The sequence below is a fragment of the Dendrobates tinctorius genome, unplaced genomic scaffold, assembly GCF_039654945.1.
Source record: "Dendrobates tinctorius isolate UK_male_01 unplaced genomic scaffold, ASM3965494v1 ptg000037l, whole genome shotgun sequence".
Classification (NCBI taxonomy): Eukaryota; Metazoa; Chordata; class Amphibia; order Anura; family Dendrobatidae; genus Dendrobates; species Dendrobates tinctorius.
Window position 1 is genome coordinate 33,210,356 of NW_027361705.1, and position 144,179 is coordinate 33,354,534.

Consider the following 144,179-nt stretch of genomic DNA (forward strand, 5'->3'; position numbering starts at 1 on the left):
CCACCCCCCATCCCCGGCCCCTACCACAAACCCTTCAGATGTTTCACAAAAACTAAAGCAATGTGAAAGGAAAAAATGAACATTTTACTTTTTTCACAAAAGACCCAACTTTTTTATTTTCACAATGGTAACGGGAGAAAATGGACCTCAAAATTTGTTGTGCAATTTCTCCAAAGTACGCTGTATGTGGGGGAAAGCCACTGCTTGGGCTCATGGCAAGGCTCAGAAGAGAGGGAGCACGATTTAGCTTTTGGAACGTAAAATTGGCTAGAACCAATGGTGGGCACCAAGTCGCATTTGGAGACCCCATGATGCTCCTAAACAGTGGAAACCCCCCAATTCTAACTCCAATCATAAAACAGCCCTACCGCTAACTCTAACCCCAACCCTAACCACAACCTTAATGCTAACCACAACCATAACCCCAACTCCAACACTACAACCACAACTGTAACCCCAACACAACCCTAACCCAAAACTGCCCTCTCCCCAACATAACCCTAACCCCAACACAAGCCTAACCCTAGACCCAGCCTTAACTCTAGCCCAAACCCTAGCCTCAACGTTAACCCTAACCCTATCCCAACCCTAACCATAGGTCTAATCCTAACCCTAGCCCCAACGTTAACCCTAACTGCAAAAAATGGAAAAAAAATACAATTTTTTATTTTATTACTTTTACCTAACTGAGGGGGTGACAAAGGAGGTTTGATTTACTATTTTTTTTATTTTGATCACTGTGATAGAGTCTATCACAATGATCAAATTGAACCAATAAGAGAAATCTTTTATGGTTGCTGGGTACCGTCCAGCAGATCTCGGCGGGCGCACTATGCATGCGCCCACCATTTTCTTCCAGGAAGAAGACGCCGAGGACTAGGGGACAGAGCCAAAGGTCGAGGGATGGAGGAGGTACCAGGGGGGCCCAATTCTCTCTTCTCTGGTATGCTAAATCATAACAGATAAGATAAATCCAATGATCATAGTGGGTATATAATAATAGATAGAAAATATTAGAATTTCACACCCACAATAAGTGCAGACAGGGAAGACCAACTGTAATATTGAAATAATAGACAAAGGGCAAACACAGTCATAGGGTCAAGATAAAACTAAAGAAATTTTATTGATACTTAAAATACATACAGACAGACAAATGCAAGTGGGGGCTAGAAGATGAAAGGGTTATTCAAACCGCATATGTGAGGCCCAGGGTAGGTTGGTAGGGAGGCAGAGAAATAATAATATCATGGCATAGGAATCATATATGCACAGTGGCAAAGTGAAAATAAACTGCAAGTACAAGACATCATCAAACAATACAAGTAACCAGCACAGAAACCATATGTGTATAATAGCACAGAAAAGCCTGACAAGAGTGAAATCAACAAGGCCTGAATATGGCCATATATGTCAGGTGCATAGATAAAGGCACGCCGAAACGCGCGTCGGGGTGGGTGGGACGTGGAGGAAGGCGGCTACTCTATTTACAGGTACTTGAACTCCTGTGTTTCCTTAAGCACATCTACTTGTTATCTATGCACCTGACATATATGGCCATATTTAGGCCTTGTTGATTTCACTCTTGTCAGGCTTTTCTGTGCTATTATGCACATATGGTTTCTGTGCTGGTTACTTGTATTGTTTGATGATGTCTTGTACCTGCGGTTTATCTTCACTTTGCCACTGTGCATATATGATTCCTATGCCATGATATTATTATTTCTCTGCCTCCCTACCAACCTACCCTGGGCCTCACATATGCGGTTTGAATAACCCTTTCATCTTCTAGCCCCCACTTGCATTTGTCTGTCTGTATGTATTTTAAGTATCAATAAAATTTCTTTAGTTTTATCTTGACCTTATGACTGTGTTTGCCCTTTGTTTATTAAATCATAACAGAGGAGAAAGAAATGAATGAAAAATCTGACTTTTTTTCTTTTGTGATCGCCGTTATTCGGTGAATTACAGCGATCACAAGACTGGGGACGGTAAAAACCAACCCGAATCATGTTCTCCAGGATCTCAGCTACCCCAGGTAGCTGAGACCCTGGAGATTTTCCGATGCTGGGAGGCGCTATACCCTTATTTCTCTGTGCCATTAAAAAGCGGCGCTCAGGAATACAAGTACCCTTAAATGCCACAGTTAAAAGGCGTATCGGTGGTCATTAAGGGGTAAAAGAAGAACTAACAGTTCTGTGAGAGACAGAATTCTTGCTGGTTGGTAGTTGATCAAATACTTATCTCATGCAATTTAATGCAGTTTAATTATTTAGAAACCATACAATGTGATTTTCTGTTTATTTTTTTAGGTTCTGTCTCTCACAATTGAAGTGTACCTACGATAAAAATTACAGCCCTCTCCATTTTTTGTAGGTGGGAATACTCGGAAAATCGGCAGTGTCAAATACTTATTTTTCCCACTGTAGATGTTGGTCTAGAAATCATTCAGCTGACAGCTATTCTTCCTGAACCTCTCCACACACACGTTCTCAAAGAAGCGACACAACCCAAATATGCGAATGAGGAGTTTCCAAACTGGGAGTGTCTAGCCAGCGAAAACCGGAGAGTATAAAGAAATGCCACTGCAGAGGTGACTATCACTGAGAGACAAGGTGTTAGTGAAAAGCCCACTGTTGGGCTAGGGTTACATGACCATATTTTCTCTACCGAGAAAAACGATCTGACCATGTTAAAAAAAAAAAAAAATCAGACATGTGTATGGCCTCATTGAATAACATTGCTATAAAGGCCTTTTACAGATGCAAAAATACTAAATATGTTTTTTGATTTATTTATTTTAAACTGGGAAAAAGGGTTTTTTAATTTGTTTTTTTTTATTTTTTTAACTTATTTTTTAGTTCTTCTAAGGGACTCGAACTTGCAATCATTTATTCTATACACTGCAAAATTTAAAATCTCATAAAAATCCATCCAAAATTCAGTGCCAGTGTAATATTTAATAGGAACTTTTTAAAGCCCTATAGAGGACTACATTTCCCATCATGCCTTTGGTGCCTGCCCTGGTCAGCTTGTCACTTATCAGTATCTGCAGTGTCGACAGCAGGAAGGAATTTGTGAATGTGCTTAACGTTTTTGACATGTAGAAGTTTGCTCCATGAGAGACACGTAGAAGTAGCAGTGCCGGTGTGCCCAGAGAGTGGGGCAAGGAACACACAAGCATGGGAGCTAAGTTGTGGGTACGAGTGGCCAGATGCCAGCTCCTTATCATCTGCCTCTTCACTATGGTAATGAGATCATTTCTTGTTATTTCATAATTTGTCATATTTTTTTAAGGAAGGAAATTGTTATTAATGTTCTTTCAGTATGTGCACGCCTCATTGTTATAGCGTATAGGGCAGACCAGCCCTGATCAAATACAATGAGGGCTTTCAAAAACAGAAATCTGCAGGAAAAGCCTGCATCTATGATATAGAAAATGGGGCAAGCACCATTTACAAACCACTGTCGACATTTTATTCATGCTAAATTTACTCCGAACCTGTGCCAATGTTTGGGGCTAAATTTTGGTATATATATATGCCAGTCATGTGTAATAATAACGAGCAGATGCTGAGGATGTCACCATGGATCAGAGACAGACCAAAAGTTAAAGGGTTTATTTACAGGGGACAGTATCTCCTCGCAGGGAGAAGCAGTGGAGGTTAAACTGACAGAGTAAACATGGTTTAAAGGTATACTTAAGCTAAGCGGGGTTGTCAAACAGTTCAGCAGAACAATAAGGGTTAAACGGGTATTCTTGCAACTTATCAGACCGATGAAGCCTTGATTGAAGGGTCATCTTCTCCAACGTAGGCACCGTCAACAGCGGCACTTGCAGTCTCTCTCTTCTCTTGGGAAAATGGGAACTCCGGGGTTAAAGCGGGAGGTAGGGGGACGCTGTGGAACTGGGTCTCCTCTGCTCTGAATCTCTGTATGTCGAGCTAACAGTCTCTCCGCAGGAACTATGCTGCGCACACTGAAAAGTCTCTCTGCCACACTTAGAGGCTCTGGCCTGTCACCGCGGGCACCTGGGCTGCGCGCGCGGGTCACTGTATCTGTACTATCAGGGGGTAGCCTCCTCTGGTCACCGGGGCTTCCGCGTTCACACTGTACTTACAGTCAACACTCTATATCATGTCTTTCTGTCTCAGTACTCTGACCGGGAGTCCACTCTCCTGGAGCGTGATGCTGCAGCCTGCTCTCCCTGTGACACTTGCTGCTCTGACCCTGGTGCACTCTGCTTTCGCGCCCTCAGCCTCTCAAGCTTCCGGTCCACCGCCCCTTCTCTTCCCCCACAGCTCCTGACGGTCACATGGTGCAGTCGGTCCAAGTCAGTAAGTCTTCCCCCCGGCAACCCTGCTGCCCAGCTATGTGATTCCAGACACAGAGCAGGGGAGGTAACCCCCTTCTGACTCTTTTTGCTCTTCACCCTGCTCTGACCCTGGTGCACTCTGCTTTCGCGCCCTCAGCCTCTCAAGCTTCCGGTCCACCGCCCCTTCTCTTTCCCCACACCTCCTGACGGTCACATGGTGCAGTCGGTCCAAGTCAGTAAGTCTTCCCCCCGGCAACCCTGCTGTCCAGCTATGTGATTCCAGACACAAAGCAGGGGAGGTAACCCCCTTCTGACTCTTTTTGCTCTTCACCCCCTTACACATGAAGCATCATTAGGAAGAGTTGTGTGAATAGTTTTGAAAATTTCAGCCATTTTTTCCCACTAATCAGTAATACCATTCAATACTAAAGTATGTATATGTGCAATTATTTATCAATGTAGCCCCATGCTAGAATTTTTTTGGTAAACTATAATTTTAGGAATTCCTTATGTCAATCATAACACATGCCCTATTAGAGCAGGAACCGACCCATATTATCAATGTATTACATTGATGGCAATTCATTGCAATATTTTTGCTGCGTAGATGAGAGCGTTGCCATTAATAAGCATCTCAATTAATACAACTATTAAAAAAGTCTTCATCAAATTTTTATTTAATAAATTGTCCTAATTACCTATGTCATGATGAGTAACAAACTGTATAAATAAACTTACTGATTGCCGTCTTCCCAAGTTTCCAGTGTTGCTCCGGTGCTCTTCTTGCCCATGTGACCTGCAAACAGATTAAGCAGGTCACGCAGGGGTTTATGCATAATTCGGTAGTCACTTTCTTCATGTAAGTCTATATAGTCTCTTTCTGAGGCTCCATAGACTTACATAAAGTGGGGAGAAAAGTATTTAGTCAGCCACTAATTGTGCAAGTTCTCCCACTTAAAAAGATGAGAGAGGCCTGTAATTGACATCATAGGTAGACCACAACTATGAGAGTCAAAATGAGAAAACAACTCCAGAAAATCGCCTTGTCTGATTTGGCAAGATTTATTTTACAAATTATGGTGGAAAATAAGTATTTGGTCACCTAAAAACATGCAAGATTTCTGGCTCTCACAGACCTGTAACTTCTTCTTTAAGAGGCTCCTCTGACCTACACTCATTACCAGTAGTAATGGCACCTGTTTGAATTTGCTATCAGTATAAAAGACACCTGTCCACAACCTCAAACAGTAACACTCCAAACTCCACTATGGTGAAGACCAAAGAGTTGTCGAAGGACACCAGAAACAAAATTGAAGCCCTGCACCAGGCTGAGAAGACAATAGGCAAGCAGCTTGGTGTGATGAAATCAACTGTGGGAACAATAATAAGAAAATGGAAGATATATATGATCACTGATAATTGCTATCGATCTGGGGCTCCAGGCAAGATCTCAACCCATTGGGTCAAAATGATCACAAGAATGGTGAGCAAAACTCCCAGAACCACATGGGGAGGACCTAGTGAATGACCTGCATAGAGCTGGGACCACCATATCAAAGGCTACCATCAGTAATACGCTTTGCCGCCAAATCCTGCAGTGCTAGACTTATCCCCCTGCTTAAACCACTACATGGCCCGTCTGAAATTTGCTGAAGAGCATTTGGATTATCCAGAAGGGTATTGGGAGAATGTCGTATGCTCTGATGAAGCCAAAGTAGAACTGTTTGGTAGAAACAAAACTTGTTGTGCTTGGAGGAGACAGAATGCTAAGTTGCATCCAAAGAACACAATACTAACTGTGAAGCATGGGGGTGGTTACATTATGCTTTGGGGCTGTTTCTCTGCAAATGGACCAGGAAGACTGATCCATGTACAAGAAAGAATGAATTGGGCCATGTATCATGAGATTTAGAATTTGCAAAATAAATCTTGCCAAATCAGACAAGGTGATTTTCTGGATTTGTTTTCTCATTTTGACTCACATAGTTGTGGTCTACCTATGATGTCAATTACAGGGCTCTCATCTTTTTAAGTGGGAGAACTTGCACAATTGATGGCTGACTAAATACTTTTTTACCCACTGTAGAAGGAAGTAGCTCTGGTCCATACAACAGTCACTGTGTGAGTCAGTAAAGTAGAAGAGCAGTCACATGGGACCGGAACAGAGCTGGAAACTGGAGAAGGAGATCAGTAAGTATAGCAATACACTTAAACATCACTACATAAGTAAATAGGACTGTTTATGAAATAAAAATGTCGGAAGGAATTTTTGAATTTTAAAAAATCTACATGTTTTGCTATTAGAGATAAAATGCTTGGATGCTATTTACTTGAACTGTACAATTCCGAATACTTGGATGGAATGGAAAAAGTGATAAGTTGAAGAGATGGGTTAGGGATGGGATAAGTATGGTGGTGAGGTTGGGAGGAGGTGGGATGTGTTGGGGTCAAGTGCACAAGTGGGGAGACTTGCTTTGTTTGGTTAATCTTATTTTCAAAATGTTTGACAAAACCCTCAGCAAAGATGAGTGAGGTCGGAGGGGCAGTGGTGGGTGGAGGTGAGGATAATTTGAAAGCGAATGTTACTTGTTTGAATGCAGTGAAGTCATCTTATGAATGTGTTTTCTTCCATCACCACTCCATAACCCTGGACACTTGCCGAAGCTTTTTAGTGAGGTTATTGTGCCAGGGTTTTCTATTGATTTGTCACACTCTGCCGTGCATGAGAGGGGCGACTGCGTTAATAGCTGATGCAAGAGTGGCATTGAAGAAAGCAGTGGCTCTCTCTGTACCGTGAAGTTAATATATGGATGCCAGTTGTAGAATACAGTCAGACAGTGTGTGGGTTTCTAGATGTGTGCGGTTTCTGTAATGGTGTGCTAGTAGCTGGACATGGGTGACAGTTGAGGAAGACAGAGATGAGAAAGTGAGTATATGGCGATCAGATAGAGGGAGAGGGGAAGTTGTGAAGTTAGATAGGGAGCAGAGATGGGTGAAGATCGGTTGTAATGTATGTCCGCCTGTGTGGGTGGCTGAGGAGGTCCACTGAGTAAGTCCAAAAGATGAAGTAAGCAATTGAAGGGTGTCAGCAGGGATGTTGAAGTCACCCATGATGATGGTGGGAATGTCAGCGGAAAGAAACCAGGTGGAGAATTGGTCAGTAAAGGCAGTCGCTGGGCCTGAAAGTCAGTATATGACGGCCACTTGGAGAGTAGATGCGGACAGAGTAGACTTCAAATTAAGGGATGATAAGAAAGGGTAGAGGTGGGTTTGGGTTAAAGGTGCAGTTAGTAGAAAGGAGAAGACCCAATCCCCCACCATGTCTGTTGCCAGGGCAAGGAGTGTGGGTGAAATGGACGGTATCATAACACAACACAGCACAGCAGGGGAAGCCGTGTTGGAGGGTGTCAGCCATATTTCTGTGAGACCTAGGGAGGAAACACTTCAAGAGATAAAAAAACATGAATCTCATGGAGTCTATTGCAGATGGAGCTGGAGTAACAGAGTGCCCCAGAGAGAGGGAGCAGGGGGGTGGGTGTCAAGGGCACAGGTTTTACATAGGAGAGATTGTGGTAACTCATATTAGGCTGGGAGCGATGGGAGGGAGAATTAATGGGACGTATTAGCTGTGGGGGGTAAAGGTTTGGGAGATATGTCGCCACGCAGTGAGGAGAAGCAGAGAGAGGGAGAGCAGGTGGGAGAAGGAGATGGGCTGGCTTGTTGTATGCTTTAGTAGGAGAGATCGGTGGTTGAGGAGCAGGTTAGCAGAAGAGGTCAGGTGGGGAGGTGAGAGGGAAGCAGAGATGGGGTTTAGAGATAGCGACGGAGAATATTATTGGAGCAAAAACTGTGAGGGCATATGTAGGCATGGGAAGGAGTAAGAGTGGGTTATAATAAAAGCTAGGTACATGTAATACACAGGAGCGTACAAATGGTGCTATAATTACAAATAATAGTAACTAGCTGAAGAGCCCGGCATTGCCTGGGCATAGTAACCAACTGTGGTTAGTTACAACAAATTATAATGATTATATTTCACATAAAAACCGTGCATCTAATCCTATCCTGTGTGATACTGACTGCTGAGCCGTGTATCTAATACTATCCTGTGTGATACTGACTGCTGAGCTGTGTATCTAATCCTATCCTGTGTGATACTGCTTGCTGAGCCGCGTATCTAATCCTATCCTGTGTGATACTGACTGCTGAGCTGTGTATCTAATCCGATCCTGTGTGATACTGACTGCTGAGCCATGTGTCTAATCCTCTCCCTGTGTGATACTGACTACTGAGCTGTGTATCTAATCCTATCCTGTGTGATACTGACTGCTGAGCCGTGTATCTAATCCTATCCTGTGTGATACTGGGGCTCCCCCTGCAGTCTGTGTCAGAGGGTGGTCTGTGTTGGCACGGTAATAAATTGTGTTATTTCCAGTTTTACAGAAGGACGATAACACCATAGAAATGATAAGAATAATAGGCCTCAGTTACCACAACTGTCTACAAAGAAAACTGTTGCTGATAGCAACCAATCACAGCTCATTTTTCATCTTTTAAACAGCTCTGGGACAGCATGGCGAGTTTTGAGTGGCGACTTTTGTGTTTCGACTTTTATGTGGCGAGGTTGGTGTATGTGTGGTGAAATGTGTGCTGAGGGTGGTATATGTGTTGAAGCACGTGGTAGTGTGTGGCGCATTTTGTGTGTGTGTTCATATCCCCGTGTGTGGTGAGTATCCCATGTCAGGGCCCCACCTTAGCAACTGTACGGTATATACTCTTTGGCGTCATCGCTCTCATTCTTTAAGTCCCCCTTGTTCACATCTGGCAGCTGTCAATTTGCCTCCAACACTTTTCCTTTCACTTTTTCCCCATTATGTAGATAGGAGCAAAACTGTTTGGTGAATTGGAATGAGCAGGGTTAAAATTTCGCCTCACAACATAGCCTATGACAGTCTCGAGGTTCAGACGTGTGACTGTGCAAAATTTTGTGGCTGTAGATGCGACGGTGCGGATGCCAATCCCGGACATACATACACACCCACATTGAGCTTTATATATTAGATAGTCTATTAGTATATTTGTGTGTGGACATGATCTGTGCATCAGCTGCAGTTGCAGAACTGTGCCCCAGAGATGGCTGAGCTGGATTTGCTTTACACAACTATGCTGCCAAAATGAGGCATTTGTCACACTTGTTTCAATATTAGTAGTCATCGACTGAAAACTGAAAATGTGGAATTTAAATAATTTTTCCACTAGTCTGAATAGTTTGGCATTGAATGGAGAAAGTTCTTACAGGTTAAAAGTGTTTTCCAGACTAAATATACATTCCTGCTGTCACTTTGTGACTACAGATTGCCAAATCCTAACTATATGCAACATGCACATGTTGACCCCTTCGCCCCGAAGCCTGTTTTCACCTTCCTGACCAGGCTAATTTTTACAATTCTGACCACTGTCTCCTTATGAGGTAATAACTCTGGAACGCTTCAGTGGATCCCGGTGATTCTGAAAATGTTTCCTCATTACATATTGTACTTCATGACAGTGGTAAAATTTCTTTGATATGACTTGCGTTTATTTGTGAAAAAATGGAAATTTGGTGAAAACTTTGAAAATTTTGCAATTTTCAAACTTTTAATTTTTATGCCCTAAATCAGAGTCACATCATACAAAATAGTTAATAAATAACATTTCCCACATGTCTACTTTACATCAGCACAATTTTGAAGCATAATTTTTTTTTGTTAGGAAGTTATAAGGGTTAAAAGTTGACTAAAATTTGCAAAACCATTTTTTAGGGACCACCTCACATTTGAAGTGACTTTGAGGGGCCTATATGACAGAGAATACTCAAAAGTGAAACCATTCTAAAAACTGCACCCCTCAAGGTGCTCAAAACCACATTCAAGAAGTTTATTTACCCTTCAGGTGCTTCACTGGAATTTTTGGAATGTGGAAGGAAAAAAATAAACATTTACAAATACTCAAGTATAAGCCGAACCGAGTATAAGCCAAGGCACCGACTTTTGCCACGGAAAACTGGGTAAGCTTATTGACTCAAGTACAAGCCAGGCATGCATTGTCCCCTCATTCTTTTCCTGGTTTGCATGGCTCCCCCGTCCCTGTCCTGGTATGCATGGCTCCTCCATCCCTGTTATTGTATGCATGGCTCCCTGGTCACTGTCCTAGTATGCATGCCTTCCCTGTCCCTGTCCTAGTATGCATGCCTCCCCTGTTCCTGTTCTGGTATGCATGCCTCCCCTGTCCCTGTCCTGGTATGCATGCCTCCCCTGTCCCTGTCCTGGTATGCATGCCTCCCCTGTCCCTGTCCTGGCATTCATGCCTCCCCTGTTCCTGTCATTGTATGCATGGCTCCCTGGTCACTGTCCTAGTATGCATGCCTCCCCTGTCCCTGTCCTAGTATGCATGCCTCCCCTGTCCCTGTTCTGGTATGCATGCCTCCCCTGTCCCTGTCCTGGTATGCATGCCTCCCCTGTCCCTGTCCTGGCATTCATGCCTCCCCTGTCCCTGTCCTGGCATTCATGCCTCCCCTGTTCCTGTCATTGTATGCATAGCTCCCTGGTCACTGTCCTAGTATGCATGCCTCCCCTGTCCCTGTCCTGGCATGCATGGCTCCCCCATCCCTGTCATTGTATGCATGCCTACCCTGTCCCTGTCCTGGTATGCATGCTCCCCATCCCTGTTATTGTATGCATGGCTCCCTGGTCACTGTCCTAGTATGCATGCCTCCCCTGTCCCTGTCCTAGTATGCATGCCTCCCCTGTCCCTGTCCTAGTATGCATGCCTCCCCTGTCCCTGTTCTGGTATGCATGCCTCCCCTGTCCCTGTCCTGGTATGCATGCCTCCCCTGTCCCTGTCCTGGCATTCATGCCTCCCCTGTTCCTGTCATTGTATGCATGGCTCCCTGGTCACTGTCCTAGTATGCATGCCTCCCCTGTCCCTGTCCTAGTATGCATGCCTCCCCTGTCCCTGTCGTAGTATGCATGCCTCCCCTGTCCCTGTTCTGGTATGCATGCCTCCCCTGTCCCTGTCCTGGTATGCATGCCTCCCCTGTCCCTGTCCTGGCATTCATGCCTCCCCTGTTCCTGTCATTGTATGCATAGCTCCCTGGTCACTGTCCTAGTATGCATGCCTCCCCTGTCCCTGTCCTAGTATGCATGCCTCCCCTGTCCCTGTCGTAGTATGCATGCCTCCCCTGTCCCTGTCGTAGTATGCATGCCTCCCCTGTCCCTGTTCTGGTATGCATGCCTCCCCTGTCTCTGTCCTGGTATGCATGCCACCCTTGTCCCTGTCCTGGTATGCATGGCTCCCCCATCCCTGTCATTGTATGCATACCTACCCTGTCCCTGTCCTGGTATGCATGCTCCCCATCCCTGTTATTGTATGCATGGCTCCCTGGTCACTGTCCTAGTATGCATGCCTCCCCTGTCCCTGTCCTAGTATGCATGCCTCCCCTGTCCCTGTCCTAGTATGCATGCCTCCCCTGTCCCTGTTCTGGTATGCATGCCTCCCCTGTCCCTGTCCTGGTATGCATGCCTTCCCTGTCCCTGTCCTGGTATTCATGCCTCCCCTGTCCCTGTCATTGTATGCATGCCTACCCTGTCCCTGTCCTGGTATGCATGCTCCCCATCCCTGTTATTGTATGCATGGCTCCCTGGTCACTGTCCTAGTATGCATTCCTCCCCTGTCCCTGTCCTGGTATGCATGCCTCCCCTGTCTCTGTCCTGGTATTCATGCCTCCCCTGTCCCTGTCATTGTATGCATGCCTCCCCATCCCTGTCATTGTATGCATGGCTCCCCCATCCCTGTCATTGTATGCATGGCTCCCTTGTCACTGTCCTAGTATGCAGGCCTCCCCTGTCCCTGTCCTGGTATTCATGCCTCCCCTGTCATTGTATGCATGCCTCCCCCGTCCCATCCCGGTATGCATGGCTTCTTATCCCCTATCACTGTTTGCATGTTTCCTATTGAAAAAAAAACAAGCAGACATCCTATTCACCTACCTGCGCACCCTGGGTGCTGGCAAAACTATCTCGTTCTGGCCGCCGGCGCCTGCACCTCTTCCTGCCGAGTGATCATGTGGACCTGCTCATTAAGGAAATGAATGCCTATGGGAGTGGAGAGCAGTGCATATTCATTACCATAATGAGCGGGGCCATGTGTTCACTAGGCAGGAAGAGCTGCAGGCACTGGCAGCCAGAAGGAGATGCAGTGCCAGCACCCAGGGCGCGCAGGTAGGTGAGTATGATGTGTGCTGGAAGCAGTATAATATGTGCTGGAAGCCGATGTCTGTGGCTGGCACAGTGAGCTTTTTTAGCAGCGGCACAGGCTTTAGCCACAGCCATCGGCTTCTGCCTCTGTGACCCACCGCTCCTCCTCCCCCGACGGCTTTCTGGGACAATGACTTGTGTATAAGCCGAGGGGGGTATTTTCAGCACAAAAATGTGCTGAAAAACTATGCTTATACACGAGTATATACTGTACTTTTCTTTCACAAAAATGTTCCTATAGACCTACTTTTTTTTTACTTTTGCAAGGGTAACAGGAGAAATTGATCCATGCAATTTGTTGTGCAATTTTTCCTGAGTGTGCACATACCCAATATTTGGAGGAAAACAACTGTTTGGGTGCACGGCAAGGCTTGGAAAGGAAGGAGCGCCATTTGACCTTTTGAATGTAAAATTTGCTGGAATAATTCACGGATGCCATGTCGCGTTTGGAGAGCCCCTGATGTGCCTAAAGAGTGGAAACCACCAAGAAGTAACACAATTTTGGAAACTAGCTTCCTTAAGGAACTTATCTAGATGTGTGGTGTGCACACTGAACCCTCAGGTGCTTCACAGAAGTTTATAACATAGAGCCATGAAAACAAAAGAAAAACACATTTTTCCTGTAAAAATCTTTTTTAACTCAAAATGTTGTATTTTCACAAGGGTAACAGAAGAACACAGATCCAAAAATTTGTTGTGCAACTTCTCCTAGTTTACCGATACCCCATATGTTGTTGAAAACTACTTTTGAGGCACAGTGCAAAGCTCAGAAGGGAAGAAACGCCATATTACAGTGCAGATTTTCCTGCACTTGTTTAAGGGTGCCATGTTACATTGGCAGAGCCCCTGAGGTGTCAACACAGCAGGACCACGATAAGTGACCCCATTTTACAAACTAAACCTCTCAATTAATTCATCTAGGGGTGCAGTGATTATATTGACACCACAGGTGTGTCACAGAATCATAGAATCATAGAATCATAGAATCGTAGAGTTGGAAGGGACCTCCTGGGCCATCTGGTCCAACCCCCTGCTCAAAGCAGGATTCGCTAAATCATCCCAGACTTTTATACCATTGGACAGTGAAGAAATAATTTACATTTTTACTACTAAGATTGTGTGTTAACCCCAAGTTTTACATTTTCATACTGGGAAATGGGTAAAAATGTCACCAAAATTGGTCCCACAGTTTCTACTGAACATGGCAATACCCCATATGTGCATGTACAGTACTACTTTACCATACGGAGAGACTTGGGAGGGATGCAACGCTATTTGCCTCCTGAAACGCAGATTTTCCTAGAATAGTTTGCGGATTCCGTATAAAGAGCCCCCAAGTGATGGAAAAGCATAATCCCCCTCAAGTTACCCCATTTTGGTAATTATAACCCTTTGGGAATTTATCTACAGGTGTAGTGAAAATTTTGACTCCATGGGTGCTTTCCAGAAACAAGCAGCAGTGGATATTGATGAGTGAAAATTCCAAACTGCTGTTGTAATGACCAGTACTCTGTAGTGACCAGTATGTGGCAGTCACCAGTACATATGCCCAGCTCATGCTTCTAGAGCAGTGATGGCGAACCTATGGCACGCAAAGCCCTCTCAGCTGGCACGCGGCCTCGTCTCACTGCTCCAGACCTGCAGCTTCCTCCCTCATACTTCTTCTCACTTATTGAGCGGCGTGGCTGTGGAGCTGAATGATGATGTCATCCAGCCGCAGCCGCGCTGTTCAATGTGTGAGAGGAAGTCAAGTAAGAGCTGAGGAAGCTGACGGCGCGCAGAGAGGTGAGTGTGGCCGCTGGAGTGTGTGTGTGTGTGGCCGCTGGTGTGTGTGTGTGGCCACTGGTGTGTGTGTGTGGCCACTGGTGTGTGTGTGTGTTGAGTGTAGCCGCTGGTGTGTGTGTGTGTGGCCATTGGGGTGTGTGTGTGGCCGCTGGTGTGTGTGTGTGTGGCCGCTGGTGTGTGTGTGTTGAGTGTGGCCGCTGGTGTGTGTGTTGAGTATGACCGCTGGTGTGTGTGTGTTTGTGTGATGGGGAGAGGGCCAATGATGGGAGTGATGGGGAGAGGGCCAGTGATGGGGAGAGGGCCAATGATGGGAGTGATGGGGAAAGAGGAATGATGGGAGTGATGGGGAGAGGGAAATGAAGGGAGTGATGGGGATGAGAATGATAGGGAGAGGGGAATGATGGGAGTGATGGGGAGAGGGCTAATGATGGGAGTGATGGAGAGAGGGGAATGATGGGATCATGATAGGGCATATTTCTGCATGAAGGGGATCATGATGGGTAATATTTCTGCATGAAGGGGATCATGATGGGTAATATTTCTGCATGAAGGGGATCATGATGGGGCATTTTTACATGAAGGAGATCATGATGGGGCATATTTCTACATCAAGCGGATCATGATGGGTAATATTTCTGCATGAAGGAGATCATGATGGGGCATTTTTACATGAAGGAGATCATGATGGGGCATATTTCTACATCAAGCGGATCATGATGGGTAATATTTCTGCATGAAGGGGATCATGATTCGGCATTTTTACATGAAGGAGATCATGATGGGGCATATTCCTGCATGAAGGGAATCATGATGGGGCATATTTCTACATGAAGGGGATCATCATGGGGCATATTTCTGCATGAATAGGATCATGATGGGGTATATTTCTACATGGAGGGGACCATGATGGGGCATATTTCTGCATGAAGGGGATCATGATGGGGCATATTTCTGCATGAAGGGGATCATGTTGGGGCATTTCTGCATGAAAAGGATCATGATGGGGCATATTTCTACAAGAAGGGGATCATGATGGGGCATTTGGCATGTGTTGGCACTTCGTCATAAATAATTGGGTTTTAGGTTGCAGTTTGGGCACTCGATCTCAGAAAGGTTCGCCATCACAGTTCTAGAGACACGCACCTGTAAATTAGGTGGGCTCTCATCACTATAGAAATGCCAAACATGTGAGTGCTAAATGTGGTTTATGCACACTGGAGCTCAGAAGGGAGGGGGGCATTTGAATTTGTGAGAGGAGAATTTGCTGAATTTCGTTTGGCGGGTGAGGAGCCATTTTGATTTTCTAGAGCCTTTGCGCTATGAGTAACGTGGAAGCCTCCTTAATTTCCCATAACAGAATACAGACCTGAGCGAGGACTTGTTTTTTTTGTGGATTGGGTTGAAGATTTTATTGGGAACATTGTACATAACATTTGTGATCACATTTATCCGGCGCTCTATGCTAATCACTTACATTGGCGTTTCCATCTAAATCTCCAAGTGACATGACAGATGAAACCACTGATGAATCTATTCAATATAATGAGGTAGCAGAGTAACTCTGGATGCCGTCTGGCCTCTGTTCATCGGTGTCCTTTTCAGAAGTGTAAAAAACTGTGGCTAACGGCACTTTTATGCAATCCTAAAAAGGCAGACACCGTCGGATCACAGGTCAGACAGCATCCGCAGTGCCTCCATCTGCCTCATTATTGGGAATCTTCTACTGGGGGTTCTGTCTGAATCATGTATTTCAGAGTTGTACATGGAAACCTTGGTGTAAGCGCTTAATGCAGAGCGCAGGATAAATGTGCGCCAAGCCTTACTGGGATCCTTGGGAGGCAGAATGAAAAAATAAACAGCATGTGAAGAATTGATTTCATTTATTTATATGCCGTCCCTCGTGCAGTATAAGTGATCAGGCAACTTTATTCTTCGGGTCGGTGCAATTACAGGATTACCACATTTATATTGGGCTTTTATGTTTGGCTGCTATCACACACTAAAAGATGCTTTTTATTGCTGTATCACCATATTTTGAGAGCTATAAATTTTTTCCATATTTCAGCTGACAGTCATGTTAAGGCTTGTTTTTTGCAGGACAAGATGACGTTTTCAGCATTATCATTTTTATTTATAGTCGTCTTTTTGATCGCTTTCTATTGCACCTTTTGTTTGGCGATATAATGATAAAGCATTCTTTTTTACCTCGTTTTTTATTTATTTTTTATGCTGTTCACTGAAAGGGTTAACTAATAGGATAGTTTTATAGGTCGGGTCGTTATGGATGCGGCCATACCAAATATGTGTACTTTTATTGTTTATTTTTCATTTACATAAATAAATATTTTTCCAATAAATACATTTCTTTTTCTTTTTTTTAAATATTTTTATACTTTTTAAAATATATATTTACATTGTACCATCCTGGGACATCACTGTATAGTGTCAGATTGCTGATCTGATACTCTGATCTGAAAGTATCACATCATCAACTGACAGGCAGAGAAGGAGGCACTTCAGCACCTGCTCTCAGGAGGCGCTCACAAGCCACCTTCTCTGCAGGACCCCGTGGCCATTTTGCGGTCAAGGGTCTCCATGGAGACGATCAGGACAATGCAATCACATTGCGTTGTCCTGATGGAAATGTGCAGGGAACTCATTCCCTGCCCGATGCTCCTCTATGCCGCTGTCACTACTGACAGCAGCATCACAGGGGTTAAATGCTCACTATCAGTGCTAGCACCGATCGTGGACATTGCTGCCGGGTGTCAGCTCTCACAAAGAGCTGACACCCGCACCCGATTGCCACGGCGCGCAGCGTGAGGCCATACAATTGTTGCGCAATACCTATACTGCTGTTCAAGGGAAAGCAGCTAGCTTCCGCAGAGCGGTATATATACAGCTTATGTCGGGAAGGGGTTAAACCACTAACTATTTATTACATTAACACAATCAAAAGGGTGCCTTTGGCACAATATCAGGTAACATAGTAACTTAGTAAGGCTGAAAAAAGTCATTAGTCCATCCAGTTCAGCCTATAAAATTCTGTGAGAATAAATCCCCAGATCTACGTCCTTCTGAAGAACCTAACAATAACTGTAAGATACAATATCGTTACGCTCCAGGAAGACATCCAGGCCTCTCTTGAACCCTTCAACTGAGTTCGCCATCACCACCTCCTCAGGCAGGGAATTCCAGATTCTCACTGCCCTAACTGTAAAGAATCCTCTTCTATGTTGGTGGAAAAACCTTTTCTCCTCCAGACGCAGAGAATGCCCCCTTGTGACCGTCACCTTCCTTGGTATAAACAGATCCTCGGAGAGATATTTGTATTGTCCCCTTATATACTTATGCATGGTTATTAGATCGCCCCTCAGTCGTCTTTTTTCTGGCCATCACTCTCAAAGCAACACAAAATGTCACACGGACCCTAATTGGGGTCGACGATCTTAGCAACTAGGCCACAAGTCCCAGATTGGTGAGTTATTAGGTACACTCGTCATACTGGCAGAATTCGTTCCCTGAATCATGGCTCCAGCCCCCGCTTTGTTCTGTATGTCCAGTGTCGGACTGGGGTGGCAAGGGCCCACCAGTAACATTAACTTTGGGGGCCGACTTTTCACCTGCTTGCAAATACTTCACGACCCTCGTTCATAAATTGACCCATATCTCTATGCGATAATACACTAGATAGTTTGGTTAATGAATGATGAGATGCTGTTTTTTCTGTACAGAGTGAATCAAGTGAATTATGCCAAGTACTGCCCTTACAGTGGGGTGGGGGTCCAGATCTGCACAGGGGCCCACCGGGGGATTCCCCTGTTACCCTATGGGCCAGCCCGAGCCTATGTATGTCTACACTAGAAGCGACGGCTCACGCGCACATCTCTCTGCTGCTGCCTAGTCGTCTCTAGCTCTGCCCTGGTTCTGCTCGCTCAGCTTGTCTCTCCCAGCTCTTTACTTGGATTTGGTCTCTTGGTTCCTTTTGCTTGGATCTTGGGTCTTGACTCCTTCACTTGGATCAGCTTTCTCGTAAAGGCAGCTATAAGTCATCTCGCTGTACCACACAACTGCCCTGCTACAGGTTTAGGCGCCAACTCCTCCCCTTCACAGCCCTCCTGAGAGTTTTATAATTACTAACAGAGCCACAGGGAACATGCTCTTCTCTTTTCAGTTCTTACTAATGCAATTCTTTCTGCTTTCACTTTCTCTATTGTCTTTGACCAGCAGATGGCAGTGTTTGCTTGCAACCACTCTTAGATATCAACTGTATGGGTCTTCCACATGTCTATCTCCTTATACACACAGTCAGGTTTCCTCTCTACTACCAGCTCGATCGGTCTTGTCACATGCCGACTAGCATCTTATTTGCTTCTCCCAATAAAACATTGAGAGAAGCAGGAAAAGTTGCTAATCAGCAAATAACTGCAAGTATGAAAATTGCATACTTGCGGTCATGTGATACAGCTCGAGCTTGCAATAGAGGGGAAATCGGACAGTGTGCATATTGCAAACTGTCAGGATTCAGCAATCTGCAGGGGCAGAAATTTATATTTATACCACAAAACCACTCTAATGATTACCATTCTATAAGGGAACTTATTGTCTGTACAACATAAATAAAACTTGTGTCTATACTACATAATATAATCTTTGTGTTTAGTGTTTCTATACCATTTATGTACTGTTAAACATAAAGTAATCTCAAATCAAGTGAAATAATAAAAAAATAAACTCCAAAGATCAATCACACCAAATTACCTCTATAAATACTAAGAACAAAATGAGGTCATGAGTTTTTCAAACAATCAAATATTTTATTAATTAACCAAGAAAATCAATATAATGAATTAAAATAGAGTTCCAAAAACCAAGCAGGACAATAAAAAAGGGGGAAATTTCTACCAGGTATATACATAGCAATCCATATCGATGAGCTACAAAAAATTGTAATTTTTAATTATTACATATTAATAATCTATCGTATAATAAATACAGATGAGAAACCTTGATAAATCAGGATAATAACCAAATGTAAAGTGCAATAGTGCTAATAAATTGTAGTAATCAATTTTATCCAGTTAATCATCCATATATAAAATGAAGCCAGGACTATGGAAAAAGGGGCAACACTGAGACCAAAAGCAAAATAGAAAAATCAATAGAACTCTGATAATAGACTCAAAGCATTATCTGCTAGTGAGAGTGTTTCAAGTATATAGGATCATTATAAAGTCCAAGAGTGCCAATAGTGCAAATGAACAGAAATTGTATCCATATAGGCCGTGTGCCAAACTTACATATGAAGTGGAAACCTGGACCCCCGCCTGCTGTCTGACGAAGACCGCCCCTACGCGCGTTATGCCGGTCTTCGTCAGACAGCAGGCGGGGGTCCAGGTTTCCACTTCATATGTAAGTTTGGCACGCGGCCTATATGGATACAATTTCTGTTCATTTGCACTATTGGCACTCTTGGACTTTATAATGATCTTATCTACTTGAAACACTCTCCCTAGCAGATAATGCTTTGGGTCTATTATCAGAGTTCCATTAATTTTTCTATATTCCTTTTGGTCTTAGTGTTGCCCCTTTTTCCATAGTCCTGGCTTCATTTTATATAAGGATGATTAACTGGATAAAATTGATTACTACAATTTATTAGCACTATTGCACTCTACATTTGATTATTATCCTAATTTATTAATGTGGCACCCCAGGAGTCCGGCTGCCACAATGACCTTGCCTCCCTCCAGAGGGGAGTGATGTCATGCCTGGAAGCAAAGACGGAATCCCCTTATCAGGTAGTTCCAGCATACACACAGTTCCTGCTCCAAGCAAGCAGAGGGAGCTTTAACCCAACTTCAGGGGAGCATCTCTCTGTGGTCAGAAGGAGGAAGTTAGTGAATAGTTAGAGCCTGAACAAGGTTGAGAGAGAATGTGTGGAGAGGTCCTGGGAGCAGAACTGTAGCTGAGCTCACCCCAGGCTTGAGCGCCAGTGACCGGGCACCGGAGCCTGAAGCTGTGTGGGTACTAAAGCCCTAGAAGCAGAATCCAGAGGGCAGAAGATTGCAGATCCTCTGTCCCCAACTGATACTCGATGACACAGGAGCATGTGTGAGCCGGAGACGCCAGACGGGAGCGACCCCTGAAGCTGGCTACAGCTGCCTGTCATGCAAGTGGAGTTCTACCTAAGCCTCAGATAGAAAGAGGAACTTGAATAGAGTTTACAGCAGCAAGTACCTCAAAGAATAGCGCTAGAAAGGAGGCCTCACAACCCACCTGACAAAGGAAATTCCCAAATTGCTTCCAGGCTGACCGGCTCCAGAACCATCTGTAAACTGAGCCCTGGACTGCTCAGTAAAAGGTAAAGGAAACCGCACCCTGCTGTGTCCTTTAAGTCATTCACGCATCATCTGCCCTGCACCACACTTACCACCAACATCACCTTTAATATTCTAACTGCCCTGGGATACAGCTCTACCCATGTAGAGCATAACTATCTCTGCTGCCCCTATCATCATCAAAGAGGATCTGCATTGCAGCGTCGATCCCCTGACCGAATACCACGGTGGCATCACAAGCACTTTATTACAAACTTTATTCCTTTTTCACTATCTCCCCTTTTATTGGACTCCCAGGGCCACGGACCGGGTCACTGCTGCCGTGAAACTGCCCCTTTAAGAAGCAGCCCGGTACCGAGTATCTCCACTGCCCTGGCGGGAAATCCATCAAGGCTTTGTTACGCGGGGCTTAGGTCAAAGAAGGCTGAAATACCCGGGGCCCCTGTGGAGTCCCTCCAACTAGGGAAAACCCTGTCTGACCCTCAACCCAGGGTTTTTGCTAATGGTGCAAATGCCTGAACCTCCAACCTTTCCTTATCTCCTGCTCAGCCCTAAGCTGAACCCTCCACCCAGTGAGTCGTCAAACCATCAAAGCCCACACAGTAATGACAGACAGGGAGAACTTAAACCGCACCGCGCCGCATACACACAGGAAAATACCGTAATGTGAACAGGGCAAAACAAAACACAAATATAGGAAGGCGAAAAGGTAACAATGGATCATACCACCAGATACGAATTTCTCTCTCCAACACCTCCTCTCCAGACCGGAACCACTTGGCATAAAACACAAGCTATAATCGGCAACGCCCATAGGCCAGCACGACTATTTAAAGACCGTGGGCGTGACCAAACATCCCACCTGATTTCCATCTAGATTAACCCCCGATAACCTGAGTAAAATCAAGCCGGCGCCACTGAGGCTATAGTGACGGAGATGGAACTACCGCTGCCTGCCGGACGCTGTGGTGTGAATAGAGTCCGACATGACAGGCTTCTCATCTGTATTTATTATACGATTGATTATTAATATGTAATAATTAAAAATTACAATTTTTTGTAGCTCATTGACATGGATTGCTATGTACAGTATATACCTGGTAGAAATTTCCCCTTTTTTATTGTCCTTCTTGGTTTGTGGTACTCTAATTTAATTTATTATATTGATTTTCTTGGTTAATTAATAAAATATTTGATTGTTTGAAAAACTCATGACCTCATTTTGGTCTTGGTATTTATAGAGGTAATTTGATGTTATCATTTACATACTGTAGCTATGTATGTCTCTTCAATTGTGTACATTTGGCTGTTTTTAGGTCCTGGCAGTAGGTTGCTGCATTTTGACTGTCATAACTGGCTTTGGTTCTCTCTTCACCGTATTTACCGAGGCCTCTCCCGTTGACAATATGATCAGAGATCTGCATTATACCAGTAAGTACTGATGGACACTCACCTTATTTTGATCATTTTAATTGTAATTACAACTGAACATGAAATATTGTGCATATATGTGGTATTTGTTACATCATATTGAAATGCAAACTTTGTGCTGTTTTAGTAAAACAACATATTGGTGCAGGTCTGGACTTACCAAGAAAGTAAAATATAGCATTATTATTACTATTATTATTATTAATTGCATTGATCAGAGCTCAGTATGACCTCATTTGGAAGATGCAGTTCAGTTCTGGGCACAAGTTCAAAGAAAGGATCTCCTAGAGTTAGAAAAGCTAAAAAGAAGGGTCACAAAACTAATAAGGGGAAAGAGGATTTTGGTTTTGAGGAAAGACTAAAAGAATTCAATTCATTTAGTCTTGACAAGAGACGTTTAGGGCGCGACATGGTTAACTTAAATAAGTACATACAGGTGCTTCTCACAAAATTAGAATATCATCAAAAAGTTCTTTGAATATAAAAAGTGATCCTCAAATATTATATGGAGTCATAAGAGAGTGATCTATTTCAAGTGTTTACTTCTGTTAATGTTGATGATTATGGCTTACAGCCAATGAAAACCCAATACTCATTATCTTAGTAAATTAGAATACTTCATAACACCAGCTTGAAAAATTATTTTAAAATCCGAAATGTTGGCCTACTGAAATGTATGATCAGTAAATGCACTCAATACTTGGTCGGACTCCTTTTGCATCAATTACTGCATCAATGCGGCATGGCATGGAGGCGATCAGCCTGTGGCACTGCTGAGGTGTTATGGAAGCCCAGGTTGCTTTGATAGCAGCCTTCAGCTCATCTGCATTGTTGGGTCTGGTGTCTCTCATCTTCCTCTTGACAATAACCCATAGATTTTCTATGGGGTTAAGGTCAGGCGAGTTTGCTGGCCAATCAAGCACAGCGATACTGTTGTTTTTAAACAAGGTATTGGTACTTTTGGCAGTGTGGACAGGTGCCAAGTCCTGCTGGAGAATGAAATTTACATCTCTAAAAAGCTTGTTGGCAGAAGGAATCATGTAGAGCTCTAAAAGATTGTGGCCTCTCCACTCTTCCTCCAGACTCTGGGACCTTGATTTCCAAATGAAATGAAAAATTTACTTTCATCTAAAAACCCCTTGGACCACTGAGCAGCAGTCCAGTTCTTTTTCTCCTTGGCCCAGGTAAGAAGCTTCTGGTGTTGTCTATTGGTCATGAGTGGCTTGACACAAGTAATGCAACTCTTGTAGCCCATGTCCTGGATACGTCTGTGTGTGGTGGTTCTTGAAGCAATGACTCCAGCAGCAGTCCACAGTTTTTGATGTCATTTTTTTAACAATTCTTTCAAGGCTGCGGTTATCCCGGTTGCTTGTGCATCTTTTTCTACCACACTTTTTCCTTCCACTCAACCTTCTATTAATATGCTTGGATACAGCACTCTGTGAACAGCCGACTTCTTTAGCAATGACCTTTGTGGCTTATCCTCCTTGTGGAGTGTGTCATTGACTGCCTTCTGGACATCTGTCCACTCATCAGTCTTCCCCATGATTGTGGAGCCTTCTGGAACAGACTAAGGGACCTTTTTAAATGCTTAGGAAGACTTTGCAAGTGTTTTTGTTAATTATTCTAAGTTACTGAGATAAAGACTTTTGGTTTTACATCGGCTGTAAGCCATAATCATCAACATTACCAAAAATAAAAACTTGAAATAGGTCACTCTGTGTGTAATGACTCTATATAATATGAATTTCACTTTTTGCATTGAACTGAAATAAATTAACTTTTAACTTGATATTCTAATTTTGTGAGACACACCTGTAAATGTCCCAAACAAAAAGAATGGTTAAAGCTGTTTCCTGTAAATTTCTCTCAAAAAACAAAGGGGCACTTTTTCTACTTGTATTACATCTCCAGAGGAGACAATTAGTGATGGACGAACCCCACCCCTCCGATGTTTGGGATCGGCGGGTTCGCCCGAGCTTTTTGTAAGGTTCGAGTTGGGGGCCGGATGGGGAAGAACTCACGTCCGAACCCCAAACTCGGACTTTACAGATATGGGATGGGGCGAGGGAAGCTGTAAAAGAAAAAGCAGAAAATTAATAATAAACATTATAATTATACTTACCTGTCTAGCGATATGTCCTCCCGTCCCACTGTCTCCCGGTACCATCTGCTTCCGGGGCCGCTCATTAACTTGTATATTACAGCCAGCACATACTGTGTATGTCTAAAGTACAGCTCCTGACCCTGTGTCATTCACTGGATGGAACTGGACATCCCTTCACGAGAATGTGCTGCCAAAAATGGATGTACAATTCCGTCCATTACGTCCAAATGCAAAGCTCAATGTGCACGATAATTGGGAGGTCAGGGGTGATCAGTGGTGATAGCTATACCTTCAATGTTTGGTCACTCAACATCTATTAAATCCTTGACCAGATTGAAAACAGGTGATATATTGCACCTGTAGGCTACAGAAATGGCTCCATGAGTTGAAATCCACCCCTGAGCAGAAGATGTTTTACCATGAATAGACAGGCGTTGCTGTGTGGGTGCAAGGTTATAGGCGCCCTGCTGATAACAGATTGTCGTTATAGATGTAACTCAATCAGGAAATACATGACAGATGGATTAGGACATAATCTACCAGCACCCACCACTCCACCCTGATATGTTATCTACTGTTTGTGTGAAAAGAGTCCAGCATGGAGCTCTTGCCCGGAGCATGCTAGGTTTTTGTTCCTTTCAGATGGACATATTTCTGGCCATAAATGAGTTCTAATTGACTATACAGAAGTTGACAGCCATTCGTTCAACTCCTTCCCTGCTTGTTGAGGCCATATTATACCTGGCAGTTGTTAGCTGTGTTATAAAGCCAACATATTGGTCTAATAGCAGTGATCAGAGCTAGCGCCGATTACTGATGTTTAAACACTTAAAAGCCACCCCTCTTTGACAGCAACATGTAGGGTTTATATGGGACTTCTCTTAATTTTTTGGCATACAGCTAAGAATTTATCTGCATGTACTTGTTAGTTACCTGCCTGTTCTGCCCAGCAACAATCATTGACCACTCCTGCCGATGATTCTCCTGATTCTGGTGACATCACGTTGACAGAACATCTTCTTCTCTTCTAGTCTGCTCTTTTGATGGGTTGTCACTGCCGATGTCAAGCTGCTCTGCTGACGTTGAGGTCAAAGGAAAATGGAGAATCACCACCTCAGTTGAAACAAAACGTCACCAGGCAAAATAGGCAGGTAGTTAGCAACTACCTGCCAGTAAGTCCTCAGCCACATACAAAAAATTAACAAAAGTCCCAGATAACGTCTTTAAATAACCAGTGAAACATCTGTTCAGACATTCATCGCTCTCAATGACCCCCCGATATGTAATCGCAGAATCACAATGAATGGCCTGCTGAAGGTCCTATCACCTCCAGATTGGCCTGAGAACTTTAACCTTGGGTTAGGATTCATAGTGGACCATGATTTTTTTAAAGTTTGTGATTATCAGGCGAGCTTGATCGCAGATTCTCTTGGAATTTTGAAAAATGTTAAAAGTAAAAAAAAATCAAACAAACATACAAGTTTCAATCATCTTCCTTTTCCCAATAAAAAAAAAAGAAGTTAAAAAAAGTAAAACAAAAATAAATATAATATATACAGTAATTATTCAACCCATAAGGCAATCACTGTTTTTAAAAAAATTGAAACACCAAAATACAAAAAGGCAATGAAAACATTGTATGAATCCCAAATTTATATCAATCAAAACTAGTGAACATAATGCAAAAAAACAAGTCCCGAATACAACTCCGCAATAAATTAAGAGTGGCAGAAAATTGAAGCATAAACCAATTTTTTATTTTAAAGCTCTGATTTTTTTTTACCACTTAAGTAATTTAAAAAATTCTATATACATGTTAGGTATTGTTGTAACCAAACGGAAGAAACATATTACCAGGTCAGTTATGCAGCACAATGAATGTCATAAAACAAAACTCTAAACACAATGGAAGAATTTATTTATCTTTCACCATTTCAGACCACAAAGATTATTTTGGGTTATTTTTTAGCACATTTTATGATAAAATGAATGTTGGTATTCAATGCTACCACTACCACAAAGATCAAGCCCCTGTATGTCTATGTCAACAGGATAATAAATAAAGTTATGGCTCTTGGAAAAAGGGGGCGAAAATGCAAAAAAATAAAAAAGAAAGAAAATTGTAAGTGGTTAACGGTCTACTCACATGGTCCAATACACACTGTGTGGGTCAGAATGATCATTCCAACTTTTGTTTTGTAGACATGCAGTTATGCATATTTTTGGTAAGACATCCCCTATTTAGGCGGAGCAACGTGCTGCCGATAAGGATGATTTTTATGCCGACGTATACGATCCAATTGGCTGGCAAACTGGAGTTTTGTTGGCCAATGATTGGGAACATGTGTTCTTAGGAGCTCTTGTTCATCCAATATACAAATTGTCTCTTCAGAGAGGAAGCAAACTAGAACTCTAGTACCACCTATAGGAAGTAGCGATCCTAAAAGTCAATGTCGACTCTCTTATGAGCCTTGTCACATGACTAAGGATAAAAGCCAAAACCAGAATCTCAATTTGCAAATAGTATTTCAGGGTACTGCACTTCATCAGTGCAAAGTATGAGATCTGGTTTGGCTGTGTGAGAGGCTTCTGACCGTGATCCAAGCAGTAACGTTTCTCCTTGCAGAGAGTCACATATTAAGCATGCTAAACAGACAATCTGCATATTTCCCAGAGGAGCTTTGTGGCTTAAAAGTCTCTTCATCTCGGCCCGTACATCCAATATGAAATGGACCTTTAGGGCTTTTTCACACATTGCATTTTTGCTGCATTTTTTTTTCTAAGGAGTGTTTTCCAGTACCAGCAAAGTGAATACGATTTCTGAAATCTCATACATATTTTCCTTGCAGATTTCAACTATCAAAGTGTTTTTCCAAATTTTCAGTTTCAATTCTTTCAGCGTTTTTGAAGCTTTTTTCATCCTTAAACATGAATGGGGGAAAAAATGCAAGTAAAAACGCATCAAAATCATGCGGATTTCACAAAGCGTTTTTCCTACCAACACTTGAAAAACCTCCTGCAAATACTCAACGTGTGCACGTAGCCTAAGCCTGGTTGCATAACTGTATGAACAGATATATTAGATTTCTGTAACTAATTTGCTCTTCTTTCCCCAGTGGTTCTGTATGGCAGCTTTGTATGTGGGCTACTCACTCTTACCCTCCTGCTCAGCGCCATCGCTGTTATCCGGGAATCCCAGCACCTCATGGCAACTGTAAGTGTCAAACATTTGGGAAGGGATAGGCAAAAATAAATGCTGTCACTTTAAAATAATTCTTTAATTTTAAAATCCAATATAAGATACACATATCAAACTATAGTACTAATTGTTCTCACTTATTTGTATGTTAAGGTCACTGGAGCGACTCCGAACTGGGAATGTAGTAATCAAAAAGGTGGAGCAAAATGTCAGACTTCTGAGTTTGCTGATAACCATACAACTATAAATTGCATTGACGTACCCAGTAAATGTAGATAGATACAAGACACTGGTTTTCTGCCCATAATAAATTTACTATATAATGTACAAATGCCTAATAATCTCCTACCGTTAAATATCATAAAGTGGCAATGTTAAAACTACATTGCCCTCTACTGGACGAAAATGTAACTCCTTCCTTTAGAAATGTAAGTATTGACTAGAAACATGGCTAGGGATCCAGCACAGAGGGGCCAAATGTTTGACTGGTGGGGCGGCAAAACATCTGAGTGGGCCCCTATTCAGGTAACCCTGATTACAACTATGGTGGCGCACCCTAATAGTGGATGTAGGAGAACCTCAGCAGATGACAACGCTGTTACTAATAAAAATCTCTATACAAAAAACAGCACTGATAACACCGCCATACAGTGACCATATAGTGGTAGATACCAGTGCTGTAGAACACATAGGAGATTACAGTACAGTTACAGATAGTGACTTACAGTGTGCTTTCTGAGGAATAGGGCCATGGGGTACACGGTAACGGGCCCATGGTGTTCAATGGGAGCTGTCACGGTAGCTCTGACCCGGTCCGTGGCCCTGGGCGTCCATTGTAAAAGGGGAATGTTGAACGTGTGGATGATGATTAAAGTTTATTAGTGAATGATTCGTGACGCCACCTGTGGTGTTCGGCAATGAAGATGTTAAGCCGACGCTGCAGACAGATCCTCTGGGACAGATGGTGTGGTGCAGCAATGATGTTGTGGCCCTCCACAGGTAGGGCAGTAGTCCCAGGGCAGTGTAGGTGAAGAGATAGGGAGGAGACGTAGATGGTGCAGTGTCCGGCACAGCGATGTAGCAGTTCTGAGTGTGTTGGCGCCGGAATAAGTGGAGGACACCAGGGCATGTAGTTCCAAAGCTTTACTCACAGTCTGTTGTGCATACAGGTGCCCGCCTCAGTGCCGTGTCCTCCAGGTCAGGGGCTCAGCCAACCTCCAGGCAAGATGAAGTACCCCGTTCCACCACTCCGCCAACATAAGTGCCTTTTCTGAACGCCTCCCTCCTTAGCGCTCGTAGTGAAGTACTCACAGTACTGAGTTACACTGGAGTTCCTCCTTTCATATGTTCTTAGAACTCTACTTGTACGGCAGACAGCTGTAGCCTGCTTCGGGGACTCCTTGCTACTAAGTCCCGGCTCACTCACGTTGCTGTTGTGCCCCCAAGTCTTGTGTGGGAATAAAGTGGTGACAACTTCTATTCCTCCGGTGTCTGTCGCAGGACCATTAGTATCCATACAACCTCTGGGACCGGACCACGGCCATGCACTTAGAACTTGAGGAAGGGCTCTGCTCCAACCCTAATCCTTAGTTCACTTCTTCTCCTCACATTCCGTACAAATCAGTCTTTCTTATGGAGAATTAGGCTTTCTGAATATTTCTTTCCTGTGCCAGCAGACCCAGGTCACTGAGGTCTGCTGCAGCACTTCCTTCAACTATCCCACTCAGGGTATCCTCTCTCTGACTCCTCGTCAGACTGACTGACCTCGTCCCAATCATCTCCCGCTCTCTTGTGCCGACTAAGCTCCACCCACCTCCAGCACTCTTCGTGTTCCAAGCAGGGAGCTACCAAAGGGTGCTTTGCTACACTACTATGTTGTGTGGGATGCAGGTGTTGGAGTGTGGTCAGGTGTCTCCACCTTACCTGGATGGTGGGGTACCACACCTAAGGAGGAGGTGCAGTACCTCTGTGGCGACTGAACCCTCAGGGGTGCCACATACCCCCCTGTTAAACACAGCACGTCCGCGGGCTGCAAGTGAAACAAAGAAGAAACAAATAAGGAACATAGAAAATTTTTTAAAATGCTTAATAAACAATTCTTATCTAAACTTCCCAATTTGGGAGGCACTGATTCTTGAACGTGGTGTTACTAAGAGGTTGTGAACCAGAAGCCCTGCATTCCCTGTATGAACACTGCCACATGCGGATTATTTCTTCTGCACTGGTGTACCACACGGCCAATCCCTGATTGTAGGCTGGCTGTTTCATTTAGTATTTATGCACCTGTGCAGCTGCCATTTTACTTGGGTCCACTGCACCCTGTATTAGTGCAGATGCATTTAGGCCTGTCTGGTTTGCATCTGAATTTTTTGGAGGATTAATATCAACCAATACCTTACATATATTGATATGTTTTTTGCGCACTTTTTATATTTCTTTCAGGGTGCAGTTGGGCCCAAATGGATCTGCAAACTTGTGGCCTCTGTTCACACGGGATGCATTCTAGTTGGCACTGGGCAGCCCCCCTATATGGTGTTACTAAGAGGTTGTGAACCAGAAGCCCTGCATTCCCTGTGTGAACACTGCCACATGCGGATTATTTCTTCTGCACTGGTGTACCACATGGCCAATCCCTGATTGTAGGCTGGCTGTTTCATTTGGTATTTATGCACCTGTGCTGCTGCCATTTTACTTGGGTCCGCTGCACCCTGTGTTAGTGCAGATGCATTTAGGCCTGTCTGGTTTGTATCTGAATTTTTTGGAGGATTTTTCCTCTTTTTGAGGTTTTCATGTTAGAGTAGGACTGGCAAGTGTAAGGAACTTTGATTCTTGAACGTTGCAGAGCAACTTTATTATCTATCTATACTTAATATATATTGAAAGCTATATTACCTAATTTAAAGTGCTATGGTACCAGTTCAAGTATTATCATCTACACATATTCTTCTTTTGTCTTTCACATTTTCTATACTCTCCTTCCTTTAGACCTTGAGTGACAACCGCTGATGCCTGGTTCGTCACCTGTATTCAACTTTTAATTCAAATTTAACATCTTTATTAAAGTACTACCATTTAGTCAAAATATTCACTCCTAATCAAATACTTAGATATTACTATCAACCAATTTTTATATAAAATCTGTTCTATTGCAATCAACATTTTTATAAGGCGCATTATATAATACTTCACATTAAGACATCAATAATTCTTGAAAGTGCTGGACACCGCTCCCAGCCTGGATTTCTTGCAGTGTCCTTGGGTTGGAGCAATGCTCCAGGTTGAGGTAGTTCTTATCCATAAAAGACCTATGTAAAACCAAGAGAGGGCACCTCAAGAGGCGCAACTATTTACAAACACAGTTTGTGGATCACTCATTGTCCATGATCTCTGAAGTTCAAATTTTCATAATACTGGTGCCAAAAACTAGGTAAAAAAAACTAGAATCAAAAAGAAAACATAATAAACAAGAAGGCACAATGGTGCTAATACCCTCCTGGGTAACAGTTAATGATTTGGGGAATGTTCTTTAGTAGTGGTCTCCTCCTGGGGTGGTGGAAGCTGGTTTCTTTTGCTGCTTCCAGGGGAGAACTTCTGATTTTCCTCTTCCTGTTAATGGTCTACAGATTGCAGATATTCTTTCTCCCAAGGAGTTAGGTTAGTGGCTGCCTGTGCAAATGGGGTGGCAGCTGATGGAACTGCTGCCTGTGGTACAGCAGGGGTGGCAACTTGTACCATTGGATGTTGTACCTCAGCATCAGGTGGTATCTCTGCTGCCTTGGCTTTTGGTCTGACCGCTGGTGAAACTTGGGTGCTGCCACTTGAGACCTTAGCAAGCACTGGACCATTTCGGTCCACAGGTAGAGTTCCCAGCACCAGGATCATGGCAGGGGTGGTGATCATACCTGGTACCTCCCGGTGAAGTTCTGGCTCCGATGCGGGTACAGGGTGGCGAACGATGGCAGCTGCAACCTCCTGAGCTGCTTGATGAGCGGGCGGCAGCTGGATCCAAGCTGGCACAGGATTGGTGCCCGCCGAGGCCTCCGATGGGGACCTGCGCAGCCGCGCCAGGTCCGGGCAGGGACACAACCCCCACCTCACAGGCGGCTCCGGGGCCCTCATGTATCTCCTCCTTGCAGGCCGCATCCAGTGGCAGTACCGGCTTGGCGGTGGTGGTGGGCGCTGCAACGGGTATCGCAGCGGTCGTATGTTCCGCAGTTACTGCCTGGGGTAGAGTTGTTTTTCTCCATCGCTTTCTCCTGACCTCTGTCCTTCTTCCATCATGGCGTCCTGGCGTTCTCTCTCCTTCCCGGGCTCCTTTCCCGCCACAGGGCTTCGCTCCTCCTTCTGGGGGCGGCGTCTTCTTCCTACTCCTCCATACCAGGCCAGTATCCGAACCCCTCTGGGGGTGGGCCATGTTGCTGTTGCATAGAAGTTTAGGCAGGGTGGCCCAGGACAGTTTGCGCTCTTGGGTCGCCCTCCCAGGGCTGTGGGGTACTCGGTACCGGGCCTGATGAGCTTCAATGGGAGATGTCACGGCAGCTGGGACCCGGCCCGTGGGCCTGGGCGCCCATTGTAAAAGGGGGCAATGTTCAGTGTGTTTATGATGATTAGAGTTTATGAATGAATGAGTCGTGACGCCACCGGTTGTGTTCGGCAATGAAGATGTTGAGCCGACGCTGCAGACAGATCCTCTGGGCAGATGGTGTGTTGCAACAATGATGTTATAGCCCTCCACAGGCAGGGCTGTAGTCCCAGGGCAGAGTAGGTGAAGTGACACTTAGATGATGTAGTGTCGGGCGCAGGGGATGTAGCAGTGCCGGGCAGGTTGACGCAGGAATAAGTGGAGGACAACAGGGCATGTAGTTGCAAAGCTTTACTCACAGTCTGTTGTGGTACAGGTGCCCGCATCCGTGCCGTGTCCTCCAGGTCAGGAGATCAGCCAACTTCCAAGCAAGATTAAGTACTCCTTTCCAACACTCCGCCAACATATGTGCCTTTTCTGAACGTCTCCCTCTTAGCGCCTTTAGTGAAGTACTCACAGTACTGAGTTACACTGTAGTTCCTCCTATCAGATGTTCCTAAGAATTCTACTTGTACGGCAGACAGCTGTAGCCTGCTTCAGGGACTCCTTACTACATAGTCCCGGCTCACTATCATTGCTGTTGTGCCCCCAAGTCTGGTGTGGGAATAAAGCGGTGACAACTTCTATTCCTCCGGTGTCTGCTGCAGGACCATTAGTATCCATACAACCTCGGGGACCGGACCCCGGCCTTGCGCTTAGAACTTGGGAAGGGTTCTCCTCTAACCCTGGTCCTTGGTTCTCTTCTTCTCACGTTCCGTACTAATCCTTTCCTTCTTATGGAGAGTCAGGCTTTCTATTAATGTTCCTTTCCTGTGCCAGCGGACCCAGATCACTGAGGTCGGCTGCAGCACTTCCTTCCTCCATCCCACTCAGGGGATCTCCTTTCACAGACTGACCTTGTCAGACTCCTGTGACTAACTGACTAAATCCTATCCTCTTCACGCTCTTTTAGTGCAAACTAAACTCCACCCGCCTCCCAGCACGCTTCGTGTTCCAAGCAGGGAGCCACCAAAGGGTGCTTTGCTACACTACTATGTTGTGTGGGATGCAGGTGTTGGAGTGTGGTCAGGTGTCTCCACCTTACCTGGATGGTGGGGTACCACACCTCAGGAGGAGGTGCAGTACCTCTGTGGCGACTGAACCCTCAGGGGCGCCACACCAGCTTGCACAAACTCCTCATCCTGCTGATAGCCCTATATTGCTATATGTGTCCCTATTACGGCATCTTCTGTGTGGCACAAAAACAGGGCTCCTCTTACCGTGCTACATATTATTGCCCACCACTGTGCCCATTACAGAGTAAAAATCCTTCTTTGTGCCCTCCAGATAGTAAAACTTACCCCCAAAATGTATTAATGCCCTATGAAAGCACCCTAAAAATTGCATCCATATTTTGCCCACTAGAAAGTAATAAAGCCCCTTATGTGCCCCTTTGAATGTCACAATACCCTGAATGTCCCTATAAGAGTAAGTGACCCCTTAATATTTAATAATGTTCCTTGAGTTCACCCATGTACCTATCCCCTATACACAGTATGATGTCTGCAGATGTCTTCTCTACATAGTATGATGTCCCCATATCTACCCTGTACACAGCATAATGCCCACACACCTCTCTATACACAACATAATGGGCCCACATCTCCTCTATACACAGTATGATGTTGCCATTGTTCCCCTCTACACTGTATGATATCCCCATAGCGCTCTACACTCAGTATAATGGTTCCTTTGCTCCCCTATGATGGTCTCCACAATAGCCCCCACACTGTGTTATGGTCCCACTGTTTTATGGCCCCTTTTTAACCCCACACTGTACAGTGACCCCCTCACTGTATGATGACTCCATAGTAGCCCCCACACTGCATCATATCGCCATACTGTACAATTGCCTCACATTAGCTCCCACACTGTAGGATGGCCCCCTCACTGTATGAAGCCTTACGCTGTAAGAATGCCCCCTTAGTAGCCCCTATGATGTATCAATGGCCTCCTTAGTAGCCCCCATTCCGAACGGCACTTGCTATTCTGCAGGCCGCAGGCCTAAAGTGACCTGCGCCCTATAGAACATAGAGAGGTAGTGCAGCCTGCAGAGTTTCCCTATGTCAGCGTGCTGTGCCAACCTGGCTCTTGGCTCCATAACCAATACAGCTTGGCTCCCCTTCCTTTCTATTCCACTTTCCACTCTTTGACTTTCCAGCTGCGTCTGGGATACAATCAGCCTCTTCAATAATCTAGTTGCTTTGTTGCTACCTCTGATTCTTCTAAGGGCGCTTCACACTGTTTGTTCCGTCAGGGCTTACGTCCAAACTACCCCCAAAATGTGAGGCACACATATGCACTGACGTGGCCATTGACTATAATGGTGCAGAGTCACTCATCGTGCGCTCGGTCAAGCATAATTTTTGAGTGCATACGCTTACTGGAGTCAAACACCCAGACGTAGTAGACTGGGTACCAGCATTTCTCCAAAGCAGTGTGCAGTCTTGGGCTCAAAAGATGGATGAGGACCGGAATAATGATGAAAAATGGTTATTTAAAACATCTCTAGAGCACAATGCATTTCAGACAGTTTATCTCTGCGCTGGATCACCAAAACGTGTTGTAATTTAGAGATGTTTTAAATAAACATTTTTTACAACCATTATTCTGGACCTCCTCACCATAACAACTGGAACCATTGTGCCATGGTCTGAGGAGAGCCTGGAGAGTTTTGACTAGGTGAACATCTGACCTTTCACTAGAGCTCCATATAGGGGTTAGGCTTGGCTCCCAATGAAGACCAGGTGCTACTTCACGGCAGACTCCCAAGGGACTGGTAGCTGGAATGGCCCTGAGGGGGAGGGCAGCTGATGCAGGTGTAGGGAGGAGGACTCCCACAGAGTGTCCGGGCCGGAATCAAGGGGACCGTCATCTGAGTTCCTAAGGAAACAGTACCCAGGGAACAGAGGAGGAGAGTGGACTGTTGTGAGTGACAGGACAGCAAGGGGAGGGACAAGTATAAAAGGGGCAGGGAGCGCGCAGAGGAGTCAGTTGGTGATACGTCAGACACGGAGCAGGAGACAGAGGGGGCGTGAGAGAGCGGGAAGGACACTGACAGTTCAGAGAAGAGACCAGCAGCAGAGGGTAAATACGCAGTAGCCCTCAGGAAAGAGGCGCCGAGCTTACCGACAGGGGACTGTCTCCTCACCCCAATCCCTTGTTACGATCTGCCCTGGTCATCCTCTGCCGTTACAGCTGAGCTCGAGCCCTCCGCAGCCTGTCCGTTCCCTCTCCCGGCTGCTGCCATCCCCCTTCAGTCAGCGGTTGTGGCCTGCCCGCTGCCACCCGTGGACGCTGCCGGTTCACGTCAGCCCGTGGTTGCGGCCTGTCTATCACCGCTCACAGCCGCCTTCACCCCGCTGCAGTCGGCAGTTGTGGCCTGTTCCTTGTCAACAGAGACACTCTGAACACAGCCCCAGGTTGTGCACGCGGCCAGTAAACCGCCACTCTTGAGCACTGCGACACAACCCTGCTTGGGGACAGGAGTCTCATTGAACTCACTAACAAGCGCAACCCCGCTGTTACAACAGGGGGTTACTTCATCTCAGGACTCCATCAGGGCCTGTTGTGCCCCAACTCCTCCTGGGCGCTGGGGCGCCCGAAGACTACTCCAAATCTTCAGCAGCTGGGCCCAGCGGCTGCGACAGCAAGGCAGCCTAATCAAAGACGCCACAGCAGCCTCATCAAAGACGCCAGAGCAGCCTCATCAAGATGCCAAAGCAGCCTTATCAAAGACACCAAAGCAGCTTCATCAGCAACGCAGCTTCCACAGAGACGCCGAGGGACGTCAGGACGGAAAAGTGACATTATAGAGTATAAGGACCCGTAGACGGCCATACCGTGACCCCTCGGCCGGGTTAGTCGTGTTATTTCCAAATAGTGTTTGGTTGTACGGAGTCCCTGTGAGGACAACAGTTGTTATCCCTTTTTGGTTGCTTAGTATAGCCCTAGCGGCTTTAAATTATAAAACGTGTGCTTTTCAAAGTTCAACCAGTCTAGCTTCTCGTCACTGCATCCTGCGAACCTGCTGTTACCTACACAGGCAGGCACTGACAGGTGCAGACTGGTACGGCTAATACACAGGTGGGCACGGCAAGTGATGACGGGACCGGCTGATGTGCAGACTGACACTGCAGGTACAGGTGGGTCCGGCTGTTATAAAGACCGACACGGCAAGTGCTGGCAGATCCAGCTGATGTACAGGCTGGTACGGCAGGTGAAGGCAGGACCAAATGGTATACAGACTGGCATGACAGGAGCTGGCAGATTTGGCTCATGTACAGACTGGCACGGCAGGTGCTGGCGGGTCCGGCTGATGTACAGACTGGCAAAGCAGGTGCTGGCGAATCCGGCTGTAATATAGACTGACAAGGCAAGTAAAAGCAAGAAGGTTGGGGACAAACAGACACTAGTGGGAACTAACTGACTGGGGACACTTTAGGGCAGCGTGCACGGATACTTTAAGAGGGAGGGAGCGTGAGCGCCCCCTAAAAACAGTGCCTGAGGATCTGCGCGCGGTGCACTTACCCCGGGCAGCCGTCGACAAGGAAAGAGGAGAAAGTGCGGGAAGAGGGCCTCGGCGGTGAGTAAGCCGGCATCCCTGGGGGGGGGGGGAGTGCAGGTACACCAGAGCTACAATCTATCTTTTGAGCCCAAGACTGGATGGCTGGATATCCTTAAAGACAAAAATGTCCAGGAAGGATGGGAAATCTTGAAAAATGAAATTCTCAAAGCACAGTTGTTAACAATTCCGAAAAGAGGGAAGAATAGGAAGCATTTAAGGAAACCAGGATGGATGAACACAGAACTTAAGCACATGCTAAAAAGGAAGAAAAAAATGTTTATAAAATGGAAAGAGGGAGGCATATCTAAAGAAGAATATAATGCTGTCTGCAGAACCTGCAGGGCACAAATCAGATTACCTAAAGCTGAAAATGAACTGAGGCTTGCAAGAGATGTCAAAAGCAATAATAAAGGATTTTGGGGATATGTCAAAAGTAAAAGAAAAGTCAAAGATGCTATAGGATTTTTACAGGATGAAAATGATGAAATGGTAAGACAGGATGTTGAGAAGGCTGAACTTTTAAATTCCTATTTTGCATCTGTTTTCTCTCAGAAAGGAAATGCAACATCAACTGTTATTCACTGTCCTATTAAGGGAATAGAAGAATCCAGGATATCTATAAACAGAAAGATAGTGAGGAAACACTTAGCTAACCTAAATGAATTCAAGTCTCCAGGTCCAGATGAATTACACCCCAGAGTACTGAAGGAGATAGCAGAAGAAATTTTTGAACCCCTCTCCATAATCTTTGAAAATTCTTGGAGAACAGGAGAAGTGCCAGAAGACTGGAGAAGAGCAAATGTTGTTCCTATCTTCAAAAAGGGGAAGAAGGTGGACCCAGGCAACTATAGGCCGGTGAGTCTGACTTCTATACCAGGAAAGATCTTTGAACAAATTATTAAACAACATGTATGTCAATACCTGGATAAGAATGAAGTGATTAAACAGAGTCAGCATGGGTTTCTAACTAATAAGTCATGTCAGACTAACTTAATTTCCTTCTATGACGGTATCACTGATTGGGTGGATCAAGGAAATGCTGTAGATATAGTATATCTTGACTTCAGCAAAGCATTTGACAAAGTCTCTCATACAATCCTTATTGAAAAAATGACTAAGTATGGAATGGACAAGGCAACTGTTAGGTGGATTCATAACTGGCTTAGTGATCGGACCCAAAGAGTGGTCGTAAATGGCTGCACATCCAGTTGGAAGAATGTCTCAAGTGGGGTACCACAGGGCTCTGTCCTGGGCCCTGTATTGTTCAACATCTTTATCAACGATTTAGATGAAGGAATTGAGGGTAAACTGATTAAATTTGCTGATGACACAAAGCTAGGAGGGATAGCTAATACTAGAGAAGAGAGAGAGAGGATTCAAAAAGATTTAAATAAACTGGAGAAGTGGGCAGCAACTAACAGAATGGTTTTTAACAGGGAGAAATGCAAAGTACTACATCTGGGCATTAAAAATGAAAAAAGCATATATAGAATGGGAGGAATAGGGCTAAGTGACAGCACATGTGAAAAAGACTTGGGTATGCTAATAGATCACAGACTGAAAATGAGTCAACAGTGTGATGCAGCAGCAAAAAAGGCAAATGCAATTCTAGGATGTATTAACAGAAGCATACAGTCTAGATCACGTGAAGTCATTATTTCCCTCTACTCCTCTTTGGTCAGACCTCATCTGGAATATTGTGTCCAGTTTTGGGCACCACATTTTAAAAAAGACATCAACAAACTGGAGCAAGTTCAGAAAAGAGCGACCAGAATGGTGACCGGTCTGCAAACCCTGTCTTATGAGGAAAGCTTGCAGGATTTGGGAATGTTTAGTTTGCAAAAGAGAAGACTGAGAGGAGATTTAATAGCTGTCTACAAATATCTAAAGGGCTGTCACATTGTAGAAGGATCAACTTTATTCTCATTTGCACAAGGAAAGACTAGAAGCAATGGGATGAAACTGAATGGGAAGAGACACAGATTAGATATTAGAAAAAACTTTTTGACAGTTAGAGTGATCAATGAGTGGAACAGGCTGCCACGAGAAGTGGTGAGTTCTCCTTCAATGGAAGTCTTCAAACAGAGGCTGGACAGACATCTGACTGGGATGATTTAGCGAATCCTGCTTTGAGCAGGGGGTTGGACCAGATGGCCCAGGAGGTCCCTTCCAACTCTACGATTCTATGATTCTATGATTCTATGATTCTATGACTGCCCACTACTTTGGAGAAATGCTGGTACTCCAGGAATTATAATCTGTCAGTATAAAATTGGTACAGAGGTACAGAATGGGCTTATAGCAGGCTCTTATGCTCTACAGGAGATAGAAAGAGGCAAAAACTAAAAAACAAAAAAGTAACATACAGACCTGATGAATATACTTTTTGATGTCTTTTGGATTTTTTTTTTTTTAAGTAAAGCCTATTTTATCTAACTGTGCTGGCAAATTAAATGCAAAAAAACTCTCCCGTGAATTCTACAAGCTTGATTATTATAATATGTCAACTTGGTGTAGTTTAGAGCCTTTTATATTTTTTATATTTGTAGCTGAGCCAACTTGCAACACTTGCAATAAACACTAGGTGTCAGCATATACAACTTTACCTGCACATGTATCATAAGGGGAAAGCCCAAAATAATAAGGAACAATGTTATGTAATTCACTGTCGACTGCAAGAAGACTATAGGTCTTGCTTCACTAAGTAATATTTACATATATACTTTACAAGGCACATAAGCACTAATCAGCCATAACATTAAAACCTTTGATAGGTGACGTGTATTACATTAATTAACTTTTGTATGGTTGCCAACATTTATTGGTATGTGGTGTGGGCGTACTATTGGACAAGCTCATGCAGCCTCACAGGGACCCAAGAGATAAGGCGGCACTTCCAGCTCCAAAGCAGCAAGCAGTACTTGAAGTTGATGTGATGGAAATAGGAAAATAATGTAAGCATAAAGGGTTCTCCAAACTTTATTGAGTTTCACAAGATTATAAAACAAAGAAATCAATGTTTTAATTTCATAACGTGCAAATGCAAAGTAAAAACAAAAAACATCACTTATTAGGCCACGTTCACATGTTCAATTTTTGTCTTTTTACATCAGTATTTGTAAGTCAAAACCAATAGTGGAACAACCAAGGGAAAGTGTAAAAGAAACACAAATCAACCCGTCTGCATTTTTTACCCAATCCTGGCTTCCAAGAAAAACTGACCAAATACTCAAGGTGTGCACGTGGTCTAATTGGCGAATTTCGAGAGCTTGCTGAGCATCAAGCCAAGCCACAGGCCAAGCAAGTTGTGTCTGAGCGAAAAGCCAAGAAAGAACGCCAAATGGAATAAAACCGACTCGAGAAGGAGCCATCCACCCCATTGACCAGTGATGGATAAGGCTGCGTCTTCTTCCTCTAGTAGGCCGGTCATTGGGGAACTCACAGTGATTGTATGGTATTATAACTTATGGAATACATATATATATATATATATATATATATATATATATATATATATACCCTTGTGCGGTCACTGCCAACTACACAATAACAAAAAGGAAACCACTGGCTGCCACAACCAATTGCAGCAGTCAATATAACCTTGAATCTTAACAATATATCAAAAAAATATTCGAGATACGGTAACTATCTGGATATCAAGGCAAAAGAAGTCTACACTTAACAAAAATCAACATGATTAGCTGAAAGTGTACAACATGGCAGACCATTCTAAAAAGCAAGAAACACGCCTCTATGGCTCTTTAATGGTAGTGGATAATGTACAATACCACATTGTGAAATTTGTTCAGCAATAGCTTGAGGAATATGACATTGCATTGACTTGGCCTAAAAATGTTTCTAAATTTAATGCAATTTTATGTTATGGCTAATTGGCTGATTGGCATGCAGTATATTGTGAATGATGGTTATTATTATCTGAGCAAACCCGGGTGTTATCTGAGTATGTTGGGCGTTCTCATATATTATGTTCTAGTCCCCGCGGCTGCATGGTTTGCGGCTGTTAGAAAGCCTCAACACATGCAGGGATTCCCTAACAAATAGACAGCCTGAACACGTGGGGATTGCCTAACAGCCTCAAATCATGCAGCCATGGGAACTAGAACATAATATATGAGCACGCCCAAGATACTTGGATAACACCCGAGTGTGCTCAGATAATACGCTCTCCGAGCACGTTGGCTCATCGTTAAATTTTGGCTATGAAATTATTAACACTATCGAGGCGCACACTGCAGGACAAGATTGGTGTCACACTATATGAACATTGCAGACAATATTAGCCGAGCTCTTTTGGCTGTAATTTGATAGGGAGCAGAGTGCTCTCCCCGCGTTTTTCTACGCTTATATGCCGGCCATGGAGCGCTCCGGCCTGACGTTATTTAATCATACAGAACATGAGCTGCCTCCGTTCTCAGTATGGGGAAAACTTGAAACATAAAGTGAATCAAAAATGGTTATTTTTAGATCATTTCTTCAAGGACTGTTTCCTATCCTGCAGGCTTTCATTGGGTTTGGCTTCCTGTTCTGTGTTCTCATGGCGGGACTGACTTGGACACAAGATTGTCAGAATCAGGTAAGCTGCTCACTGTGACTCCGCACTTATGGTGCATGGGATGTAAAACCGAACAGATATTCTTCTAACACAATCTGAAATGAGTTAGTGAAATGTATCTAGATGCACGCAGTGTAAGAGCTGAATGCTTAACATAAAAGCCATATATTCTGGTCATGTTCTGAGCCAGGGCAAAACTGGCACCGAGCATCAGAAGTTACCAAATCCAGCACTCACATATACATCATAATAATAGCAGCGTGTTTGAAGATGCCCCTGGAGGGAAAGGGTCCGTCTAGACTGGTTTCTTTTGCATTGTAATGGGTGGTGAAAGAAAATATGGTGTGTACTTCAAATGGGAAGTATTGGGCATACAAAGCGGGGTACTGGGCATACAAAGCGGGGTACTGGGCATAGAAAACAGAGTACTATTCATAAAAAGAAGGTTACTGTTCATAGAAATGTCACATTTCCAGGTGACGCACATAGTTTGTGGACCCACTGGGCCACAGAACCGGGCCTACCTAGGAAAGGGTGTAGTTAAGCGGCTACCTGGTTTCACTGGAGCTTCAGATGGTGGAGTCAGGCTTGAGCTGCAGGTAGCTGCAAGGTACCACTACTAGGCAGTCCCCGGTTCTGCAGCTGCTGACTCCGAGGGTCAAGTGTGGCGCCCCCAGGAATATGGTCACCACAAAGGCATTGCCTTCCTCCTAGGGAGTGTAATGTCATGCTTGGAAGCAATGAAGGATCTCTCTCTCAGGTTAATCACAACACACAACACAGATCCCACTCCAGGCTAGCAGAGGGAGCTTTGAACCCAAAACTTAGGGAAGAGCTGCTCTCTGACGGCCGGGAAGGGGAAATAAGGAGTTTGTGTGAGGAGGGCAACATGTGTGGACGTGAGGAGAAGAGCTGGGGGATTGAGCAAAGAGTTCAGGCTCATTCCCAGCTATAGCGCATGATTTGGAGCCCGGTATCCAAGGCTGTATGGACACTGATGGTCCTGTAACAGAAACCGGAGGAATAGCAAGCTGTAAATGCTCTATTCCCACATAAGACTCGGAGGCACAACAGCGACGTGTGAGCCAGAAGAGAAAGGCTACAGCTGTCTGCCATACGAGGGAGTTCTAAGGAGAATAAGCAAGTGGAACTTCAGTGTGGGTCACCCTCCCAGGGCTGTGGGGTACTCTGTACCGGGCCGGTCTCTCAGAGGGGAATGTCACAGCAGCGGTGACCCAGTCCGTGGCCCTGGGCGCCCATGTAAAAGGGGTAGAGTGGTGGAACAAAGTTTATGAGTGATTCGTGACGCCACCTGTGGTATTTGGCAAGGGAGGTGTTAAGCCCACGCTGCAGACAGATCCTCTGGGACAGATGGTGTGGTGCAGCAATGGTGGTGTAGCCCTCCACAGGCAGGGCTGTAGTCCCAGGGCAGTGTAGATCAGTGTTGAGGAAGAGGGTGCAGTGTCTGGCACAGAGATGTAGCAGTGCTGGAGAAGTTGCAGAAAGAAGGCAAGGACACAGCAGAATGTAGTTTATTTACCTTTACTTTGTAAGTGAAGTCCAGGGTCCAGATTACAGATGGCACAGGAGCTGATTAGCCTGGAAGCAACTGAGGAATCTCTCTATGCAGATAGGTTGTGTAGTCTCCTTCCTAGCGCTTACTTGAGGTACATGCAGTACTGTGTTACCCTGACATTCCTCTTTCTTCTTCCGTTTTGAATCTACCTTGTATGGCAGACAGCTGTAGTCTTCTATCTCCTTTGGCTCACCCGTTGCTGTTGTGCCTCCGAGTCTTAGATGGGAATAGAGCATTTACAGCTTCCTATTCCTCTGGTTTCTGTTGCAGGACCATTAGTATCCATACAACCGTGGAGACCAGGCTCCAGATCATGCGCTCCAGCTGGGAACGAGCTCTCAACTCTGCTCAGTCCCTCAGCTTCTCTCTCCACGTCTACACACTTCACCCTCCTCACAGAACTGACTAATTTCCCTTCCTGGCCCTCAGAGAGCACTCCTCTCCCAATTCTGGTTCAGAGCTCCCTCTGCTGGCTCGGAGTGGGAACTGTGTTGCATGTTATGGTTAACTGCTAGAGAGACCCTTCATTGCTTCCAAGCCTGACATCACCCTCCCAGGAGGAAGGCAATGCCACTGTGGCGACCATACTCCTGGGGGCGCCACAAGAGTAACAGTACTGCAAGTACCTAAAAATAAGCGCTAGGAAGGAGACTACACAACCCATCTGCATAGAAAGATTCCTAAGTTGCTTCCAGGCTAGCCAGCTCCTGTGCCATCTGTAATCTGGACACTGGACTGCATTTGCCAAGCAAAGTAAAGGTAAATAAAACTGCACCCTGTTGGGTCCTTGCCTTCTTCCTGCAACCTCTCCAGCACTGCTACATCTCTGTGCCAAACACTACACTCTCTTCCTCAACACCTACCCTCTTCATCTACTCTGCCCTGGGACTACAGCCCTGCCTGTGGAGGGCTACACCATCATTGCTGCACCCCACCATCTGTCCCAGAGGATCTGTCTGCAGCGTCGGCTTAACACCCTCATTGCCGAACACCACAGGTGGCGTCACGAATCATCCACTCATAAACTTTATTCCATCACTTCATCCGTTTTACATGGGCGCCCAGGGCCACGGACCGGGTCACCGCTGCTGTGACATTCCCCTCTGAGAGACCGGCCTGATACTGAGTACCCCACAGCCCTGGGAGGGCGACCCACAAGTACACTGACACAGACTGGATGCGGAGTAACATGGCAAGACAGAATATGGACTCTGTTCAGCTGTTCAGACAGCACAGGTTCTGGATCCTCAAACAGAACAGATACTGACACGGAGTCACATACAGGGCTGGATTCGGATGTTGGAGCAGGCTCCGACAGGTTCTCATACTGACAGAACGGTTACAGAATTGGATACCATAGGTGCGACTTTAGGCTACAGTATGTGCACGCATTGCAAATTTTGATGCGGATCCGCTGCGTTTTTGGAATCGCGGAATTGCATCAAATCCGCAGTATAGTGCACAGCCAATGTTAGTCAATGGTAAATTAAGAATTGCTGTGCACATGCTGCATAAAAATCCGCGCAGATTTGCATAGTTTTTTTTTCCTCAGCATGTCAATTCTTTTGCGGATCCGCAGCAGCATTTTCAGTCTGGCACATATATATTCTCTCTATCTCTCTCTCTCCACAAGGGAGAAAGTTCACAGACCGGATCCATTCCCAGTACCACCTAACAAATCCACACAGCAAAAGCGCATTAAAATCCACAAGAAATCTGCATCAATTCCGGATGAAATCCGCAAGCGTTTTGCCCTGCGTTTTCTGACAAAAGGTGCGGATTCTCTGTAGAAAATATGTAATATTTGAAACAGTGATCCAAGGCTATTAAACCCAAAACTAGGAAGTCTATAATACTTAATAAAGAGTTGTTTTTACCTATTTTAAGATTTGGAACAAATTACACTATTTTTGAAAAATATGGGTCATTGTTCATTGTATCTTGATTTCAAAACCAACAAATCCAGTACTGGACACAAATGTCTCAGGCCTTCTTTATCTCTTGTATACAGGATGGTAATTGGGTTCTTGTTCCCTACGTCTCCTGGACCCCACTCTAGTATTTAGTCTTTTATGAATAAATAAGTCTTCTCTGAAAACCACAGCATTACGTTGTATCTCATTGTTATCGATACAGCATTATTAGAGTACATTTCTTCTGACATTAACAAAAAAAATGTGGCACCCCAGGAGTCCTTTTGCCCTTACCAGGTGTCGTTAGGAGAGAATGTTAGGGTCGGCGGAACGCACCAAATATAAATAATAGTAGGTGCGTTCGCCGCCCGGGGTCCACCGTGCGGTAGGTGACAAGACCGCTGCTGAACAATGGCAGATGCACCTAGTAGGTGCGGGACTGCGCTCGGGTTAACGTCACCCGAACACTAAGGGCGACTCCGTACAAAACACAGAGTCGCTTGGAGAACACTAAAGCAAAGGCACAGGCCCTGTTAGCGTCACAGAGGCCTGCGTGTGGCGTCGCAGCCGCGAACACCAATAGTTGTTGTTACTACAGCGCAGCGGCAGAGAGAAGCCGCAAGCATCGGCGCCGAGGACCGGGCGCCGACAGACGCTAGTGTAGGTGTGGAGCAAGTGGCGTGTAGCTTGCCACAACCCTGGAGCTGACTATTCACACTCGGTCACCACTCGTAATATCAGAGGGTAGGGGTTTCATAATGAGTCAGACACCAGTCCATACATCCATCACCATACACACACAGAATAATATGCTACACTAGCGCATGGCCGAGCCGCCATGCGGGCTTTTTATAGCCATGCGCTTCCGGGACCTTCCAGTACTTTGGGAAGGACCAATCAGATCCGACATAGGACCTGCACATGTGACCCCTGCTCTCCACTGAGAGGACAAGTTGCGGGCATGCCCAGTAGCACGGCACGAGGACATAGCCTCTGGAGCAGTTCCCTGCAAAGCAGGTTGCGCTACCATTGGTGCACCAGAGGTGGCAGCAACATCCAGGCTCACAGAACGAGTCTGAGGGGAATGCCTGGCTCGCCGTGATTGCTGAGCAGGAGTCTGAGCGGTCGGAGGAGAATGAGAGACCGCGGGATGTCTGGCTCTAGATTCCTGCTGTGCAGTGCCAGGAATCCGACGCCTAACATTACCCCCCCTCCTAGCCCCCCCCCCCCCTCTGAGCCTCGCTGCGATCATGAGCGGTGCATGAATGTTTTCCACCGGGTCCGAGCCTCGGGCCCATGACCCTTCCAGTCCACCAAATAAAATTTTTTGCCACGGACAAACCTGCGCCCCACGATGGCGTTAACCTCAAACTCATCAGACGATAAGTCTGACGACCCGGCAGATGGCTCAGAAAACCGGACCATGTGAACTGGTTTGTGGAGGGACACATGGAACACGTCCGAAATGGCCAAATGTGGAGGAAGAGCCAGGCGGTAGACTACCGAGCTAAGTCGCTCGAGGACCTTGAATGGTCCAATGTATCGCGGTGCAAACTTGGGAGACTCGACCCGCAGTTTAATGTTTCGGGTGGAGAGCCATACCATGTCGCCAGGGGAGAAGCTTGGCGCGGGCCGCCGATGCATGTCGGCGGACGCCCTCATCCTTTCTTTAGATGCCCGGATAGCATCCTGAGTGCGATCCCAAATGTCCCGGGCCTCCACTGCCCAGTCTGCCACCCTGGAGTCGGTGGAGGACACTGGCATCAGGACAGGGACGCGTGGATGTTGACCATAGTTTAGGAGAAAGGGCGTCTGACCAGTGGAATCAGCCACCGCATTGTTTAGGGTAAATTCAGCCCAAGGTAGCAAGGATGCCCAGTCATCCTGCCTGGCAGAGACAAAATGCCGTAAATAGGTGACCAAGGTCTGATTGGCTCTCTCGACCAAGCCATTCGTCTCGGGATGGTAAGCGGAGGATAGATTTAGCTCGATGCTGAGTAAACTGCAGAGCTCCCTTCAAAACCAAGACGCAAACTGGGGACTGCGGTCACTCACGATTTTGTCCGGCATGCCATGTAAACAGAATACGTGCTTAATGAACAAGGTGGCCAGACCTCGAGCGGAAGGCAGGCGTGCTAGTGGCACCAGATGCACCATTTTGGAAAAATGGTCGGTGACCACCCAGATGACCGTACTGCCACCAGACTTGGGCAGGCCAACTATGAAATCCATGCCAACCGTCTCCCAAGGTCTATCCGCCACTGGCAGGGGAAACAGCAGCCCCGCCGGCCTCTGTCTAGAGGGTCTGTTCCGAGCACACGAAACACATGCTTGCACGTATTCCTTGACATCTCGAGCTATATGTGGCCACCAATATGACCTTGCCAGGAGTTCGGCGGTCCGTTTATTACCAAAATGGCCACCCACCCTGGAGGCATGTGCCCAGGCGAGGACCTCCGGCCATAGCTGAGGAGGCACCAAGGTCTTGCCCAGTGGTACCGACTCGAGAGCAACTGGAGCCACGGTCGTAAAACTCTCCGGCGGGAGAATTAACCGAGGCTCAGCTTCTCCTTCTTCCGCTGAGACCACTGAACGTGAGAGAGCATCCGCATGGACGTTCTTCTCTCCAGAGAGGTAGTGGAGGGTGAAGCGGAATCGGGAAAAGAAGAGCGACCACCTGGCCTGACGGGAATTCAGGCGTTGGGCCGTCTGTAGATAGACCAGGTTTTTATGGTCCGTATATACCTGAAAGGGAAACCGGGCTCCCTCCAGGAGATGTCTCCACTCAGAAAAAGCCAACTTCATGGCTAGCAGCTCCCTGTCGCCGATGGAGTAATTTTTCTCCACCGGTGAGAAGGTCTTGGAATAGAAGAAGCAGGGATGCTTCCGACCTTGAGCATCCTTTTGATAAAGGACTGCTCCTGCACCGACGGAAGAAGCGTCTACCTCAAGGATAAACGGATTATCCACATCGGGAAGATGTAATATGGGAGCGCCAGCAAAATGTGATTTTATAGCCGAGAAGGCCTTGGAGACATGTTCTGACCAAGCATTGGGGTTAGCTCCTTTCTTGGTGAGAGCAACCAAAGGAGCCACCAGTGTGGAAAAGTGTGGTATGAACTGGCAGTAGTAATTCACGAACCCCAAAAAGCGCTGCACCGCTTTGAGGGAATGGGGTTCCTGCCAGTCCATTACCGCTTGTAGTTTGGCAGGATCCATGGCCAGCCCCTGGGCCGAGATGATATAGCCCAGGAACGGCAAGACTCCTGCTCAAACTGGCACTTCTCCAGCTTGGCAAATAGCGAGTTCGCCCGCAGACGGTCAAAGACCCTGCAGACGTCTCTCCGGTGGGTGGTCAAATCTGGCGAAAAGATGAGTATGTCATCCAGATAGACCACCACCGAGGTAGAGAGCATGTCGCGGAAGATGTCGTTGACAAAATCTTGGAAGACAGCTGGCGCATTACAAAGGCCAAAGGGCATAACCAGGTATTAAAAGCTGTCTTCCATTCGTCTCCTTCGCGAATGCGGATCAGGTTGTAAACACCCCGCAGATCTAATTTAGTAAAGATCGGGGCACCCCGCAACCTATCAAATAACTCCGAGATCAACGGTAGGGGGTATTTGTTTTTAACCGTGATAGTATTGAGACCTCGGTAGTCAATGCAGGGGCGTAACTCTCCGTTCTTCTTCTGTACGAAGAAGAACCCTGCACCAGCCGGTGACACAGATTTTCTGATGAAACCCCTAGCCAGGTTCTCCCGGATATATTGGGACATAGCCTCCATCTCAGGGAGTGATAAGGGGTAAACACAGCCTCGGGGAGGCTCTGTGCCTGGCAGGAGATCAATCGGGCAATCACAGGAACGGTGCGGCGAGAGCGTCTCCGCAGACTTCTTAGAGAAGACGTCCGCGTACTGGTGGTAGGGTTTGGGGAGCACGGAGAGACCCACAGGCACTTCAGTGGAAGCCACCTGAATGCTGCCCCTCAGGCACCTTCCCTCACAGTCCTTGCCCCAGCCCAGTATCCTCCCCGAAGCCCAGTCAATATGAGGGGAGTGGCAACGAAGCCAGGGAACTCCGAGGAGCACCTGATCGATGCCATTGGGCATAATAAGCAGGGACAGAGTCTCCTGATGTGAGGGAGAAATAGAGAGTCCGAGTGGGGCTGTCTGATGGGTCACCTGAGACGGTAACGGTGCCCCATTTACCACCCTAATGGTCAGAGGTTGAGAGAGTAACACCAGAGGGATAGCGTGTCTCTGGGCAAAAGTGGAGGACATAAAGTTCCCCTCGGCCCCGGAATCCAGGGTGACCTGTGCCTCCCAGGTGGAGGACCCACTATCTAACGTACCTCGGAACACCGGTTTGGGTGAAAAGGGTCCCACCTTGGATTGACCACCACCTACGGCCACTGAACGTGGTCGTCTTTTCGGCCGCTGAGGGCATGTGCCAGCCGAGTGGCCAAACTGTCGGCACTGATAACAGCGCACAGAGCTTCGCATCGGACGCGACTTAGGCTACTTTCACACATCAGGTTTTCGGCGTCAGGCGCGATCCGGCGTCGTGCCGGAATGCCGGATCCGGCAAATGTTTTGTAAAACCTGAAGTGCCGGATCCGGTTTTCTGCCGGATCCGTCTTGTTCTTGACAGACAAAACCGGATCCGTCTCATCCGGTTCATCCGTTTTTCTATCCGTTTTTCTATCCGTTTTTCGACGGATTACGCCGGATCCGGTTTTTAAAATTGACCCTTGTGGCCTTCCGAACGGGATTGGCTACTGGAAAACTAGATATAGCATGTTCCTACAGCCCTTCTTTGACAGGTTGTAGAGAAGAAAGTGCAGGTTGGAGAGAAGAGCAAGTTACTGGCGAAGATGGATGTTGTCATTGGAAATATTACCACTAGAAGTTCTGTGACGGTTTCAGGGACAATTTTCCACTATACTTTATGTCACCTCAAGGCAGAGTACACTGGGATGACAGAGTGTGAAAGATTTGTGCCCTAAACTTGTGTACCTTCTGGACCAACAGTATATACCTTTGCCAACCAAAGTTGGCTATCTTGTCATGGTCTTACTATTTTTACCTTTAGGCCACAGGTGTGTACCTGGTTGTGTTTTATGCAAAGTATTTCACCTTTTAACAAAAGTTGTGTACATTGGTAGGAAATCACCAACAATAAACACAACTTTTTAGGTGAAATACTTTGCTTCAAACACAACCAGGAACACAACTGTGGCAAAAAGCTAAAATTTACCCACAGTTATATACCTGGTTTTGAATACCTTTTTACCTTTGAAATACCCTGTATTTAACCTTTTTTTAAAACATAGTTCGCCGCAGAAAGAAATGACAGACAACCATTGTGAAACGATAATTTAACTTTTATTTAAATTTTTTTTTTTTTTTTGTTTTTAAAGTGCAAAAAACTTTTTTAATAAAGGTTTTAAACCCAATGGGCATTTTTATTACAAAAAAAACATTACAAATCTGTGTACTGTGGGGTGGAAATACTGCTGGAGGGGCTGCGGGACACTTCGACACTGGGTGTGTGGAGAGAGGACTGGGATCGTGGTGGGGAAGGAACAGTTAGAGGTGAAGGTGTGGAAAAAGCTACAGAATGGGTGGACATGTGGGAGGCAGAAGAGGTGGTGGGCGGTGGAGTGGAGGGTTGGGCAGGGACTGTAGGAGCAGATGATGTTGATGGAAAGTTGTATGGGGAAGGAGTTTGGTACGGGGAAGGAGTTTGGTACGGGGAAGGAGTTTGGTACGGGGCAGGTTGCTGGAAGTGGGGAGATGTCTGGTACTGGTGAGGTTGCTGGTATGTAATAGGAGGGGGAGGATGGAAAGTGGCTGGAGGGGGTGCAGATGTAATAGGAGGGGGAGGATGGAAAGTGGCTGGAGGGGGTGCAGATGTAATAGGAGGGGGAGGATGGAAAGTGGCTGGAGGGGGTGCAGGTGGAGGAACTACAGTGGTGGGAGGTGGAGGTTGGGAGGTAACCTGCTGTAGAGTACCGTGGCACGAATGCATTACATGCATCTGCTGGGTAGGAGATAGTGTTGCCATGCGCTCCACAACAGACCTGAAAAAGGTGTGGTTTGGCGAAGATCTTGCTTCTGAATGCATGGTTTGCAGAAGTGTCTTCACCTCCAGAATGCTGGAGTTGATCTGCTGAAAGCCTGCGGAGATTTGCTCTGACAAGACTTTGAGACAGTTCTGGAAAGATGCATTCAGATGCAAGAACTCTTGCGCATAACTCTTTTCCTGACCCCTCTGCCGCTGCCGCCCAGTACCCGCAGGTGTACTAGAGGTGGCAGGGGCAGAAGGGTGGGGTAAAGGGAAAGCGATCTCCTCACCAGCAGCTTCATGTAATGTAGGCGGCCACGATGCTCCTGTGCTGGTGGATGGGACAGATGGGTCGAATGTGTGGGAAGGCTGGGAAGGTGCAGATGTACCGGGGCGGTCGGTGTCCCTCGGTGCCGGTCTCCTCAGGGATCGCCTCAGAAGGGTCCAATCGTGCCGGCTCCCGAGTGCTGCTCACCGTGCTGTGTAATAAAGAGAAAAAAAAACAATTAAAATACTGACATGGTATGGCCCTGGCTGAAAAAAAAAAGTTACATCTAACATTTTTTTCACATGTGGTGTGTAATATTTACCTTCTGGTGAGCATTGTTTCCCGGAGGAACGACAGGGCTTGTGCGTACTTGTACTTGCTCCTGCGTCCTCCAGATCCACTCGGGGCCCGCATCTCTTTATTGAACTCCTTCTTGAAACGATCCCTCACAGACCGCCACCGATTCACAATTCTGTTCCCTGAAACGAGAAAGGAGTGGTTAGTATACAACATCAGTGTTTCACAAACTCCAGTCCTCATGGTCCCCAGGGGTCATGTTTTCAGGATTTCCATAGTAAATAGAAATCCTGAACACATGATCCGTGGGGACCACGAGGACTGGAGTTCGGGAAACACTGGTTTACATCAAGCAACCGGTACTGTATATACTTACGCTCTTTAATCTGGGCCCGAGCTTCGAGGTCCTCCCAGCGGCCCACAAGGAGAGAACAGATTTCCTCCCAGAGTCGTCGGGTAACGATCAGGTCAGCGTGGCGGCGGTCAGCCATATTCCAGAGCGGCTCCCTTTCTCTGACGAGATCGATGAGGCGGTCCACATCAATCCCTCCATCCTCACCGTCAGAGTCGGGAGCATGCTGTGAAGGCTGTTAAAGAAAAAGACAAAAATAACATAATTAGCCTCCACAAAAGAAATTAAATAAAAAGTGCAAAAAAACAAAGCAAAAATATTTATACTTACACGCTGGTGACCGCCGCGTTGCTGTCGCCGACTACCCTGGGAGGCACTGCGAGGACCTCTTGGCCGAGCACCAGATTGGGAAGACTAGAGAAGAAAACAAAAAATGTTATGTCTTTGGATGTAGGCATTTGTTTGCTGTGTGTGGTCTGCAGAACATTGTTTTCTATGTGTTGTGTGTAGTGTGATGTTGTGTTTCTGCGTTTGATGCAAAAAACTTACCAATTGTGAGCCCACTCCAGGTGTCTGTCCACCCCTTCCTTCTTCTTCTGGGAGCTCCTCTTCATCTTGTGATTCCTGTTTTGAAATAAAAGGCAATGAATAGACATATATTACAGAGATGATGGATTTTGGAAATAAAAACTTACCGTCAAACGCTGACGATGCGAGGGAGGGCTCCCAGAAGAAGATGTGCTGTCCTGTTGATGGCCAGACTCCATGGCTGTGGGTATTGCTGCTGCCAGTGATGCCATTTCTGCTGCTGCTGCTGCATCTCTTTGGCGGCTGTTGAATAAAGAGAAACAAAGGGCCAATGAATATCTTGATATTCCATGGCCCTAGTTTGGAGGAATGGGGGATTTGATAATTACCGTCTCTCATCTGCTTCTGGACTCCCCTCCCGTTGTTCAGCATGCTGCTCCATTTGGGGTGGTGCTGATGGTGCTGCTGCTGCAGATGTCTGCTGCCTTCTCCTGCTCCTGGTTCTTGGCTTGGGTGGCATGTTGGGTGTGGCTGAGGGTCCCATTGTCTTGCTTTTATATATCTCCTGTGGGCAGAGCTACTGAGCATGCTCAGACCAAAAAACCGGATCCGGCGCATTGCGGCGCTCATAGGCTTTCATTGTGTGAAAAAGCCGGACGCGCCGGATCCGGCGGGTACGGCTTTTTCGCCGGAGACAAAAAACGTTACAGTAGACGTTTTTTCCAGACGCCGGATCGCGACACATTGCGACACATTGCCGGATCCGGCGAAAACCGGATGAAACGCATGGCCATCCGGCGCGATCCGGCGCAAATGCAAGTCAATGGGGGGGAAACCGGATCCGGCATTGCATTTCGCCGGATCCGGTTTCTGTCAAAAGCGCCGGATTGCGCCTGACGGCGAAAACCTGATGTGTGAAAGAGGCCTTAGTGGCGGTGCGAGACACCTCCATAGGCTCAGAGGAAGGGAGCTCCTGTGCGGGATATATCAGCGGCTCGGTAAAGGTGGGAGCCAAATTAACCCTACGTCTGGATTGCGCTCGTTCCAACCCGCACTCCGTGAAGTGGAGATCAATGCGGGTGGAAACGGCGATCAACTCCTCCAGACTTGTGGGAATTTCCCTAGTAGCTAGAGCATCTTTTACATGCTCAGCCAGGCCTCTCCAAAACACCGGGACCAACACTTTGTCCGGCCACTCTAACTCGGCAGCCAGTGTCCGAAACTGGACACTAACCGAAAGTGACCCTTGTGTTAAGGATAACAGTTGGAGAGCCGTATCATGTGTGACCCGTGGTCCCAAGAAGACTTGCTTCAGAGCCGCGAGGAACTGAGCAGCTCCCTGTACCATGGGATCATCACGTTCCCACAATGGCGTGGCCCACTGTAATGCCCAGCCAGACAACAGGGAGACAATAAATCCCACCTTAGCCCGCTCTGTAGGAAACCGTGCAGCCAGCAACTCCAGCTGAATGGAGCACTGACTAACGAATCCCCTACAGGAGGCACTATCACCCAAAAACTTATCGGGGAGCGGGAGGCGAGACATTGTCGGCAAGGGCAAAAGTGTTGGCGCACGTGAGACAGCCTCAGCGACTGTCTGAGCAGCAGCTAGCGCAGCATTCGCAGCTGAGTTGGTGCTCTCAATAACCACCAACCTGCTCTCCAGCTGCCGAATGTAGCGCTGCAGCTGCTGCACGTCTGCCATTGCCAGCCAGACCCTGGCGCTAGTGTAATGTTAGGGTCGGCGGAACGCACCAAATATAAATAATAGTAGGTGCGTTCGCCGCCCGGGGTCCACCGTGCGGTAGGTGACAAGACCGCTGCTGAACAATGGCAGATGCACCTAGTAGGTGCGGGACTGCGCTCGGGTTAACGTCACTCGAACGCTAAGGGGGACTCCGTACAAGCACAGAGTCGCTTGGAGAACACTAAAGCAAAGGCACAGGCCCTGTTAGCGTCACAGAGGCCTGCGTGTGGCGTCGCAGCCGCGAACACCAATAGTTGCTGTTACTACAGCGCAGTGGCAGAGAGAAGCCGCAAGCGTCGGCGCCGAGGACCGGGCGCCGACAGACGCTAGTGTAGGTGTGGAGCAAGTGGCGTGTAGCTTGCCACAACCCTGGAGCTGACTATTCACACTCGGTCACCACTCGTAATATCAGAGGGTAGGGGTTTCATAATGAGTCAGACACCAGTCCATACATCCATCACCATACACACACAGAATAATATGCTACACTAGTGCATGGCCGAGCCGCCATGCAGGCTTTTTTTAGCCATGCGCTTCCGGGACCTTCCAGTACTTTGGGAAGGACCAATCAGATCCGACATAGGACCTGCACGTGTGACCCCTGCTCTCCACTGAGAGGACAAGTTGCGGGCATGCCCAGTAGCACGGCACGAGGACTTGGCCTCTGGAGCAGTTCCCTGCAAAGCAGGTTGCGCTACCATTGCTGCACCAGAGGTGGCAGCACCATCCAGGCTCACAGAATGAGTCTGAGGGGAATGCTTGGCTTGCCGTGATTGCTGAGCAGGAGTCTGAGCGGTCGGAGGAGAATGAGAGACCGCAGGATGTCTGGCTCTGGATTCCTGCTGTGCAGTGCCAGGAATCCGACGCCTAACAGAGAAGTCGAGCAGAACCTGGGGAGTGGAACTGTGATTAAATTTGCCCCAGAGCTGAGCGCTTGGAACTGGATAACGGAGTACGTGGTTCCTGAAGTCCTGGCAGCTAAATCTGGAGGGCAGGGGACTGCAGGTCTCCTTGCCTGATCTAATACTAAGCAGCATACTGGAGCCAACACAAAGGAGTGGCACCTGTGATAGGCTCAAGCTGCCTGCCATGAGGGCAACGGTTTGTTTTTAAAACAGAGAGAGACAGTTAGCAACAGGCCAAATGTATCTAAAATTGCTTTCAGGCTGCCCGCCTCTCCATTACGGTTTGTTTCCAATGCCCCGGTCTGTACTATCAACCATCAAGTAAAGGAAAAGAAAACTACAGCCCTTGGGTCCTCCAGTGAGCTCTTGCACCCTGAGTCCTGCACCATAAGGTACACAAAGCCTGACATAAACAGAACAGGGAGCCCTGGGGCCCAGCTCCACCTGTGTGGAGCAGAACCATCCCAGCTGTGCCACCATCAGCCCCAGTGGTCTCCTTTAGCAGCGTTGGCCATCCGTTGCCGAACACCACAGGTGGTGTCACGTCAAATCCCATATACATATTCCCCATTTTACAGCACAGCCAGGGCCATGGAGTCCGGTCACGGACCCATGACTTCCACAAAGAACTGTCCAACCCGGTTCCGAGTACCTCACGGCCCTGGTGGGCGTGTCAATAAGAATGGCTGAAATAATTCTCAAGTTACTCTTTCTATGCATTTTGCTACAAGAACAATTAAGGCATACCAGTCATTTCAGGTATCTTTTTAGAATAAATAAACCTGATAGAAACTTGCGCTAATTAAATGTGTCTTGGTTAAATAAAGAGTCTTTGAGGATACTATCGGATTCACGTACCTATGAATTATGGGACAGTGACCCTTCAGAAAGGTACCTTGCAGAAATGCAGGTCCTCATCAAATGTGGTTTCAATAAGGGGTACATTAAGAAAGAGGAATTTGACTTTATCAACACCACTCACCCTAGGATACCATATTTTTATTACATCCCAAAGATACATAAGAGTTTGATCAAACCCCCGGGCCGACCAATAATATCGGCTATTGGCGGCCTGACGGCTAATCTTTCTAAGTTTGTGGACTACCATTTACAGCAATTAGTCCCTGCCCTTCCAGCCTATTTGAAGGACACTACTCATGTTTTACAGGTTTTAAATACTATAGAATGGAAAGATCATTTCATCTTAGGGACTTTAGATATAACTTCCCTTTACACAGTTATTGAACATGAAAAGGGTTGCAAATCTGCGGAATTCTTTATGTCAGAGGCTAAAAGCTTTCCCAGCGACCAAATTGCTTTTATTGTCGATTGTATTTATTTTATACTCACCCACAACTATTTTTACTATGGAGCAAACTACTACTCCCAGAAGTGGGGGACCGCTATGGGTACCAGATTCGCGCCCAGTTATGCAAATTTGTATGTTGGCAAGTGGGAACATGAAACCATCTTTCCCGAGGGCAGGCTGCGCGCGAATCTGGTACTCTGGCACCGCTTCATAGATGATATTATTTTTATTTGGTCTGGTGGGCCTACTCTTTTAACAGATTTTATTGATGAATTGAATAAAAATTGTTATTTTTTAAAATTTACCGCAACTACTAGTCTCACGGAGATAAACTTTTTAGACTTAAAAATCTTTATTGAGGACAACACCATTCAGACACAACTATTTCACAAACCCACTGATTCAAACAATTATATTTCGCTAGAAAGCTGTCATCTCCCAAGTTGGCTTCTTAATATTCCAAAGAGCCAATTCATACGGGCTCATAGAAATTGTTCCAAGTCACAGGACTATTTAACTGAGGCTGAAACTCTAATCAAAAAATTTTGTCAAAAAGGTTATGATACCCAATCCCTGCTAGCAACCAGGGAATATATTGGACATATACCAAGGGAACAATTCCTCAGACATAAAATAAAAAATAAAGAAAATATTAGTATAGACGAGATTCCTATCATCACCCAGTATAATTCAAATAGTCAAATTCTCAGAAAAATTGTAAATAAACACTGGGGTATTTTGAAGAATGATAAAATCATAGGGGAAGTTCTACCAGCCCGCCCTAGGTTTGTCTTTAGAAGGGCAAATAATTTAGGTAACCTGGTAGCCCCTTCTATTTCAATATCTAAAAAAGGCCCCAATTCTCATTCACAACAGCAATTAAAAGGTTTTTTTCCCTGCAAAAAATGTGTATCTTGCCGAAAATTAGGCAGTAAGAAACAATTCTCTATTATAAATAAATCCATGGAGATTCAGATTCGTGATTTTATCACCTGTGACACGAAGGGGGTGATATATTGTATCACATGTCCATGTGATAAATTATATATAGGTCGAACGATACGTCCCTTAAATGTCAGAATTGGGGAACATTTACGGAATATTTGTAAGAAATTCACAGGTCACCCCCTCTCTAATCATTATCTTACACATCATGGGAGCTCCCTAAGGGACACTAAAGTGACTGGGATTCAAATAGTTAAAAGAAGTATCAGGAAAGGTAATTTTATCCATCAGATGTCCAGGGTGGAAAGTAAATGGATATTTGAATTGAATACTCTGATCCCAAACGGTTTAAATAGCGAGATTGAGCTATTTGCTTTTAATGCATAGTATAATGCTCCATTGCTATATACTGGAGGCTATATAAGGGTTCCTCTTGCTCTAGGGGGCCATCCCTGAAGAAGGAATCAGTGAATTCCGCAACGCGTAGGATTTGCCATTACTTTCTGGCCCCATCAGCGCCCCATAGGGCTTTCTTGCCTGTCACGTGATCTATCACGTGACTGTGACGTCACGCAAGGTCCTTCAGCTTTTTTGGACCTTGCAGGCCTGCTTTTGCAAGCGGCGGCTGGTACTCTTACAGCCTGCCGATATACACCTCCAGCTGCGCGCCAGTCACCTGCCGGGACGGCGGCATGCTAGGAGGTAGCACCCTTTAGCTCCAGTAACTATATACCTGTGTCGGGGAGTATTATTGGGAAAGGACCTGGAAATCCACCCTGCATTCTGAAGACCCTTTTCCCTGCCTCGCCAGTTTTTAGCTTCAGTAAAGGTAATAGATTTCTTCATAAGATATCTTTATTTAACCAAGACACATTTAATTAGCGCAAGTTTCTATCAGGTTTATTTATTATTATTATTTTATGGAGACAACTTGAGTGGTGTGTTGTCTTATTACTTGCTGCTTTGTGTTCTGTGGGTGTACGCTTGAGCGCCATTGGTATATACATATCTTTTTAGAATAGACTGTTGAATGAATGTTTATATGCACATGCTGTAAGATAGCGCTAACTGTGTTGGGGGACACTCACTTGGCTGCGATATTGAGGCATGCAGGAACACTTTCCACTTAAAAAGTCTATGCGGTTTATCGTGCAGTCATAAACCATGCCGGAGGCCATCTTACACTTCACAGGCTTAAAGGGAATCTGTCACCCTTTTTTTCCCCTATTAGCTGCCGGCATAGACATCGGGGGCTTATCTACAGCATTCTGTAATGCTGTAGATAAGCCTCCAATGTAACCTGAAAGATAAGAAAAACACGTTATATTATACTCACCGAGGTGGGCGGTCCGGTCCGATGGGTGTTGCGGTCCGGTCCGGCGCCTCCCTTCTTCATGTGATGACGTCCTCTTCTCCTGTCCTGAAATGGCTCCGGCGCAGGTGCATTGCTCTGCCCTGTTGAGGGCAGAGCAGAATTCTGCAGTGTGCAGGCGCCAAACCTCTCCCGACGCCTGCGCACTGCAGAATTCTGCTCTGCCCTCAACAGGGCAGAGCAGTGTGCCTGCGCCAGAGCCATTACAGGATGGGAGAAGAGGACGTCATTGCATGAAGAAGGGAGACGCCAGACGGGACGGCGACACCCATCGGACCGGACCGCCCACCTCGGTGAGTATAATATAACATGTTTTTCTTCTCTTTCAGGTTACATCGGAGGCTTATCTACAGCATTACAGGATGCTGTAGATAAGCCCCCGATGTCTATACCGGCAGGTGAAAGGCCAAAAAAAGGGTGACAGATTCCCTTTAAGTCCAGTGTAGCATACAGGGTATGGCTTTTACTTGCAGTCCCTAAACAGCTGGACCTTTGTGTCCAGTGACCGTGGGTGATCGCATGCCAAACAGTTCATTAATGTTCATAGAACAATACAAGCACCTACAGTCTGTGGAGGTACCTTACAGGAGCTCCTGCTCCAGACACTGACTCCTTGTCAGTTCTCTCTCTCCAGGGGAAGCTGCCTTGCAGGGATCACCGTCCTTGTGACCAGGGCTGTTATGATTGAGTCACTGAAGGAGGCAAAAATAGAAATGCTAGCTAAGTCCAGAAAACCAGAGAAGTTGGCAACTATCAGATTGCAGACCCCTGAACCTATCAACACAACTAGCAGTAGCCGTGGGGGGTTCCTACGATGACCTAGACCCCTCGATCACAGCCGGAGAGATACATAGGCCAAAAGAAGGAAAGGGGAAATCTAACTGCCCCAGAGCAAACCCCAAAGCAATAGGCAGCCCCCCACATATAATGACGGTGAAGCAAGATGAAAACACTTACACAGACAGAAAGACAGGCTGAGCAAAGACGGGGCCCAAAAACTACCTAGATAGGAACGGATAGGAAGGCTGCTGTCTGCAATCTGCCAAAACCCTATCAGAGACAAAAGCCAACAAGCTGATATAAAAAATGGCCCTGAAGCAACTAAGCTTCAAAAACTAAATCAGCACTCAGGTACTTTCAGAAGACAGAGCTCACGGAACACTGCACACTCCAGCAGGGAGTGGCAGAATCCAAAAAGCAAGAAAAACAAAAACAAATCTTAAATGCAAAAAGGCAAAACAGAAAACTTAGCTTTAGGAGAGCAGGAATCAGACTGGTGTCCAAGAGTCCACAGAGAAATCACCCGCAGGGCAGAAAGGGCGTAGGCTGCCTTAAATCCAGTCAGAGACTCCACTCAGCCAATCGTCTTCATTAGTCCCAGGTGCCTGATAATCAGGCTCACTACCTTCCTTCACTAGAATAGGGAGTTCACCAGGCCTCAGTGACGGAGGGGAAAATGAACTCACAACAGTACCCCCCCTTGAGGAGGGGTCACCGAACCCTCAACAACGCTACCAGGGCGATCAGGGTGAGCCCGATGAAAGGCACGCACCAATCTTTTGGCATGAATATCAGAGGCAGAGACCCAGGAATTATCCTCCTGACCATAACACTTCCACTTAACCGAATACTGGAGTCTCTGTCTAGCCAGACGGGAATCCAGAATTTTCTCTACCTCATATTCCAAGTTACCTTCAACCAATATAGGGTCCGGAGGTGCCACCTCAGGCACAACTGGCTCAACAAACCTCTTCAACAAGGACTTATGGAACACATTATGGATCTTAAATGTGACAGGAAGAGCCAAACGAAAAGAGACCGGATTAATAATCTCCAAAATCTTGTAAGGTCCAATAAATCTAGGCTTAAACTTAGGAGAAGCCACCTTCATAGCAATATTCTTTGATGATAACCACACCATATCACCAATCTTAAACTGGGGACCAATGGTCCTATTTCGATTGGAAAACCGCTGGGCCTTTTCCTGGGAGAGAGATAACTTATCCACCACTTGGTCCCAGATCTGGTGCATTCTCTCCACCACAGTGTCAACACCTGGGCAGGCAGAGGGCTCCACCTGCCCTGAAGAAAATCGAGGATGAAACCCAAAGTTACAAAAAAAAGGTGACATCAAAGTGGCAGAACTCGCTCTTTTATTTAAAGCAAATTCGGCCAAGGGCAAAAATGAAACCCAATCATCCTGATCAGCGGAAATAAAACATCTCAAATACGACTCCAAGGTCTGGTTTGTTCTCTCTGTCTGCCCATTGGTCTGAGGGTGAAAAGCAGAGGAGAAGGACAACTGAATTCCCAACTTGGAACAGAACGTCCTCCAAAATTTAGACACAAATTGAACTCCTCTGTCAGATACAATGTTCTCAGGAATCCCGTGCAAGCGAACCACCTGTTGCAAAAACAGGGGCACCAACTCAGAGGAAGATGGCAACTTAGGGAGTGGTACAAGATGAACCATCTTAGAGAACCTATCACAAATCACCCAAATAACAGTCATTCTTTGAGAGACCGGCATATCAGAGATGAAATCCATTGAAATATGGGTCCATGGCCTCCTGGGGACCGGCAAAGGCATCAACAACCCACTAGAGCGAGAACAAGATTTAGACCGGGAGCAAGTCCCACAGGACTGCACAAAATTCCTGACATCATTAGACAAGGTGGGCCACCAAAAAGAGCGACTCACCAGATCTCTAGTACCAAAAATACCCGGATGACCAGCCAATGCAGAGCAATGAACTTCAGACATCACTCTCTTCTTCCACTGGTCAGGAACATACAACTTTCCACTGGGGAAACGCTCAGGTTTGTCCTCAGGGAACTCTTGCAGAGCAAGTCTCAAATCGGGCGAGATGGCAGAAAGAACTACCCCTTCGCCTAAGATGGTAGCAGGCTTGGTCACCACAGGAGAATCAGCAAAGAAACTCCTAGAGAGGGCGTCTGCCTTGACATTCTTAGTTCCAGGAAGGAAAGAGACCACAAAATCAAAACGTGTAAAAAACAAGGCCCACCTAGCCTGTCTAGGGTTCAAGCGTTTAGCCGACTCTAGGTAAATCAAATTTTTGTGGTCAGTGAGGACCACAACTTGATGTTTGGCTCCCTCCAACCAATGTCTCCACTCCTCAAATGCCCATTTCATGGCCAACTGTTCCCGATTCCCCACATCATAGTTACGTTCAGATGAAGAGAACTTTCGGGAAAAGAAAGCACAGGGATTCATTTTAGATGTTACCGGATCCTTTTGGGACAACACTGCTCCTGCACCAATCTCAGAAGCATCCACCTCTACCTGAAATGGGAGTGAGACATCAGGTTGCTGCAGAACCGGGGCGGAGGTAAATCTACGCTTCAGCTCCTGAAAGGAAGCAACCGCCTCCGGAGACCAATTCAACAAATCCGCACCCTTCCTGGTCAGGTCAGTCAATGGTTTGGCAATACTAGAAAATTTTGCTATAAATTTCCGATAAAAATTAGCAAAAACCCAAAAACTTCTGGAGGGCCTTCAAAGAAGTGGGCTGAACCCAATCATAAATGGCCTGTACCTTGGCCAGGTCCATTTCAATAGTTGACGGGGACAAAATAAATCCCAAAAAAGAAATCCTCTGTACTCCAAAAAGGCATTTTGATCCTTTGACATACAGAGAATTCTCTCTCAAGATCCGGAACACAGTCCGAATATGTTCCACATGAGCATCCCAATCCTTGGAGAAGATCAAAATATCGTCCAGATAGATAATCAAAAATTTATCGACAAAGTCTCGGAAAATATCGTTCATGAAGCACTGGAAGACAGAAGGGGCATTAGTGAGCCCAAAAGGCATCACCAGGTACTCAAAATGTCCCTCCGGAGTATTAAAAGCCGTCTTCCATTCATCCCCCTGCTTAATGCGGATAAGATTATACGCCCCCCTGAGGTCAAGCTTGGTAAACCAGCAAGCACCTCTGACTCTAGAGAATAGATCCGAAATCAGGGGTAACGGATACTGATATTTAATAGTAATTTTATTGAGGGCACGATAATCAATACACGGCCTTAAAGAACCATCCTTCTTGGCCACAAAAAAAAAACCGGCACCTAAGGGTGAAGAGGATGGTCTAATATGACCCTTCTCCAACGCCTCCTTAATATAGGACCGCATAGCCTCGTGCTCGGGTACAGATAAATTGAAGAGCCGACCCTTAGGAAATTTACACCCCGGGCTTAGTTCAATAGCACAGTCATAACTCCTATGAGGAGGCAAGGACGCAGACTCATTCTCACTAAATACATCATAGTAGTCCGCCAAATAGTCAGGAACCTCATGCGACTGAGGAGAGGTGGAAAAAACCGGAGCCTCACTAAAGGTACACCGGCAACCCTAACTCACCACAGACACAGACTTCCAATCCAAAACTGGATTATGAATCTGCAACCAGGGAAACCCCAGAACAACGGCATCATGCAGACCATGCAACACCAAAAATCTGCAATTTTCTTGGTGGTCTGGGGCGACCCGCATGACCAACTGATTCCAAAACTGAGGTTTATTTTTAGCCAGAGGGGTAGCATCAATCCCCCTCAAAGGGATAGGCGTCTGCAGAGGTGTCAATGGAAATCCACAACATTTATCAAAATCCAAGTCCATTAGGTTTAGCGCTGCTCCCGAATCCACAAAAGCCTTGGCGGAAAAGGTGGATAGGGAACAGATCAGAGTAATCGCCAAAAGAAACTTAGGCTGAACCCCACCAACAGAAAACGTGTGTGCAAAGCGTTTCTCACGTTTAGGACAAACAGAAATAATATGTGAGGCATCTCCACAGAAAAAACACAGCTTATTGCGCCTTCTGAATTCCTGACGTTGCGCCTTAGACAAAACTCTATCACATTGCATAGGTTCAGACGTCTGTTCAACCGGTGGCAACACCTTTTGTGTAATCCTGCGTTCACGTAAACGCCGCTCAACCTGAATGGCTAAAGACATAGAATCGTCCAGACCAGAGGGAACAGGAAATCCCACCATAGTATCTTTTACTTAGTAACCCTTCCGAAAGAGAGCAGCCAAGGCACTATCATTCCAGGTAGTAAGGACCGCCCACTTTCGGAACTTTTGACAGTACAACTCTGCAGATTCTCGACCCTGGTTCAATGCTAACAGGGTCTTTTCAGCCTGATCAATAGCATTAGGTTCGTCGTACAGCAACCCCAAGGCTTGAAAAAATGCGTTCACATTAGTCAGAATAGGGTCATCTGGTTTCAAAGAAAACGCCCAATCCTGGGGATCGCCGCGCAGCAAAGAGATGACAATATTAACCTGCTGCGCAGGGCTCCCTGACGAGTTAGGCTTCAAAGCAAAAAATAATTTACAATTATTTTTGAAACTCAAAAATTTAGATCGATCCCCAAAAAATACATCAGGTGTGGGGATCTTTGGTTCAACAGCATGTGACCGAGCAAGATAGGCGGAAATTCCTCGCACTTCAGCAGCGAGCTGCTCCACACGATCAGACACTTGCTTTATCTCCATTGAGAGAAAAAAAAAAAATTCCCCCTACGGCCTCAGAGATATAGAGGAAAGAATATACACACACCTTTTTTTTTTTTTTTAAACACAATTCTTTCCTGCTATTGAGTACCCCAGGATCTGTGGTTGGGCGGGTGATTCTGTTATGATTGAGTCACCGAAGGAGGCAAAAATAGAAATGCTAGCTAAGTCCAGAAAACCAGAGAAGTTGGCAACTATCAGATTGCAGACCCCTGAACCTATCAACACAACTAGCAGTAGCCGTGTGGGGTTCCTACGATGACCTAGACCCCTCGATCACAGCCGGAGAGATACATAGGCCTAAAGAAGGAAAGGGGAAATCTAACTGCCCCAGAGCAGACCCCAAAGCAATAGGCAGCCCCCCACATATAATGACGGTGAAGCAAGATGAAAACACTTACACAGACAGAAAGACAGGCTGAGCAAAGACGGGGCCCAAAAACTACCTAGATAGGAACGGATACCAAGGCTGCTGTCTGCAATCTGCCAAAACCCTATCAGAGACAAAAGCCAACAAGCTGATATAAAAAATGGCCCTGAAGCAACTAAGCTTCAAAAACTAAATCAGCACTCAGGTACTTTCAGAAGACAGAGCTCACGGAACACTGCACACTCCAGCAGGGAGTGGCAGAATCCAAAAAGCAAGAAAAACAAAAACAAATCTTAAATGCAAAAAGGCAAAACAGAAAACTTAGCTTTAGGAGAGCAGGAATCAGACTGGTGTCCAAGAGTCCACAGAGAAATCACCCGCAGGGCAGAAAGGGCGTAGGCTGCCTTAAATCCAGTCAGAGACTCCACTCAGCCAATCGTCTTCATTAGTCCCAGGTGCCTGATAATCAGGCTCACTACCTTCCTTCACTAGAATAGGGAGTTCACCAGGCCTCAGTGACGGAGGGGGAAATGAACTCACAACACAGGGCACTCCAGACAGTCCAAACCCGCAGAAGGTCAGTAGCTCCCCCAACGCAGGCCGTCACAGACTCTGCTCACACATGGCCACTCCGGGTGCTATTTAGGACGTCCGTCCCCTCCTGGGACCGTCCAACACACAGGCCTCACCGGGTGCTATTCAGGGATCTGATCCTACTCCCAGGATCTCCCAACACACCAGCCTCATCAGGTCCAGGGCCTCAGCATGTGCTCTTCAGGGTTCCGATCTTACTTCCAAGATCTCCCAACACACAGGCCTTCCAAGACCTTCCACACAAACCAATCAGGTCCATGCACTCCCCCCATGTGACCAGACCTTAGGCACATTATATGGTACATAACCACATCTGTTATGAATGAGTCACCGAAGGAGGAAAAAACAAAAATACAAGCTAAGTCCAGAAAACCGGAGAGGTTGGTAGCTGTCGGATTGCAGACCCCTGATCCTATCCACAACAACTAACAGTAGCCGTGGGGGGTTCCTACGATGCCCTAGACCCCTCGATCACAGCCAGAGAACTAAATAGACCTAAAGAAAGAAAGGGGAAATCTAAACTGCCCCAGAGCAGACCCCAAAGCAATAGGCAGCCCCCAACATATAATGACAGTGAAGCAAGATGAAAACACTAACACAGATAGAAAGATAGGTTGAGCAAATGATGGGGCCCAAGCTAACTAAAAAGGACAGGATAGAAAAGCTGCTGTCTGCAATCCGTAAAAAACCCTACCAAAAAATGTCCAAACCGGCTGATAGGAAAAACGGGCCCTGAAGTCGCTAGGACTTCAAAAAGACTATATCAACACTCAGGTAAATTCTGAAGACAGAGCACAGAGACAAACTGAACAGAGACAAAAATGGAACTCAGCACACCCTTGACCGGGGATGGCTGAACTCCAAAAAACAAGGTAAACAAAACAAAACTAATAAGTTCAATAGCAGAGCAAAAACCTATCTTTGGGAAGCAGGAATCAGACTGGTCTCCAAGAATCCAGCAGAGAAATCACCGACTCAGAAGGGTGTCGGCTGCCTTATATCCAGTCAGAATTTCCTGTTACCCAGTCATCATCTACCAGATCAGGTGTTTGGTAATCAGCCTCACTACCTTCCTTCACCAGAAGAGGGAGTTCCTCAGACATCGACGGTGAAGGGGAAAATGAACTCACAACACACATCCACAGGTGAGGTATGGATCACATGGTCATGACCTCACTACAGGTCTTTTAGACACCCAGCCACACACACATAGGTTTACTTTGCATGTTCAGACATACACCCTTGCGTGGGTTTGTAGGTGACTGGTACCACCCATCTCACCAAGTCACCTGGAAGCTTCCCCAATGTAAAACAAAACCATCAGCAGTATATTTGCTGATTAAAACACGTTCTGGCTTCCATCACAGGGCAGCCACCCCTGTGATACATATCGGCCATTTACAACCCTGCTGCTCACCATTTCCCCATCACAATAAAGGGAACGCCTGCATGCATGTCCTGGGAAGCCCATACAGCACCCCCTAGCTGTCACAGGGGTCACTGCATCACAATGTGAAATAATACTCTTTCTGGACATTACATGACTTGTTTCCTGCATTTTTCACTACTTTTACCCTCTCGATTCTCTATCACCAATTGTCAGTTCACCCTGAGCTGGTGGGTAGAGACTAGCTGCTATGATGTCTCCTATGTACAGCATATATACAAAGATGGATTCCAACTTCTCTCCTCTGCACCACACAGACAATAGCAGCAGCAGCATATAAGACATTATAGAGTAGTATTGAGCTATGTGGCTGTGAATCCAGCACTTTAGTAATCTAAAACAGTTGCTTGAAGCTGTAGCTTGATCTACCTATCTGCTGCTCACTCTGGACCCTTCCTTTCTATAGCGTATATGGCTATGTGTACACATTGACTAAATGAATGCAGAAATTTCCGCTCATTTTTGCATCTCTTGGCAGAAAAAACGCAGCTAAAAAAAACATTTTTGTTCCTTTTTTGATGCGTTTTTCCCTCCGCTTTCAGTGGTGAAAAATGCTGGCAAAAAAACGCACGGATAATTGACATGTAGCAGATATTTTCTGCACCTTTTCTGTCCCCACATGAGGCAAATGGAGGTGTAGTTGATTGGGGCTGGGAGAGATTCCTACCTTCCGTTTCCTCAATGCAGAGCAGACAGGACCATTGTTGCTGTTTTGCTGTTCATGCGTCCGGAGAGATGATACACACCAGATATTGTGAAGTCCAGACTTGTTTATTTGGAGATCTGGACATACAGCAAATGATTGGTAATGCAGTAGGTTCTCCAGACGTGCAGATGTAATGACCAAAGTGATACAGCGATGTGTGTGCAGCACGGTGTGCAGCAAATTGGTAGCAAGTTGGAGCAAGGTGAGCAACGAATTTGTGTGTGAAAACTGATGCCTTTCACAGCCTGGTAAGCGTGTCTCTCCTGGGTGAAAATGAAACTAGAATGGCCACCAGCAGGAAGAGAAGGAGTGATCTGACCCGGAAGTGGAAGGCATGTACTAGAATTAATTAGCTGCAGGCTGCTATACAGTAAAAGGACAGCAGGTGGCAGCAGACCAAATGCAAGACTGAACACAAAGAATGGTAACATAACACAATCTATATAAAGCATATAATCATAACTTTAGATGGAACAGCACACTCCCCCTTTGAAATTCCGAAAGGGATTTCACTATATTAATGTTTTTTTTGTTTAAGTAAAGTTCAGTAGCCTAGAAAGGAAACACAAATATGCATGCAATGCAATAACAACTTCAAAATGAGGTAGATGACAGTCAGATCCTGAGACAATCCAATGATAGCCATCTTCGGATCGGAGAAGCTGCACTAGGCCAAACTGTCTCCGACCCAATGGTAATCCAATGGATGAAGTACTAGGGCAGTGTTCTGTTCGTGATTCATCCTACCGGAATACTACCGGTACCAATTGAGATTCATCCTACCGGAATATTCTCAATTGGTAGTTTTAATACGAGCTCGTGGATTGGCCTCTGAAATGTCTTAGGCTCACCTTTTCTAAGGACCTTGAGCTCCACCTTCCGGACCTTACCGTCTTGACTAGGGAAAGTCTTTGTAACAATTCCCATAGGCCAGTCGATCCTTTGGGCTTGTTCTTTCATTAGCACCACGTCTCCTTCTTTCAAGTTCGGTTTACTCTGTCGCCATTTCCTTCTTCCTTGGAGGATCATGAGATGCTCCTTTCTCCACCGGTTCCAGAAGTAGTCAGCGAGGTACTGCACACGTTTCCACTGTTTCTGGTAGGTGTTTGCGTGAGTAAACTCTCCACTAACTGTTAGCGGGTTGCCGGTATTTTTGGTGAGAAGAGTAGCTGGCGTAACAATGGTCGGCATTTCGGGATCCATTGACACTGGGACAAGTGGTCTTGAGTTGATTATGGCATAAACTTCGGCCAGAAGAGTAACCAAGGTCTCATACGTAAGCCTTGAAGAGTTTACGTCCATAAACATAGAACTCAGGATGTTGCGTGAGATCCCGATCATCCTTTCCCAGGAACCTCCCATGTGAGAACTATGCGGAGGATTGAAGATCCAGGTGCAACCTCGTTCTGCCAACTGATCCTGAATTGGCTTGATGCCAATATCCAGCTCTCGAAATGCACCAATGAAGTTGCTTCCACAGTCAGACCTCAACTGTTTCACCGGTCCTCTTATCACTAGAAACCGCCGGAGGGCGTTGATCAGGCTGGATGTGTCCATAGACTCTATTACCTCTATGTGGACGGCACAGACACTCATGCAAGTGAATAGTATGGCCCATCGTTTGCTGTTGGCGTGGCCACCTCAAGTTCTGCGTGCAGATACCATCCATGGCCCAAAGACATCTAGGCCAATGTAGGTGAAAGGTGGTTCGGCACTCAGTCTGTCAGAGGGCAGGTCGGCCATTTGTTGATGTACCTGTTTTCCTCTGGTTTTCCGACATTGCACACAGCTACAGCTACACGTCTTTTCATAACTATGATCCAAAGCCCTGCAGACCGTAACTTGCCATCTGTGATCTGCCTGCCTTGGTGCTCGTTTTTTTCATGAAAGTGCCAGATCATTAGATCAGTGATATGATGTTTACTGGGAATGATGCAAGGATGTTGCTCTGAAGCCACAATCTTGGCTTGATTTAAATGACCACCGACTCTCAGCAAACCGAAGCTGTCCATTACTGGATTCAAATGGGCAATGGGGCTTTTCAAAGGGATCTGCTGTTTGTGGTGTAGGCATTCCCATTCAGTACTGAATACGCTCTGCTGGATGTAAGGTATTATAAGGTACTCACAGTGAGAAATGTCCTCGGCAGAGAGTGGTTTATGGCAGACGTGCCAGCCGTGACAGTCTTTGTCTCCACGTGAGTTGTGATAAGATCTTGCAATGTGGACTAACCTTGCGATAGTCTTGACGAGTCTCATCCAATTGGAGAAGCGTTCGAAGCGCTGGCAACCGAGGCTAGAGGTTGGTTTAGTGTTCGTTGCCAAAGCACTGACCTCGGAGTGGACTTCTGGATCGCCATCCGGATCCTGGATGCTGAAGACTTCCTGGACACGTTCACTTCCCTTCTGTTCCAACAGAAACTTAGGACCTTGGGTCCTCTTGAGTAGGTCGATTGCCGCTTCTTCTGTGGGTAGAGATTTTAGTCCATCATCTAAATAGAAGTCTTTCTCTACAAAGTCTCTGGAGTCTGTTCCATATTTGGCCTCTCCTTCTTATGCGGTTCTCCGCAGGCCATAGGTTGCCACTGCTGGGGAAGGGCTGTTCCCGAATACATGCACCCTCATGCGATACTCCACCATCTCTTTGCTGGGGTCATTGTCCTTGCACTACAGGAACCTGTGGAAATTCCTATGGTCCTCTCTGACTATGAAACAGTGGAACATCTGTTCAATGTCGGCGATGATGGCAATGGGCTCTTTCCGGAACCTCATCAACACTCCTACTAGGTTGTAAGATTAGGACCCGTGAGAAGGACATTGTTGAGAGATACGCCTTGATGTTTGGCGCTTGAATCAAAAACAACTCTAATTTGCTTAGGTTTCCGTGGGTGATATACTCCGAATGAGGGTAGGTACCAGCACTCCTCGTTTTCCTTTAAGGGAGGCGCTGGCTCCGCATGGTTATTCCGAAATATCTTGCTCATAAAGGTGATAATGTGTTCTTTCATCTCCGGTTTGTTGCTAAGTGTGCGCTGGAGAGAGTTGAATCTGGACAAGGCTTGTTCACGATTGTTTGGGAGTCTTACCCTGGTTGCTCGGAAGGGTAGGGGAAAAACCCAGTGATTGGGCTCGTCCTTAAGGAACTCATTGTCCATTACCCTGACAAATTCCTTGTCTTCCATTGATGGGGCTATCTTGTCATCCTTAGTTGTATGAAACACTGATCTTCCCAAGTCGTCTGCATAGGGAGAAGGAATGACATCAGGCAGCTGTATGGGATCTGGTGGCTTCTCTTTCACATCATAGTGATGAGGGCATGGTTTGCAGAAAGTAGTTCTCAGCATACGTAGGTCTTAAAAGCGTTGACTCTTGTTCGGTCCAAGCACACATTTCCTATGATTACGCACCCAAAGTCGAGTCTCTGTGCGTAGGGGGCATAGTCAGGACCATTGCACTGTTGGCGGACCTTATGTATCCTTAAATTGTCTCTGCCGAGCAGAAGTAGTATTTCAGCATCTGTGTCCATAGGTGGGATAACGCTGACTAGGTACCTTAGGTGTGGTTGATGGAACGCAGCTTCTGGGGTAGGAATCTCATCCCTTTGGCTGGGTATTTGATTGCATTCGATTAGTGTAGGTAGGGGTATTTCTATGCCTCCGTTGACAGGAGAAGCAATGAAACCTTGTGCCCTCCTGCCGCTAGTCTCTATGCGGCCTGAGCAAGTGTTCAGAGTATAGGGCGTTGCTGGTCCCTTGATTCCAAAGGCTTCAAAGAACTTAGGTCCAGCTATTGATTGATTGCACTGATCGTCAATGATGGCATACATTTTTACTGCCTTCTCTGGTTGCCCTTCTGGATAAACTCTGATTAGGCATATCCTGGCACAGCATTTATCACTTTGGCTCTCCCCACATACCTCTGAGCATGAGCAGGAGACAGCCGTGGTAGAATTGGTGTTATTCTGTGGCTCCCCAACATGGTTTGTAGCCAGACTAGAGGAAACTACGACTGCTGGATCACTGGTGGCTGAGGTTGGATGCAAAGCTGAAGGGTGTTTGTCACTATGACACTCTTCACACTTAATGGCAGATTTACAGTCCTTGGCCATGTGTTCTAATGAGGCGCAGCACTTGAAACATAACCCAAGTTCGCTGAGGATTTTCTTGCGCTCCTGCATGGTTTTGGACCTGAAGCCTCTACATTTCTTCAGTGAGTGCGTTTTTTTGTGAATGGGACACTCACGATTGAAAGACTTATCTCTCGATGGAATAGTGTACTGTTTTATCGGCAGTTACTGCAGATGGTGGCAGGTTAGTCTTTCTGACACTTATACTGCTCCTCAAGTCCTTGCATCTTTGTGAGGCGCTTTCATACCTTGATGACGGTGTTGCTGGAGCTGCAGTGATAGACTCCAGGAAGTCTAGGCTAGGGTCGTTCCTCATTTGGGCCTGTTCGTTGACAAACTTGCAGAACTGATTAAACGGAGGAAAGGTGACATCATGTGACCTTTTGTACATGGAAACGCACACTGCCCACTTCTCTTGCAGACTATGTGGCAGTTTTGAGACGATTGGGTTCACCCCATGGGCGGTGTCCAGGTACCACAATCCAGACAGACGCGGGTCTCTTTTTGCAAGTTCCAGCTCCATAAGCAGATTGCTTAAGTCCAGAAGCTTGTGGGCTTCCTTAAGGTTGATCCTTGGAACGTTCTGCAGTCTCTTGAATAGGGATTTTTCTATGGCTTCAGTGCTGCCATAGGTTCTTTCGAGTCTCAGCCAGGCAGCAGCAAGACCTGCTTCAGCTTGCCCCACGTAGATGGTCTGAAGACTCTTGACACGGTTTGTGGAGTCAGAACTCAACCATTTTACCATGAGTTCGAGCTCCTGTTCTGCAGATAGGTTGAGGTTAGTAATGATGGCCTTCAAGGTTGCTTTCCAGGCTCTGTAGTTCTCTGCACAGTCGTCAAACTTTGAGAGGCTGGTGCTGATTAGCTCTTTGCTTACCATAAACCTGGCTAACTCGGACATGTCCGATCCTTCACTCCTTGTTACCATGTTAGCTTGTGTTACCTCTCGGGCGTATAAGCTGTGTGGCGTGGAAGGGTGAATTGTTCCCGGGTAGAATGATGTTGCTGCAGGGTTGAGCTGTGGTTTAACCTCTGGAGATTTAGATGACTGCAGCTTGAACTGTGGAAATGGACTGGAATGCGTTTTGTGATTGTCTTGTGATGATTGCTGCACCTGAGGGGACACATTATGGCATTGGTCTTGGGTCTCTGCAGATGCTGTGGGTAACACTGGCACCGTAAGTTGGGCTGACTTGGATGTTTCCATATTGTTGGGTTGAACGTCGCTGGAAAAGGTGTGTGCTGCAAATATCTGTTTCTGCACATAATCACTGGTATGGACGTCTGGGTCCTCTTCTTCCAGTGGTGGTAGGCAAATTGGGTTGAGGTTTTAATTCAATGCTTGCTCAAGTATTTTTACTTCAGCTAATGCGATTTTTTCCTCCATTTCTGTTTGAAGAATCTTTGCCCGAGCCTCTGCTTCTGTTTGAAGGATCTTTGCTTGAGCTTCTGCTTCTGTTTGAAGGATCTTTGCTTGAGCCTCTGCTTCTTCTTTCTTTTCTGTTTAGGAGAGTCTTAGTTTGGATCGCTCTGCGTTTAAACGGGCCTCTAGGATTCTGTCGCTGAGGGCTGAAGTTCTTGAGCAGGATGATTTGTATGACCGAGCAGAGTGTCTGGATGAGCCTGACCTGAGAGATTTTGATTCTTGCAGATGAGCGATACGGAGCTCTGCTTTATCTTTAGCGTCTTGCACGGCAGCGGCCCTTTCTCTTTCTGTGGAATCTACTTTGTTAATTCTAATGAGGCTTCATCAATATTAGAGTCCTTTAGGAAGGCAACGTACCTTGCAGATAGTCTCTTGTATCTTCCGTGGGTCGTTTCTAGCCGTTTTATAGTGTCCTGTAGACTAACTGCATCATTTTTGTGGCGTTGGATGCTTGACATGAGGGAGGTGACTCGTTCCCATAGGTCGTCCAGGTTGTCATTGAACTCATCCTTTGTACTGTGATCGTTTTCAACGGCCTTTATGGTTGGTTTGACAAAGCTTCTTGGTTGTGAGTCTTGGTCTGTTTCTGAAGCTGGCTCTGTTTCTCCCTCTTCATAATGGACAGTATCGGGTATTTGCTCTGTTTCAGCAGTGGGAGTCTGTGCAGGGTCTTTTTCAGCCATTTTGATTTAAGGTGCACTGTCTCTTTAAGAAACTGAACTTTTGAATTGAGAGCTGGAAATCGCAGTGCAGCTTAGTTAAGATGTCCTGACATGATTCCCAATGTGTTTTTAGAGAATTGTGGGGTTTTGCAGTCCGACAATCTGCAGCAATGTTGTATAATATACAGAAAATCTCAATGCACAATGCGGTCTGGGGTGATGCTGCAGAGTTTCTTAGCAAAGCAGGGCTGCAGTATGTGAGCGGGCAGACGGGTTAGGATATAAGGGTGATTTTTTGCCGGGCTTCAAGGCAGTTTTTTGACTATTCTGTCCCCACATGAGGCATATGGAGGTGTAGTTGATTGGGGCTGGGAGAGAGTCCTACCTTCCGTTTCCTCAATGCAGAGCAGACAGGACCATTGTTGCTGTTTTGCTGTTCATGCGTCAGGAGAGATGATACACACCAGATATTGTGAAGTCCAGACTTGTTTATTTGGAGATCTGGACATACAGCATATGATTGGTAATGCAGTAGGTTCTCCAGACATGCAGATGTAACGACCAAAGTGATACAGCGATGTGTGTGCAGCACGGTGTGCAGCAAATTGGTAGCAAGTTGGAACAAGGTGAGCAACGAATTTGTGTGTGTGGTCAAAAAACTGATGCCTTTCACAGCCTGGTAAGCGTGTCTCTCCTGGGTGAAAATGAAACTAGAATGGCCACCAGCAGGAAGAGAAGGAGTGATCTGACCCGGAAGTGGAAGGCATGTACTAGAATTAATTAGCTGCAGGCTGCTATACAGTAAAAGGACAGCAGGTGGCAGCAGACCAAATGCAAGACTGAACACAAAGAATGGTAACATAACACAATCTATATAAAGCATGTAATCATAACTTTAGATGGAACAGCACAGCACCAAATCTGCAAGTCACAAATAAGCAACGTGTGCATAACACTTCAGATTTCTCTTTCACTTTGCTGGCATCGGGATTGCTTCAGGTTCGCTGTAATTTGACACTTCAGCGAGCTAGCAGTCCATTTTGCTTTGACTAAAGGCCCCGATACACACAACGATATTGTGAACGATATCGTTGCAACGTCACCAGTTTGGTGACATTGCAGTGATGTCGAAACGACATAGTTGCGTGTGACATGTAGCAACGATCAACGATCAGTTGGCTGATCGTTAATCGCTGCCTAATGGTCTGGGCCATAATTCTATCGTTGGTCTCCCGCTGGGCAGCACACATCGCTGCGTGTGACAGCGAGAGACCAACGATCAGCGACGCTGGGTAAACAGGGGGGAACTAAGAGCCACACGGGTCTTAGTTACCCGCTGTTTACCCTGGATACCAGCTTGCTCGCTGGTCCTGATGGCTGGTGAGTCTGTCTATGTGACCGCTCACCAGTGATCAGCTAACTATGTCCTAGCGATCTCATCCACGTCGGATCTTTGGTGGGATCGCTGGGACATTGAAGCGCGTAACGGGGCCCTAAGACAGAAATTAGCTGCTTTTCAGAGTTGATGATGACTTCAGAGAGGACGAAGTAGCTCATAAGTGGACAAAGAAGCATATTTCTCTGATAACATACATTTCTGGCAAAAATTAAGAGACCACTGCACAGTTTTATAAAAATCAGCTTCTCTACATGTCTGACAGCCATTCCATTCCAGTGTCAGTTGAATTCCAACCAGAGTACACTTCATTCTACTTAATGTGCTTCTGATCGGTGAACACCTGAACCAAATCTTATTTAACGAAGGAAAGTACAAAAAACCCTGCTGTGGTGGTCACGATCCTCTTGCAATAGGACAAGCTAGCAAGTGCTAGTAATATCCCAAAAGTAATAGGAATGAAAAAATAACTTTTAACCATGCCAAAGGAGTTGAAAAAAGTCTTGAGTGAGGAAAAGAAGGGCTCAATTCTGGCTTTACTAGCAGAGGGTTACTGTGAGCGTCATGTTGCCTCCATCCTTAAAATTTCTAAGACGGCAGTCCATTACAACAAGGTCAAGCAGCAGACATTGGGGACAACAAAGCTGCAGCCTGGTAGAGGGTGAAAACAACTCTCCACTGACCAGGATGACTGTCATCTTATTCGAATGTTGCTCAGCAGTCGCAGGATGACATCAAGTGACCTACAAGAGGAATGGCAAATGGCAGCTGGGGTGAAGTGCACAGCAAGAACAGTTCATAACAGGCTCCTAGAGGCAGGGCTCAATTCATGTCAAGCTAGAAAAAAGCCTTTCATCAATGAGAAACAAAGTAGAGCCAGTCTGAAGTTTGCCAAAGGCCATAAGGATTGGACCATAGAGGACTGGAGTAAGGTCATCTTCTCTGATGAGTCTAATTTTCAGCTTTGCCCAACACCTGGTCGTCTAATGGTTAGATGGAGACCTGGAGAGGCATACAAGTCACAGTGTCTTGCAACCACTGTGAAATTTGATGGAAGATCGCTGATGATCTGGGGATGCTTCAGCAAGGTTGGAATTGGGCCAGTTAATCTTTGCAAAGGACGTATGAATCAAGTCGCATACAAGGTTATCTTGGAAAAACAGTTGATTCCTTCTGCTCAGGCAATGTTCCCCAACTCTGAGGTCTGGTTTTTCCAGCAGGACAATGTGCCATGTCACACAGCTAGGTCAATCAATGTGTGGATGAAGGACCACCACATCAAATCTCTGTCATGGCCAGCCCAATCTCCAGACCTGAACCCCATTGAAAACCTCTGGAATGTAAACAAGAGGAAGATGGATAGTCACAAGCCATCAAACAAAGAAGGACTGCTTAAATTTTTGTACCAGGAGTGGCATAAGGTAACCCAAAAGCAGTGTGAAAGACTGGTGGAAAGGATGCCAAGACACATGAAAGCTGTGATTAACAATCATGGTTATTCCACAAAATATTGATTTCTGAACTCTTTCTGAGTTAAAACATTAGTATTGTTGTTTCTAAATGATTATGAACTTGTTTTCTTAGCATTATTTGAGGTCTGAAAGCCCTGCATTTTTTTTGTTATTTTGATCATTTCATATTTTCTGAAAATAAATACAAAATGTATTGCTTGGAAATTCGGAGACATGTTGTCGGTAGTTTATAGAATAAAAGAGCAATTTACATTTTACTCAAAAATAAACCTATAAAGAGAAGAATCAGACAAACTGAAAATTTTGCAGTGGTCTCTTAATTTTTGCCAGAGCTGTATAGTGCAAATTTTCTTATAATTGCTTATAGTATTAATTTATGCAAAGTTTGTTCAAAACACAGGGACCATTTAACTTGGGATTAGTGATGAGCGAACGTGCTGGGATAAGGTGTTATCTGAGCATGCTCGGGTGCTAACTGAGTGTCTTCTGCGTGCTCATACACTATGTTCGTGTCTCCGCGGCTGCATGTCTCACCGCTGTTTGACAGTCGCAACACATGTCGGGATTGTCTGTTAGGTAATACCTGCATGTGTCGAACAACTGCAAGACATGCTATAACAAATTTTTTGAGCATGCCAAAGACACTCGGTTAGCACATGAGCATGCTGAGATAACACCTTACCCGAGCACCATAGCTCATCATCACTACTTGGGATTTCTTCCTTTGAAATAATTAAATCAAGAAATTTGCCCCAACAAAATGTCATACCTTCATGTATATCATGGAAAAAATATGCCACATGTCTAGATTACTCACTTTTGTGGAGCCAGTTATCAAAAACCACCAAACACCACAGAATGGCATATAATATTAAAAATATATTTTTATTAAACAACATTGTAAAATTCACAAAGAAAAGCACTGGAAAAAATGAATGAGGGACGAAACAACCATGGGAATCCACTAAAAATAGTTAGCAGCTAATCAAATCTAAATTATGCCAAGCTGAATTTAATGCTGAATGACAAACAAAGTGTCTGCAATCCTGAATGTAAACAAATTACTGCTAAAGTGCCCCATTATGTTCAGGATATCTTGCAGCCCAATCTACTAATGAGATTACAGCATGACTAATGTAAATAAACACAGTCTAGGTAAATCATCAGAGCCATGATTAGCATACCTAAGGTGAGGTAGGTGGAAATCCCCAGAAGTCCCTCTGCCCTGATGCGCGTTTCGCACTGCTTCCTCGGGAGGCGTTGTTTTGTACCTCATTCATTTTTTCCAGTGCTTTTCTTTGTGAATTTTACAATGCTGTCTAATAAAAATATATTTTTAATATTATATGCCGTTCCTTTGAAATACGCAGCACAGCAAATTGTTTTATTGCAGACTGGCGGGGTCCTGGGCTTTCTAACCTACCTCTGATCATATGTAATTGATCTATGTCTTCACGTCCTCCTTTCTGCCTGCTTTCTCTTCCTTTTACCTTCTTGCTAGCACTGCTCCGACTCCTCGTAGTATATACTTTGCAGCAGTTGATAGTAAATTGTGTTTCTTTTCCCTTTGAATGTTTGATGTTGTAAAGGGGGAGAACGTGTTTTATTTCAGAAAGTTCCTTTGTCCGGGCAAATAATTGCTGTTTGTTATTAGTCGCGTAGATCCTGTATAACCTGTGTAACCTTATCCGAAAGACCTTAATGACTATAGACCTGTAGCATTGACTTCACACCGGATGAAGGTATTAGAGAGATTGGTTCTCACACGTCTCCGTCCTCTAGTGAGCTCGGATATGGACCCTCTCCAGTTTGCCTACAGGCCGGGCATTGGTGTGGATGATGCCATTATCCACCTTCTAGATAGGACTCTCTCTCACCTGGAGAAACCTGGAAACACTGTGAGAATAATGTTCTTCGATTTCTCTAGTGCTTGTAATACCATACAGCCAGGTCTACTGAGAGACAAGCTGGGCCTTGTTGGCGTGGACCTCCAACTCTCCACCTGGATCCTTAACTACCTCACGAACCGACCTCAGTTTGTAAAGGTTCGGGACAGTGTGTCAGACACGGCGATCTGCAATACAGGGGCACCTTAAGGTACAGTTCTTGCTCCTTTTCTCTTCACACTGTACACTGCGGATTTTAAGTGCAACTCATCTAGCTGCTACTTGCAGAAGTATTCTGATGACTCTGCAATAGTAGGCCTCATCACAGGAGAAGATGAAAGAGAGTACAGAGATACTAACCAAGCTTTTGTGGAGTGGTGTCAGAGGAACCACCTTAGGATTAATTCCGGGAAGACCAAGGAATTGGTGGTGGACTTTCGCAAGGGAAAAAATCCACCAATAGTGGTGAACATTCAGGGAAATGACATTGAGATAGTCGACACCTATAAGTACCTTGGTGTGATCCTCAATAATAAGCTTGACTGGGCCCATCACTTGGATGCAGTGTACAGGAAGGGCCACAGTAGGCTTTATCTGCTCAGAAGGCTGAGAGCCTTCGGAGTTAGGGGGGCACTCCTTGCATCCTTCTTCAACTCTGTTGTGGCATCAGTCATCTTCTTTGGTGTGGCGTGCTGGGGTAGTGGCATATCAACCAGGGACAGGAATGGGCTGGACAAACTGATTAGAAGGGCTAGCTCTGTCCTGGGATGCCCCCTTGATCCAGTTCAGGAAGTAGGCGACAGGAGGATACTGGTCAAGGTGAGCTACATGGTGCAGAATGATTCCCATCCCATGCATGAGACCGTGACAAAGATGTGCAGTACTCAGCAAAGAGCAGCTGACAGCACAACGGAGGGGTGGATGCCAATTCAAAGGTTCATGGACCCAAATGAACAATAGTCCAAATAAGGAAGAGGAACAGCATCCGGTCTGGGTGAAAAATTGTATCAAAAATTTATTCTGCCAGTACAAAATACAACGTTTCGGCCATATTGTGGCCTTTTTCAAGTATAATATAACAGCACAAATGGTGGCCTTTTATAGTGTGGCATAGCCAATCACCATTTAGGCAACACCCATCACAGAAAATCCATACATAAAATACATATAAATACATCCATCAGATACATATATGTTCAATAGCACAGCTTATCTAGTCGTTAACAATAATGGTCATATTCATATTAGAAATATTGCAAAAGCATTTCATATATAAACAACGATCCTCAAATCAGCCCACCAATGATCGTGATGCATCAAAGGTATCCATAGAAATAACGCACCAATCACTTGCAGTAATACATATCCATATATAAACCGCCAATCTCTAATCACATAATAGTGGCGCCAACCCCAATGGACCAATCATATGAGGACTCACAAATCCCTATATCGGCAGAGTTCCCTCTCCCCATATGACAACATCAGCCAGTGCCAGGTTATATCAGGAGCGCAGTCTAATGACGCGCACCACCAGGTCACAGCGCGCGCGCCGCCCATCCCCGCAGGCCCCGCAGTGACCGGCTACTTCATCCTAAATGTGAGAGGGACCGCTATCGAAAGTCCTTCCTTCCTGCTGCAGTTAGACTGTATAACCAGCACTGTCCAAAACGGAGAACAACCCAAACAGTGAACTGATAGATCCAAAGTTGTGATAGTCCGGTTATATCTTTTTTTTTCGTATATGTACCTACCTACTGTCAATGTAATGCCTTTATGCATCTGTATCTGTACTTGTTCCTGCCTTGCTGCTGTAATGCTCTGAATTTCCCCATGGTGGGACGATTAAAGGATTATCTTATCTTATCTTATACTTAGCAGTTTCCTGAAATGTGCACTGACTTTCGAGTATTCTGTTCTGGAAATCCTGCACACCTAAAAGCACAAAGAAAGTACTGGGAGATTGAAGGAGGTTGTCACAACAGAAAAGATTTACAGTATATCAATTTACCATAGTACTGGAATTATGAAATATTTGAAATCATAAAAATAGTGTAGCATATCATAAAGTGTAATTGCCGTTTCAGCAGAGTGTCTGTGTCAGCCTCTAGCTCCCCCCTCCCCCTCTCCATAGAATCTTGTAGGCACTACTTGTCTTCTCCTATCTCAGTAATGGAAAAATCTGCAGTCTCTAAATAAAGATCGCTCAGATTTCACTCATGAATTGATAGTCAAAGATCAGTCCGAGAAGAGAAAAAAAATCAGATTTCTCTGAAAAGATGTATTACAAAGTTTCTTATTTTCATGTATACTATAAATTTAGTTAAAAAAAATAAAAAGATGGCTATTCTTTAAATATAAGAGGAAAAAGACAGTGCAAAAGTAAAGGTTACCATGCAGTATGCTATTATGAATGATACAGTATGCTGTCATTAATTTGCATTGCAGATAATTCTCATAATTGGTCGTCTTTCCTTAGTTGTGTGGGTGGTTTTGTAAAAATGACAAATTGTTATGATATTCTGTGCTGGGAACAAGAGAAGGATCATCAGAATTTCTGAAATATTGAATGTTGGCTTGGAGAAATTTTTACATGAATTCCTTATTATTACCAGCTATGCTGTATGACCCCATTATTATCCATGCGATAACGTCTTGCTGTGGCGCACTTATATACCACACACCTCCACACTGCTCGTTTGTACTACTCTCGTCATCCTACGGATGGCCCTAAAATGGACTACCAGGATGAAGGACAAATAAACCAGGAAGGAGCTCAAGGTGGGGAACATTATTACATAATGTGGGAGGGGGGACAACTTATATGCCCTTGTAGGATTTAGGGCTTAATAAGGACCCATATATCTGACCAACATGCAGGAAGGGCAGGTCCAAACTTAGCCTCAGAGGGCATCAGACTCTAGTTATGTCATTGCCTTACACTATATACTGCCTAGTAGTCTGCCCTCACAATATATACTGCCCCTATGCTGTGCCCTCACATTAGTATACTGTGCCCATGCTCACACTATGTCCTGCCCCAATTACTGTGACTTCACCATATACACTGCCACATAGTGTGCCCTTACACTATATACTGCACCCATTCTGTACCTTCACACTATATTTTGTCCTCCAAACTATGCCTTCACACTGTATACTGCCCTCATACTGTGCCCTCACACTATATATTACTGTGATGGCTACATTTGGGGATTTAATCCAGTAACCTGTTGCTTCATGATTGGTTCTTCTATCTGTTGAGCTTTTGCTCTTTTCCTTCCCTGATACTTTTTATTGTCTTTACTCTCCCTTCTGGGTTTGCTCCTTTCCAGGTGTTTTCCATTTTCCCATTTTGGTTAGGCCTATCTCGTTCTGGGTGTGGCTTTATATAGTATCCCTTCACTGCACTTCCTTGCTGGCTATACTTCAAGGTGGATTTGTGTGTGCTAAGGAGTTCTGGCCCTTTAGCTAAGGTATTTCCATGCTAGACTTACACCGCTTATATTCTTGTTGTGTGTCTGTTTGTCTACCTTCCCAGCATCTTTTCCTTTTATCACTGTTTCTGGGAGGTTATTCTAGTTTCATTTATTTTGTGGTTCTCCTTACAATTCCCTTTCTCTTCTTTCATGAACATGCTGTCAGGAACCCCGCACTGCACTTGCTCACTGAGCCAGCGTGTGTGTCCTGAGTACAAAAACAGTGCTCAAAGATACCTGTGGAGCAGGGCAGCAGCAGTGACGATGCGTGCTTCAGAGTATCAGGACCTGAACCATGTGACTGCTGGTGGCGTGGCCTAAGCTCCACAGAGCTAGGAGCTGCAGGGAAACTCCTAGAAAGGTAACTACAGGACAATGTTACCAAGGGGCATAGACAGAGACAGAAACCAGATGAAGCCGGGGTCAAAGCACAAGATAGCAATACAGTACCAAAGGGTTAGACAGAATGGATAGTCAGGACGTAGCAATAGATCAGAAAACCAGAACGGGCAATAGACGGTACAATAGGGACAAAATGTAACGGAGTAACGATAGCCAAGCCAGGAGGTCAGAACCAGAAAAGACAATAGTACCAAAACGAGAGACGGAGTACAGAGTGAGGGGACTGACCGGGTCATACACGGAAGCAAACAAGCAACGCAGAATACACGTACACCAGGGGTCAGACACACCAGAACAACAGTATAGCTGACAGAGAACCCTGGTAAAGAGTGAGTATAAATACCCCTCCCAGATCCAGAAAGAGGCCATGAACACTTAACCCTGTGAGTGCAGGGAAAGAACCCTGTTCAAACCATGACAGTACCCCCCTATCAACGGGGGGCCACTGGACCCCCAGGATTGTCTGAGTATCTGGCGTGGAAAGCCCGCACCAGACGATCGGCATGCACCGAACTGGCCGGAACCCTTGACCGATCTTCCAGAGAGTACCCCTTCCAGTGTATCAGATACTGGAGTCTCCAACGCACCCACCGGGACTCAACAATGCGCCCTACTTCATACTCCAGCTGCCCCTCTACCAGAACTGGTGGAGCATTTGATGAGGGATCCTCTCTCACCATCCCCACAGGCTTTAACAGGGACCTGTGAAAGACATCAGAAATTTTAAAGGAGGTGGGCAGCTGCAGTCGGTAGGCTACTGGGTTAACAACCTCCACAACTTTGTATGGCCCAATAAACTTGGGGCCCAGCTTTATAGATGGTATCTTAAGCTTGATATTGCGGGTGGATAGCCACACCTTCTTCGCTACTGCAAATGCTGGACCTGGCCCCCTCCTCCTGTCAACAAACCGCTTATAGTTTTCCTGGGCCTTGGAAATATTCCTCTGAACCTCCCTCCAAAGAATTCTAAGATGTTGTGTCGCACCCTCAGCTCCAGGACAACCTGAATCCATGCGGGAAAACTCTCCAAAATGTGGGTTAAACCCATAGGTGATCTGAAAGGGAGACTTCCAAGTAGATTGACTCACACGACTGTTGAATGCAAACTCTGCCATGGGCAATACCTCACACCAGTCCTCCTGCCTAGAAGAGGCCAAGCATCTCAGAATCTGCTCCAACGATTGGTTCGTGCGCTCCGTCTGTCCATTAGACTCTGGGTGATAGGCAGAGGAGAAGGACAACGAAATCCCCAGCTTTTTGCAAAAAGCCCTCCAGAACCTGGCTACAAACTGTACCCCTCTGTCTGACACCACATTCATAGGCACTCCATGCAATCGAATTAAATGCTGCATAAATAAGCAGGCCAGGGTTTCAGCAGATGGTAACGCGGGAGAGGTACAAAGTGGGCTTGTTTTGAAAACCTATCCACCACCACCCATATCACCGAGTTGCCCCTGGAAGGAGGAAGATTTGTGATAAAATCCATGGACAAATGTGTCCATGGTCTATCCGGAATTGGCAAAGGCACCAACTCCCCGGCCGGCCGGACCTTAGAAATTTTAGAACAAGCGCACGCCCCACATGCAGTCACAAACTTTTTAACCCCTTTCTGTCATGTGACGCACTATCCCGTCCATGTGCCCTGGGACTTAATTCCCAGGGACGGGATAGTACGTCACAGCGATCAGCGGCGTCCACGTGGTGAGCGCCGCTGATCGCGGCCAGTTGTCAGCTGATTATCACAGCTGACACCAGGCACAATGTGTCAGGGGCAGTCACGGCCCGCCCCGACACGTTAACCCCTTGTACACCGCGATCAAACACGATCGCGGTGTACAGGGGGTTAAAGGGAAGCATTGACAGGGAGGGGGCTCCCTCTGTGCTTCCCTGAGCCCCCCACAGCAGCACAATGTGCAGCGCTGCTGCGGGGGGCTCCATCCCTGCAGATCCCCGAATCCAAGATGGCGACGGGGACCTTCGGGGGCCTGCAGGGAGCTGGCTTCCTCAGTGCCTGCAAAGCGCAGGCATGAGGAAAGCCTGTGCAGTGCCTTTGACAGATCGCTGATCTGTCACAGTGATCTGTGATGTGACAGATCAGCGATCTGTCGCATGACAGGTATGTCCCCCCTGGGACAATGTAATAAAGTAATAAAAAAAAAGGTGTAAAAATAATTTTAAAAAACTCGCTAACTAAATTAAAAATAAAAATATTCCCTAATAAATTCATTTTTTGGAAATAAAAAAAAAAACAATAAAAGTACACATATTTGGTATCACCGCATCCATAACGACTCGCCCTATAAAACTGTCCCATTAGTTAACCCCTTTAGCAAACCCTTAAAAAGTAAAAATAACAAACTAAGCAAAAAATATTGATTTATTATCATACCGCCAAACAAAAACTGCAATAACGCGCGATCAAAAAGACGCATATAAATATCCATGATACCGTTGAAAACGTCATCTTGTCCCACAAAAAAAGAGCCACCATGCAGCATCTTCAGCAAAAAAATAAAAAAGTTATAGCTCGCAGAATAAAGCGATGCAAAAATAATTATTTTTTATATAAAATTGTTTTTATTACATAAAGCGCCAAAACATAAAAAAACAGCCTAAGTGAGGTATCGCTGTAACCGTACTGACCCAAAGAGTAAAAGGGCTTTATCAATTTTACCGCCGGCGGAACGGTGTTAACGCACCCCCCAAAAGAAATTCATGAAACGCTGGTTTTTGTTCATTCTGCGTCCCAAAAATCGGAATAAAAAGCGATCAAAAGATGTCATGTGCCCGAAAATGATACTAATAAAAACGTCAACTCGTCCCGCAAAAAATAAGACCTCACATGACTCGGTGGGTCAAAATATGGAAAAATTATAGCTCTCAATATGTGGTGATGCAAAAACTATTTTTACAATAAAAAGTGTCTTTTAGCGTGCGACAGCTGCCAAAAATAAAAACCCACTATAAATAGTAAATCAAACCCCCTGTTATCACCCCCTTAGTTAGGTAAAAATAATAAAATTAAAAGAAAATGTATTTATTTCCATTTTCCCATTAGGGTTAGGGCTAGGGCTCGAGTTAGGGCTAGGACTAGGGCTAGGGTTAGGGCTAGAGCTAGGGCTAGGGTTAGGGCTAGGGTTAGGGCTAGAGTTAGGGCTAGAGTTAGGGCTGAGATTAGGGTTAGGGGTGTGTTGGTGTTAGGGTTGGAGTTATAATTGGGGGGTTTCCACTGTTTGGGCACTTCAGGTGCTCTCCAAACGCAACATGGCATCTGATCTCAATTCCAGCAAATTCTGCGTTGAAAAAGTCAAACGGCGCTCCATTCCTTCCAAGCTCTGCCATGCGCCCAAACAGTGTTTTACCCCCACATATGGGGTATCAGCCTACAAAACAACTTTTGTGGTCCAATTTCTCCTGTTACCCTTAGGAAAATTAAAAATTAAAAAATTGAGGGCAAAAATATCAGTTTTGTGGAAAAAAAATGATTTTTTATTTTCACGCCCGGGCGTTATAAACTTCTGTGAAGAACTTGGGGGTTCAAAGTGCTCACCTCACATCTAGATAAGTTCCGTGGGGGGTCTAGTTTCCAAAATGAGGTCACTTGTGGGGAGTTTCAATAGTTTAGGCACATCAGAGGCTCTCCAAACGCACATGACACCAGCAGATCATTCCATCAAAGTCTGCATTCCAAAACGTCACTACTTCCCTTCCGAGCCCAGACGTGTGCCCATACAGTAGTTTTCTCCCACATATGAGGTATCAGCGTACTCAGGACAAATTGGACAACTTTTGGGGTCCAATTTCTCCTGGTACCCTTGGGAAAATAAAAAAATTGGTGACTAAAAGATCATGTTTGTGGAAAAAATACGATTTTTTTATTTTCACGCTCGGGCGTTATAAACTTCTGTGAAGCACGGGGGGGGTTCAAAGTGCTCACCACACATCTATATAAGTTCCTTGGGGGGGTCTAGTTTCCAAAATTGTGTCATTTGTTTGGGGTTTTCACTGTTTTGGTACATCAGAGGCTTTCCAATCGCGACATGGTGTCCAATCTCAATTCCAGCCAAAAACGTCAAATGGCGCTGCTTCCCTTCCGAGCTCTGCCATGCGCCCAAATAGTGGTTTACCCCCACATGTGGGGTATCAGCGTACTAAGGACAAATTGCACAATAACTTTTAGGGTCCTGTTACCCTTGGAAAAATAAGACTTGAGGGTGAAAAGATCATTTTTTGGAAAAAATATGATTTTTTAATTATATGGCTGTACGTTATAAACTTCTGTGAAGCCCTTGGGGGTTCAAGGTTCTCACCACACATCTAGATAAGTTCCTTGGGGGGTCTAGTCTCCAAAATGGTGTCCTTTGTGTGGAGTTTCCACTGTTTTGGTACATCAGGGGTTTTCCAATCGCGACATGGTGTCCGATCTCAATTCCAGCCAAAAAAGTCAAATGGCGCTGCTTCCCTTCTGAGCTCTTCCATGCGCCCAAATAGTTGTTTACACCCACATATGGGGTATCAGCGTACTCAGGACAAATTGCACAATAACTTTTAGGGTCCTGTTACCCTTGGAAAAATAAAAATTGGGGGTGAAAAGATCATTTTTGTGGAAAAAATATGATTTTTTAATTGTACGGCTGTACGTTATAAACTTCTGTGAAGCCCTTGTGGGTTCAAAGTTCTCACCACATATCTAGACAAGTTCCTTGGGGGGGTCTAGTTTCCAAAATGGGGTCACTTGTGGGGGGTTCCACTGTTTAGGTACATCAGGGGCTCTCCAAACGTGACATGGCGTCCGATCTAAATTCCAGCCAATTTTGCATTGAAAAAGTCAAACGTCGCTCCTTCCCTTCTGAACTCTGCCATGCACCGAAACAGTGGTTCCCCCCACATATCAGGTATCAGCGTATTTAGGACAAACTGCACAATAACTTTTGCAGTCCAATTTCTCCTGTTACCCTTGGTAAAATATAAAAATTGAACCTGAAGTATTTTTTTGGTGAAAAAAAGTTAAATGTTCATTTTTTTAAAAATATTCAATAAATTCCTATGACGCACCTGAAGGGTTAATAAAGTTCTTGAATATGGTTTTGAGCACCTTAAGGAGTGCAGTTTTTAGAATGGTGTCACTTTTGGGTATTTTCTATCATATAGACCCCTCAAAGTGGCTTCATATGTGATGTGGTCCGAAAAAATAAAATGGTGTTGCAAAAATGAGAAATCGCTGGTCAACTTTTAACCCTTATAACTTCCTAATAAAAAAAAATTTTGGTTCCAAAATTGTGCTGATGTAAAGTAAACATATGTGAAATGCTACTTATTAAGTTTTTTGTGTGCCATATCTCTGTGATTTAAGGGCATAAAAATTCAAAGTTGGAAAATTGCGAAATTTTCAAAATTTTAGCCAAATTTCCATTTTTTTCACAAAAAACGCAAGTTATTTGAATGAAATTTTACTACTAACATGAAGTACAATATGTCACGAGAAAACAATGTCAGAATCTCCAGGATTCATAGAAGCATTTCAGAGTTATTACCTCATAAAGGGACAGTGGTCAGAATTGTAAAAATTGGCCTGGTCATGAACGTGCAAACCACCCTTGGGGGTTAAGGGGTTAATATCTGTTACCATAGAGGGCCACCAGAAACCCCTCGCAATTGCCCCCCGGGTAGCTGCAATCCCAGGGTGAGCACTTAACATAGAATCGTGAAATTCCTGCATAAGTCCGAGACGGAAACGTTCTGGTACAAACAATTTACCCGGGGGTTTACCACCCGGAGCCCTAGCCTGGGCCTCCAAAATCCCTCTCTGTAACTCAGATGAGATTTCGGCCATCACTACTCCTGGCTGAAGAATGGAGGAGGGAGGTTCTGGAGGGGACACCGAATCAAAGCTTCGGGATAAGGCATCAGCCTTGGTGTTTTTAGATCCCGGGCAGAATGTGATGGTAAACTGAAATCGAGAAAAAAAAAGCGCCCACCCAGCCTGTCTGGGGGTCAGTCTCTTGACAGACTCGATATAGGCCAAATTTTTGTGATCAGTGATGACTGTAATGGGATGAACAGCCCCCTCCAGGAAATGCCTCCATTCTTCAAAAGCCAACTTTACCGCCAACAACTCTATTGCCGACATAGTAATTTCTCTCGGCAGAGGAAAATTTTTTAGAGAAGAAGGCGCAAAGCCTCAGATTAGTAAGGGTAGGAGGGCCCTGAGACAAAACTGCCCCCACCCCTACTTCCGAGGCATCAACCTCCACGACAAAAGGTCTTGACGGGTCGTGTTGTACCAATACAAGGGCTGAGGAAAAGCACTTTTTTAATGTCATGAAAGAATTTTTTGCAGCTACAGACCAATTTTTTACATCAGCTCCCTTGAGAGTGAGGTCCGTTAGAGGCTTTATCACCTGCGAGAAGCCCTTAATAAATTTCCTATAAAAGTTGGCAAAGCCCAAAAATCGCTGCAACCCTTTCAAGTCATGAGGCTGCACACAATCCGTAACAGCCTGGACCTTCTTAGGATCCATGCGGAACCCCTCCCCTGACACAATCAAACCCAGAAAGGATACTTCTTGCATGAAAAATGAGCATTTTTCCAACTTGGCATACAAATGATTCTCCCTCAGTCTCATGAGAACCATCCGCAAATGGTGCAAGTGAGACTGACTGTCCACCGAATACACCAGAATGTCATCCAAATAGATGACCACAAAACGACCAATTAAATCAGAGAAAATTGCATTAATGAAATTCTGAAAAACAGCAGGAGCGTTGGTGAGACCAAAGGGTATAACCAAGTTTTCGAACAGCCCTTCAGTCGTCAGGAATGCTGTCTTCCATTCGTCCCCTTCCCGGACTCTTATAAGGTTATATGCCCCATGTAAATCCAGTTTAGAGAACCACTTGGCCCCGGTGAGTTGGTTACATAGATCAGGAATTAGGGGGAGAGGGTATGTATTTTTCACAGTAATTTTGTTTAATTCCCGAAAGTCGAGGCACGGCCGCAAACCACCATTTTTTTTAACAAAAAAGAAGCCCACCGCCACAGGTGAAACAGAAGGCCTAATATGCCCTTTGCGGAGACTCTCGGTAATGTACTCCTTCATGGCTAGACGTTCGGGCCCGGACAAATTGAACAGGCGAGCCTTGGGTATCTTGGCTCCAGGGACTAGATTAATGGCACAATCAAAGGGTCTATGTGGTGGTAGCGCTTCGGCCTCACTTTCAGAAAATACGTCTTCAAAATCTTTCAGGTACTCCGGAATACCTTCCAGATCGACAGATGACACTGACACAGATTTTACTGGGGTGACAAGAGTTGTCAAGTTACAACATAGACCGTTAGCCATACAACCCCACTGAATGACCTCCCCCGTGACCCAGTCAATAGTAGGATTGTGACGTTGAAGCCAAGGCATACCCAGTACCAGTCCAGCCGGCAGATTATTTAGAACAAAACACCTTAATTTTTCCACGTGAGTGGAACCCACTTTCAGAGAAAAGGTATCAGTCATGAAACAAATTCCTCCTGGGTGATAGGAGAAGAATCAATTGCCATGATTTTAACAGGATCTTTTAACCTGACTGTCCCTATCTTACAAAATGTCACAACTTTGGCATCGGTCAAAGAAGAACCACAGTCAACAAAGGCGGTAGTCACAACCGGACCACCTGTAAGTTCTAGTTCCACCGGAAGCAGAATTTTAGTAAATGAGGAAAAGGGTACCTGGGAGTCTAGGCAACCTCCTCGATTGTTACCCAGACTCAGTCGTTTTCCTGATGGCTTCACTGAAGAAGGGCAAGAAGGACAGTTCCTTCTCCAATGTCCAGCGGACCCACAATAAAAGCACAATTGGTTGTTTCTACGGTGTCTCCTCTCTTTTTCCTTCAATGACGTGGCACCAACCTCCATGGGCTCAGGACTAGATGCAGAGTCTCTCAGATTGGAGAATAAAGGGGTCTCCTGCAGCATGACCCCTCTTGCCTGCAGCCTACGGTCCATGTGGACAGCCTGGATCATAGCGTCCTCCAAAGAATCCGGTGGAGGATGAAGGGCTAGGGCATCTTTCAAATGTTCGGACAGGCATCTACAGAACAAACCCCGGAGGGCAGCATCATCCCAGGAGACCTCCTCTGCCCAGCATCTGAACTCAGAGCAGAACCATTCAGCAGAGTGCCTCCCCTGTGTCACACTCATCACCATATCCTCTGCCAGACGCACTCTATCAGGCTCATCATACATGTGCCCCAGAGCCTCAAAGAACAAATTCACAGACATACGTTCAGGAGCAGAGGAAGAGAGAGAGAAAGCCCATGCCTGTGGAGCCCCCCCGAAGTAGGGAAATGATGACCCCCACCCTCTGGAACTCATCTCTGGAGGAGCGGGGCCTCAGAGAAAAAAGAGCTTGCATCCTTCTCTGAAAGACCTGAACTCCTTTTTATCCCCTGAGAAAAGGTCTGGCAATTTGACTGGAGATTCGGGGGATGCCAATGACACATCTCTATCCCCAGCACTAGGAGCCCCTGCAGAGACAGCCCCCTGCACAGTATCCACCAACTGTTGCTGGGTCTGGGCCATCGTGCGCTGTTCCACATTGAGTTTGTGGAACATTTGGGTCAGGTGCTTGACCTGATCAGCCAAAGCTTGTATGGGATCCATGAGGATAACACAATTTTTTATTTTTCCTCAGAGGAAAAAAAAAACTGAAATGGTCAGCTATAATGTCAGGAGCCCCGCACTGCACTTGCTCACTGAGCCAGTGTGCGTGTCCTGAGTACAAAAACAATGCTCAAAGATACCTGTGGAGCAGGGCAGCAGCGGTGGCGATGCGTGCTTCAGAGTATCAGGACCTGAACCATGTGACTGCTGGTGGCGTGGCCTAAGCTCCACAGAACTAGGAGCTGCAGGGAAACTCCTAGAAAGGTAACTACAGGACAATGTTACCAAGGGGCATAGACAGAGACAGAAACCAGATGAAGCCGGGGTCAAAGCATAAGATAGCAATACAGTACCAAAGGATTAGACAGAATGGATAGTCAGGACGTAGCAATAGATCAGAATCCAGAACGGGCAATAGACGGTACAATAGGGACAAACTGTAACGGAGTAACGATAGCCAAGCCAGGAGGTCAGAACCGGAAAAGACAATAGTACCAAAACGAGAGACGAAGTACAGAGTGAGGGAACAGACCGGGTCATACACGGGAAGCAAACAAGCAACGCAGAATACACGCACACCAGGGGTCAGACACAACAGAACAACAGTATAGCTGACAGAGAACCCTGGTAAAGAGTGATTATAAATACCCCTCCCAGATCCAGAAAGAGGCCACGAACACTTAACCCTGTGAGTGCAGGGCAAGAACCCTGTTCAAGCCATGACACATGCTTTACGTTTTTCACCCTAGGTCTTCATGTCCACTTGAACACCTTCCTCTCCCTTTGCTGGCAGTGAGTTGCGGCCTCTCCTGTGGTCCCCTTAAGAAGCACGAGAAACCCTTTGATAGACTTTTAGGGATTGTCTCAAACATCTGTCACCCAAAGGAGGAACTGATCTGCACGAGATTAATCTCTGTGCTCTCAGAAGGATTTCTACATGACTGATTTCTATAAGACCGATCCGAGGTGGTGTTTTAAGTTGTGCAGCTAAGGATTGACCAATCTGTACAAGGACCAGTTGGGTGTAGGTGTGTCTCCTCTTTATAGTTAGTCTTCCTTACTCCCTTTACCCATGTATGAGTGTGGTACGTGCATAACAACTGCACCCCATACTGTGCCCTCACACTATATACTACCCCCTATGCTATACCCTCACATAAGTGTCTGTTTTCGTGCCTTTAGGCAGCTCTGCATTATTATCCTGTGAGTGACGCCTGCTTGGTAAAATTAGAACTAAATAAAAAGACCCCATATCTCTGGAACCATATGTCAGATTGAAAAAAAAAAACAACATGGAATATTTAAGCGAGCAGCCACTGGGTAGCTTTACACTTGGTGACAGGTCCTCTTTAATGCTAACTTGTGAGTGTATTATACAATCAATTCCAACGTGAGGGCATTTCATAGTTTATTCCAAGAACTGTACATCACCGTATTGATCCCATGTCACTAGGAAGTGATGAATAAGCGTCTGTGAATATTGCTCCTGATTATAAAGTGCTCTCTCGAATCTCTGCATGGAAACAGAGGAGTGAAGAGAGCGAATGAAATTTGGGGGTGGAGGACAAAAATCCAATACACTGAGATAGACATGTGTAAAGTGGGTGAAGAAGAGCTCAGCTAATCTAACACTTAAAGGGATGCAGACATTCTAGCGTTAACAGCAAGTAATAATCAAGACTTCCCTGATTCGTAGCCAGCGCTTGATGTGGAAGCAGAGAATTCGCTTCTGAACGACATCTTCCAATTAAAATGGACATAAATAGTTCTTTGACTTAAATACAACGCTTTTCTTCTCTTGCACGGATTTGGAGTTGCACCATGTATTCTTCTCCAGTCATCCCTAACGGACAGCATGGTGGCTCAGTGGTTAGTAAAAGAAACAGGTTATGTTAAAGTTAACCCCTTAAGGATTGGAAATTTTTAGTTTTTGCACTTTTTTGCGCTTTTTACAAGAGTCATATTTGTTTTATTTTTCTGGCAACTAAGGCTGGTTTCACATTAGCGCATTTTCAGCGCGCGCACGGCCGGGGGTAGCTCTGCCCCCGAGCCGGCTCTCTGCCCGGCGTGCCCGCCCCTTCCTTGTAGCGCCGCCTCCTAGCGGACAGCGGCTCCTGCGATCGGCGCACCCTATCTTTAGCATAGGGTGCGCCGATCGTGCGCAGGCCGTGCGCTAGTTGCGCTTTGACCTGCGCTGCGCACCTTTGACGGTGCGCCGTGCGCGCCAAAATCCGAAAAGTTTGATTTTGGCGCGCACGGCGCACCGTCAAAAGTGCGCAGCGCAGGTCAAAGCGCAACTAGCGCACGGCCTGCGCACGATCTGCGCACCCTATGCTAAAGATAGGGTGCGCCGATCGCAGGCGCCGCTGTCCGCTAGGAGGCGGCGCTACAAGGAAGGGGCGGGCACGCCGGGCAGAGAGCCGGCTCGGGGGCGGAGCTACCCCCGGCCGTGCGCGCGCTGAAAATGCGCTAATGTGAAACCAGCCTTAGCTGTATAAGGGTTTATTTTGAGAAAGGGCTATATTTTTGAATTACACTTTTCATTTTACTACATAATGTGCTAAAGAATGGGGGGAAAAAATTCCAACTGCATTGAAATGGTGAAAAAAAAAAGCGATTCCAAAACAGTTGTTCTCTTTTTGTTTTTTAAAGCGGAGGTGTTGTTGTTCCAAAGTGTTCATTGTGTTTTAAAATTATGACCTGGCAATATGATTTTCCAGGTCTGTCCAATTACGCCGATAATAAACTTGCATAGTTATTTTTACTGAAAAAAAATCTAGAAAAAAGCAAAAATACCAAAATTTGGCTTATGCTGCAATATTTTGAGATACATACCTTTTTCATTTTTCCATCAATGGGGCTACATGAAGGCTTTTTTTTGTACATTGAGCTGACATATTTATTGATATGATTTTGGGTTACATATGAGGTTTTGATCAATTTTTATTGCATTCTTTGATGTAATCGTGGTGACCATAAAATAATATATATTTTGCTATTCACATTTGGGGAAGGGGGTTGATATAAACATTTGTACTTTTTAAAGTTTTAGCTATTTCTATATAGTCCCCACAGGGGACTTGAACCTGTGAGCTGTTTATTGCTAATGCAATTCCATAGTATTGCAGTGTATCTTGAATGAGATGATCACTTATAAAGCCAAGACTTATCGTTGGAGATGGCCAGATGTGAACATTGAACATAGCTGCACTGTGTGGCTGTATTCAATGCGTAGCAGTCGCTGCTAGGTGCTGCAGATCAGCTCCTAAGCAGTAAACTGCAGCAGCCACATGGAGATATGTAATACTTTGTTTCTTCTGTGGTGCAACAAGGGAAATCCTCTAGATTTTACCAGTGCACTCATGAACCATATTAATATCCATATAATTATTTTATATTAGACGCAGACCCCTAAAAGGCATCTGCCGTAGTCTGTTGTATTACTCATGGTTTAATTTTGTTGAATTTTAATCTAATTTCTTTCAGGTTGAGTCTTCCATCTTGGATGTGTATGATGACCTGTACGAGCAGGTTCTTAGAGGGTATCCCGGGAAAGCACAGGAACATCTTTTGCAAGCACATGACATAGTAAGATCAAATATTTTTTTAGCTCACAATTGGCAGATAATGTCCTACTTTGCTGGGACAAACGATGTATCTTTTATGATATTGTTCAGTTTAATTACAAAGGTTCAATTACCGCACAGCCCAAGTTTCTCGGAGCCTGAATGGCCATCCACAGAGTCTCTATGGGTGATAGTTGTAGTAGAGACTATCTCCATGGTGTGGCATCTGATTTCCACAGGAATGTGAGAGATTGGATGCCTCTGCATGAGTAACGGTACAGCAACATAAACTTTTGAAGGTGCCATATTACAGCTTTGTCGCCTAAAGGGCTTGTCCGAGACTTTAACATTATAAGTCGTCAATGCTGAACAATGGGGGCGCGAGACCCAGTGCCCTCTGCAGATCTTCTGTTCCCGGTGTTGGCCACATCCGGAACTTCTCAGTTACAGATGAGCACAGCTCTGTTGACAGTTTACCGGCCGCAGCCGGGTACCACATATCCACCACCTTCAAATCAATAGGGGACTGAAGTGCAGCACCCGGCTGCAGCCACTAATCTGTTGACAGAACTGGGCTGCTCCGTAACTGAGCAGTTCCAACCGCCGCCGACATTGGGAACAGCTGATCGGTGGAGATGCTGGATGTTGCACTCCCTCCAATCAGACTTTGATGACCTATCCTAAGGATAGTCCATCAATGGTGAAGTCCTGGACAACCCCATTGACTGTTCTTCTGCTCAACTGGGAATCACTGGGCGCATGTGCGGCAGTAAACACCAGATACAAATGTCACTTTTGAATCTAACACTTGCAAAAAAAGTTTTACGAGTCTTTTCATAATGTTCTTCATTCCTTCATTTAGCCTTTTTGTCTTACAAACATTGTGATGCAGTGTGTTGTTTTAACTGCTTAGCTGAAGCTCCTTCTATGCTGATCAGTGAGAATCCCTACCATATTTACAATCAATCTGTGTCCCCATGGCATGGATTCAGTGCAATAATTGTGCTAGAAATTTTCAGCAGTATTTCTGCACCAATTGGCTACATTAGGTAACTTAGTGTTTTTTTTCTCTGATTTAAGTGATTTAATTACAGCATTTTTATCTTTTTTCATATGTTTTTTGTTTTTTTATTGGTATGTCAAGTTTTAAAGAAAACTAGCTTGTTTAGGAAACTTTCTGTTTGCTCAGTAACTTTCCTTTTATAAAATCTGTTTCAATTCGCTGAAACCATAATAGGCTGCATTTTTTTGCCACATGCAAAAAATGGAAAGGAAAAAAACACAGCTTATGTCACTGTGGGAATTTAGACTTAAAGAGGTCGTCCACTACATTAACCTTTATGGTCTATTCTAAGGATAGGCCATCAATGTCTGATCAGCAAGGTTGTGACATCACGCACCGCCGCCGATCAGCAGTTCAATGTAGTGGCCGGAAGTGCTCAGTTACGGAGCTGCACAGCTCCGTCAACTCTATAGTGGCTGCGGACAGATACTGCATGTCTGTGCCCTACCTAAATTAATAGGGGGCAGATATACAGTGTCCGGCCAGTGTCACTATACGATAGACAGGGCTGCACTGTGCATCTCCGTAACTGTGCATTTCTAGATGCTACTGAAACTGAGAACAGCTGATCGGTGGGGGTGCCGGGTGTCACACCCAATCATTTAGACATTGATGACCTATCCTATTATCAAGAGAGTATGGATTCTTGCTGAGCAGCCATTGTAATCAGATTCTTATGTCTTGGGATGCTTAAAGGCAGTCTGTTAGTACTGTCATGAATCGTTTTAGACATCTGTAGCCCAGCAGAGCACTTGCAATGCCAGTGCGGGCGTGTTCTCCTTCCTCACTCCTTGTGTCACCCACAGTGTAGGAAAGACTTAGTCCAACAGGATAACAGAAGGGAACCCAACACTAGGGAAGGGGGGGGAGTGGAGACCCCTAGGCAGATCTAACCTCACTCTATCTGCTCTAATGTCCTTATATATGTTCTGCACCTATCGCCTATCCGGATACCTAATCCCTGACTGACCCTGGCAACAAACCTAGCATGGGGAAGGGCTGGATAAGCACTAGTCAATCCCCACTACAACAAAAGACAGAAGGGATACACAAACAAGGGGAACACTTCTTGAGTAGACTCAGAGAGAAACACAGACGTCCTCCAAACACCAAGGCGGAAGATAGCCGACTGCTATATCTTCAATACTCAGCATGGAAATAGAAATATCACAGGCAACACCTAGCAGCAAGCTGGGAGTTATAAACACCCGGTCCAGTTGTGTCAACTAGAACCATGGGAAGGCTGCCACTGGGTCCTAGAGTGAGAAGGACCAAGAAGAAGTCTGCAAAGCAAACTGCTGAAACCTTCTGCAGTCAAATGCAGAGCGATGGTCTGCAGCCTATGACACTTCCGTGACACCTTGTGGTAGCAGCCACTTCATACACTGACGCACCCGTTAGTGCACTGAGCGGCTGCTACAGTCTCGAACCAAGAAGGAATGTGCATGCACACTGACACTGTGAAGGCTCTGCTGGCCTCCAGCAGTCTCACGAATGATTCAGTTAGGTGAATAGTTCTTGAAACACCTTTAAGTGTGTCAGGGTCAGACTGGCCCACAGGAGAACAGGAGAATCCTCCAATGGGCCCTCATGCAGGGTGCACTCCACTCCACCAATATGAGAAGCAGTTGGCATAATACATTTGTTTCACTATGTACAGAGAAGGGAATCATTTCAATATTCATTTAACAAACTACCCCATTTCTTATTATATAGAAATATAGGTACATTTATGAATGACAGTAATGTGATATTTTCATATAGCCGAACAGTGGGCCACCAGAGTCAATGTTACTGGTGGGCCTTTGACATCCCAGTCCAGCACTGAACTGGACCATTCTTAAGACTTTTGGAGCCCAGCAGAGCTTGCAGTGTCAGTGCGTGCGCGCTTTCCTGTCTTGCTCCTGACTATAGCGGCTTGTCGCTACACTGATGGTCAGTGTCTGACTGGGGTGTCAAGGGCCCACCAGTAACATTGACTTTGGGGGAGCCCACTTTTCACCTGCATACAAATATTACTCTATCCTCATTCACAAATTTACCTCTATCTCTATATAATAATTCACTGGGTAGTATGGTAAATGAATGATGAGATGCTATTTTTTCTGTACAGAGTGAATCAAGTGAATTATGCCAAGTACTGCCCAAACAATGGAGTTGGGAGGTCAGATCTGCACAGGGGTCCACCGGGGGGATTCCTCTGTTACCCTATGGGCCAGTGCAGGACTGCTGACGGTTGTGAGGGTGTAACAAGTGGCTGCTACAGCAAGGAGAGACGGAGGAGATAGCGCACGGACACTGTACGCGTCAGGCACTTAAAGCGGCGATCGCTCTGGGCAAGCAAGCGCTGTCAAACCAGTTATCGGATAGGTTCCCCTTATTCTAATTGGAGGGGCAGAATGATGCCACACCAAGGGAACCCTGATTTACTTATTGAAACCAACTTTTTTTTCTGCCCAGCAAAAGCTGTAAAATCTATACTACAGGCATGATTTCTATAGGGGCTAAGTTTCCTATATGACTACTAGCTGTTTAATTGGAGTTTCGAGGGTGACAGCAAAAAACAGCAATGTAGCATGGTTTTTGGAAAGGAAGAGGCAAAAAAAAATGTAATAAGGTTTATCATAAGAATTCATAACTATACAAAAGATGATAAATATTTAAATAATTAAAAAGTCGAGACTTATTACTAAGTCAGGTGTAAAACTTTCTATATCTCTTCCACTTTTATAAGAGTCTAAACTAATCAAGTAAATAGGGGCACGGTTTGCCCAAATTTTTGTTCAATCGATGGTTTCCATTTATACGTATGTATACTGTATACAGTATATATATATATTTCTGTTCTTAGTTTCAATGCTGTGGGAAGATGTGGAAACAGCCGACAATATCTCCTCCGCATATTATGTGCAGCAGTGCAGCCGATGACAAGGTACTTTCCATTTTGCTTCAAGCAATCTGCTAATTCTATTCTTTAATGCTGGGTTTATGAGGTTGGGTAGAAAAAAAAAAGGGGAACAAAAGTGAAAAAAAGGCACGGTAGGACACAATACAGTAAATGTCATAATATTCTGCTGGTGATCGGGTCATATATTGTCGTTACTGACATCAACGTGGCTATATAAGATCACTTAAGATAGAAAATATATTGCTATATTAGTTGTTTTTAGGGGTTTTTTTGCAAAAAGCGGAAAGTTTGTAAATTTTGCTAATAAATATAACTTGCAATGTGGCGTTAAATCCTTTTGGTTTCAGTTGCACTTATAAATGATTACCATTTGTTCACATACTCATAAATACATGATGCTGCCAGTCTTATGTTACCTTATCTTCACTTTTATATGTCATATAGAAAAAAAGGTTACTGCTGCATACCAGGCTCATAATGCTCATTTTATTCTGGTGTGACGACAACTTAAAGGGAGTCTGCCTGCCGGATTTTGCTATGTAATCTGAGAGCAGCATGACATAGGGGTAGAGAGTCTGATTCAAGTGATATTCACTTACTGGGCTGCTTGTCGTAGATTCAATGAAATCAGTGTTTTGTCAGCAGGAGATTATCACTAGAGGACTAGTTATTTTGTGTCAGTAGTCCTCCAGCTCTGTGTAGCCCCACCTCCAATTCACAATGTGCACAATCAGTGGTGTGGGCGGAGCTATACAGGGCTCAGCATTCAGAGGACTGCTAGATCTGCAAAAGAGAAAACAGTGGTTATATCAAAATGACAGCTCAGAAAGTGATACATCAGTGGACTCAGGGTCTCTCTCCCTACATCATGCTGCTCTAAGGTTAAAGAGCAAAAACCAAATGACAGATTCCCTTTAACATGTTAAATAAATCAAAAATGAGATTAAAACAAATGTATTTCTTAATAATGGAAGATGCTAAGTATTAATATTGATAATTCTACGTATTGCCCCTCTCCGTCTAGGACTGTGTATCAGTAATCGCAGATGTTCTGCACATACACTGGTATTGGGTCAGGACTTTGCTGCTCTCATCATTGGGACCAACGGTGCGTAGAACTCAACGTATCCATGCAAACTCTTCTTACTGAAATGATATAGACTATGACAATTCCCACTACGTTACATACTGTAACATTCCCCAATAATTTGTGTGGGACTCTATGCCTACTTTTCACTGAAAGCGGAGAGCAGACAGGCCCCACTCTTGGGATAGATATGGCTCACACTGATTAATATGAGGATAAATGTAGATTGGAAGTGTAGACACCAGCCCGGATCCCAAACACTTGTAGTTTTATTATGCCATTAAAGGGATTCCCAACAACTTTAAGACATGTGCTTAACAGACCCAGATGTGGTGCCAGTACTTGCTATGGCTCCCAGCGTTCCCTCCCTCCTCTCCCCGGTCTCCTGGTACCTTCCTACGTTGATTGGCTGCAGCCTTGGCATTTTGTGTGAACAGAAAGGAATGTTTCTTCCTGTTCAGACAGAATATCAAGATTTTTGGCAATACCCAGTGTACATAATGTAAGAGTACTATTCAGCTATGTACACTAGAGATGAGCGGATCGAATTTGCGACAAATTTCCTGAAATTAGTAGTTTCATGTAAATTAGAAGATTTTGAGATTCGATTTGTGGTTTACAAAAAAAAAAACTTGCCTGGAACCAGTGTAAGCTTTCTTTGGTCACCAGGGTCCCATCTGTGCACGCTCTTATGATCAATGGGGTCCTCTCTCTCACTATCCTGTAGAGTGTAAGCTCTTATGGTCAGCAGGGTCCTCTCTCCTGTATTGTGTAAGCTCTTATGGTCAGCAGGGTACTCTCTCCTGTAGAGTGTAAGCTTTTATCGTTAGCAGAGTCCTCTCAGACTCTCTCCTGTAGATTGTAAGCTCTTATGGTCAGTGGAGTCCTCTGTCTCTCTCTATTCCATTGAGTGTAGGCTTTTATGGTCAGTGGGGTCCTCTCTCTCAGTCTCTCTCTCCTGCAATTTGTAAGCTCCTATGGTTTGCAGGGTCTTCTCTGTCTTTCCTGTAGAGTGTAAGCTCTTATGGTCAGTGGGGTCGTCTCTCTTCTGTAGAGTGTAAGCTCTTATGGTCAGCAGGGTTATCTCTCTCCTGTAGAGTAAGCTCTTATGATCAGCAGGGTTATCTCTCTCCTGTAGAGAGTAAGCTCTTATGGTCAGTTGGGTCCTCTCTCCTGTAGAGTGTAAGCTTTTGTGGTCAGTGGGGTCCTCTCTCTCAGTCTCTCTCTCTCTCCTGCAATTTGTAAGCTCCTATGGTTTGCGGGGTCTTCTCTGTCTCTCCTGTAGATTGTAAGCTCTTATGGTCAGTGGGGTCGTCTCTCTCCTGTAGAGTGTAAGCTCTTATGGTCAGTTGGGTCCTCTCTCCTCTAGAGTGTAATCTCTTACAGTCAGCGGGGTCCTCTCTCTCTCACTATCCTGTAGAGCAGTGGTCCCCAACCTTTTTGACCTCGAGAGCCACATTCAGCTCTGAGAGGGGGTCACGAGCAACATCCTGCTTCTAAAATATAACAAATAGTGCACCGCGCTGAAGTTGCTGCTATACAAGTGACAGAAAATAATAACTAAAAAGGAGGGTAGAAAGTGCAGTAGATGAATAAAAACCTGCCTACCTTTGGATAAAGCGGTGCTTAGGCGACGGAGGAATCCTGGGCACTGGAGCAGAAATTGTGACGTAAGCTGTACACCGGTGATCACACCGGATCACACCGACACATAGAATGGAATAGGTGCACCATGAAGAGGGAGGCTGGGGACCGGAGAGCATCCTCCCCTGATGGAACCCACCTGCCCTCGCCAAGACTTTGATGCACGCGGCGTGCGCCGGCCGAGAGACGCCGCTAACAGTGTCGGAGTGTGGAGGGGGCGTGGTCTGGGTGACGTCACCTAGAGCGGGAGCTGGGAATTGGAAGACGGTGGCTGCATGGGGCCAAACGCCAACGCGTTTCGAAGGTGCACAGACCTTCTTCGTCAGGGCTGCTGGCCTGGCTACCATCATAACATTAAATAGGGAAACAAAAGCCCATCCCTCCACGAAAAAACCTTCCTTGAGCTATAAAATTATTTCAAGAGGGGCTTACTAAAACTTCTATTGCACTCAGCCCAAGGATTCAGAGTACAAAAATATGATTCCAAATTTACAATTAAAAAATGTGAAACACTTTATTAGAATAATATAAAAATAAATAAATGCAAAAATGCACTCAAAATATACCCAAGAAAAATTTTAAGATTAGTATATGCACAAGTAAATATATCATAAATCTATACCCATATTAAATCCATTCAAAAGTAAAAAAAATGAAAAAAATTTTTTTATATAACAGTATAGAGAATAGGGCATGGATAGTCAGATCTGGCATCATGAGAAGGCATAGAGTTCTAGTTCATGATTTAACCCTTTAGGGGCTAGACAATCTGCTTCTGTCCCCCTCAAAGTTGTGTCAACCAAAGCCCCCATTACATGTATAATGATAACCGAAGCTTTTCCACAGAAATCACTCCAAAGCAGTACACTGAGATCCAGGGGTTCCCACAATACCCCATTCAGTGTTCTCCCATCAAGCACTCCCAACACACTCTCACATCCAGCTTCAAGAATGTCCTCTAATAGGTAGCACCATCCTCCAGCGTACCATACCTAAAACATCTCTAAACCCCCTAAGACCAGTATATGTGCATCCAGATCTGCTCTTCTCTGCAGGGCTACTCACAAAATTCCCCATTTTGAGATGTGCTCTTCATACCTGATTGCTAGACCTGGGCCTAATGCGCCAAGCTGGCAGACAGTCGCAAGCCACAATTCATGGGTCCGCGAGCCACATGTGCCTCCCCAGCTACAGGTTGGGGACCCATGCTGTAGAGTGTAAGCAGGGCCAGACTGGTCATCTGGCAATTCTGGCAAATGCCAGAAGGGCCTGTCTGGTCGTGGGCTGCTTTGTCAGCTACGTTGTTAGCAGAATCATTGTTCTCAAGACACTGATTCGGTTAAGAGCTGTGATGGAGCACAAAGTCGCTGACTGTCACTTATCCCAGCAGGCCATGAGTATCATCTATAATAATAAATGCCCTAAGCAGCTACTGGTTGTAACAACTTCCGTCCAGTTGTAACCGGTGACGTCACCACACACCTCTTTCCATGTTAACCCTCAACACACCACTCCTCAACACACACTCCTCTCACCTTTCACCATCTCCACTCACGTCCACTCACTCTTTCACTCCACATACGACCCCTTCTCTCACTCCGTCTCTCATACTCACGCCGTCATCGCCGCTGATCCACGATCCCCGACATCTTCTTCCGCCGGCGCCATCCTGGATCCAGATGTCCTCCACGCCGGCAACATGTTCTTGCGGCGACGCCATTTTGGATCGGCGAAATCCCGCGATAGTCAAGATGGCGTCGCCGCAAGAACATGTCGCCGGCGTGGAGGACGTCGGGATCCAAAATGGCGTCGGCGAAATCTCGCGAGATTTCGCCGACACCATTTTGGATCCCGACGGCATCCACGCCGGCGACATGTTCCTGCGGCGATGCTGTTTTGGATCGGCGAAATGCCGCGATACTCAAGATGGCGTCGCCGCAAGAACATGTCGCCGGCGAGGACAACGTCGGGATCCAAAATGGAGTCGGCGAAAATTCGCGAGATTTCGCCGACGCCATTTTGGATCCCGACGTCGTCCACGCCGGCGACATGTTCTTGCGGCGACGCCATCTTGACTATCGCGGGATTTCACAATACTCAAGATGGCGTCGCCGCAAGAACATGTCGCCGGCGTGGACAACGTCTGGATCCAGGATGGCGCCGGCGGAAGATGTCGGGGATCGTGTCGTGGAGCAGCGGCGATGACGGCGTGAGTATGAGAAACGGAGTGAGAGAAGGGGTCGTATGTGGAGTGAAAGAGTGAGTGGACGTGAGTGGAGATGGTAAAGGGTGAGAGGAGTGTGTGTGTTGAGGGTTAACATGGCAAGAGGTGTGATGCTATCGCATCCTCCCGATGCGATAGCATCGGGCCATAATCTAGTTAGTAATATTGGTTTTATAGCAAGTCTTGCTTTCCTCTATCCAGGGTAATACTAGTGATATATCCCATCTGGTGCTTGGGGATGGGGACAGCATGGGCCTATGTGATTTCAAATGCCAGGGCTGAATTTCCATCCCAGTCTGTACCTGAGTGTAAGCTTTTGTGGTCAGTGGGATCCTCTCACTCTCTCTCTCATGTAGAGTGTAAGCTCTTAGGCTAAGTTCACACGTAGCGGAATTCCAGCGGAAGTTACCGTGAGAATTCCGGTATTTCCATTCAGCTGGAAAATCGCATTTTAAATTCCCGTGATTTTCCCGCGGAAAAACTAGCGATTTGCAAGCGTAATTAGCTTGCAGAATGCTAGCGTTTTCCAAGCGATCTGTAGCATCGCTTGGAGAACTGATTGACAGGTTGGTCACACTCGTCAAACATAGTGTTTGACGAGTGTGACCAACTTTTTACTATTGAGGCTGCCTATGCAGCATCAGTAGTAAAAGATAATCGCGGTCATTCTCGCAAAGGATTACTGGGACCGGGAGCGTGGAGAGAGGCGGGGAGGCTGCGCGAGACGCCGGAAGGTGAGAATAACAATGTTTTTTATTTCAATTCTATATTTTACAGGGATATGGTAGCCACAGCCCGGAGGACAGTCTCCTCTCCTCCGGACTGTGGGTACCATCCGCAAATGTTCTGCTTACTTTTTGCATGGTGTGCACAGCCACATGCGGGAAGTAAGCAGAACAATGCATTCCTATGTGGGTGGAATCGCCCCGATTCCGCAAAATTAATGAGCATGCTGAGTATTTTACTGCGATGCGATTCCGCCGCGGGAAAATCCACAGCATTAGCACAGCATTGCGGAATCCCATAGGAATGCATGGGATGCTTATTTTTCGCGTTTTCGCTACGAAATTGCACGTTTAAAATCGCCACGAAAACGCAAAAAAACCTGCTACATGTGAACCCAGCCTTATAGCCAGCGTTGTCCTCTTTCTCCCCTGTAAAGTGTAAGCTCTCACAGTTTCTTTCTTTCTTTTCTCGCACACATTTTTCTAAACATTTACAAGCTTTCCAGTACTGAAATTTACACAAAACTTATACCGTAATCAGAAATCAAATTTGGCAACATCCAGTAATTAATATTTCAAAAGATCCGCTCATCTCTACCATACAGTCTTCACATTCGGCAAATTCCAGAGCTGATAACTATCTGACCCCCGGGACGGCCACCGATCTGATATTGATGGCTTATCCTAAGTAGTGGAAACCCCCTTTAAAGCCTTTGTAGCAGATTGTACGACCTCACTAGTTAATGGTATCCTCACGTCAACCTCGCTCTGTGTACATGAAGTTTAATTGTGTTTGCATCTTCCGGGAACAAGAAAAACGCAGATTCTGAAGTAACTCATTACTCATTCCCTGAACATTTTATTCCCAAATACGAGAGAGTTCTACGAGAACTTTCAGGCAAAAGTATGAAATGTTCTTTGTTTATAGAAGAGGGGTTAAAGGAAGGGAAGAAATGAGAGAAACAAACGGAGCTTCAAGGAAAATGTTCTCATGCAACAACAAGAGTAAACTCTGTCCAGACTCAGGAGCTGCGCTCTGTATTCAGCTCCTCCACATGTCCGGGAGAGAAAAAAATGATTTCTTCTTTCTGTCAAAGGAGTATCCCACTGAGTACTGTCTAGTATTTCGTTTGCATGCCATAAGTGGGCAGTCTGAATGGAAAATCTAAATAAAAGGGTTTTTTGTTGTGGTTTCACACTCAATATTTTTGGGGGAAAAATACAATTTTTTTACATGACATTTTTGTTGTTGGTGTTTTTTTTTTCCTGCATTTTATTTTTTTATTTTTTGCCACAATGCTGAGTCCCAGATGTGAAATTTTTAAAGAGTAATTGTCATTTTAATTTTTATTTCATAAATCAATAGTGCACATAAAAATAAGAAACTTTGTAATACATCTTTATCAGAGAAATCGGCTTCTTTATCCTCCTGGACTGATTCGTCATTTTCAAAATTTTCACTTCATGGGTAAAATCTGTATTCAGTGAAGACAGATTTTTGCTTTACTGAGATAGGAAATTACACTTACTGCTGGTAAAACTTTATGTAAAGAGGGAGCAGGGAGGAGCTAGAGGTAGAGCTCCTCCTCCACCTTTATCACTTCCCCTCTACATAGATTGTTATGAGCACCAATTGTCAACTTCTATCTCAGTTATGGGAAAATCTGTCTTCACTGAAGACAGAATGTACCCATGAAGTGAGAATTTTGAGAATGAACAATCAGTCTAGGAATTAATACATTTTCAGTTCACCTGATGATGAAAAAAAACTTTGATGTCTCAAGATGTGCATGGATGCTGATTTCCAGTTGGAAGGATAATAAGAACCCATGTGAGAAAAATGGTAACCTTGTCCAGCACTCAATGACAAAGTTTTCCAAGTAAAAAAGAGCTCTATTGATCTATTGGTTGACGGCTATCTAAGGTACATGGAAACCTCTAGTCCCGCTCTTAAGTAACCATACACACTTGTATCCAGACAAGGCCATGCTCTGTGAGCTCAACACGTCAGCAGAAGCTACACACAATCTCTGATTTGCTACATTGTATCTGCCTGGAGACCAGGCTGTTACTCACAGAGCATTGCCTAAATGTGATATCAATCGATCTACTGTGAGCAGGATCGGCTATGTCTACTGTCGGCTTCTCTAGATAATCTATTCTTTCTGTTTTGTGTCTCCATAGATTTATGGCATGGTGCTCTCATCTTTTCTTTATTTCTCCCTGCCAAGAGGAGATATTTGGGAGAGAAGAGGAGAATATAGCTTAAATGGTGGTTTACAATCAACCCCAGCCACCCCCCTGATACAGCTGATGCCCTACCAGTCTGCACAATGACCATGTAGAAGAATGCTGGCTTGTAAGACCAAATTTAGAGGTCATAATATACATTTACCATGGTGGAAATTTCATCGTGGAAAAAGTAACAAAGTGGACGTCTTCATTGTATCTCTAGGCGAAACTATGTGTACCATTAGCGTAATCACCACCAATTAAGCAAATACTGTGTTGTAATCCATTTGGCCACGTTATGCCGTGCCAATATGATACTCCGATTTGCCCAGTGAGCTGACAGCATGTATCGCACTAGGTAGGCCCCAAAGTGTAAGTGGGCATAAGGCCACCTAACACCCCCTCGGCATGGCTAAAAAGAAAATTGCACCTTCCACATACATGGCTTCCTTCTACAGTGGGTATGGAAAGTCTTCAGACCCCTTTAAATTTTTCACTCTTTGTTTCATTGCGGCCATTTGGTAAATTCAAAAAAGTTCATTTTTTTTCTCATTAATGTACACTCTGCACTCCATCTTGACTAAAAAAAAACAAATGTAGAAATTTTTGCAAATTTATTAAAAAAAAACAACTAAGTATTTAGACCTTTGCTCAGTATTGAGTAGAAGCACCCTTTTCTCAGTATTGAGTAGAAGCACCTTTTGAGCTAGTACAGCCTTGAGTCTTCTTGGGAATGAAGCAACAAGTTTTTCATACCTGGATTTGGGGATCCTCTGCTATTCTTCCTTTGCAGCTCCTCTCCAGTTCCATCAGGTTGGATGGTGAACGTTGGTGGACAGCCATTTTCAGGTCTCTCCAGAGATGCTCAATTGGGTTTAGGTCAGGGCTCTGGCTGGGCCAGTCAAGAATGGTCACAGAGTTGCTCTGAAGCCACTCCTTTGTTATGTTAGCTGTGTGCTTAGGGTCATTGTCTTTTTGGAAGGTGAACCTTCGGCCAAGTCTGAGGTCCAGAGCACTCTGGAAGAGGTTTTCATCCTGGTTATCTGTGTACTTGGCTGCATTCATGTTTCCTTCAACTACAACCAGTCATCCTGTCCCTGCAGCTGAAAAACACCCCCATACCATGATGCTGCCACCACCATGTTTCACATTTGGGATTGTATTGGGCAGGTGATGAGCAGTGCATGGTTTTCTCCACACATACCGCTTAGAATTACCCCGAAAAAGTTCTATCTTTGTCTCATCAGACCAGAGAATCTTATTTCTCATAGTTTGGGAGTCCTTCATGTGTTTTTTAGCAAACTCTATGCGGGCTTTCATATGTCTTGCACTGAGGAGAGGCTTCTGTCGGGCCATTCTTCCATAAAGGCCTGACTGGTGGAGGTCTGCAGTGATAGTTGACTTTGTGGAACTTTCTCCCATCTCCCTACTGCATTTGTGGAGTTCAGCCACAGTGATCTTGGGGTTCTTCTTTACCTCTCTCACCAAGGCTCTTCTCCCACGATTGCTCTGTTTGGTTGGACGGCCAGGTCTAGGAAGACTTCTGGTGGTCTCAAATTTTTTCCATTTAAGGATTATGGAGGCTACTGTGCTCTTAGGAACCTTGAATACTGCAGAAATTCTTTTGGCCAGATCTGTGCCTTGCCACAATTCTGTCTCTGAGCTCCTTGGCCAGTTCCTTTGACCTCAAGATTCTCATTTGGTCTGACATGCACTGTGAGCTGTGAGGTCTTATATAGACAGGTGTGTGCCTTTCAAATCAAATCCTATCAGTTTAATTAAACACAGCTGGATTCCAATGAAGGAGTAGAACCATCTCAAGAAGGATCACAAAGAAGTGGACAGCATGTGAATTAAATATGAGTGTCTGAGCAAAGGGTCTGAATACTTATGACCATGTGATATTTCAGTTTTTCTTTCTTATAAATTTGCAAAAATGTCTACATTTCTGTTTTTTCAACTCAAGATGGAGTGCAGAGTGAACATTAATGAGAAAGAAAAGAACTTTTTTGAATTTACCAAATGGCTAAAATGAAACAAAGAGTGAAAAACTTAAAGGGGGTCTGAATACTCTCCATACCCACTGTATCTTGGCTTTCCACTGCCTTGATTGACAGCTGTCTTTAGGCGAACCAGAGGAGGGTGAATGTAGATCGAAAACAAGTGGGAAGAGGGAAATGAACCAGAGGGCACCGGGCACCTGTGCTTGGTTTGAATAGTCATTTTCTGCTAATAGATGCCTTTTAAAGGGATCGCCCAAGTAACAGATTTCCTTTAAATAATTCTAGATATCCAAGTGGGTTACCCTCCCAGGGCCGTGGGGTACTCGGTACCGGGCCGGTGTCGGTGGGATGTGTCACAGCAGCGGTGACCCGGTCCGTGGCCCTGGGCGCCAAATTTACAGGGGAAGTTGAGTGGTAAAATGTAGTTAATGGAATAGTTCGTGACGCCACCTGTGGTGTTCGGCAAGTGAGATGTTGTGCCGATGCTGCGTGCAGATCCTATGGGGCAGGTGGTGTGTTGCAGCCAAGATGGTGAAGCTCCCCACAGGTCGAGCTGTAGCCCCAGGGCAGTGTAGATGTAGGGGTAGAGGAGAGGCACAAGCGGTGTAGAACTGGTACCCAGATGTAGCGGTGCTCGGTGTGTTGGCGCAAGAATCAATGGAGGACACCAGGGCATGTAGTTCCAAAGCTTTACTCACAGTCTGTAGTACACACAGGTGCCTGCCTCCATGCCTTGTCCTCCGGGTCAGGGACTCAATCAACCTCCACGTCAGATGGAATGCTCCCTTCCAACGCTCCGCCAACATGTGCCTTTCTGGACGTCTCCTCTTATAGCGCCTTTAAGTGTGAAGTACTCCTAGTACTGAGTTACACTGGAGTGCCTCCTGACAGATGCTCCCAAGAACTCTACTTGTACGGCAGACAGCTGTAGCCTGCTTCGGGGACTCCCTACTCCTGAGTCCCGCTCACTATCCAAGTTGCTGTTGTGCCCTCTCAAGTCTTAGATGGGAGTAGTGCATTTACAGCTCACTACTCCACCGGTGTCTGCTGTAGGACCATTAGTATCCATACAACCTCGGGGACCGGGCCCCGGCCTTGCGCTTAGAACTTCTAGGCAGGGTTCTTCCTAACCCACGTCCTCTGTTCCCTTTACTCCTTCGTTCCGTACTAGTTCTTCCTTCTCATGGAAGATCAGGTTTCTGTTCAATGTCTTTCTCCTTTTTTCCCAACAGACCCAGGTCACTGAGATCTGCTGCAGCACACCCTTCCTCCATCCCTCTCTCAGGGATCTCCTTTCCTCACTCCTCTCTGAGTGACTCTCTGACTGACTGACCTAAAATCCTCAACCTTCCCGCTCTTTTATGTATTCTATCTCCACCCGCCTCCCAGCACGTTTCGTGTTCCAGGCAGGGAGCCACCAAAGGTGCTATGCTACACTCCTAGCAGGGAGCTGCAATGCGGCTTTGCTGAACTACTGTGTTGTGTGGGGTGCAAGTGTTGGAGTGTGATCAGGAGCCTTCAACCTACCTGGATGGTGGGGTACCATACCTCAGGAGGAGGTGCAGTACCTCTGTGGCGACTTAGCCTCAGGGGAGCCACATAAGCAACAAGACACATTTCAATTTGCAAATTTGTGGAAGGTTGAGAAACTTCTTTCTAAATAAATCAATCATTTTTTAAAAAAAATGTTACTATGTTTCAGAAACAAGTTTGTTTATTTGAAAGCCAAAGTGTAAAGTGATGAAAAGCTGCATCAATTTTAGATACTTTTTAGGTTCAAAGGTTTTCTTTAGAAAATAGCATTTGAGCAACACTACAAGAAGTGATATTATACACAGAGGCCACGGAGATGATCTCAGAGCAGTCTCTGGTCTTTTACTAAATAAAATAGAATTCGCACACAAAAAGCCACTTTATCTGATCATTTTCCCCCTTGCAGGCTCCATTTTCTAGATCTACACTTTAGAACAAAACTAAAGCTATTAGGCGATGAGGATCGACCACATACTGAATACAACATTTGGTAATAATATTTAATAACTGATGGATGAATTATAGGGTACTTAAATGTTGTCAAGCTCTGTATTTAAGGCACCCTTACCGGCACAGCCGATCATCGAGCTCATCAGTACATGTCATCTATAATCCAATTTTGTATATATTTCTACAGCGGCAGAGAGCATCTTCCTTTCCCTGTATGTCACCTTTGATGAAAGGATATGCTAGTCAAGCTCAGTCCAATAGCCAAGCCAGCTCCAAAATTCTGCACCTTTTAGCATTTTCACAGCAGAATAGGTGGAGCTGGGCAGAGGCAGGATGGGGTGTTGCCACGCCCACTTGTCAAATCAATTAAAAATGCTGGCATTTTGTGTGCCAGAAATGCTACTACAGTCTCTGACTAATTTAGAATTTTTGGAGTGATGCACTGAGGTGCAGATCACTCAGAAGAGGCCCCAATTCATTAACTGGCATATACCTCTTAATAAATTTACAGTATACTCCAGCGTGCCTAGTGTAGAAAGAAAGTAGGCAACTAAGGGGGCCATCAAACAGAATGTGGGCTGCTAGGGGCCATGATAGAGTGTGGGGGCTACTAAGGAAACCATTATAGAGTATATGAGTGCTACTAAGGGGGCCAATATACAGTGTGGGGGCTACTGTAAAAGCCATCATACAGTTTGGAAACTACTGTGTGGACTGTGGGCCATGATACAGTGGGGGCTATCTTGAAGCCATTTTATAGTGAAGGGCCATGAGTAAGTGTGTGGGGCATTACACTGTGTATAGGAGAGCTGTGGGACCATCATACTGTGTAGATGGGAGTTGTTGTTAGGGTTGCAGATCGCACTAAATATAAAATATAATAAAGTGCGATTGCAACCCGGAGTCCACCGTGCAGAGATGACAAACTGCTGCTCAGTAATGGCAGACGCCAACTGAACACCGGCGGAGTGACCGCAGACCCGGTGTGCAGAGGAGCAAACTGTTACAGCACAGAGCTGCAGATAGAGACGCCAAAGCCTGTTAGCAGGCCCGGATTGATAATGTGCCCAACCAGGCATTTTCCCGCTGGGCCGCTGTCATGTGGGCCGTGGGCTGGCAGCACCAGCTCATCCGGCCTCTCGCCAGCTGATGCTGCCGGCGGTTATAGCAGGGAGATAAGCCACCACGCCCGCCACGCACCTCATCCTCGCCCTCCAGAGACAACCCCCCTCCCTCCGCAGCCATTCACAGCGTCGCTTGGCTGCTCTCTTCTCTGCGAACAGGACCTGTGATGAGGTCACAGGAGGGGAGGAGTCAGGGGGTTCCATGATCAGGATCCTCTCTCCAGACCCCTGATCATGTGACCCCTGACTCCTCCCCTCCTGTGACCTCATCACAGGTCCTGTGCGCTCATCCCTGCCTCTTGGTGTCTGCAGGACTCTGGTAGAGGCTAAATCCAAGTCGGCTAAAGGACCTCTGCTGACATCATGCCCATGTGACCAGAAGGGGCGGCGCCTCTTCCTCCATAGAGCAGAGCAGACAGAGGAAGCTGTGGGTGTCATGGCGGGAATTGGAGCATTTTGGGGGGTCATTCTCCATAGAGCACGTGTCATAGCTGGATTTGGAGTATTTTGAGGTCACAGATCAGGTAAGTGGATGTTCATGCACCAGCTGGGAGTCTGCCTGGGGAGAAGGGGGTGATGTTGCTTGCATGGGGCTGCATGTGTATGCTGGAGGGGGTCTGCCTGTGGAGAAGGGGGTGATGTTGCTTGCATGGGACTGCATGCTGGGAGTCTGCCTGGGGAAGTGGGTGTAGGTTGCATGGGACTGCATGCTCGGGGTCTGCCTAGGGAAGGAAGTGCGCTGCCGCTCGCCCTGCCGGATGCGCTGCCGCTATAACAAAGCTTTTCCCCCGGCGCTGCACCTTTAAGGCTAGGGCCCCCCTGTTTTAGTCGCTGTGACGTGGTAGTGGGCTTCATACAGTCTGATCAGAATGTAAAGTAATAACCTCATGTTCTGGTTGTACATTTTAGTTGATGGGCATTAGATCACGGTGTGAATATTGGGAGGGGCGGCCGTGGCTTTTTGTATATCTTAGGCTAGTTTCACACTTGCTTTTTTTTGCAGCGCGTTTTTCCCGCAAAAAAACGCATTGAAAAAACGCATACAAAAGCATACAACTGCTGCGTTTTTTTCAAGCATTTTTATGAGCATGCATGAAAAAAACGCAGCGTTTTTATGCGTTTGTATGCGTTTTTAGTGCGTTTTTACCGCGTTTGCGTTTTTTTCCAACATTAGGTGGCCCCTCACACTAACCCAAACCATGACTTTACTAACCCTAACCCTGACCCTAACCCTAACCCTAACCCTGACCCTAACCCTAACCCTGACCCTAACCCTTAACCAAACCATACTTAACCCTAACCCAAACCCTAAACCCTAACTAACCCTGACCCTAACCCTAACCCTGACCCTAACCCTAACCCTAACCCTAACCCTAACCCTGACCCTAACCCTTAACCAAACCATACTTAACCCTAACCCTGACCCTAACCCTAACCCTAACCCTGACCCTAACCCTTAACCAAACCATACTTAACCCTAACCCTGACCCTAACCCTTAACCAAACCATACTTAACCCTAACCCTGACCCTAACCCTAACCCTGACCCTAACCCTTAACCAAACCATACTTAACCCTAACCCTGACCCTAACCCTAACCCTAACCCTGACCCTAACCCTTAACCAAACCATACTTAACCCTAACCCTGACCCTAACCCCAACCCTAACCCTGACCCTGACCCTAACCCTAACCCTAAACCCCCTTAACTAACCCTAACTCTAACCCAAACCCCTAAATTCCATGGTTAACAAAAAAAAACGCATGTGCAAAAAAACGCATACATGAGCATGCCAGTGCGCACGTATGCGCATCCATAGGCTATAATGGCCATTTTTAGCGCAAAACGTGCGCATACGTGCGCATGCGCTTTTTTGCAGGGCCAAAAAATGCAACATGCTGCGTCTGGAAAATCCAAACGCACACCCCAAAAAAACGCAGCGCATGAAAATCGCATACGTGCGCTTACCAGCGCGCAGGTATGCACACCCATGTTAAATATAGGGGAAAAAACGCATGCACACGTATGCGTTTTTTTCCAGCGCAAAAAAACGCAAATGTGAAACCAGCCTTAGGCAGGATTTTTCTTACATAAATGTCTTTGTTTTCTTCTAGGTGTTGTGGCTTTCCTCCATCTTCTTTCACCGTTCCCTCCACAGTAGTGACCTCTTTGGATGTCAATTCATCATTTGTCATCTCTCCATCAAGTGGAGTGCTGATGCCTCCACCATCCATGTTCTGCCAAAATAGGTGTGACCCAGCGCCCCTCCGATATCCAATAGATGAGTCTAAGATCTCTGAAATTACCCTCCCCTCTTCCAATGGCTTGCTAGGGTTGGTCCTGTGGGGGTCTACCACCTTTTGATTTCCTTTATCCAATATTTAGTTCTCACCTTTACCATATTTGCCTTACATACTGTCTGTACTTTGATGCTTCTCTAATGTCTTTTTTTCGGGGCGTTGTTTTATGTTTTTTTTGTTTTTTGGATCATGCTAGGACGTGTTATCTATGGCACAGGGCCCACCTAGGTCCCCTTTTCCTTTACTCACGCTCGTGTCCTATAGTGTATTCAATGAGAAATGAATTTTGTGTTAAGTAACGCAATACAATTTCTCCTACGCCTCATTGGGGGACACAGACAGTGGGTGTTATGCTGCTTGCCACTAGGAGAACACTAAGTAAACCAGAAAAAAAGTTAACTCCTCCCCTGCAGTACTGTATACACCCTTTCGCTGGATGAGATTTCTCCAGTTCTTGCTTAGTGTCTGTAGGAGGCACTTGGATCTGGCTTCAGACCCCACCGCTTTTATTTTCCTTTTTGATTTTTCTGTAAATTTTTATTTTTTAATTAACGGAGTGAAGGGGGCGACTGTTCTTTTCTATGGCCCGCTCTCCCCCGAACCAACAACAGGCAAGCACATGGAGTATACTTCTCCGTACACTTTCCTGCGACGAACGGGTCTGATTCCTCTGGCGATGGTTCCTTTACGGTCCCGGTAATCCACAGATACGAGGGCACGAGGAGGGCTCTGGAGCGCGACAGACGAAGCATGGAGTGCAATGGAAAAGACTGGAACAGAGCTTCTGAATGCCCTGAATCAACCCCATAGCTCTCCATCCCCCTGCCCATAGGGAAGGTCGATTGAGCATACCCCTTTAAGAACTCCTCCAACTCTGCTATATCAGCCCAGGAGGATGAGAAGACCTGCATGGATGGCCCCGGACAGTGTGGCCGGCCTGAGCACTGGAGTAGAGGTATGGGGTCGGGTCCTGTTTTCCGGGAGAGGTGCTGACTTTGTCTCAGCGGAGGTGCACAGGCGAAGACCCCCCCGCGCTCTCGGCGCTTACCGCGGGTAGGCCAAAAATTTAGTCCCTGGCTTTTCCGGCCTACTAGGCCTCAATTTGAATAGCGCCGCCCACGCTAGCGCCGCCGTCCCCCCTCCTTGACGCCTCTTGTCCCTTACGAGACGTGCAATCCTAGTCTCGGGGGCCATGTCATTTACTTCAGCCTTCTCTGGACTCGGACTGTGAGGCGCGCACTCTGCCGGATATCGGGTGACACCACAGGGCCACTGCTATTCCTCCCAGGGACACAGCATAGGGCCGGGGTAAGCTGCATCTGCCCTCAGAACAAAGCTTAACCCCTTCCCGGCACATTCCCTGCAGCTGCAGACCAGACTCTGCTTTTAACCCTTTCAGGAGCGCTATGTCTCAATCTAAGGAGGCTAAACGGGCTGCTAAGAAGCACACTGCGTTTTTTATCTTGTGTACCACTTGCAAGAATGCCTTGCTCAGTGCCCAGACTAATCCGTTATGCACGGGCTGTGACCCGGCCTGCACTCAAACGTCCCTCGCCGCCGCCACAGCTGACGGATTCCTGCGTTTAATCCCCCTGAGTGGGCTGCGTCCCTGTCACGGTCGTTGGAGTCACTGACCCAGGCTATAGACTCACTTCAGGAGACCTCTTTAAGTCAGAAAGCATCTTTACCTCCCGAGGAGGGCTCTGGCGACAGCCGGGAACCGTCCACCAGCAGGGGCCGTACTCGTTCAAGGGATGGTCAGGTCTCTAGAAAGCCGACCCATGACGCGTCCCCTAGTCATGCTCACGCTTCCGCATCGGCGAGTTCTGTCTCTCGCTCTCCCTCTCCTAATGTTCGCAGTGAGCATGACTCTGAATTCGAATCTGACACGTCAGCCCCTCAGAATCCCCCAAATGACCAAGAGTTGCTTGATTCTCTTATAGAATCAGTCAACAGGATTATGGAGTTGGATGAGGAAAATATTCCCGCTCCAGCACACGCTATCTCATTTAAGAGAACCAAATGTGTATGCAGGTTATTTACTAGCCATCCGGAGTTTAAGGACATTGTCCAGAAACATAGGGATCGGCCACATAAGCGGGTCACAGGGCAAAAGTCTACTGAGGCTAAATACCCTTTTGTTCCAGACCTAATGAAGGATTGGTTACAGTCCCCTTCGGTGGATGCTCCTATCCGTTTCTGACGTCTCCTCAGTCACAAACCTCTCCGATCGTCAAATTGACTACCTTGTCCGCTCAGTTTTTGAACCTTCAGGAGTGGCGCTTTTTCCATCTTTCGCGGCGACTTGGGTCACTAAGGCAATGGCCGCTTGGGCATAAGTCTTAATTACAGCCTTCCAGGGCACCAATCTTCCTCCGGAGGCAACCAGTGTCACCAGGCAGATAATTCACGCAGTGGACTTTGTAGTGGACGCTTCTTTAGATGCCGCTAATTGCGCTGCTCAAACTGCCGGACAGATGCCACATCTAAAAGATCGTTGACTTCTCTGCCCTATCAAACTGGCCTTCTTTTTGGAGAGAAACTGGACCAGCTCATTTCTGATACTACCGGGGGAAAAAGTAAATTCCTTCCTCAACAAAAGGCTGTTTGGCCGTTTTGGAACCAACAGCCGACGCGTTTTCGATCTCTTCGCAACAACTTCAGTTGGTCCTCTTCTACCTTCTCTTCCGGTTCAGGTCGGTCCCCGCGCGGAGACAGAGTATCCCAGACCTAACCGCCCTTGGAAGCCCAGGCCTAGGGCATCTGGATCTAGGGGAGCCAGATCTCATAGATCTTCTACGCAATGACTTGTTGCGGTATCCGGCGGACACCAACAAAGTAGGCAGTCGTCTACTTTCCTTCAGTCATACCTAGCTCGCGGTCATCAACAACAAGCGGGTTAGGGAGCTGGTGGCCTCCGGATACAAGATAGAATTTTCTTCTCTCCCCCCCCCCAAGAAAAAGACAAGAGTCTTCCTTCGGGCTGTTCAGGCTCTGCAAAGGAACGGAATCATCACTCCGGTCCCTCAGCACGAAAGGTTCAGGGGTTTTTATTCAAACCTTTTTGTGGTTCCAAAGAAGGATGGGAAGATGCGGCCCATTCTGGATCTCAAACTGTTAAATCAGTTTGTCAAGGTACGGAGATTCTGAATGGAATCTCTCCGATCAGTTGTCGCTTCCATGGAAAAAGGAGAGTTCCTAGCATCCATCGACATCAAGGACGCTTACCTTCACATTCCGATCTGCTCGTCACACCAGCATTTCCTGCATTTTGCAATTCACGAGGAACACTTCCAGTTCGTTGCCTTGCCCTTCAGACTCGCCACCGCCTCCAGGGTCTTTACCAAGGTCATGGCGGCTGTCATGGCCATTCTCCACTCTCGGGGAGTGATGGTGTTACCATACCTGGATGACCTGCTCATCAAGGGTCCGTCCCTTCCAGCTTGCAAGGAATCCGTGGATATAACAGTAAATATACTTTCTCGCCTGGGATGGCAGATAAACTTCAAAAAGTCTTTCCCAAAACCGGCTCAACAGATTTCCTTTTTAGGAATGATCTTGAACACTTCCCGTGGGTTGGTCATTCTCCCTCCAGAAAAGACCCAAGCCTTACAACAGGCAGCGCGGACTCTTTCCCGACCGACTTCTCACACCATTCGTTTCAGCATGAGAGTTCTCGGAAAGATGGTGGCAACGATTGAAGCAGTCCCATTCGCACAGTTCCATCTCCGTCCCTTACTACATGCGTTGCTGCTAGCTTCGGACAAGAACCCGTTCTCCCTGGACCGTCAGTTCCTTCTTTCTGTCCCTGCGGGTCACATAAGCCCTCAAGTGGTGGACACTGAAGTCCTCCCTGCCTGAATCAAGGGAGGCCTTTTCTCCCAGTAAGATGGTTGGTAGTAAACACCAACGTAAGTCTTCTAGGCTGGAGTGCGGTCTTGCGTCACCACACGGCACAAGGTTGTTGGTCAACTCGAGAGTCACGTCTCCCCATCAACATTTTGGAGATACAAGCGATCAGATTAGCTTCACGGAGTTTCCACCATCTCCTCGCAGGTCACCCCATCAGGATCCAATCCGACAACGCCACGACTGTAGCGTATATCAACCGCCAGGGAGGTACTCTGAGCAGGATGGCCATGCACGAAGTGAGTCACATCCTCCATTGGGCTGAGACCAACCATTCGGCCATCCTCAGCAATCCACATCCCGGGAGTAAAGAATTGGGTGGCAGATTTTCTCAGTCACCAAGGCCTTGCCTCGGGAGAGTGGTCTCTTCATCCGGAAGTCTTTCAGCAGATTTGCCATCATTGGGGGACTCCGGATTTGGATCTCATGGCCTCAAGACTAAACAACAAGGTTCCTTGATTCATTGCCCGATCGCGCGATCCATGCGCCATCGGAGCGGATGCCCTAGTTTTGTCGTGACACCGGTTCCGGCTCCCGTACATCTTTCCCCCTCTTCCCTTGCTTCCGAGGGTCATCAAGAAGATCAGAATGGAGGGAGTACCAGTGATCCTAGTCGCGCCAGATTGGCCACGCTGAGCATTGTACGCAAAACTAATACAATTAGTCGCCGACGTCCCCTGGCGACTTCCAGATCGCATGGATCTACTCTCACAGGGCCTGATTTACCACCAGGACTACAGGGCCCTGTCTTTGATGGCGTGGCCGTTGAATCCAGGATTTTATCACAGGCTGGGTTCTCTCACGACGTGATTACCACCATGATTAGTGCTAGGAAGCCTGTGTCCATGCGCATCTATCACCGCACCTGGAAAACCTTCTTTTCGTGGTGCAAGGATCATGGTCGATCCCCTCTGGTGTTTTCCATTCCGGCCATATTGGAATTCCTTCAATCCATACTAAAGTCAGGCCTCGCGCTTAGCTCGCTCAAGGGCCAAATTTCGGCCTTGTCAGTGCTATTCCAACGCAAAATTGCCACCAAACTTCAGGTCAAGACGTTCATTCAGGGAGTTTCCCATGTGGGGCCTCCTTATAGAAGGCCATTGGAATCACGGGACCTTAACCTGGTTCTTACAGGAGGCTCCTTTTGAACCGCTGCAGGACGTGCCACTGACCATTCTGTCTAGGAAGGTGATCTTTCTAGTGGCAATTACGTCAATTAGACGAGTTTCGGAATTGGCCCTGTCCTGCCGTCCTCCGTTCCTGAATTTTCATCAGGACAAGGCAGTTCTCAGGACGTCCCCGTTCTTCCTGCCCAAAGTCGTCTCCTCTTTCCATGTCAATGAGGAAATTGTTTTGCCTTCCTTTTGTCCGGCACCAGTCCATCGCATTGAGAAGGCCCTCCACACCCTGGATGTGGTTAGGGCTCTGAGACGGTACATCTCACGGACAGCTCCATTCCGCAAGTCAGATGCTCTGTTCATACTTCCAAAGGGGTATAGGAAGGGTCTAGCCGCTTCAAAAGCAATGCTAGCCAGGTGGATTCGCTTGGTGATTCAGGAATCCTACCATGTCAGGAACGCACCTGTCCCAGCAGGGATTAAGGTACACTCTACCCGCTCAGTGGGCACCTCTTGGGCCATTAGGCACCAGGCCTCGGCAGAACAGGTCTGCAAGGCTGCGACTTGGTCCAGTCTGCATACTTTTACAAAACATTACCAAATTCATTCTCAGGCCTCTGCAGATGCAGCTCTCGGCAGACGCATCCTGCAATCGGCAGTACCACAGTGTTGATTCAGTGGTACATGGGGTATTAGCAGATGTATGCTCCCCACCCAGGGACTGCTTTAGGACATCCCACTGTCTGTGTCCCCCAATGAGGCGTAGGAGAAATAGGGATTTTTGTGTACTCACCGTAAAATCCATTTCTCTGAGCCAATCATTTGGGACACAGCACCCACCCTGTTTAGCCTATTGGCTCACTGTAGCATTCTTAGGTTTTGACATAGTTATGGTTATTGTTCACTGTTTATGCTCCTACTGCTTTTTTCACTGAACTGGAGAAATCTCATCCAGCGAGAGGGTGTATACTGCAGGGGAGGAGTTAACTTTTTTCTGGTTTACTTAGTGTCCTCCTAGTGACAAGCAGCATAACACCCACTGTCTGTGTCCCCCAATGATTGGCTCGGAGAAAAGGATTTTTTGGTGAATACACAAAAATCCCTATTTTTGCAGCTGAAGCGCCAGGGACTTTGGTACAAAATGGTTTTTTTTGTCATTAATCTTTAATGTGCCTTAATTCATTGTTTTGATTTCTAAAACTCATTATCATTCATTTGTATGTATACATGTATTTATATATTTTGGTTCTATTTGACTTGTAATAAAATAGTTTGACAGATATGAGTTGAATTTTCATTTCAAGAATGATAAAGCGCGGTGTGACATTAGTGGATTTCTGTATTTTTCGCTTTGTAAGATGCACTTTTTTACTCCAAAGTTGGGAAAATTCAGGTGCGTCTTATAAAGCGTACATGCCTTACTGATACTGTGGGTGTAGGCCGAAGGCTGGGATGAGGGGGGGTGTCCGGGTGCCCGGCGGTTGCTGGCCGCTGCTGCGGGTGTCTCCAGTGCCTAGCGGTGCTGCGTGGGTGGACAAATTATCGGAGTCCACTGCACACGCAAAGGGAAATGTGGAAGTATCGTGGCTCTGACATGTCGCAAAGTGTCGGCAGAGCCCCGGCAGTGCCGGACACCCACGCAGCACCACTGGGCACCGGAGAGACCAGCAGCAGCGGCCAGCAACCGCCAGAGACCCCCGCACCAGCGCGCTGCACATCAGAGCACCCCCTCATCCCTGCCTGCGACCTGCAGAATCACCTCACTCTTGCCTCCTCCAGCAGCGACCCTGGGACACCGCTTCACCGCAGCCACGACCCCGGGTAAGCAATAAGATGCATGGATTATAAGAAGCACCACCATTTTATTAAAAAATGTTTTTCTTATTTTTCTCCCGAAAAATACAGTAACTGCATTTGGATCTGTATCGGGCTGTGTCCACACATTGCGGTTTATTGGGGGAACTATCTGCAGGGAAGTCCTCACCAGCAGACCAGACCCACACTTCCATGGAGCCCGTACAGCCGGACCAGCTGTATGCTGTTTTTTCTTTTTAGTCCATAATTGTTTTTTCTTATAAATACATAAGCTGCTCCTCGCTGAGGGTTTGACTGCTGCTGTCACCACTGATGGGGCAGGCTATGGCAGATTTTCCAGAGGAAAAAATATCTTTAATGTTAGGCAATATTCACATTTTATTTTTTGGATACTAATGGTTTACAAAATTCTGACGACCTGTGACAGAGCTGGAATGAATGTGTCGCATGGATTTATGTCTCGCTACATCAATGAAGGAATGTGCTCCTCAGACCTGGAGACCACAACCCTGGATCAGACCTAAAATCACAGGACAATAAGGGGATGTGCACATGTTGCAGATTGCTGTGCGGAATTTTGCGCGCGGAATCTGCATCTTTTGGTAGAATCCGCAGGTCAAAATCCTCGCGTTTTTATGCGGATTTAGTGCGGATTTGGCCTGCGTTCTTTCACTTGCGGATTCCTATAATGGAATGGGTGTAAAAACGCTGTGGAATCCGCACAAAGAATTGACATGCTGCGGAAAAAAAATCTGCTTTTCCGCGCAGATTTTTCAGCAGCATGTGCACAGTGTTTTTTTTCTCCATAGAATAACATTGTACTGTAAATCACTTGTGGATCCGCAGGAAATCTGCAGCGTGTGCACAGACCCTAAAACCTCACCCTCCTTATCTATGAACTGAATATTTCTGGCCACCACTGTTTATCACTCTCCCATATTGATAGTTCTGCTTCCCTTGTCTTATGTTACTGCCAGTACTGTTCTGTATAATATGTGACTCTTCACATTTTGTGTCTCACTCATGTTGGCATAATAATCAGCTGAGTGCAATCCTCTGCATATCGGTCTGCACTCGGAGCAATGTTCTGCTCTCAGGCCGGGCAGATCTGTGGGGTTTTCTCATCTGGACTCACAATGTGACTGAACTCAGATGGGTCTGAGCAGAAAACATTGGATACCATCCGGCCCATCAGTGTGACATTTATAAAGATACAATTCTGTAATATGGAAAACGAAAATGGTTCTGTAAAAGATTAATAGCTCATGATTAACAAATACTGGGTTAGCACAATAATGAGAAGTGAGAACAAATCCTCCCTGTGAAGATCTGATGTTGTGGGTTGTAATAATCACCTAGGCAGGTCACCGATGCAACTATTTTTATTCCATAAATCCAGGGTTGTACAACAAATCCATGTAGATGGCCAACATGTAATGTCCTCAGTCCACAATTTCCCCATCTTACATCTCCAAAATTCCATAGTCCATGGGGTCCTTTAAACGATGGTCCGTTTTCTGGCGGCAGCGGTCGGTCTCTGGTACCTTCCGCTGAGCCTCTAGTCCATAAACACATGCAGCACTCCCAGAGTGACGCGTAAATAGCAGTGCAGCGATTGGCAGGGAAGGCTGCAAGCGTATGTTCGGTGCTCGGCTTTCTCTGCTGTGTGCGGTATTCACAGTCACGGAGTGCACAGCACCTGTGGAGAATCGGGGTCAGAGGGTGCTCTTGTCCACTGGCCCAGCTGTCATTAGCAAGACTGCATGGACCAGGGCTCATACCACTGAACCCCCACTCTGTTTGTGGGAAGAACACTACACAGACAACGCAGGGTTAGGGTAAAATAGTGAGGCCAAGCTTTATTGAACCACAATACCCACTAGTAAACAGAACAATTCCAGCAATTTCCCCAAGATGGTGCACATTACAGGGTCTCACCCTTCCACTGACTCACCGGGATGCTAGTGGATGTTATGTCAGAGCTCTCAGGGTTGCTATTCCACCTGTGATAACACAGAAAGGAGGTCTCGACAGGCGTAGGGAGATAACCGAAAGCAGTCCTGTGTTCTTTCAGCCGGGTCTGACATACCCTCAGCTGAGATCCTGAAGAGTTTCTTGGCCGTTGGGTGTTTAGCAGAATGTCCAGCTGATGGCTGTTTGTGATGAGATGAGACCCTGTCTCTCTCTGTCTCAGGGTCTCTTTATACCTCAGGCAGGTTAGCTATTTTTAGAATTACCCAGTTTCCTTCAGTACACCCTCACAACCTTTCCCTATCTACATTCAAAGTCAACAAACTGATTCCAGAATATAAACAAACATCAGATAAGCACACACTATGTTGCATGATATATCATTGTGCAAGTCGGTCTTCTTGACCCACCAGAATCCACACTTAAATCCACAAGCCAAATATACAAAGTCAATTCCTCCAGGTCTGCAAAAACATAGCCATCTGGGCAAATAAGATATACTCTGGTTTCTTCACAGCACCTTTCTCGGTTTCTGTCATGGGGCGCAAGGCACCTTTATCTCCTGCGGTCCCGCTGTAGACAGCGAACGCAGCCTGCCGCAGCGCCGATGCTCGGTGGATGGAGCTCGTTGCTCTCTCAGCTGTGCGCTGCTGCTGGTTATCGCCAAACTGACTGCTGCAGCGCACGCTTTTCCTTTTATCTTACCCTGCCTCCCCGATCATGAGGTTGACCCGGCTCCTCATTACTGCCCCAAGCAACAGTTCCGGACCAGGCTTGGTACAGGTACCCACAGCTCGGTCTTCATCCTTACAACAGCACCACCACCAGCAGTGTTACCAAGCATCTCCACCCCGTCCCATGGAAGTGTTCAGCTCTCCATCACCCAAACCCTATAGAGAAAGAGTAAATACACTACCCGCCCACTGGCCCTGGTCCTGAATAACAGCATTTACAAATTCATGGCTTTTGAAACGCTGCATCTATTGGAGAAAAACAGTGTTAAAAAAGTGATGGTGGTGGCTGTTGTGCAGTACATGGTTCCCATCCACCACTAATTTTTCATGCAGGGCGATCCCTGTCCAGCACTCACATTTTGCAGCCAAAATCAGGTGCGCACTGCGCAACACCATCAGTGGCAAGGTACAGATAACTACCGATACGTGGAACAGGAAGCACGGGCAGGGACGTTACTGCGCAGGAGCTGTTGATAATGATTAAACAAGAGACCGATGAATGGTTGGGGCCGCTGAACATAAGTCTTGGCCTGGTGGTGTGTGATATTGTGTGAAATCTGATAGCAGCTCTAGGCCTAGCCTGTTTGATGTACATCCCTTACCTGCCACGTGTTAAATTTAGTGGTGCAAATCTTTATTAAAAATTACCCATATGTTACAGCTGCTGCAGAAATTGTAGGTCTGTGCAAACTTATGGCGTTTACATCCTGCAGCTGTTCGCCTGTCTGCGCTGCAGCGCCACTTCTGCCTTCTTGCTCAGCGCCTCATATGCAACGTATCAACAAGGTGGAAGTCAAGAGTTGAATACGCTGTAGACACTGCGAGCAGAAGCAAGCAATAATGGAGTTTCAACTGCAGCACGCGTGGGTGAGTTGCTCTGCGGAATAACACCACTTCACCATCACGTAGTGAACACAACAGGGTGGCCCTCAAAGTCGCTCACGAGCATCACTGGAGCATGGCATGGAGGATATAGGACCCAGACCAAACACCTCCCACAGAGTAACAGCTTGTCTTTGCCTCTGGGCACCCTGGCACAAATGAGCCAATACATGCTGCTGTGCCTGTGCAATGACCGCAGAGTTGCACGATCGTACCCCTCCTGATTACTGGGTTGCCACCCTGCTGCAAAGACAAACTACCATCATTACGTCCAACAACGGAGTGGGATGGCAAAATGTGTGAATACAAGCACACGCTGGTAGAGGCACTACTGATGGAGTTCGCACTTGACAGATGAAACACATGGCATATGAAGAGGAAGTCTCCAATGCACCTGGGGAACCACCTTGGAAGGGAAGGTTAGCATTGTTGAAATATGAAAAAAATTCACCAGCACTCCACAACATCCACCACCACCATCTGATAAGGTGTCCGTTCAACCAGGTGCCAGCATTATAACAACATGGTGAAAGAGTACTTGTCCATGTCCACATGTCTGCAGGTACTAAGTGATGGGTCTGCCCATTTAACTTGTTGGTTTTCAAACTGGACACATGGCCTAGGCTTGTCCTTTTTTTTACTTGTAAGTCCTGGCAAGCCCCATGGCAAGTTTAATGTCGGAACGTGTGTTTATCACAGCGGGGGATGTAATCACACATAGGCGCATCCACCCGTCCAAAGCCAACGTGGGCACTCTCCCATTCACTAAAATAAACCAGGAGTGGAGCACACAGGACTTGTCTGTACCTTTGGTTGACTAGACAAATGTACCATCTGCACCCAGACATTGTTATACTCTCTTTGCCATTCAATTTATTTTAGGGCCTCACCAAAAATGAAGAGAAAAAAAATCAACAAAAATAATGTTGGATACTGTTATGAATGGGTCACCGAGGAGGAAAAAAAAACAAGCTAAGTCACAGAAAACCAGAGAGGTTGGTAACTATGCAGATTGCAGATCCCTGATCCTAACCACACAACTAGCAGCAGCCGTAGAGCGTTCCTACAATGAACCTAGACGCTTCGTCACAGCCGGAGGACTAAATAAGCCTAAAGCAAGAAAAGGGGAAAACTAACTGCCCCAGAGCAGACCCCAAAGGAAAGACAGCCCCCACACATGTATTGACGGTGAAACAAGATGAAAACACAAACACAGGCAGGAATATAGGTTGAGCAAACGATGGGGCCCAAGCTAACTAGAAAGGATAGGAAAGGAAAGACACTGTCTGCAATCTGCCAAAAACCCTACAAAAATAATATCCAGCACTTCTGATAACAAAATTAACCCTGAAGTCACTAGACTTCTCCCACTATATCAGCACTCTGAAATATTCTGAGACAGAGCAAAAGAGGCCAATCTAATAAGGAACAAAAAGCAAATTGGCAAATACAGATAAAAAAGAGTGGAAATTCAGCACAGCCCCAGCCGGGGCTGGCTGACCACACAAAAAACTGAATAGACCAACAAAATCAAGTGTGAACATTAGCAGAAAAACTTAGCTTGAGCTGACTGGAACAGAGCTGAAAACCAAGACCTGACAAGCCAGAAGGAATCACCAGCACAGAATAGGACGTCGGCTGTCTTAAATCCAGTCTGAGATTCCTGAGGTCCAATCGTCATCCTCCTTATCAGGTGGCAGATCTCCACTAATTAAATCAGCCTCACTGCCGCCTGTTACCACCAGAGGGAGCCTGGAAGGAGAACTCACAACTCGCAGACCAGAAAATGAACTCACAACAGTACCCCCCCTTGAGGAGGGGTCACCAAACCCTTATCCACGCCACCAGGCCGATCAGGATGGGTCCGGTGAAAAGCACGAACCAATCTATTGGCATGAATATCAGAGGCAGAGACCCAAGAATTATCCTCCTGGCCATAACCCTTCCATTTGACTAAATACTGGAGTCTCCGTCTAACCAAACGAGAATCCAATTTTTTCTCTACCTCATATTCCACATTTCCTTCAACCAACACAGGGTCAGGAGGTGCTGCCATAGGAACCACTGGCTCAACAAACCACTTCAACAGAGATTTGTGAAATACGTTATGGATCTTGAACGTAACTGGAAGAGCCAATCGAAAAGAAACAGGATTAAGAATCTCCAAAATCTTATAAGGTAAAATAAATCTTGGCTTAAATTTTGGAGATGCAACCTTCATAGGAATATTCTTAGACGACAACCAAACCATATCACCCTCTTTAAACCGGGGACCAATGGTCCTATGCCGGTTGGAAAATCGCTGGGCCTTTTCCTGAGAGAGTGACAGCTTATCCACCACTTGGTCCCATATCTGCTGCATTCTCTCAACCACAGTGTCCACACCTGGGCAGGACGAAGATTCCACTTGCCCTGAAGAGAATCGAGGATGAAACCCAAATTTACAGAAAAAGGGTGACATCAAAGTGGCAGAATGATCTCTATTGTTCAGCGCGAATTCGGTCAAGGGCAAAAATGAGACCCAATCATCCTGATCAGCAGATATAAAACATCTTAAATGTTTTATATCTCCAAGGTCTGGTTTGTTCTCTCAGTCTGTCCATTGGTCTGGGGATGAAACAAGGAGGAGAAGGATAACTGAATTCCCAGATTGGAACAAAAGGCTTTCCAGAATCTGGGAACAAACTGGACTCCTCTGTCGGACACAATGTTCTCAGGAATCCCATGTAACCGAACCACCTGTTGTAAAAACAAGGGTACAAACACAGCGGAAGATGGCAACTTTGGGAGTGGTACAAGATGGACCATCTTCGAAAATCTATCACAAATCACCCAGATAACAGTCATTCTCTGAGAGACAGGAAGATCAGAAATAAAATCCATTGAGATATGGGTCCATGGCTTCTTGGGCACCGGCAGGGGCATCAGCAACCCACTAGAATGAGAACAGGGTTTAGACCGAGAACAAGTCCCACAGGACTGTACAAAATTCCTGACATCACGAGATAAGGCGGACCACCAAAAAGACCGACTCACCAAATCTCTGATACCAAAAATACCTGGATGACCAGCCAATGCGGAGCAATGAATTTCAGACATCACTCTCTTTCTCCACTGGTCAGGAGCATACAATTTTCCCATAGGGCAACGCTCAGGTTTATCCTCCTGAAATTCCTCCAGGGCGCGTCCCAAATCGGGCGAAATGGCAGAAAGAACTACCCTCTCACCTAAGATGGTAGTAGGCTCGGTCACATTAAGAGAATCGGCAAAGAAACTCCAAGAAAGGGCGTCTGCCTTAACATTCTTAGTGCCCGGAAGAAAAGAGACCACAAAATTAAAACGCGTGAAAAACAAGGCCCATCTAGCCTGTCTAGGATTCAAGCGTTTGGCCGACTCCAGATAAATCAAATTCTTGTGATCGGTGAAGACCACAACTTGATGTCTAGCTCCCTCCAAACAATGTCTCCACTCCTCAAATGCCCATTTCATTGCCAACAATTCCCAATTCCCCGCGTCATAGTTGCGTTCAGATTGGGAGAACTTTTGAGAAAAGAAGACACAGGGATTCATCTTAGAAGTCACAGGGTCTTTTTGGGACAAAACAGCTCCTGCACCAATCTCAGAAGCATCTACCTCCACCTGAAATGGAAGTGAGACATCAGGTTGCCGTAAAACTGGAGCTGAAGTAAATCTCCGCTTAAGATCCTGAAATGCTGAGACAGCCTCAGGAGACCAATTCAGCACATCAGCGCCCTTCTTGGTCAGATCAGTCAGTGGTTTGACAATACCAGAAAAATTACCTATAAATTTTCGATAGAAATTAGCAAAACCCAAAAACTTCTGGAGGGCCTTCAAAGAAGTAGGCTAAACCCAATCATAAATGGCCTGTACCTTGGCCGGGTCCATTTGAATAGCCGATGGAGGCAAGATAAATCCCAAAAATGAAATCCTCTGTACATCAAAGAGGCATTTCGATCCCTTAACAAACAGGGAATTCTCCCTCAAAATCCGGAACACAGTCCGGACGTGTTCCACATGAGAATCCCAATCACTAGAAAAGATTAAAATATCATCCATATAGATTATCAAAAACTTATCCACAAAGTCACGGAAAATTTCATTCATAAAGGACTGGAAGACAGAAGGGGCATTAGTGAGCCCAAAAGGCATCACCAGGTACTCAAAATGTCCCTCCGGAGTATTAAACGCCGTCTTCCATTCATCCCAATGCTTGATGCGAATAAGATTATACGCCCCTCTGAGGTCAAGCTTAGTAAACCAGCAGGCACTCTTAACTCTGGAGAATAAATCAGACATCAGAGGTAACGGGTACTGATATTTAACCGTCATCTTGTTAAGGGAGCGATAATCAATACACGGTCTTAATGAACCATCTTTCTTGGCCACAAAAAAAACAGCACCTAAAGGTGATAAGGATGGTCCAATATGACCCTTCTCCAACGACTCCTTTAATATAGGATCCCATAGCATCATGTTCGGGTACTGATAAGTTGAAAAGCCAACCCTTGGGAAATTTACACCCAGGCATCAACTCAATTGCACAGTCATAACTCCTATGAGGAGGCAAAAACGCAGACTTACTCTCACTAAATACATCAGAAAAATCGGCCAGGTAATCACGAATATCATGAGACTGAGGAGAGGTGGAGAAAACAGGAGCATCCCTAAGAACACACTGTCAACCCCAACTCACCACAGTCCCAGATTTCCAATCCAAAACTGGATTATGAGTTTGCAACCAGGGAAAACCCAGAACAATAGTATCATGCAAATTACGCAGCACCAAAAATTTACAATTTTCTTGGTGGTCTGGGGCAACTCACATTATCACCTGGATCCAAAACTGAGGTTTATTCTCCGCCAAAGGAGTAGCATCAATACCCCTCAAAGGAATAGGCATCCACAGAGGTGTCATAGAAAAACTACAATGTTTAGCAAAGTCCAAATCCATCAGATTCAACGCTGCTCCTGAATCCACAAAAGCCTTAGTGGAAAACGTGGATAAGGAGCAGATCAGAGTAATTGCCAAAAGGAACTTAGTTTGTACACTGCCCACAGCAAATGTCTCTGCAAAACGTTTCTCTCGTTTAGGGCAGACAGAAATAGTATGAGATGTATCCACAGAAAAAACACAACTTATTACGCCTTCTAAACTCCTGACGTTGCACCCTAGACAAAACCCCATCACATTGCATAGGTTCAGACGGATGTTCAAAAGGTGGCAGCGCCTCCCGTGTAGTTTTACATTCACGTAAACGCTGATCAACTTGAATGGCTAATGACATAGAATCATCCAGACCAGAGGGAACAGGAAATCCCACCATAACATCTTTTACGGTCTCTGATAAACCCTTCCGAAAGAGAGCTGCCAAGGCACTATAATTCCATGTAGTAAGGACCGCCCACTTTCGGAATTTTTGACAGTATAACTCTGCAAAATCCTGACCCTGGTTTAATGCCAACAGAGTTCTCTCAGCTTGATCAACAGCACTAGGTTCATCATACAACAACCCCAAGGCTTGAAAAAATGCATCCACATTAGTTAGAATAGGATTTTTAGGTGTCAGAGAAAAATCCCAATCCTGGGAATCGCCGCGCAGCAAGGAGATGACAATTTTAACCTGATGCACAGAGCTCCCCGATGAGTTAGGCTTCAAGGCAAGAAATAATTTACAATTATTCTTAAAATTCAGAAATTTAGACCGATCCCCAGGAAACACATCCGGAGAAGGGATCTTAGGTTCAGCAGCATGTGACTGAATGAGGTAGGTGGAAATTCCCTGCACTTCAGCAGCAAGTTGCTCCACACTATCAGACAATAAAAAAATACTCCTACCCGCCCAGAAAAAAAAAGAGGAAAAAATACATAAAAAAAAAATTCTGACACTTTTTTTTTCTTCTTTTTTAACAACTTTTTCCTGCTTTTGAGTACCCTAGAATTTGCGGTATGGCTGGTGATTCTGTTATGAATGGGTCACCGAGGAGGAAAAAACAAAACAAGCTATGTCACAGAAAACCAGAGAGATTGGTAACTATGCAGATTGCAGATCCCTGATCCTAACCACACAACTAGCAGCAGCTGTGGAGCGTACCTACGATGAACCTAGACGCTTCGTCACAGCCGGAGGACTAAATAAGCCTAAAGCAAGAAAAGGGGAAAACTAACTGCCCCAGAGCTGACCCCAAAGGAAAGACAGCCCCCACACATGAATTGACGATGAAACAAGATGAAAACACAAACACAGGCAGGAATATAGGCTGAGCAAACGATGGGGCCCAAACTAACTAGAAAGGATAGGAAAGGGAAGACACTGTCTGCAATCTGCCAAAAATCCTACAAAAATAATGTCCAACACTTCTGATAACAAAATTAACCCTGAAGTCACTAGACCTCCCACTATATTAGCACTCTGAAATATTCTGAGACAGAGCAAAAAGAGGTCAATCTAATAAGGAACAAAAAGCAAATTGGCAAATACAGATAAATAAGAGTAGAAATTCAGCACAGTCTCAGTCGGGGCAGGCTGACCACACAAAAAACTGAATAGACCAACAAAATCAAGTGTGAACATTAGCAGAAAAACTTAGCTTGAGCTGACTGGAACAGAGCTGAAAACCAAGACCTGACAAGCCAGAAGGAATCAGCAGCACCAGAAAAGGGCGTCAGCTGTCTTAAATCCAGTCTGAGATTCCTGAGGTCCAATCGTCATCCTCCTCATCAGGTGGCAGATCTCCACTAATTAAATCAGCTCACTACCTCCTGTTACCACCAGAGGGAGCCAGGAAGGAGAAATCACAACTGGTAGACCAGAAAATGAACTCACAACAGGATACCATCTGCTCTGCCTCTTCCACCTACTGTCAGAGACACCGCACTGCACTTGCTCATAGAGCCAGTGCACGTGTCCTGAGTACAGAAGCAGTGCTAAGAGTTACCTGGGGAGCAGGGCAGCAGAGGTGACCATGCATGCTTCAGGCTAATAGTGTCAGGGTCCAGTCAGCGCTGGAAGGTAAAGAAGCATAGGACCTGCGGACACTGAAACTGAATAATGTGCACGGGACCTATGGTCATGTGACTGCAAGGGGGTGGGGCTTAGCGTCCTGTATTCAGATAGGACAGGACACCATACAACAACTCAGAGTCAGGCAAAACAGTGGTCACAGCAGTACGGGCAAACGAGGCACAGGAGCGACAAACAGACGGGTAGTCAGACAGAGCCAAAGGTAATACACAAGAGGGCGACGTGGTACCAAGGGGACGAGCAGAGAGGAGTCGGGTCACAAGCAGAGAGTCATACACGAGAGGTAGCGCAGTACAAGAGGGTCAGGCAGAACTCATAACAGGGACAGAACCAGATCACAACCGAACAAGCAAGCAAGATATCAGGCACAAGGCACACGTATACAAGAGGTCACTTAACTCAGCCGAGGGCAGGAGTATAACTGACACCGGACCCAGGTCCAGTGAGCACTAAATAGCCTCCTGCTGCCAGAGAGAGGCAGCACAATTAACCCATAGTCTAACCAGGACGGGTCAAAGCGAAATCCCGTCCTGGATCATGACAGTACCCTCCTCTCAATGGGGGGCCACCGGACCCCCAGGTCTCTCAGGGTACTTGGCGTGAAAGGCTCGGATCAACCGATCCGCATGAACTGATCGAGCAGGAACCCACGAGCGTTCCTCAGGACCATAGCCCTTCCAATGTATCAGATACTGAAGGGCGCGACGGACCAACCTGGAGTCGACAATTCGTTCCACCTCGTACTCAGCCTGCCCATCTACCAGAACCGGTGTCGGGGAAGATGATGATCCCTCCACACTGGACCTCATAGGTTTCAAAAGGGCCTTATGGAAAACATTAGGGATCCTTAGAGATGGCGGAAGACTCAACCGAAAAGCCACCGGGTTAACTGCTTCGGTAATTACATAGGGACCTATAAACTTGGGTCCAAGCTTCGCAGAGGGGACCTTGAGCCTTATATTTTTGGTGGATAACCATACCTTATCTCCGACCTGAAACACTGGACCCACGGATCGTTTTTTGTCCGCAAAAAATTTACATTTGTACTGGGCCTTCGTAATGTTATTCTGGACCTCCCGCCATACCTCCCCCAACCACTGGATCGTCTCGTCCGCCCCAGGACACCCAGAATTCAAGCGGGAGAATTCTCCAAAATGAGGATGAAACCCATAATTGCAAAAAAAAGGAGATGTACCCGTAGACTGGTTAGTGCGGTTGTTAAATGCAAACTCAGCCAATGGTAACACAGAACACCAATCATCCTGTCGGGCTGAGGTCAAACAACGCAGAATTTGCTCCAGAGACTGATTGGTCCGCTCAGTCTGTCCATTAGTCTCTGGATGGTAGGCGGATGAAAAGGACAGACCAATACCCAACCTCCTACAAAAAGCTCTCCAAAATCTGGACACAAATTGCACTCCCCTATCAGACACCACATTCAGGGGTACCCCATGCAACCGCACCACATGCTCCACAAACAATCTGGACAATGTTTCCGCATTAGGTAGAGCTGCCAAAGGTACAAAATGTGCCTGCTTACTAAACCTGTCCACTACGACCCAGACCACGGTATTACCCTTGGAAGGGGGAAGGTTGGTGATGAAATCCATGGACAGATGAGTCCATGGTCTCTCAGGAATTGGCAGTGGTACCAATTCCCCGGCCGGCCGGTTATGGGGAGTTTTCGCACGGGCACAAACCTCACACGCAGACACATACTCCCCAACATCAGAGGCTAAAGAAGACCACCAGAATATTCTAGCAATGGCCTTCCGGGTCGCTGAGATCCCTGGATGTCCACCCAGAACTGAGTCATGGAACTCCTGGAGGACCTTGAGACGAAACTGAGCTGGCACAAAAAGTTCATCCAACGGCTTAGCTGGAGGTGCAAGAGCCTGGGCTTCTCGAATCTCCCGTTCCAACACATTAGAAACCTCTGCCACCACCACCCAAGGCTGAAGAATGGAGGATGGAGGTTCCGGGGGGACACCGGATCAAGACTGCGTGACAATGCATCCGCTCTGATATTCTTGGATCCTGGTCGAAAAGTGATCGAGAAGTTGAATCGGGAAAAAAAAAAGTGACCATCTAGCCTGTCTGGGAGTCAACCTTTTAGCTGACTCATTGTAAGCTAGGTTTTTGTGGTTCGTGATTACCGTTATAGGATGAACAGCCCCCTCCAAAAAATGCCTCCATTCTGCAAAAGCCAATTTTACGGCCAGAAGTTCCCGATTCCCCACATCATAGTTTCTCTCCGCAGGGGAGAACTTCTTTGAGAAAAAGGTGGCGGGTCCCTGGGACAATACCGCCCCCACCTCTGAGGCGTCTACCTCAACAATAAATGGTTCAGAGGGGTCCGGTTGGATAAGAACCGGGGCCGACATGAAACATTTTTTCAAAAACTGAAATGCCGCTACCGCTGCGGTTGACCAATTCTTGATATCGGCCCCCTTTTGAGTCATGTCTGTGAGGGGTTTAACCACCTGTGAGAACCCCCTTATAAATTTCCGATAATAATTAGCGAACCCTAGGAAACGTTGCAGACCCTTCAAATCACACGGTTGAACCCACTCGAGAATGGCCTGCACCTTATTAGGATCCATGCGATACCCTTCAGCGGACACGATGAACCCCAGAAAGGACAGTTCCAGAACAAAAAATAAACATTTTTCAAGTTTAGCAAACAGACAGTTCTCCCTGAGCCTTTGGAGAACTGCCCGAACATGACCAATGTGAGTCTGTTTATCAGGCGAGTAGATTAAAATGTCATCCAAATACACCACCATAAAACGTCCAATCAAATCGGAGAACACATGATTTATGAAATTTTGGAAGACCGCTGGAGCGTTGGTCAGGCCGAAGGGCATGACCAAATTTTCAAACAACCCTTCAGTAGTGAGAAAAGCGGTCTTCCATTCATCTCCATCCCGGACTCGGATAAGGTTATACGCTCCCCGTAGATCTAATTTCGAAAACCACTTAGCTCCGGACAACTGATTGTATAAATCAGGAATAAGTGAAAGGGGATAAGTATTCCTCACAGTTATTTTATTTAACTCACGAAAATCGAGGCATGGGCGCAAACCACCGTCTTTTTTTTTTACAAAAAAGAACCCTGCCGCCACAGGAGAAACAGAAGGACGAATATGTCCCTTACGGAGGCTCTCGGAAATATATTCCTTCATCGCAGCCCGTTCCGGACCAGAGAGGTTATACAGGCGGGCTTTGGGCAATTTAGCATCTGGAACCAGGTCAATGGCACAATCAAATGGGCGGTGTGGTGGTAAAACCTCAGCCTCTTTTTCAGAGAAAACGTCAGTATAATCTATCAGGCACTCCGGAATGCCTTCTAGACCCACGGACGACACAGACACAGCAACAAGACATTTCTCAGAGCAATAGGGGCCCCATTTAACAATGTCCCGAAATTCCCAATTAATCACAGGATTATGCAGCTGTAACCAGGGGAACCCCAACACCAGTCCCGCAGGCAGGTTGTTCATTACAAAACATGAAATACATTCCAGGTGTAAGGAACTCACTTTAAGGAGAAACTCTTCAGTACAAAACACAATGTCATTCTTAACCAGTGGTGTTTTGTCAATAGCAACAAGGTGAATCGGAGTTTCCAACCTAACTGTCCCTAACTTACACCTGGCCACCAAGTCAGAGTCAATAAAGTTCAATGATGAACCGCAATCCACGAAGGCAGAAGTGGATGTGGAGACACCCCCACAACAAAGTTCCACTTGAAATGACATTTTAGAAAATGCAGAAAAGGGTACCTGAGAGCCTGGGTGACTTCCACGATAATCACCCGGGCTCAGTCGCTTTCTGGTTAGTGGCCGGGAGGGGCAATCCTTTTTCCAATGTCCAGACTCGCCACTGTGAACACAGCATTTTCTCACGTGCCGTTGTCTCCTTTCTTCCTCCTTAAGGTTGATGGTTCCCATCGCCGTGATTTTCAATGAAGAACTGGCTCCCCTTCCTTGGGAGAATAATGATGTCTCGGTTTGTATCACTCCCCTTGCCCGTAACCTGCGATCCATTCGGACGGCCTGTGTCATAGCTTCCTCCAGGGCATCAGGTGGGGGGTGGAGAGCCAAGGTGTCTTTCAGATGGTCAGACAGGCCTCTACGGAACAACCCCCGGAGAGCGGCGGCGTTCCAGCAGACCTCAGCAGCCCAGCGTCTGAACTCTGAGCAAAACCACTCGGCTGAGTGTTTCCCCTAACAAACATTCATCAGCCTGTCCTCAGCCATACGCACCCGATCAGGCTCATCATAAATATGCCCCAGGGCCTCAAAAAATGCATCCACAGTCAAACGCTCAGGGGCCGTGGTAGGAAGGGAGAAAGCCCAAGCTTGGGGGGCTCCCCTTAACAGAGACATAATGACCCCCACTCTCTGACTTTCATCCCCAGAAGAGTGTGGTCTTAAGGAAAAAAAAAGCTTACAGCCCTCCTTGAAAACTCTGAAGTCATTTTTATCTCCAGAAAAGGTATCTGGTAACTTCACTGGAGACTCAGGGGAAATGAATGTAACATCCCGAGCCCCCAATGAAAGAACCCCCTGCACAGTGTCAGCGATCAGCTGCTGAGACTGAGCCAGGACTCTTTGTTCTCCAAAGAGTTTCTGAGACATCTGCGTCAGATGCTTAACCTGCTCAGAAAGAGTGCGCACAGGATCCATCACACACACAGGTGAATGGGAGCAGAGAAAAAAAAATGGTATGGGTCAGTTATAATGTCAGAGATACCGCACTATACTCGCTCATAGAGCCAGTGCGCGTGTCCTGAGTACAAAAGCAGTGCTAAGAGTTACCTGTGGAGCAGGGCAGCAGAGGTGACCATGCGTGCTTCAGGCTAATAGTGTCAGGGTCCAGTCAGCGCTGGAAGGTAAAGAGGCATAGGACCTGCGGACACTGAAACTGAATAATGTGCACGGGACCTATGGTCATGTGACTGCAAGGGGGCGGGGCTTAGCATCCTGTATTCAGATAGGACAGGACACCATACAACAACTCAGAGTCAGGCAAAACAGAGGTCACAGCAGTACGGGCAAATGAGGTACAGGAGGGACAAACAGACGGGTAGTCAGACAGAGCCAAAGGTAATACACAAGAGGGCGACGTGGTACCAAGGGGACGAGCAGAGAGGAGTCGGGTCACAAGCAGAGAGTCATACACGAGAGGTAGCGCAGTACAAGAGGGTCAGGCAGAACTCGTAACAGGGACAGAACCGGATCAAAACCAAACAAGCAACAAGTTAACAGGCACAAGGCACACGTACGCAAGAGGTCAACTAACTCAGCCGAGGGCAGGAGTATAACTGACACCGGACCCAGGTCCAGTGAGCACTAAATAGCCTCCTGCTGCCAGAGAGAGGCAGCACAATTAACCCATAGTCTAACCAGGACGGGTCAAAGCGAAATCCCATCCTGGATCATGACACCTACACAGCAATGTCCACCTACTGCTCGTCCACCTACACCACCTCCTCCTCCATTTGGACATCCGACTACTGTATCTACATTGTTCTTTTTTATTTTATTTTATACTATGTTCTTTTAAGTGCTGTCCCTAAAAGATAAAGTAATAAAAAAAAAACACAATAACTGTGTTGGATACCTCATCCCTTGCCTCTTCCACCTTCATTGCCATGTCCACCTCAAGCTTATCCACCTACTATACCTTCTCCTACATTTGGACCTACGCCTCTTTTTTTCTAAATTATAAAAAAAATTCTATTCTCTGTTATTTTAAGCAATCTCAATATACACATTTGTTTTCAGGGCTATTGTCCTGCTTACCCCCATTTTGTTCCCTTTTTCAGCTTTACCCCTTAATACCCCCATTTTGCAGCATGAAAGTTCGAGACCACATTGACCTCTATTGGCTGAGATCTGGTCTCATTAATCTGGGAATGGCCCAATAAACATGAACCATTTCAGCCTATTAATCAGTCAACAGCTGTCTGCTTTTTATTTGCTGGTTATTAAAAAATATATGGACTCCCTAAAAAAATTAATTAGGGTCCACTCCATTTTTAGTAATCAACCAAGACAAAACAGACAGCTAAGGGCTGATATTAAAAATCTGTGACGGGCCATGGATATTGGCCCCTTCCCACACTAATAAAACTAGTCCTCAGCTTCCCGATAAATGGATAATCTATTAGATGTGCTGATTCTTGTGCTTTACAAGACATCATAAAACATGACCTCTACCCATGTCTGCCGTACACACTAAGGGTGGCATGGAAGCCACCACCTAAGTCTGGTATTAAACTACTCCAAAGGACCTGACACTTTAACCCACTGGAATTTAGCTTTCTCAGTGTGAACCGGCTATTTCCAAGTGGGCAGAAGGACGAAATCTCTCTAGCCACTTGGATTTAGCTTTCTCATTGTGAACCGGCTATTTCAAAGTGGGCAGAAAGACCAGATCTCTCTAGCCACTTGGATTTGGCTTTCTCACGGTGAGCAGGATAAATCCAAGTGGGCAGAAGGACCTGGTCTTTTAGCTTACTAAGTATGGTATTAAACCACTCCAAGGGACCTGGTCCTTTAGCCCACTGAGATTTAGCTTTTCACAGGCTAAAACCAAGTGGCCAGAGGGACCTGGTCATTCTGCCCACTTGGAAATAGCCGACTCTCACTGAAAAAGCTAAATCCAAGTGGGCTAAAGGACCAGGTCCCTTGGAGTGGTTTAACACCAGACTTAGTGGACAAAAGGAACAGATCCTTCTGCCCACTTGGATTTAGCTTGCTCACCGAGAAAAGCTTAAAATCCAGTGGGATAAAGGACCAGGTCCCTTGGAGAGGTTTAATACCAGACTTAGTAAGCTAAAAGACCAGGTCCTTCTGCCCACTTGGATTTAGCCTGCTCACTGTGAGAAAGCTAAATCCAAGTGGCCAGAGGGACCTGGTCCTTTAAACCACTTGGATTTAGCTTTCTCAGTGAGAACCGGCTATTTCCCAGTGGACAGAGGGACCTAATCATTTAAACCACTTGTATTTAGCTTTCTCAGTTTGAGCAGGCTATTTCCAAGTGGGCAGAAGGACCAGAGTTCCCTCTGGCCACTTGGATTTAGCTTTCTCAGTGAGGGTCGGCTATTTCCAAGTGGGCAGAAGGACCAGGTCTTTTAGCTTACTAAGTCTGGGGTTATACTACCCCAAGGGACCTGGTCCTTAAGCCAACTGAGATTTAGCTTTCTCACAGAGGGTAGAGGCTAAATCCAATTCCCAGTGGACAGAGGGACCTAATCATTTAAACCACTTGTATTTAGCCTTCTCAGTTTGAGCAAGCTATTTCCAAGTGGGCAGAAGGACCACAGTTCTCTCTGGCCACTTGGATTTAGCTTTCTCAGTGAGGGTCGGCTATTTCCAAGTGGGCAGAAGGACCAGGTATTTTAGCTTACTAAGTCTGGGGTTATACTACCCCAAGGGACCTGGTCCTTCAGCCAACTGAGATTTAGCTTTCTCACAGAGGGTAGAGGCTAAATCCAATTCCCAGTGGACAGAGGGACCTAATCATTTAAACCACTTGCATTTAGCTTTCTCAGTTTGAGCAGACTATTTCCAAGTGGGCATAAGGACCAGAGTTCTCTCTGGCCACTTGGATTTTGCTTTCTCAGTGAGGGTCGGCTATTTCCAAGTGGGCAGAAGGACCAGGTATTTTAGCTTACTAAGGCTAGTTTCACACTAGCATTTATTTCCTGCAGCGCACAGCGCCGCTAAGCCCCGCCCCCTCCCGGCTCCCTGCCCGCCCCATCCGGTCATCGGCGCCTACTAGCGCACATGGACGCTTGCGATCTGCGCACCCTATCTTTAGCATAGGGTGCGCATACTGTGCGCTAGTAGGATTTTAGTGTGCGTTGCGCACTTTTGAAGGTGCGCCGTGCGCGCCAAAATGCAACATGCTGCGTTCGGTGCACACGGCGCACCTTCAAAAGTGTGCAGTGCACGCTAAAATCCTACTAGCGCACGGCCAGCGCATGGTCTGCGCACCCTATGCTAAAGATAGGGTGCGCAGATCGCAAGCGTCCATGTGCGCTAGTAGGCGCCGATGACCGGGTGGGGCAGGCAGGGAGCCGGGAGGGGACGGGACTTAGCGGCGCTGTACGCTGCAGGAAATAAACGCTAGTGTGAAACTAGCCTAAGTCTGGTGTTATACAACTCCAAGAAACCTGGTCCTTCAGCCAACTGAGATTTAGCTTTCTCACAGAGAGCAGGCTAAATCCAAGCTGGCAGAAGGACCTGATCCTTTAGATTGCTAGGTCTAGTATTAAAACACTCACAGGGACCTCATCCGTTAGCCTACTGGGATTTAGCTTTCTCACAGAAAAGCAGGCTAAATCCAAGTTGGCAGAAGGACTTTGTTCTTTAGGCGACTGGGTTTTAGCTTTCTCACAGAGAGGAGGCTAAATACAAGTTGGCTGAAGGACCTGATCCTTTAGCCTGCTAGGTCTAGTATTAAAACACTCACAGGGACATGGTCGTATATCCAACTGGGATTTAGCTTTCTCACAGAAGAGTAGGGTAAATTCAAGTTGGCAGAAGGACCTGGTCCTTTAGGCGACTGGGATTTAGCTTTCTCACAGAGAGCAGGCTAATCCAAGTTGGCTGAAGGACCTGGTCTGTTATGAATGGGTCACTGAGGAGAAAAAAAACAAAACAAGCTAAGCCACAGAAAACCAGAGAAGTTGGTAACTATGCAGATTACAGATCCCTGATCTTACCACACAACTAGCAGTAGCAGTGGAGAGTGCCTACAATGTTCCTAGACGCCTTGTCACGGCCGGAGGACGACATAAGCCTAAAGCAAGAAAAGGGAAAACTAATTGCCCCAGAGCAGACCCCAAAGGAATAGATAGCCCCCACACATGTATTGACGGTGAAACAAGATGAAGGTACAAACACAGGCAGGAAAATAGGCTGAGCAAATGATGGGGCCCAAATTAACTAGACAAGAAAGGAAAGGCAAGTCACTGTCTGCAACCAGCAAAAAACCCTACAAAAATAATGTCCAACACTTCTGATAGCAAAATTAACCCTGAAGTCACTAGACTTCTCCCACTATATCAGCACTCTGGAATATTCTGAGACAGAGCAAAAAGAGACCAAACTAGTAAGGGACAAAAAGCCAATTGGCAAAATACTGATAAATAAGAGTGGAAATTCAGCTCAGCCCCAAGCCGGGGCTGGCAGACCACACAAAAAACTGAATAGACCAACAAAATCAAGTGTGAACATTAGCAGAAAAACTTAGCTTTAGATGACTGGAACAGAGCTGAAAACCAAGAGCTGGCAAGCCAGAAGGAATCACCAGCAACTGAATAGGGCGTCGGCTGTCTTAAATCCAATCTGAGAATCCTGAGATCCAATCGTCATTTTCTTTCTCAGGTGGCAGATCTCCACCAATCAAACCAGCCACACCACCTCCCAAACCAGAGAATGAACACACAACAGTACCCCCCCTTGAGGAGGGGTCACCAAACCCTCATCCACGCCACCAGGCCGATCAGGATGGGCCCGGTGAAAAGTACGAACCAATCTATTGGCATGAATATCAGAGGCAGAGACCCAAGAATTATCCTCCTGACCATAAGCCTTCCATTTGACCAAATACTGGAGTCTCCGTCTAACCAAACGAGAATCCAATATTTTTTCTACCTCATATTCCACATTGCCTTTTACTAACACAGGGTCAGGAGGTGCTGCCATAGGAACCACTGGCTCAACAAACCTCTTCAACAGAGATTTGTGAAATACGTTATGGATCTTGAACGTAACTGGAAGAACCAATCGAAACGAAACAGGATTAAGAATTTCCAAAATCTTATAAGGACCAATAAATCTTGGCTTAAATTTAGGAGATGCAACCTTCATAGGAATATTCTTAGTCGACAACCAAACCATATCACCCACTTTAAACCGGGGACCAATGGTCCTATGCCGGTTGGAAAATCGCTGGGCCTTTTCCTGAGAGAGTGACAACTTATCCACCATTTGGTCCCGTATCTGCTGCATTCTCTTAACCACAGTGTCCACACCTGGGCAGGATGAAGATTCCATTTGCCCTGAAGAGAATAGAGGATGAAACCCAAAATTACAGAAAAAGGGTGACATCAAAGTGGCAGAACTTTGAGATATGGGTCCATGGCCTCTTGGGCACCGGCAAGGGCATCAGCAACCCACTAGAACGAGAACAGGGTTTAGACTGAGAACAAGTCCCACAGGGCTGTACAAAATTCCTGACGTCACAAGATAAGGCAGGCCACCAGAAGGACCGACTAACCAAATCTCTGGTACCAAAAATACCTGGATGACCAGCCAATGCGGAGCAATGAATTTCAGACATCACTCTTTTTCTCCACTGGTCAGGAACATACAATTTTCCCATAGGGCAACGCTCAGGTTTATCCTGAAATTCCTCCAAGGCGCATCTCAAATCGGGCGAAATTGCAGAAAGAACTACCCCCTCACCTAGGAAAGTAGTAGGCTCAGTCACACTAAGAGAATCGGCAAAGAAACTCCTAGAAAGGGCATCTGTCTTAACATTCTTAGTGCCCGGAAGAAAAGAGATCACAAAATTAAAACGAAGGCCCATCTAGCCTGTCTAGGATTCAAGCGTTTGGCAGACTCCAGATAAATCAAATTCTTGTGATCGGTGACGACCACAACTTGATGTCTAGCTCCCTCCAACCAATGTCTCCACTCCTCAAATGCCCACTTCATGGCCAACAATTCCCGATTCCCCACATCATAGTTGCATTCAGATGGGGAGAACTTTCGAGAAAAGAAGGCACAGGGATTCATCTTAGAAGTCACAGGGTCTTTTTCGGACAAAACAGCTCCTGCACCAATCTCAGAAGCATCTACCTCCACCTGAAATGGAAGTGAGACATCAGGTTGCCGTAAAACTGGAGCTGAAGTAAATCTCTGCTTAAGCTCCTGAAATGCTGAGACAGCCTCAGGAGACCAATTCAGCACATCAGCGCCCTTCTTGGTCAGATCAGTCAGTGGTTTGACAATACCAGAAAAATTACCTATAAATTTATGATAGAAATTAGCACAGCCCAAAAACTTCTGGAGGGCCTTCAAAGAAGTAGGCTGAACCCAATCATAAATGGCCTGTACCTTGGCCGGGTCCATTTCAATAGTCGATGGAGATAAGATAAATCCCAAAAATAAAATCCTCTGTACACCAAAGAGGCATTTTGATCCCGTAACAAACAGGGAATTCTCCCTCAAAATCCAGAACACAGTCCAGACGTGCTCCACATGAGAATCCCAATCACTAGAAAAGATCAAAATATCATCCATATAGATGATCAAAAACTTATCCACAAAGTCACGGAAAATATCGTTCATAAAGACTGGAAGACAGAAGGGGCATTAGTGAGCCCAAAAGGCATCACCAGGTAATCAAAATGTCCCTCCGGAGTATTAAACGCCGTCTTCCATTCATCCCCATGCTTGATGCGAATAAGATTATACGCCCCCCTGAGGTCAAGCTTAGTAAACCAGCAGGCACTCTTAACTCTGGAGAATAAATCAGACATCAGAGGTAACGGGTACTGATATTTAACCGTCATCTTGTTAAGGGAACGATAGTCAATACACAGTCTTAATGAACCATCTTTCTTGGCCACAAAAAAAACCCAGCACCTAAAGGTGACGAGGATGGTCTAATATGTCCCTTCTCCAATGACTCCTTAATATAGGATCGCATAGCATCATGTTCGGGTACTGATAAGTTGAAAATCCGACCCTTGGGAAATTTACACCCAGGCATCAACTCAATTGCACAGTCATAACTCCTATGAGGAGGCAAAGACGCAGACTTCCTCTCACTAAATACATCAGAAAAATTGGCTAGATAATCAGGAATATCATGAGACTGAGGAGAGGTGGAGAAAACAGGAGCGTCCCTAAGAACACACTGACAACCCCAACTCACCACAGACTCAGATTTCCAATCCAAAACTGGATTATGAGTTTGCAAACAAGGAAAACCCAGAACAATAGAATCGTGCAAATTATGCAGCACCAAAAATTTACAATTTTCTTTGTGGTCTGGGGCAACCCGCATTGTCACCTGGGTCCAAAACTGAGGTTTATTCTCCGACAAAGGAGTAGCATCAATACCCCTCAAAGGAATAGGCGCCCGCAGAGGCATCATGGAAAAACCACAACGTTTAGCAAAGTCCAAATCCATCAGATTCAATGATGCTCCTGAATCCACAAAAGCCTTCGTGGAAAACGTGGATAAGGAGCAGATCAGAGTAATTGCCAAAAGAAACTTAGGTTGTATACTGCCCACAGCAAATGTGTGTGCAAAACGTTTCTCTCGTTTTGGACAGACAGAAATAGTATGAGACGTCTCCACAGAAAAAACACAGCTTATTACGCCTTCTAAACTCCTGACGTTGCGCCCTAGACAAAACTCTATCACATAGCATAGGTTCAGACATTTGTCCAAAAGGTGGCAGCGCCTCTCGTGTAGTTTTGCGTTCACGTAAACGCCGATCAATTTGAATGGCTAATGACATAGAATCGTCAAGACCAGAGGGAACAGGAAATCCCACCATAATATCTTTTATGGTCTCTAACAAACCTTTCCAAAAGAGAGCTGCCAAGGCACTATCATTCCATGTAGTAAGGACCGCCCACTTTCGGAATTCTTGACAGTATAACTCTGCAAAATCCTGACCCTGGTTCAATGCCAATAGGGCTTTCTCAGCTTGATCAATAGCATTAGGTTCATCATACAACAACCCCAAGGCTTGAAAAAATGCATCCACATTAGTCAGAATAGGATCTTCAGGTGTCAAAGAAAACGCCCAATCCTGGAGATCGCCGCGCAGCAAAGAGATGACAATTTTAACCTGCTGCGCAGAGCTCCCCGATGAATTAGGCTTCAAGGCAAGAAATAATTTGCAATTATTCTTAAAATTCAAAAATTTAGACCGATCCCCAAAAAACACATCAGGATTAGGGATCTTTGGTTCAGCAGCATGTGAATGAGCAAGATAGGCGCAAATTCCCCGCTCTTCAGCAGTGAGCTGCTCCACACGGTCAGACAATTGCTTAATCTCCATTAATAAAAAAAAAAAAAAATCCTCCTACGGCCCCAGACAAAAAGAGGAAAAAATATACATATAAAAAAAAAAATTC

The 144,179-nt window shown here is 45.9% G+C and overlaps 1 protein-coding gene across 1 annotated transcript; it reads left to right on the top strand.

The window, feature by feature from the left end:
• Positions 1 to 3,091: 3,091 nt before the first annotated feature.
• On the top strand, positions 3,092 to 115,482 carry TSPAN32 (tetraspanin 32). The gene is made up of 9 exons (XM_073574055.1): positions 3,092 to 3,248; positions 22,052 to 22,166; positions 27,390 to 27,487; positions 41,180 to 41,254; positions 94,155 to 94,256; positions 98,149 to 98,229; positions 99,230 to 99,313; positions 106,070 to 106,244; positions 113,341 to 115,482. Exons 1-8 carry the CDS (start codon positions 3,183 to 3,185, stop codon positions 106,220 to 106,222), a joined length of 774 nt encoding a protein of 257 aa, XP_073430156.1. The 5' UTR covers positions 3,092 to 3,182; the 3' UTR covers positions 106,223 to 106,244; positions 113,341 to 115,482.
• Positions 115,483 to 144,179: the final 28,697 nt, after the last annotated feature.

Coding starts and splice junctions, on each gene's coding strand:
- TSPAN32 (XM_073574055.1), top strand. CDS start 3,183: ATGGGAGCTAAGTTGTGGGTACGAGTGGCCAGATGCCAGCTCCTTATC. Junction 3,249..22,051: donor TCATCTGCCTCTTCACTATG/GTAATGAGATCA, acceptor GGCTGTTTTTAG/GTCCTGGCAGTAGGTTGCTG. Junction 94,257..98,148: donor TTTTGCAAGCACATGACATA/GTAAGATCAAAT, acceptor TTCTGTTCTTAG/TTTCAATGCTGTGGGAAGAT.